At 38.7% G+C, this 144,179-nt stretch overlaps 2 protein-coding genes across 7 annotated transcripts; both read right to left on the bottom strand.

Annotated features, from left to right (window-relative positions):
• Positions 1-2,751: 2,751 nt before the first annotated feature.
• Positions 2,752-13,493, bottom strand: EIF1AX (eukaryotic translation initiation factor 1A X-linked). 3 transcript variants are annotated; one of them, XR_010884282.1, is made up of 8 exons: positions 13,295-13,489; positions 12,251-12,334; positions 10,311-10,414; positions 7,733-7,783; positions 6,739-6,820; positions 6,543-6,634; positions 3,983-4,103; positions 2,752-3,838 (listed from the first exon to the last, which is right to left on the bottom strand). XR_010884282.1 is itself a non-coding variant. In XM_067297147.1 (7 exons), exons 1-7 carry the CDS (start codon positions 13,308-13,310, stop codon positions 3,818-3,820), a joined length of 450 nt encoding a protein of 149 aa, XP_067153248.1. In that variant the 5' UTR covers positions 13,311-13,493; the 3' UTR covers positions 2,752-3,817. The 3 variants fall into 3 exon arrangements, 2 of the variants coding, with proteins under 2 accessions (XP_067153248.1, XP_067153253.1); XM_067297147.1 differs by lacking the exon at positions 3,983-4,103 and having other exon boundaries at positions 13,295-13,493; XM_067297152.1 differs by having other exon boundaries at positions 2,752-4,103.
• Positions 13,494-15,204: 1,711 nt separating this feature from the next.
• Positions 15,205-96,874, bottom strand: RPS6KA3 (ribosomal protein S6 kinase A3). 4 transcript variants are annotated; one of them, XM_067297162.1, is made up of 23 exons: positions 96,688-96,868; positions 83,533-83,589; positions 68,560-68,625; positions 58,798-58,914; positions 56,399-56,480; positions 51,465-51,545; positions 50,327-50,406; positions 47,911-48,017; positions 45,334-45,371; positions 44,758-44,900; positions 41,440-41,510; positions 37,470-37,558; positions 37,114-37,178; positions 36,907-37,009; positions 36,126-36,250; positions 33,932-34,054; positions 32,194-32,283; positions 28,247-28,405; positions 24,342-24,503; positions 24,074-24,150; positions 22,822-22,939; positions 20,367-20,507; positions 15,205-19,218 (listed from the first exon to the last, which is right to left on the bottom strand). In XM_067297162.1, exons 1-23 carry the CDS (start codon positions 96,757-96,759, stop codon positions 19,096-19,098), a joined length of 2,289 nt encoding a protein of 762 aa, XP_067153263.1. In that variant the 5' UTR covers positions 96,760-96,868; the 3' UTR covers positions 15,205-19,095. The 4 variants fall into 4 exon arrangements, with proteins under 4 accessions (XP_067153263.1, XP_067153273.1, XP_067153267.1 ...); XM_067297172.1 differs by having other exon boundaries at positions 33,932-34,057; positions 96,688-96,853; XM_067297166.1 differs by lacking the exon at positions 68,560-68,625 and having other exon boundaries at positions 33,932-34,057; positions 96,688-96,843.
• Between the last annotated feature and the right edge of the window lie 47,305 nt (positions 96,875-144,179).

The raw sequence follows: 144,179 nt of genomic DNA on the forward strand, positions 1-144,179 counted from the left end.
GTGAATAGACCATGTGCAAACAAGCACTTGAAAGAAGAAACAGAGATTCAGATGCTCCAGAGAGTGGTACCCTACTTCCAGTCCCTATTTTCTGGATGGAATTAGAACATGAAGGTACTTTTTCATTATTTTCAGCTGGCCTCTATACTTGGTTGAGATTGTGAATATAAAATAAAAAAAAGATCTTCAGCATTAAATTTGATGGTCAAGATACAACACAAACAACCTGAATTAATCAACAGGAACTCTGAGTGATGGATACATACTTGCTATTGATAAAAAAAATAAAGGAAAGGTATCCTCTCTGCTCACCTCTCCTCCTTCCTTTCCCAACGGGCATGCATATCCACAGAAATAAATTCTACAGACTCATTTTGTATTGTATCAGAATGAGAAAGTGTTGTCAATAACCGTCTTCACAAAAGCCAACAACAAGCACTATATTTAAAAGGGATAAAGCAAACTGTACTGAGACTACTCCAAGATTATTTCAGGTAATAATAATCCCCTCTTCCCCCAACTTTCAAAAGTCTGGGCTTATTCCAACTTTCGAGTCCTCACTCCAATGAACTACCTAGATAACATAGTGTCTGCAGACGGAAAGCTAGACTTGAGCCCTCTACTGCAGCCAGATGAGACAGGTGTTCAGGTCCCATGATATTCAAGTTAAATAACAGCAAATGATTATGATTTAGACAGACTGCTCCTGCTGTTGAGTAAGCTTCAGCACCCATCCTCAACTGAAAACAAGACTTACCTCACAACCTGAGCAGCCACAGGGAGCTGGCAGTTCCAGCATTAGTCCACAGTCAGATATCATGCCACAAGTCCTATGAGTTCATCATGGAGAAGCCGATTAGGAATAGAGCTGGGTATAGAGCAAGTTGCTGCTCTCAGTCAATCAGCTCATTTTCATTCATGGCCATCATTCAGATTCAGATTTTTATATAAAAATAAAAATCGGAATATATATATATTATATATAAAAATGTATATATTATCTATATAAATTTTTATACATCCAAATATATATTATATAATATATAAATATATATAATCTCTATATAGATAATAGATTATCTATATAAAAATTATATATAAACACATATTTATATTTGGTATATACTCACACATACAATATAACCTGTCAGCAGTAACATGTAAATAGCACAGGGCTCAACATTCATGGATTACCAGCTCCTCTTCCTCTTCAACAAAGAAAGCAGAGTTGTCTTTTTTTTTTTTTTTTTTAATTGGCTGTGTCTGGATAATATCTGCTAAGGATTAGGGTGGAAAAGGAAATACCTGTTGTCCAACCAAATGTACAGCTGCGATTTTTATAATGTGTAGAAATAAGGACGAAGATCAGGTTTGGAACAATGAAGAGAAATCATGTTTCAAAGTTTTAATCACAGAAAACTTCAAAGTGGGAAACATCTCAGAGAACACAAACTTTAAACCTGAGCTGCAGGAAACTCATCTTCGAATCCCTGCTTTCAATTTTACACTACAAGTAAAAAGCCTGCAGCAGTTCCCGAAGTTGAACAAGAGTCTTATTAAAAATTTATCAGGAAAATGCTCTTACAGATGGAGCACCTTTCATGGCTTTAGTCAGCAATCTTGCAATCCTCCACCTGGCAGCTGCTGTTCTGCCACTGCTTGTTGCATGGAGACACTGGAAAGAGAGCTACTTGTGTAAGTTGTTTTCCTCCCTCCAAGGAAAGGAGAAACAAGAGCAGATTATACAAAGCTGCCTGAACTGGGCTGAGAAAGGAGTTTTAATAATGGACAGATAAAGAGAAGATGAGAAAATGTGTTCAAGAAAGGCAATGCAGTCTAGCACTCAAGTAGAAATTACACGGTCTCGAGCCAAAGCACTAATCAAAAAATTAATAGCTAAATAGTAGATTTCCTCAAAAGCTCTGCAAAGAGGTCTGGCTATTCCAGACGTGAGCATGTGAACAACAGACTGGAAGGAACCTCAGGGGCAAAGCCAGGAACAAAATTTCATCCCTGTCTGTCCCTGAGCTGAAATATCCATAACAACATGCCAGGGAACTCTGGTACAGTGAATGAAATTCCTTGCAACAGCATGGTATTCATTTGTATTTCTCCTTATCACTGTTCACGTGCTCTACATTTTTCACAAGCGTAGAATATTAGTTTTGGCAAGTATAAATTCCGTAATATCTGTCTCTTCAGTAAACATTCATCATGATTTAATCATTAACCGTTCTGCTAATACAAGTAAAGAGAGCATACACCTTCTGCTCTTGAATCGCAAGGTAAATTTTAAGAGCTTTTAACCATTTTCAGAGCTGTTCGTAGTCTGTTTAGTATGCTGAGGAAAACAATAAGCTAGGGAAGGGTTTATAAACATTTTCCTGAAACATTACAGCTTTTATGCTCATTCACAATTGAACTGTACAGACATACAGAGACAGTAACTTAATACACTTTCAGATCAGTGTAGTAAGAATGTTATATTAATAGCATCTTTTCCCAATATTTAGCAAGTCTTTACAATGAGTACTTAAAACCCATGAAACATTTGGCAAAATTACTTAATACTAAGAAAAGGTTAATATCCCTGGAATAAGATGTCCAATCCATATAATAATAATAATAATAATAGAAACTGCAGTAAAGAAAAAGGTACGAGAGAAGACATTTTCTTAAATGCCCTGGAAGTTCAGATCTAGCACAGAACTCCTCCTTAAAAATCACATAAAGCAATGAGGCCACTCCATATTTAAAGCCATTTTGTTTTTATCTATTGGGGTAGTCACTTTACATCATACGAAAAGACTGTATAACGAATACAAGTGTCAAGAATCAGATTTTTATGGCACAAAATAAAGTTTTCTATTAACCTGCTTTCAGAGTTGTTAAATACATAAAGACACAGAAACTAAGGCTGCCACAAAATAATGTTTGCATGATGATGTTAGTCTTTATTCAACTTGTTAACTGACTCCTCCAGTCAGAAGTTGGAGAAGAATCTTTCCATTAGTTTGTTTCAGTGATTAATTCTGGATGAAAAGATCCTTTTCCTAAATTTGACACAAATTTAATTTCCCATTTATATTGTTATTCAGAGTTCACATAAGCTTTAATGTTGTACCTTACAATGTATGGAATTAAAGATTAAAATAAAACTCTACTTTTAACATAACCTTTTCTATAATGTAAAAATATTCTACATGTTTAACATATCAAGAATGTTAAGCATTCACTTTGGGGAAAACACTATTTTATGTATGTTTCAGTACAAAACCAACTGTTAACGTTTTGCATTAATGTTTCTCTTAAGTTGGGTGCCACCCAGCGTTCATCTTCTGCAACTACAGCTTAGCTACTGTACTTAAATACAGAAGAGCTCTGCATACAAGACAGTTTTTAACAACTGAAAATTTGAGATGCTGCTTTCTTATCTTCACTTTTCCCCTACCTCTCCTCTGTGGCAAATTTATATCTCTGAAATAATGAGTGTTTAATTATCAAAATCAGTATAAAAATAGCAGCATGCTACTAGACATGAAAAGCAGATTCTTACATTATGAATTTAAACGCAGATTTCTGCCTCCCTTTTATATTATCAAAATCTTTTTAAAGTTAACATCAAGGCAAGGGGTGTGAGGACAGACACTGCATAGTATGATTTAATACTAATCTGAACTGGGTATTTAATCAAAATTCATGATAATTACAGGGTAAACAATTTTTATTTCAAAATACAAGTTTAACTGGAATTGTAGTGATGAAAGCAGAAGAGGGAAGAATGCAGTCTTTTACAGCCCATGTCACTGTATCTTGCTTACATCCAGAGGTAAAAGCTCTAATTGGTGAAGAGACAAAATATTTGTGGCATTTCATTTAACCTTTGTGATAATCCAGCATTATCCATTTCTAAAGAAATATAAATACTTTAAAACAAACATTGAAAATAAATCCTTTTGATGTAACAAACTACACTCTTTACCGAGAATTTTCAGTCTTCTTAAAAGAAAGGGACTTCACCCAAAAAATAATTGAAATATCAATGTAGAACAATCCTTGGAGGAAAAAAGTTGGAATGTAAACCCCTTTGTTCCAATTTAGATCTGAAAAGTAAAAAACAGAAGACCCATGTGTATTCATTTCACATACATTTTTCAGCCAGCAACTCCGTCTTTAAACTATTTTAAGTTAAAATAGGAGACTTCAAAAAGATAGCAATGTTTCTGCCTCAGCTCATCTCCCACTTTTCTCAACATGCGAACAATTACTCTTCTCCTACATCCTAACCATCAACCTTACCATCCCGCAGCTAATGTAAATGAGCAATTATGCCAATATGTTTACATATAAACAGTACAGATATAAATAAGCCTACAATTCTCAAAAACTACAGACAAAACTGACTTTAAGGGTAGCTTCCCCAAGTACTTGCCTAGTAAAATGAATTCAGTGGCAAAATGACCAATTTTCAAACCCTTCTTCCAACATAAACCACTAAGGAGAAGTTCCACCAGCTCTCATTTTAACTGTGACTTTGGAGCTCTCAATTCATTCAAAGTAGATTGAGATGATCTTCACAGAGCTTACTCATATTTTATCTCTTTAGGTGTCTTCCTTTCTCATGGCATGATATTAATATTATATTGCACAGCTGACAGAAGCTTAAAAAACAGTGTTAGCGGCACAATTCAATACATTCTCCCACACAGAGATCCATTAGTTTGCAAATTTTATTCTTTCAATATTCCTAGAGCAACCTATCACTTTAACATCTTATGACAGCTTCATTATTAAAAGCATGCAGTACTAATTTTTTTTTTTAACTTCAGTAAGCTAAACATCAACCATTGACAGACCTGAAATGCTATTTTAAATGTCTGAAGAAAAATCCATGAAGATTTTGTCATTTTGAAAATATCTGTTCAAATGCACCAGACACTGAGAACCTCAAAAAGGTCAAAATAATGTCAGAGAACTTAAAGTGAATTAGTCATATTACTCATTTGGAGAAAGGACTGAGAAGATGAAGAATTAAAACATAAGAATACACTTAGAATGGTCTATCCAATTAAGTTAACCCACTGGCTCAGTAGGTTACTACTTATCCTTTGAGCCAACCGACCCTGCACACATTCATCCTCCAGTCCTCGCAGCAGATTCTACTTCTGCATTTTAGTATATAAAATTGAATTATAAGTAATGCTTTTACTATTAGAATTTGAATTAAGAGTGTGCAGGGTCAGTTACTGCAGCTTAGTGATAAGCAGTATCACAACTGACTCTGACAATCTAATTTCAGGATTACAGATAACCTTAGTAGCTGCTATGACTCAGCTTTTTATGGCTTTTTTGTAATTCACAACATGCAACAAAAAAATTGCGATTTAAAGATTATTTTCCCCTCAAATCCCTCAGTTATTTCTGCAGTTATTATTAGATGGTGAGCCTGCTAAAACTACAGAGAAATCAGAAAGGTGAAATCCACATATTTTCATGCAATCCATCAAAACATCAGTTATTTCCATTTTTATCATTTGCTACACCTATATAACCTGTGACCTGTTCCAGTGATTGGTGTCCAAAGTAGTTTGCATCAACATGGTTTATGGCTCACCCTGCTTGGGATAAACTGGACACATCTACTCTGCATGGGAAGGAGACAGACCCACAAGTCCTTTTGCCTTCTCCCTCAAAGATCTTTCAAACCTACCATGCAGGGGAGACAAACAAATCCCACAGGTCTGGCTCTATCTTGCTATATCATCTGCTCTGCTTTCCATCATGAGCTCGTTTTAAGGAGTTTAAACTTCAAAGAGCAGTGCGGAGGGCTACATTCAATTCCTTCAGTATGAATATGGCCAGTTACATCTGCGTATGTAGTCAGAAACTTTTGTAATTGCAACTCTTCACATTGTATATATACACACACACACATATATATATGTGCATATAGATACAGAATCATTCGAGGGGCACTACTATATAAGTCTGGGTCTTTGGGGCCAAATTATTTCAATGATTTTCTTTTAAGCATCTGAAGAAACATTGTAAGCATCTGAAGAAACATTGTAAAAAAGTTTTTTTTTAAGCAGTGAGAAGACTGCTTTGTAGCTCACCATATCTGTGTTTCAATAACATGACACCAAGCATACATGCTTTGCACAGAGGAGAATGGTCAACTAGAACAGCATTGTAGGAGAGAAGAGAGAATGGAGAGGTGGTATGCATATATCCATACCACTGACTGAAACAGGCCCTGGCTTAACCAAACTTCTGCCAGGCTTGTCTGAGGGAAAATGCTCAGCTGTTCTGCTCCAGAAAGGATTCTAGGAGCTGATAAAGTAGAAGAACGGGACCCTGGAGCAGTACAAACTAAGAATGCAAATACACTGTCATAAAAGACTAAGAATAAAACTCTTAACCAGGTGAGCTATTCTAAATATTAATATGTTATTTCACTTGCACTAAAACAATGAAAAACAGCCAACTACCAAAGATGACCACTTCAAGCGTATGATATTAAATATATGTTTATTACTTACGTCATCAATATCTTCATCATCATCTCCAATATCATCAAACTGGATTTCATCATCATCCCCAGGACCAAATGTGTCTGTTTCATTGATTTTAGCTGAAAAATAATTTAGAGAAGTTAAGGAGTACACTTATACCAAGTCAGGATGGACTGGATATTCTTGTCCAGGACCTCCCAGTTTGGGCTGAAAAGATTCTTACCATGTTCTGGAAGCTCCCCATATGCTTTCAGACTTCTGGCTTCATCTGCATTGTACTTTAGAATAACATCAGCCTTGTTATCCTAAATAAGAATTTATTAGAAGTTATTAGTCATCTATGAAAGCAGACTAGCAAACCCCATATTATTTATATAAAAAAAAGTAATGCCTTGTTCCTTCTTTCCCCTCCAGTTCCTCTAATTCTGAAGCAAAAAATGCTTATTTGTAGAAGAATATCTTCATTTCTTCTGGGCAAGATTTAATTTTCTCCTATTACAACTAGCCTGAGAAGTGCAGTTTTATGTCTTTGAGATTAATCTTTCTTCAGAGAAGATGCATAGTGAGGTGTTTGGTGGTCCCTACAAAAAGGTGTCACAGCTTCCTAGTTTTAAGCAGTTTAATATATACAGTAATCAAACATTTCACTATTCTGTAATGTATGTTTCAGAAGCAGAATCTATCTTCCAACAACTGATGACACTAAACTAACATTCACGTAAAGGCATTTACCCAAAGAAAATTTGGTATATGTACCTTTAAATTAGGTGAAATTATATTATTCTATTTTTGGAATTTTAAGTAGAAACTAATCACTGATTAATTGGCCTCTCAAGGTAAAAGCCCGAACACCAAGGCTCCAAGATTCTGATTACCACAATAAAATGTCTAGTGCTTAACTCCGTCTTCCTTATATTACAAGTCCCAAGTACCAGTCAGCTACGCCTGGAAAAAAAGGTCTGGCGGGATGCCAGTAAGTAGCTTCACCCAAAGTCTCAGGGTACAGTTAAGTTTAGAAGAACAAGTAGAACCAGGATTTGTCATCTATTTATGACAAACTTTTTGGAATACAAGGAATTAAAAATCATTGTTTAGCATAATAAACACAAATTGGAAGAAAGTCAGATAGGAATTCCGTCTGCAAGCTGCTGCAATTTAACATTAAGTACAGCCATTTGTTATAAATCCATCAATGGTAAATTGTGTAGAATTTTTACCTGGTAGTCTCTTAAGCCCACCAATATAATATCAGACGTATTTATCCAAACCTGAAAGAGTAAACATTTGTTATATTCCAGGAATTCAACTTTCTGTCCTATAATACAAAATTCAAGCACTGCACATTTAATTTTACTGAAAGACATTATACCTTTCACTATAGCCACTATTTCCACTTTCTAATCAATAAGCTGAAAATATCCAATTTTGTATTTTAACAGCAAAATCAAGCTCACAAATACTGGCAGATATATTACTTAACTAAGCATGCTACAAAGCTAAGGTAAATCAAATTCCTCTAAGAGCTTCTAAGCCAACAGGGTGGCTAGTTAGCTACAACTTTGGTGAAAACAGCAGAAACTGTGTCAGATGATCACTCTGTGAACTGAAACCCACAAGGGCAAAAAATGAAAGAAAAAAGCTGATGAAGGGGGTGATGGACAAGTAGAATGAAGAACCCAAGAAACCCAAATGGAGTTGTTTCTAGTGACTATGTTAATCAGTCAAACCAAAGCCAGAAACCTGCAAAGCAAGAAATATTAATTTAAATGCACAAGCCAGTTCTGTCCCATATTAGCTTGATTTTTTGGAGATGGAATATATTTCAGTCAACACCTCCTTTTAGGCACAAGGAATAGCTAAGGGATGCTTTCTGCAGTGAGAAATGAATTCTGCACCACCTAGCATTTATTTATGTACATTCTTCATTACCTTCAACAGTTTAAGTGAGTGAGTGTATTGACTACTGAAAAGTATTGTTTGCAGGCAGCTAGCAGGACCCACACTGGTACCAAGATACATGTGTTCACTGGTCTGTGAAGACAAACAAGTGGAGCAATCCAGTACTGCTGAGGTGAGCACAGTGAACATATCTTTTTATTGAGAACAGAATCTCAGACCTGCTCCTCTGTACTATATACCATGCCCCCAAAGAGCAAAGGATAGAAAGCTGTAACATCTGACCACAGTAAGAGGGGACACTATCCAAGGATAGCAAAGTTAAGACTGCAAACACTAACATCTGACTTTCCTGAAGGTAAGAAGTTTTCCAGATCAGTTTTGCATTAAAATATTTTTGGAAACTGATGAGGGGACATCAAAGGGACAGCATATGAGGTGCCTGAAGGAAGCTATAAACTTTCCCCAAATCCCTTACACAGCTATTGTTGGACAAGTCACCCAGTGGAAAGATGATAACTATTCAGTTCCTCCCGAGCTCAAATGGTACACTATGTGGCGTACAAAACCCGATTCTTAACTGTTACAGGAAATGGCATACAGAAAAGTGTCTCTGCGCAACGCTTTTACTCTTCTATTTTCCTATGCTGAAAGTCACTCTTCACGCTAACAGAAGTTCTCCTGCAAAGGTAAGCACTTATTACTCAGTTATAACACACCTGTTTCTATGTAGTCATGAAACTCCCCAACCCCATACACAATTGAGGAATGTATTTTTTTGTATATATGATAAAAAAACCCCAAAACATAGCACATTAATTCCCAAGTGCAGGAAAACCACCCTACCATTGCTTGGTGCAGCAGCACCTACAAACCTTGAGGTCATACAATATTGGGATAGGACAGTAATGCCAACTGAGTTTTAACTGGAAAACAGTTCAGGGAAAGAATCTTTTCAGAAGTATTATTTTTAAAGAATTATATTAGCTCTTACACAACCTAATATTCCTATAGTAATTTAGGAAGAAAAATATCTAGCCAATATCTCAATTTTGCCATAGTTGCCACTTATAAAAGGCTTTTCTTTTCACACATCTGACATTTCTTTGGTCTGTTTCACACAATGACAACATTAGATAGTGTAATTGATGTTTCTTTCCCATAAAATATTTAAAATATTGTTTCAATAAGTTGTTTACAGTCAACTATGCGTCACAACTATGCATCACTTGGTTATAAACAAAGCTGTTATGGGTGTTCTTCATGATGTTAAGCAAGCCTTGAGTGACTTAATGAACATGAGGCATACCAAACTGGAACTGAAATCAATCCAGTTCATAATAGTTTAAAGCAGGTCAGAGGAAAAATAAGCCACAAATATACTCAAAAAATATAGAAAGCCTTCATTACAGGAAGCCATTGACCTAATGACCTTAAAACCGGACAATTGACCCCTTCTGCAAAGTCATTTAAATAAGCATGGCTGTTGAACTGCACTATCATTATATTTTGCATTTAAAACACGACAGGTCACACTTCAATAATTTGGATCCAATATAAATGCAATTTTATGAAGCCCACATAGTAAGATGTTTCTTCAATATGAAAAGAGTTAATATTTCATAAACAACCCAAAAAATCTCTCCTGAAACATACACATCAGAAGAGCAGCCCTTCAGCTATGAGCTAGACTTGGAATCTAAAGGTTGCCAATTTTTGTGCTCAGACAATACAAATAAAAGAAAAAAGTAATTTAATAATAAAGAAGTTGGAGAGATTAATACTTTTACTAATAGATTTAAAAAAATTTAACAACTATTTTGAAAAAAGCCACATGTGTGTAAATTTTTACAATCAAATATAATACCACTATTTTCTACCTAAATGCTTTAGAATCACCTTTTTTCTTAGTTTCCCTCTGATATGACATAACCTCTTCACACCATCAAAACATAATGCCTCCAGTCTTCCGTTGCCTAACATCTTGATCACCTGGGCATATTCTGAAAGAGACAGTAACATATGGTAAAACTTCTAAACAAAGACAGCTTTATGAAACAAACAGTAACTTTTGTCATTGTAACCAAAATCTGCTGTAACATTTTATAAAACATGAACAGCTGAGAGGAACTTTGATCAGCCATAACACAGGCTGCTGAAGTTTGCATATCGTTGTTGATGCTAACGTTTTCCAACACTGCTCACCCTTGGTTGTATCCTTGCTTTTGTTTCCTCCAGAATGTTTACTAAAGATAATTTTACAGCTAACAAGTAGAGTACTCAGTCTTACACACTCAGAGTCAGTAAGTTTATTACAGCATCACATCTGCTCTCCCCACTGACAAAATCTTGCATATCATTGAGGCAAAAGGAGAAAGTGGCACTTGAACAGTCATTCTGTATTGCCCACCGATATTGTGAATCCCTTCTGCAGAGGTTCTATGGAGAAAACTGCTGTTCTTAAGAGGATGATACTCTCAGAAACTGTCTGAAAGGCATTCCTGTACCTATCAGGCTTCAACTGAGAATATGAAACTTCTCTCCAAACTCCGTTCCCCCTGCCGCAACTCTCACCTTGTATTCAATTTCTTTCCCCGAGTTCCAGAAATCGCTATTCAAGCACTTCACAGACACTACTAAAGTTTGCAGCATAATGTACTACAGTTATGAAACAGAAAAAAGCCTGCAAGAATCATAACACTATCTGACCACCCATACTCTCCAGGATAAGAAATTTTCTCAGTTAGGCAGAGCTGTATTTTAATATTCTAAAATCTTTCCTTAGCACAAGCTAGACAGTCCAGCAAACTGCCTCATCAGAATCTTATTAACTGAGAACAATATTTAACTAAACAGATCTTGTCTGGGAGTTGGAAAGGATTTTAAGTTTTAGAGATGCATCAAAAGTCAACTCCTTTTTGCTTCTGACTGCCACAAGATTATCAGCAAGAGCATCAGAAATGTGTTCAATTGTCATATATGCCTTTAAAATGAGGAGAAAGGCTCCAGTGATATGTCAGTAATTTTCCTGTACTTCTTTTGATTAATACACCGACTAATTAGCTGGCTGCTAGGCAAGTACTCACATATATGCAAGCCAGTACTAGAGCATCACACACAAGACAGGGTGAGCCAAAAAACAGGTGAGGTCACTGCCACCAACAGCAAAGGAGTAGGGAACCCTGGTCACCACCCTCCCAGCCATATACTCATCTTGCTTACTTTACTTGACAAGATCCAAATAAGGACCTTACCTATTGCTTCTGTTTTAATAGTTGCTAGATATCCCACTTACAAGCCAGTAAGCTAATTCAACTAAATCAACAGAGGATGGTGGAAGAAGAGTGAGGCATACTTTTTTTGCTGGGTTAGTGATTTCAGAGAGCTCACAAAAAGATCCAAGAAATGCTACAGTTTGTATAAAATAGGAAGCAGGACTGAGCTAGACATCCAGCAACTACTGGCAACACTGACTTAGATCACTTAAGCTAGCTGGTTACAGACCCTCACGGAGAGCAACCCAGAAGATTTCCACAGAACGTTTACATGTGGACAGCATGACACACAGCATCGCATTAAGGTTAGGAAAAAGCAAGCTTCATTCTTCAACAGTGAGTCTCTAAAGTTTCCCATTTCCTAACATCTTCCTCCTGCACTCAATGTATCATTTAGAATTCACGTATAACCCCAATAAGAATGCATCTTTCTATTCTGTAATAACTTTGTATTTCTCAGACATGCATACATGTTTGTTTTATAGACCAACATCCAACGTATGTCACTTCCTATATTGGACTGAAAGCACCGGCATTAACGGCTTACTGCAGTTAAAAACTCACCTTGCCCGTCCTCCTTGAACACCAGTTCTCTTTTTTCTGATTCATTCTCATTCTTACCTCGTCGTCTATTTTTACCTCCTTTGCCTAAATTAAAAGGGAGGAAAAAAAAGCATGCGTTACTACCTAGTTGGTTACTATCCATAAATACAGTCAATGAAATAATCTGCTGGACCTAGGGGAATTTCTGTACTTGCTCTCAGTATGGCAGTTTTGAGAGTTTTATCCAGATCTAGAATCTTTTCTTATTTTTAAGATTTTTTAGCTCTAAAATTTTAACTGAGTACTAGCACAAGATTTGAACCTCCACAATTAAAGACCTCCTGGTCACTCAGGAGTGGCAGTGGCTTTCAAAAGGGATTTTTTCAAGATCTCCATTTTCGGTTCTTGCGACTGCTACTACCCAACAGCTCACAAATAATGGTGGGGCAACCAGATGCACGTAACCAGCAAAGAATTAAAAAAAAGATGAACTTGAGGGCTTATTGTAGCGCTGAACCCCTGAAACGCTCAGGGGAAAGCTTACTTGCCCCGTGAAGACGTCCTTTTAAAAGGCACACACGTGGCAAAAGACCTAGCTGCTCTTGCTGAAGGTGCAGGAGAGGAGCTCGTACGTTTTTCCCCCCACCCTGCTAAAAAGCAGCTGTGTCCTCCCTCCCGCTCCTTCCTCCTTCCCCTCGGGTGGTGGGAAGGGGCAGAAGCGGCAGTTCCCGGCGAGGGCGCGGGGGGCCCGGCCCGCGGGCAGGGCCACGCTGACAGTCCGGCCCCGCTGACGGCGGGGACGCGCGGCTGGGCCGGGCCGGTCCCCGCGGCCTCCGCCTCGCCGCCGCCTCGCCGGGAGGGCGCCGCCGCCACACCCGCCCCGCCGCGTCCGCCGGCACCAGGCCGCGGCGGCAGCTTCCACGTGAGAGGCGGCGGCGGCGGCGCACAGGCGGCGCCGCCCGGGCCTCCCCAACGGCCGCCCGGGCCTCGCCCTCGCCCTCCCCGCCGCCTCCGCCTCGGGAAGGGCCGCGGCCGGCCGGGCCGGGGGAGGAGGGGGCGCCTCACCTTTATTCTTGGGCATGGCGCCGGCCGCTCCGCAGCGCGCGGGCCGCGGGCAGGGAGGGCGGTTGGGGCTTCAGGCGGCTCCCGCGAGGAGGGCGGCGGAGGCGGCGGGTCCGGCCGGGCCGGGCTGGCTGGGCTGCAGCGCGCGGCGGGGCGAGAGCCGGGGCCGGGGCCGGGGCCGGGGCTGAGGCTGCGGCTGCGGCGGGCTCGTGCGCTACGGGCGCTGGCGCCGATCCCCCCCCGACAGCGCCCCCCGGCGGGCGGGCGGGCGGGCGGGCGGGCTCCGCTCAGCACCGCCCCGGCCGCTTCCGCGCCTGCGCGCCTCGGCGGCGCATGCTCGGCGCGGAGCCCCGCGGCGGAAAGGCATCAATAGGCATGGCGGGATTCGGGGCTGGGGCGGCGGAACCTCATTGGCCAGGCCTCTGCGCTAGGCGGATGGCGGCTGCCAGTGAGATGCTCCGCGCGGAAACGCTTGGCGGGAACCCAGTGAGGGCGGGGCCTGGGCGCGGGGCTCCGCCCTCGGCCCGCCCCTGCTGCCCGCTGAGGCTGCCGGGAGCGGCCTCGGCCGCCAGCCGTTGGGGAAGACCCAGGTGTGAGCTAACGGGCCCTGGAAAGCTCCCGGGACAACGGCCACCCCAGGAGCTCAGCTCCCCCCTTCTCGCAGCCCGGCCCGGCTCTTCCCCCTCTCGGCCGGCCCCCGACCCAGCCAGGCCTGCAGTCCCTCGGGAACCGCAGGGCCTGGGGCTCACAGCCTGCCGGCAGGGGGCTGGAGAGAGTCTTCAGGAAATGCAGGATACAGATCAAAAAAACACCAAATCGGGTCCACATCTCTGACTTGTACAGACTGCAGTTCACTCAAGCCCAAGAGAAAATTCCTATCTCAGTTGCAGGGAAAAAATAAAATTGCCAGGAGCAAGGATATGAACATCAGCAAGGCTGAAGCATGATGAGAGCGCTGTGGGGTCCAGTGTTAACGCCAACCTCGTTCCCTCCTTTTCAGAGCTGTGCAAGGCTTGCAGGCTGTTCGTTCAGTTAGTTCCGAGCTTTTAAGTGTAAAATGCCCCCCCATACACGACCCGCACCTTTGGATCCAAATTTCACATAGGAGATGATTCCCCCCTCCCCTGCCCTTCAATAGTTTCTGGTCTGGTTAGGTCTGGCAGCTGCCCAACTTTGTGGCCATTTACATTCTCCTTTTGGAAAGTTTAACAAGACCTTTCGAAAATTCTTAATATATCCTCCGTCATAATTACTATTGCAGTCATTTTATGTAAAATATGACAACTTTTAAAAATCTTTCACCTTTTCCAGGCTGCAAGGCTAAAAAGGGGTTACCCTTCCAAGACTGCAGTCCTGCGAGCTGCTGTAGTATGAGGGTATGAGCCTGGACTCATTTTTTGTTTATGGAGTTCATATGCATATAGTCTCATTTTCTAAGTGTTTAAAAGTTCATTAAGCATCAGTAAGAGCTGATAGCCACCCATGAAATTTGCCATCTTCAACGACTAGAGCAATGCGGACTATGAATTTTTGGGGTATTTTAAGTACTATTTTAGTAGCATTAAGTGTAAGTTGTACTTCACAGCAGACTGGAGTCTTTATGTGATATTAAAGTGCAACATTCTTGCATTTACTTGATCTTGCTGATTCAAATATATTGGGTTTATAGTGTCTATTGAGTACAAGTGTTTTTCCTTCAGCTCCCTACTGATCTTAGTAATAAAGATCAACCTGATCAAATATGCAGTAATGTAGTAATGTATTTTAACTGACAAACACATGCTTATTAAAAATTGTTTCTGGTTGGAAATGCACACTTGGTGGTATGCTGCAAATATAACTCAGTATTAGTTATGAACAAACAACTTTTATAACTGGGCAGAACAAGTGATTATCAAACAAAACACACTTAATATGTTTGAAAGTTTATTCATTGTAGAAATTTCAATTTCTTTTGAAGACTACAAAACCTGCCATTAGACAGGGGTACAAGCAATGATACCTTTCCAGAACTGTTCATAGTTACATCTGGAACAGTTCTAATTACACATTAATAACATGATTGGAACATTCCCTAGATCAGACTCTGAATAAAACAATCATTTAAAGTATTCAGTACAATTTTTTACTAGCATTTCAATTCTATGACAGCAGTGCCAAGCATCTAACAGATGCCATCGTAATGGTCTAGAATAAGGTACAACACTGATTTCCTGGAACAGTACCTTAAGACTCACTTACATGCCATGCTGAGAAAACTAGTATAAAGTATGATTGTATAGAATTGTAGAAAAATATTTTATCTGTGATTTTGTCATTTTTTAAAAATGTTTTTAAGTAGACTTCCCCCCCAACTAGGTCGCAAAATAATTACATCCCTCATAAGTACAACTTCCCTTTGATTAGGTCAAGAGTATCAAGATAAAGCTAATCATTTACATCATTTTCATATGTGAAAATTCATCTGTTAACCATTGCTGCTTACCAAGGACCAGCATACCTTGAATCCTTTCTTTACAATAATAGAAAAGCAGAGCTTTAGTTGGTACACTACATTATAAAAGCAAAACACACAGAGAAAACACCCAGACTCATACATCTCTTTTCTTATGCCCTTGGCTGTCTAAAAAAAAAAAAAAAAAAAAAAAAAATTTAAATACTTCTCTTGAAAAATTCCTTCCAAGTTTTGTTCAGTATTACAGTGATATGAATAAAGAACTTTGTCCTTACAGGATACAGATGTCATTTAATGAGTATTGTTACTACTCTCTCCCACTGCTCTCTCATGCTGTTAAACACAGTAACTGGTAATTTTAGACTGAAAAATAAACCATGGTCTATACAGAAAATTCACCTGTATCTGCAGTTCTTTTTTTTTCTCCTCCATGACTCTGTATCCTAGAGTCATTTGCTATGCTTTGCAGACCAAGATGTAGTCCAGCAACGAAAATTTACACAGTGGGTCATATATTCTCAGTCTAATACAAAGGTGCTGGGATTCACCAAAGCAGCATTATGTGGATTTCTTTATAGCTTCTTAACAACAACTGCAGCTACAAATACATGACAAAAATAGATGTGAAAGTTGTGAACATAGATCCAAGAGGGGAGGTAAGGTATATAAACCTACTAAGTCTAGCCTGTAAAACATACTACCTGCATAGATCCACCCTTTATGCCTTGGTTTAGAAAATAACTTAAAAATACTTCCTCCTTTTAGTCTGTTCTGTGCCAAGTACCTATAAATATGGCCTTAGAATGTGGGAGAAATTCCTTCCTGATCCAAAATGCCATTATGAATGTACTTGCGAGTACTGCCATCCCTTTATTTCAACAGTACCAGTCTTAAATCTTATTTGCTGATTTGATATGACAACCTTCAGATAAACACATTTAAAAGCAGCTCCAAAAGGTATGGTTTCTTGATTTTGATCAATCTGACTTGCAATCACTTACAGAGCTGAAGATACTTTTTTCCAAAAGGCAAGAAAGTTTTACTAAATCCCACTGGAACTGCAGTCATTATCAAAGGGGGAAAAAAAAAAGAAAAGAAAATACATGTTTTTTTTCTGCCTCCAATTAAAGATGTTTCTTGAAGAAAGGATAGATGCATCAGTACAGCTAAAGGGATCTTCTTTAATGCTAGAGCACCAAGTAAGGGGGGAAAAAAACCACTAATCGCTCTGAACAGTTGTGTGTTCACATTTCTGAGATTATGCTAATTTAAGAATCCTTGTCATAAAAGTGATTCCTTTACAATAACAAGTAAGGTATAAAGACTGTATATGTAAAAGCAAGTCTCCATCATCAGGATCTGATGAAGTACTGGAACTTGATTTGGCAAGTCTAGCAGCTAGCTTTGCCAAATTAAGGAGATCAGCATCAGAGCAAATTATGAAGGATTAAATCAAGAAGGGCAATAAAATTGGTTCCCTTGCAAGCTTAACAAAGGAAGTTTCCCCAAGGAACTCAGAAGATCTTGCAACAGAAGGAAGGTTCTCATTCATGTAGAGGAAGTCGGTGGTGTCATAAAAATGATTCTCCCTTTCAACAAACCTCTTATGATTTCAGGGAAACTAGAAAATTAATCACTATAAGAGAAACTTAATATCACTAATCAAGAAAATACCTTCTACAAAATGCTGACTTGGGCCTATCTTTTGCTTTTTAAATGTTATTGTTCACAAAGAGCTATTCAGCCAGATCCATATGTATTAAAGCTGGAATTCCTATAATGGCCATTTTCTTATCTGGACTGAGTTGATGTAGCATATTATTTTGGTGAAATGGGATACTCACTAAATTCAAACACACTCCAATACATCTTCTCATTTGGGCAATTGATCCTTCAAGGCTAGACACATGGCTTTAACTACTTAAGACACCAAGAGGCCAGCATTATTAAAGGCCAGGATTGTTAAAGGCTTGTACCAGTATTTAAACTATGAGTCTTTCACTCTCATTACAAGCTTGCTTCTATCTAGGGAAAAGCAAGAACACTGACTCTGAACAGTTTCGTTTTAACCTGACCTTGACAATACTATTTTCATATTCAGTTATAATGATAGTTGTCCACCCCAGATGGACCTGGATGATTCTTCCCTCATTTTGCTTTGGTTATTAATTACAAGTCTCAGACAATAACTGACTGAACATTAGCTTAATCACTTTTGCAACTACAATGAGTGTAGTTTAAACCTACTTTTTTCAAGCTTCTGCTTATTAGTGGACATTACATTTTGCTTTATCTTCAACACTGCCTTTCTTCTATAATGCCAACATTCACTGAACAAATCCTTTGCAGCTTATAATAAAAGTCAGAAGAGAGATAAAATATTAACAATGGATTATAAGAATAAACAATACAGAAATGTCCTCTATCAGAAAGTATTTAGCAATGATTCCTGAGTCCAGAGATTAGATGGGAGAGAATAAAAGGGAAGAGAGGGGGGACAAAAGACAGTGAGATATGGAGTGAATTATTTTTCCTCTGGGTTATATTATCTATTGTATATATAGTACGGTGAGAGACCCACTGCTTAAATTTTGAATACTTCAAACAGTATTCTGATTTTCTTAACATGACATGCAAATTCAAAAACATGGAAATGTAGAAAAGACACAGGCAAGGAGAAATACATATTCATAGTATTACATTCAATAGCTGTTTAACAGTCAGGCTTCTTTTAGAGCTGTCCAACAATACTGATTAATCCAGGTGAACTGTTTAATCAGACTTAGTTGTCAAAATGATTAATAAAATCTAAGTAAAACAAGGCATGTATACATTAAAGAAAACAGCACAGAAATGTACTGCTTATGAACTGTTTACAAAAACATACAAAATGTTGGATGGCACAAAGTATATAGTGCTAATATAAACAGATCGTTTAAGCTAAGTGCTTAACATAAACTGTCCATCTCTACCTGTAACAAAGAATATCTTAGGGGACAAAAAATATTCCTTATAAAAATAATGCTATGTGGTGCAGAGTGCTTTATTCAGTGTATTTTTGACAGAGGTGGTGCTCGTAATTCTTCTGGTTTATTCGATCGTGAACATGATAGTTTTCATTGTGTTTCCACTCATCACTCCATCTGAAGCTCCAGTAAGATCAGTAACTTGCCATCAACAGTTTAAAGCGAGAATAGATGAAAGCAGTAGCAGCAGCAGGAGCAGCAGCATTATAGGTACCAACTGGGACAGAGTGTGCTTGCAGGTATCTGTCAGATATGCGCTACCTGTCGCCATGATTTGTGCTATCATCTTATACCATGGTACCAAATATCTGGTTGAGGTCACTTCACAGGGCTGTTGAGGTAATTTTTTTTATACCTCTCCTCTGAGCAAGAGTAGAACGGCCAACTGGCTCCAGAACCGGTGACTGATTACGATTCAAAGCAGAGTAGGTTGCTGCCATTGCACCCTGATGTAAGAATGCCAGAGGAGAAAACAAGAATACACTGTAATGGACATACATACTAGAGATCACACAACATTAAATGACAGAGATACTGAACAAGTTTTAACTTCCAGTCTATTTGCATCTACAGAACACAAACATACCACTGCATTACTCAAATAACTGCAGTGTTATATGTGAATGTTTTAAAGTATAATCAATAGTTTTCAGATCTAAAGCAGTTTTACCATGATTAAAAAAACAAAAACAAAAGGTGTAAGATATATTGCAAAATTATTTCCCCATGCTTTGTGAAATAATTGTGGAATGAAATCCCATTAGTGGACTGTCTCTTTTTATAATTTATATACCCATTTCAGTTTTCAACAAAATATTCAAGAATTGCCCACATTATTCATCTACATAAACATTTCTTAAGCGTAAAAAAAAAAAAGAAAAACTTAGAAAGTTGTAAGCTGTAGAATCAGAACTTGTTCCTCTTCCTTCTTGTGCTTTTGGATGCTAGAAATTTGTAATAGCTGACTCAGAGAGCTTAATTACACTCTTGAGAAGCCTTTTTAGGCAAGAAAGGAGAAGAATCCAACTATTTTTGATTTCTGTGCTGGCTCAAAGTGAAAGAATGTGTTGGGGTCAAAACCAGACTGTGTTTCAGACCACAGAGTGCAGAACAGTACAATACCACATTAATTAATATTGCCTCTTCTATTTCTTTTTAGCTTATACTGTGATCATGAAGTATTCTATTTTTATTTAGTCACTGACATCTAATTAACCTGTCACTAAAATTGTAAAAATAGCTAAGCTACAGTTCCTCCTCCCCTATAGTCATCTGACAACACTTCCACTGTCAGAAGAATGTTTTATTTTATCCTGGTTTCTTAGGAAATCAAGCTTCCCAGTGTAGGTATGTCCAGTAACTTTCAAACCTAAGAAAATTAAAGTCTTTTTCAAATGTAGTAGATGTATTCCCCACAAATGGGTTCACATGAAATGCTATTACATATTACAAGTTCACTTCATGGCTTAATGCAACTCCCAGTCATAACTTAAATAGTACTTAGAGGAAACGCATCCTACAGAAACCGTTTTTCTGTACATTTGTTTACACTAATTTTAGCTAAACAGCAAGCTGAAGAAATAAATCTACTTACCTTCACCAAATGGGGAGCATCCTGCCTGTTCAGCTGGTATTGAGGCAACTGGTCACAGTGAACTATCCAGGTGTGGCTAAGTACTTGGGCTGCAGTCAATCTTTGATGTGGGTCAACATGAAGCATTTTTGAAACAAGGTCCTGTCATAAAGAGACAGCTCAAATAATAAAAAACCCTTAAGCTTTGTTAAGATCAGCTTTAAAACTGATTAAAACTGAAGATTTTAATAGTATAATATAGATAATATATATGCGTGTGCATACATATAAAATGTAACATTATGTATATATAATTTAATACATAATACACATAAACGTGCATGTATATAAAAACACATGTGCATATATTACATTATATATATGTAACATATAATACACATTAACATGCATATGTGCATGTGTAATATATACGTGCACACACACACACATATATATATGCATAAAATGTCAGTTTGAAACAGATGAAAAGCTGCACAGCAATGCCAATACTATATCTATTATGTGACCTACTGGAAATTAGGTCACAAAACAGGAAAAGTATCTAGTTAAGGGATGCAAAATACACAAGCAAGCATAAGAATAAGCATACTGGGCTGGACTAGAGACCCTGCTATATTGGGGACGGGGGAAGGCAATGGTAAATAGCAGATATTTAGGAAAGGAGCATCGAAAAAAGAACAACTGAGAAAATAGAGATGATCCTTTCCCTAGCATGTCTTCCGAGTTTCTAACAATCTTTCAAGGATTGCACAAGTTAGACGCTGAATTTTAGTACTCCTTTTAGCCATGAATGAACCCTCATTTTGCTGTGATACTTTTTCCCCCTTCCCAAACACCTTTTGCACTTATTTCACAATTAAATAGTGTATTGCATGAAAAGCTATTTTATTTTGTTTGGTTTATATCTTCTGCAGAAGATATTAACTGAAGGATCCTTGATTCCCTTAATACAGTCATCATATGAGAAAGAAGGAATTACTGTTTTGTTCTTGTCTTCTCAGTATCATTAGTGAAATGATCTCTCTCATCTGTCACTCAAGTCTTTTCAGCTGAAACATCCTATTCTGTTTACTCTCTTCCTATGGAGGGGACTATAAACTTCTGATCATGATTTCATTTCCTTTTGATACACCACACCCTTTTTAAATTCTATCTTTTTTGAAATACAGTGGTGAGAACTGTATACAACACAAGATATCAAAAAGATGAATTTACATGGCAGCATAGTATTTTTTAGGTGGTTTTAGATGTCAGTCTATCAGAAAGGGCAAAGCATAAATAGCATTTCTACATTAGATAGCCACTGTGGATTGCAATTAGATTTAAGATAATTTAATTTACATTAGCAGTGTCAGTTACATTTTCATACAAGATGTTCTTTGTTTTGTAATTCAAATCAAGAATCTAAACAAAGATATTATTAAAAAGGAAGGTAACAAGATTTTTTCACAACTGATGGAGTTTTAATTCATTCCAAACTCCCCAGTACAACTGAACAGAATGATTTTGAGGGAAGAAATAGCTGATGCTACAGGGTTAGTGTAAACATGTTTGTATAACAGGTTGATTTGTCATTCAAATGAATGACATGAATTGTGGAAAAATGGCTGATCTAACAGAACAGTAGAAAGCACAGCACAAATTCATCATCAAGACAGGGCAAAACGTGTAAATAAGTTCTCTGCAAACATTAGCACCTTACTGTAGCTGCACAGAAGGGCCATAAAGGCTATCATTACATACTTAAGTTCAGGGTTCATTTGCTGTATAAAATGTACTTAAAAAAAGTTGGCTAAATTTTTACTTTGTGCAAGGGTAGTAAGAGGAAAATATAATCACTTCAGTGCTTTTTATTTTTTAAGTAGATATGACACCCTTAAAGACCAAGAGTTCTTAAAGTACTTAAAAGAATAAACTGCTCAAATCCTAATGAAAGTCCATGAAACAAACTGTCTTGGGTAGTTCTGAAGAACTGACCCCAATTAAAGTCTGAATATATTTTTTTATTTTTCCTAGCTTGAATCAGTGAGGAATAGGGTATTTTGCATAATATTATCATTCTATTGATTTAGATTTTCTGGATGATTTCAAACATCATGCTTTCAAATGAAGTTTTATTACAGCATTTCTCAGGATGATTTTGTGCGTGTGTGTGTGGGGGAATACTGAAAAAATACACTAAATGTCTACAGAACTACAAATATACTTGTTAACAACTATGGTATAAAGGAACACGTTTTTCTTCCTACTGACTTCCTAGTGACTGACTGTTGAAACATGAAGGGATCATAATTAGGAAATGATCTTTTACGTATAAAAAGGATCAGCTCAGTACTTTAAAATAACAACGGGCAAAATTTACCAAATCATGTAAGATATCATATATGCAACAGAAGCAACGTGTTACATTGAAATCCATTTCTCATCCCCCAAAGAACAAAATAAATACACTTGCCTTAGCTGTCTCTGAAACTGTATTCCAATAACCACCGCTGAGAGAGAACTTTCCACTACCTATTCGGGCCAAAATCTCCTCTGGGGTATCATCAGGACCATTCGCAAAAGGAGTGTAGCTAATTAACCAAACAATTTCAATGTTAACTTCCATAATCTGGACCTCAATTGTTATTATAAACTTGATCACAATATTCAGCATGTTCAGCATAATTATAGGTAACACACAGACAGATATTTACATGCCACTAGCTGTAGTCAAATTAGCTGTTAAAAGAAATTATTCCTAGGAGGTGAAAATGCATGACAGATAATGACTGAAGATCTGTTCTTACTGTATTCCCCATATATTGGTTCTAAAAAAACAGATTTTTTTTTTTCTATATCCAGTTTACTGGTGGTTCTGAATTACAAAAAGAAATCCTTAAGCATTTTATCTTAGTGAAATAATAAAACAAGCTGTTATAAAATGAAATGTGAAGACTTTATAACCGATCTGAAGAACAATATGTGCTGATTTGATCCTAGAGGAAGCAAGGTGCAGCAATTTTACTTGCTTCACTATAAGCACTCTTGCTGCTAATGAAACAGCCTCAATCAAAAATGAGAATTATATATATATTTTTAAAACAAATGTGTTTGCTGACTTTGACTAAGAGTTAACATCATCAGGGACATTTTAGCATTTTAAATAAGTTACAATGAGAATAATCCAGCCTAAAGATAATCTATTGGCCAGGTGCAATAATAACTATTTTTGAACTTGAGGAACTATTGTTCAACTTTTTAATCATCATCTTTTGTAAAAATCATTCTGTTGCATATAATAAATGTATTTCTATTGCATGTATTATATCCTAACTGCATTATTCCAAGCTATCCAATGGCTGACTTGCATACTATCATGCTTTGAAACATGCTACATATATATTTCCCTCAACATACATGTTGCTGCTTAATCAGCTACTTTTCACATGAAACAATTCTTACTCCTAAATCATTATGAAGCAGAAACTAGACTCCTAAAATGAGACACGAGCAGCTAAAAATTCTTTGCATCAGTCTCTGCAAACTTGGATTCTACTAAAGCCAAAGCACATGCAACTCTCACTCCCACTGAAGCCAGTCAAATACAAGATTAATTAATGCCTCGATGGAAACATCTTCAACAGCGGACCTACAATTATTATTCTTTTTGTTTACACAGGTTTGCTATTCTAAAGCAAATAAAAATATGTGAAAAATATTCTTACCCAGTAAGCATGGTATAAAGTAGAACACCAAGGCTCCATATGTCACATGCAGCATCATAACCTTGCCTCTTTAAAACCTGAAGGAGACAAATACTTTTCTGCAAAAAATGCTTAGGGATGCTTTGATTATGCCATAAAAATAGTGATATCTCAAACATTTATTGTTTCTAAAGTGATTGCACTCTTTGTACAAGAACGAGACAAACATCTAACAAGTAAAAAAAAAAATCAAAATAAATCAAGGCATGTAAGTTAGCCTGGTATTTACCTCTGGTGCGACAAAATTTGCTGTATAACATGGAGTCATCAGAAGACCATTTTCTGCTCGCAGTTGTTTCGCAAAGCCAAAATCACAAATTCGAATTGATTCTGGATTACCAGATTCATCAACATAAAGAATATTGCTAGGTTTCAGATCTCTGTGAACAACCTAAAAAACAAAACAAAACAAACCACTAAATATGATAAGCTAAACATAGGAAAGGGCTTTCTATTATAAGTATCTATTCTGCTACTTAGTGTCAAATTCCCATCAGCAATCAATTTCCAGTTTCTAATCTCAACTGCAGTACTCTAATACTCAGTGCTACCCAGAGTACCATAATTCTAATGTGGAAACTCGAATTATAAAAAAGAGTATTTATTTGTACAAAAAATTTTTCAAGATGCCTTGTTCCTATTGGGGTGTGTGTGTATACATATATATATGAATTTTTTATTTTTAACATGCCTAACTAGAAGGCTCTTTAGATCAGAATCTTTGGCTAGCAATGTCTTCTGGAGTTATGGATGTCCGTAGGTGCTGATATGCCCCTGTGCCATGTAACCACACTCCAGTTACTGCAGGAGTAGCTTTCTGTATTCCCTTCCATTCATTCAGATAATCTAAACTGATCTCAATGCAAACATTTCAAGCCTGGCTAAGGAGGAATTTTAATACAGCTCTGCCAAAAAATAATAAAATATCAATGATATATTCGTCTAATGGAATAGCATTTCATAAAAGTTGGTACTAGTTCCCAAATGGCTGTTTTGTAGGGGTTTGAGTTGCAAAATGCTTGAGAAAAAACACAGAAGTTGCTAGAGTTCTGGGAGAATGAACTTAGTCTTATTTGAAGATATGTAATAATGAACCTTAATAAAACCTGGTGTGTGTAATGACACTTTTTGAAATCAGATGACCTACTACACTTTCCGAACAAGACAAATTATCCCAAAAGTCTCAGGAGAAGACTTTGTTCTCTGTAAAGAAAAAGCTATATATCTCTGCACACAGTATAATGGATTTAAACTACCTCTATCGGAGATTTAAACAGACCTACTATGAAGACCTTTATCTTCCTGACTGTCCTATATAATTTGATTACTACTAAATGCAGATTTTCATGATTAAATTTAAATGGAAGATTCATTTACTCTTGGAAAAGACTGTGGTGAAGTGTTTCAAGAATGTAATCACATTAGAACAAGAAGATACCCCAAATCTCCCCAGAGTAAGTTATGAACAGAATTAGAAGATACATGCACTCTTCCCAAAAACTTTGTGTTCTAGAAAACAAGAAGCATGATGAGACCTAGAAATAAAAGACTGCAGCTGGGTCTGCAGTTTGCAAATCCACTTAATAGAGTAAGTCTACTTAGTAGAGGCTTTTTCCACTATGCAAATACTTTGCAAGTACAAGATTTAACAAAATAGATACTTAAAAGTCTTGGAAATGAGCACCTTGTGAGCTGAAAGCTACAAAACTATCTTAACAGGGCTAGAGTTGGAACAGTAGATGTTAAGGGGAACATCCTGGTTTGAAGTGTCAGATAACACATGGAAGAACTGGCTCCTGGCAGCCCTTGTTCTTTGGTGTTTAGATAGATTAGAATCCTTTCTTTCTAAGTAATAACAAACATGAAGCAGAAGAAAAATCACTTTCATTGCAGTTGTTTTTTCGAGACAGCTCCTCAAAAGGGTAGAGAGATGGGCAACAGAAACAGCACAGGACTGGATGGAAGATTTGGCAGACTACTTCTGGAACCAGTCTGTCCTTGAGTTTCACAATTTTTGGAAGGGGAAGCAATTCTCAAGTCAAAGGAAGAGCGAGTAAGCATAACATTCTCGTTCAAGTCCAAACCCTAACTCCTAAGCACTCCATCAAAAAGTTTATGCGAAAAAGTAAATAAAATACCTTCCTGTATTAAGCTACTTTCCCAATGATGATTTTTAAAAAGATGTCAGCTTGTTTAGATTATATTGACACTTTGCACAGGAATAATATTTTATTTTGCAGCAACAAAATAGAGCAGAAGAAAATGCAGGATGTTTCAGTTCTTTATTTTTTAGTAACATATTTTTGATTAGCAGCCCCAATCTACCAGTATGCATAAGTATTCTGCTCCAAGATGACATGATACTTCTTGTTTATCCTTATTATGATATCTATTGTGCTGGTTTGGCAGGATTCCATTAAATCCGATTAATGAAGAAGGCCAAGAACCTTAGGCATACTAGTTTACAAAAAAAACAAAAAACAAAAAAAATAGAACCAAACAATTTGTGTGAAGACTGAAAACTTGTTTCAGCACTATCTGTGGAAAAAGCCCTTAATTCTTATATACAAGCCTTAATACATTTTAGAATGGCTTGGGTGAGAGTTGAAGTATGGCTTAATCTAAGAAGGAGGATTTTGTTGCTTCCTTAGCTAAATTTTCAGCTCAGAAGTCTCCTATGAGTGTCCACGAAGGACTGCAGGGTCATAATGAAGGGAATGATCTTCTGGGAAGTGCTGTAGAGTCTGCACATAGATTTGTAGACTGTCAAACCAGACATTGCCTACTAACATATTCAAACGAGCTCCTCTGGCTTCCAAAGGAGTTACAAAAAGAAAATCTGCTGAAGATGGGGAAGACTTCCCCAGACAAAAGTCAGACTCCTAGTGGTAACTATTTACATGTATTGCAATCCTTTGTGCTGAATGATACTTAAAATAAGGAAATGTGAGAACTTCTGAAAGTTAAACCCATAAAAAGTTTCAAAAAGTACATGATCTAATGCAAATTAAAATTCCAGCATTTACAGAGATCTATAGATAAAGATCTAAAATCCTAAACAAACAGAAATACCCTCCCAAGCCCTTTCCCACACACCCAAAATCTCCTACTTGACATTGTAGGCACTGGGCCTTTTGTAGTCAAGTAAGAATGAACTGAGTTACGATTGGTGCTATTCTATTTTTTATGCTTCTGCGCAGAAGGTTTCAAGGTTTATTCATAATTCCCACAAAGGCTGCTGGCCAAAGATTCCAGCCCTGTGCACACAGGTTCAAATAAAAAACTATACACATAAATAAGTGCTTGAATAAAGTGATGCATCACACAGGAAGGTACACCAGATAATTTTGACTGTAAATTTTCTGAAATAGTAGCTCCCAGAAAAATAAGGACAAAGTATGCTGAATTACTGTTACATTTCTTACAGCAATTTGAGTACTATTCATTCTGAAGCTTCTTTTCTCTCAGATAATAACATTAAGTGTTAGCAACTTGTCTTTTTCCCTGCACCCTTATTTTCTACCTCTTCCCTATCCTATTTTCTCATTTAAAAATGCAACAGGATTTGTCATTCTTGCCATGTAATTGCCACGCTTGCCCTCTCTATCTCTGAATTACTTTATCTGTCTCTAAGTTAACTTTTTGAAGCACTAATATATTTTGTTTGCTAACAGTCCACTACAGCTTCCTGACCCTATGGTGCAGGAGTTACAAGATGAAAATCACATTCTTCAGAACCAAGAAGAGGAAGGAAGTAATAGGTAGAAAATAACAGATTTTCAGGGTCCATCATAGGATGGGGTTGGGAGTACATTAGGCCCCATGACTACACAGCAGTGCTGGTCCCAGTGATTCCTCCTGGCTTACTTCCTCCCATATCCTCTCTATCATAGTCATTAGCTGCACATTCCCCACAACTGCTTAGAGGTGCATGTAGGACAAGAGAAACAGTGATGTCATCTCTGCTTCTTTGAAACCTACAGAATCCATGAGGTTTCAGCAAAAATTTCTGTTGCAATGTAATTATTCACCAGAAATTATTTAGCTACTGCACAGAAGAGCACAAAGATGCAGGTTTACATATCTGAAAGAATACTAGCCATTTTATGCTTTTTGTCCGAGATGAACACTTACCCCTTGTGCATGGAGGTATTCAACTGTTTTTGTTATTGTGAACAAGACAGCACTAGCTTCCCGTTCTGAGAAAAATTTTTGCCTAAGAATTTTATCCAGCAGTTCTCCTCCTTTCATAAGTTCTGTTACTACATATACATATTTTCCATCATCGTACACCTGCAAAAAATAAAGATGTAAACTTTAAAAATATTTATTCTCTTCTATCTTCCTGTGAAATGCATAGGTAGTGCAGGTGGGTCCACAAGCTGTTTTGATTAGATGAGTCACTTTAATTACTTTTCCCTTATTTCCTCTCCCCACATACTATTCAAACATTATTCATCTTCAAACACAAAACTTTCTACAAAAAGTATTAGGTACTGTAACGTAATAACACAAAAATACTGGCAGTAAATGCTTAATGCCAAAAAAGGATGAATAATATGTAGGATTCTCCAAGCGGCTTTACTGAAACAAATTCAACTACACATGGGAGAAACGAAAAAGAGGTAACAAATGGAGACTATTCTAGTTAAAGTGTAATTACAGTTAATTCTAGAAGCAATTGTTGCACCAAATTACAAACATGAACAGGGATCATTCCAAGTGAACAGTCATACACTATAAAAAAAATAAAGTTCACCTCAGATAATATCTCTGTGAACACTGAAGTTCATTCACAAAAAGTTACTATGATGAAAGCCTATGACTTGCACATTACTCTGCACATAAAGCCTATTCCAAACTCTGAAATCAATGTATACCCTTATGCCCATATTTTTAATTATGGAAAATTGCTTAAGTGACTGTCAATTTTCATGTGGCTTTTATCTTCTTAGGTAATAGTTGAGAAATGGGCAGAGAGGAACCTCATGAAGCTCAAAGGCAAGTGCCAAGTCTTGCACCTGGGGAGGAAAAACTCCAGGCATCAGCACAGGTTGGGGGCCAACTGTCTGGAGAGCAGCTTTGCAGAGAAGGACCTGGTGGCCCTGGTGACACCAAGTTGACCACGGGCACCTTCATAACAAAGAAGGCCAACAGTATCCTGGGCTGCATTAGGCAGAGCATTTCCAGCAGGTCGAGGGAGGTGATCCTTCCCCTCTACTCAGCCCTGGTGAGGCCCCATCTGGAGTGCTGGGTCCAGGTCTGGGCTTCCTACTACAAGAGAGATATTGAGCTACTGGAGAGAGTCCAGCGGAGGGCTACTAAGATGATTGATGGACTGGAGCATCTCTCATGCGAAGACAGGTGGAGAGAGCTGGGACTGTTCAGCCTGGAAAAGAGAAGGCTCAGGGGGATATTTTCAACTTGTATAAATATCTGATGAGAAGGTGTCAAGAGGACAGAGCCAGACTCTTCTCAGTGGTGCCCAGCGACAGGATAAGAGGCAATGGGCACAAACTGAAACACAGGAAATTGTCTGATCATAAGAAAATGCTTCTTCTCTGTGGGAGGGACTAAGCACTCACACAGGTTGCCCAGAGAGATTGTGGAGTCTCCGTCCTCAGAAATATTCAAAATCTGACTGGACATGGTTCTGGGAAACCTGCTGTAGGTGACTCTAGGTGGACTGGAGGATCTCCAGAGGTCCCCCTCCAGCCCCATCTTCCATAATTCTGTGAAATTATTTGTGCTATCACCAGGGGGCACTACAGACTCTAAACTATACAGAAACACATTTTAATTGAATACTTAAGCATTTCATTTCAGTTGCAATTCCTTGGGGTTTTAAATTAAATTTAACTCAGAAATTGGTTTCTGCTTTAGAGAAACCTTTTACAGACTGCTCCCTATTATTTCAATACATACTTTTTCATGATGAAGTTCTCTTGTTTAACACATGTGAAATAACTAGTTTGTGTTTAAGCAAAAACAGTTGTCCAAGGTGCAGTGAAATAAATTTAGGAATAGATAACTCCATTAAGAAAAAAGTTATTCCAATTTCCTCCTCTTAAACGGTCTGGCAAATACAGGCTACTAAACACTTGGAATAACCAAAATTTACTTCAGTTTGAAAATTGAAAATTTCTAAGGTTAGAAGTTTCTGTGCTTTTAAGTATACTAAAAAAATCATTTCCTCACAAAGAAAAAAGAGGAAAGGTGTTTAATAATTCTGCAGACTTTATAAGCTTATGTTCTTAAGGAGAGGGAGACATGACAGGTTTCTATGATCTCATTTAACAATTTTTCTCCTGAAATACAAATGACTGAAGATCATCTGAATGCATTTGTATTACAACTTTAAATATTATACAACATTAAAAAGCAGAATTACATAATTCTAGATACTAAAATGGCATTTTAGAATCAAAGCATTTTTTTTTTTTAATAGGCATAAATCCTGGTAAAACAGAAAGAAAGATGCTTGATTCATTCTGACACTATGAAGCACACACATTCAAGCATTACAAAGGGACAAAACAAAATGTGGATTGGATACTATTCTATCTGCTACCCCCTTGCTGGTCCTGTCTGGCTGAAAAAAACAACCAACCAAAAAAGCCCCTCTACCCCACCCCCTTAAAATCTCTCTAATGGTACTATCAACATAATTGTCTAATCTCAGGAAGCTGTTTGTACTGAATAAATGCTATTGAAATTTCTTTGACAGTTAAGCGCACAGTATTATGCTGAAATGGTAAACGTGATGCCAGTTTTTAAACTCCTGGGAGATCCCAAGGACTGCTAAAGATCAGTCAGTACATCATCTCTACCAGGCAAACTGGAAAAAGCTATAGTGAAAAATCAGATGATGTAGACAACATGAATAAAATATAATCTAATGGACAGAGCCATGGCTTTTTAAAGTAAAATTATATTTCACATAAATGTATTAGGAGTTTTTTGAAGTTATAAGAACTTGGACAGGGAAACTGGGTTGATGTAATGTATTCAGGTTTCCAAAAAGCTTCTGAAAAGGTTCTTCATCCAATGCTTTAAGTCATTTAATTCAAAAGAGGACAAAAGTTCTGTTATAGAAGAGTAACTAATGACACATTAAAAAAAAAAAGTAAAATACACATAACGGTCTGCCACAGGAAGTTCCTAGGTAATGGATTGTTGGAAGCTGTGTGCTTCCTTAATCCTTACACTGTTTCCTAGGCATCCATTACTGACCACTGTCAGAGGCAGGATATTGGATAAGGACATCTGATTTAGCACAATATAGCTCCTTCTTTTGTTTTAATGCCATGTAACTGAAAGAGACCACTGATAACAATCATAAGAAAAAAACCCAGAGGATCCTGTATTACAGAAAGAATTTGGTGTTCTGAATATCCACTGTTTCAATACAAACACCTTCAGAGTTAAATTACATAAATAAGGCTAAGTCAGAACAAAAATTTCCATCCTAAGTCAAATATTACTGCATTTATTCTGGAGTTGCAAGGAAAGTAAGAAAGTAATTATTTCTTGCAGAAGAAACATTTCCCAAGACAAGCACTTAGAAATGCTGAAACAGTATATTTTGGCACTTCAAAATAGAAACATTTAATTTTTGGTTGTGGAACTGAATGAAAAGCAAGTCAAATCAACACTAAGTTAAATCTTTGTAATAATATCTCGTGTTCTCAATGAGTTTGAGGTCCTAATGCCCCCCCCCCCACACACATTTTTTCTTCTGCAAGTTGTAATAGAGCACCAATATATTGTGGAAAACGCAAGGAATTTGACGAATGGATCTATATGAAAACTGAAAACTTACTTAAAACAATGTTTTGTTCCTGCTGTAGTGGATATCATATGAGTTCCTAATACAAATGAATCCCAGATCTCTTTCCTTACACTGGGCATATTTCCATAAACTTTCCCTAAAAAATTGCTCTTGAGTAGAAACAAGCAAAAATTATACTACTGTCTTCACTTCCTTTATGGAACATCTGTGACATGTAATTTGTAATCTCTAAGGTTAAGAAGTGATATGCAACTATAATACACTAACGGATGTCTATCATTCTACTTACATCTTTTAGGGTAATAATATTTGGATGTTGTCCATAGCGCAGTAGGATTTCAATTTCCTCTGTTGGATCTCTTTTACTCTTGTCAATGATCTGTAACATCAAATAGATATGTAGGCATCATTTTTTGGAACATTAAACAGCACAATACTTCAGTGTGCTTATTAGTATAAACATAAAAACTGTATTTACCATTGTTGGCAAACAGTATGGATTATAACCAAGACCAAGTTTCCTAATTGAACAGCAAAACAAAGCAAAGAATGATGGAAAAACATGCAGAATCTCTCAGTTCAAAACAGTTTTGGTGGATAGATGGATTCCTCAGGTTGGGATAAATATGCAAGTTTGGTGGTAAGACTTCAGTCACCCACCATTTAATAAAATAGAAAGTTCTCGACTTGACATGAGATAGTGGTTTGACAATGCTAATGTACTGATGTTTACAAAGCCAATCCCAAACAAACATTTAGTGCAGCAAAAAACAAAGGATGACAGTGCTAGAGTCAAAAATTAGAAAAAGGAAAAATCATCTATAGTTAATTCAGATAAACATCCTATTATGAAAAGTTCATTTGAATCTCTGGAGACTTGCTATCAGGCTCTGAAGTTCTCCCTGTGCAAACAAAACACAACACATCAGCATCATCCTAGCACACTAGACACTCATTGCCTTAGTCTTTCCTTATGATTTCTTGAGAAGAGAAGCCACAAGAGAGGCAGCACAAAATAGCCCTAAGAGAGAAGGAAGCGCAGCAGTCTTAATTGTTAAGGCCCAGAGAAAGAGCAGTCAAGCAAATTCTTTCCTTTCGGTTTCAAGAAATTACTCCAAATTGCAAGCAAAGAAGTCAAATCTGTTCCTGGCCAGAACCAGAATAATGAAAAGTATGCAAACACCACATTGAAATTGGAGGGTTTCCACTTGGCAATCTGTGTACAAGAATACAGCAAAACATACTTATCTTTGTATTTTACATATTTGAGTAGTAAGTTATTCAACAATTCAAAAAAATCCCTGCTTCAATAACAGTGTTTTAAAGGAAAAAAATAGGGTTTTAAGTCTGCTAACCTATATGCCTGCTTTCAAGGTAAGTATTCAGCTCCCAGTGTTATATAGAATGACAATAAAAAACAAACCTATCATTCCATTTTTGTGAACTCTACTGATTTCAGTAAGAAAGATTTTAATGCTTTCAAAGAAGAGTTAAAAATCCTGACAGAATAACACTGAAATAACATTAGAAACCCTGTTAAAAACTAGCAGAAAGACAGAGTTGAAGTTTATTCTGGAAGACAAACTAGACAAGAGTACTGTTAGGAACATGTATCTGACAATCTGTGAATCTACTTTGGAAGCAAAAAAAAAGTTTAAACAAACATAATCAATTACAGTTTTTAGAAATGATGAAAAGCAACACAGGCCTTTCAGAGTACATTTCCTTCTAGAAGCAGTCATGTAACTCCCATTCTTACTGGAATTACATAGGTGTTTCAAAGACTGAAGATTGCTTTTCACCACCCAAATCAATATATAGATAACAAAACTATTGCAATGCTACATAAACATTTGCCAGTAAATAGTTTGCTTAAATATTAAAATTCCCATTGGTATCTAAAACATTTTCATTTTAATAAAATTATTTTAAGTTTGCTATGTTCTTTATGGCATATTAACAATGACTGAAGGCTATAATGCTAAATCCTGAAAAACATGCAGTGTGTTTTAAAACAAAGTAGTTACCTTTACAGCATATTCCATGTTTGAAGCTTTATGAATACATCTCTTGCAGATAGAGTAAGACCCAACTCCAATATCTTCCTTTACTTCATATCCATCAGTAAACTGAATGCTGTTCCTGTGCAACTGCTACCAAAATAACATTATCAATTGATGAATATTCTAAAACATGTTACTGACATTTATATTAAGAATAAGTTACCCAGTTTCTACTGATTTGCTTCTGATTTTGAACTGATGGCTGTACTAGGTCAAAGTGTTTTCAATAGCCCACTACCTTCTATTTGAGATTAGCACAAGGTAAATTATACATTAGACACATTGTAAATAATGAATGCTTTATTTTAGGAACTGACAATGTAACATTTCTGGTTACTCATCTATTAAAGATAGAACGTCCAAGAGAAAGACCACCAGAAGACTATAGTTAATGCTAGAAAAGCACCACGGTTCCTATTATCCACATAGATGAATGGTAAAGTCTATTTCTTTGCATGTGAAATGCTATCTGGGAAATATAGATGTACTGAATATAAACAGAATAACTGGAAACAGCAAGTATTCATAGGAGCAGGAGTTGAAAAACATTCAGAGAAATAAAAAGCAGAAAGAAGGGGAAGTGTTCACTCTTGTATGGGAAGGAAATGGTGTTTTGGTGTAAAGGAACAGTTGGAGTTTGTGCAAAGGATGCAAAGCATTTACAGGAAACCATCTGGGTATCCTGCAGCAGAGAAAAGAGGAAATTGTAGTGAGGAAGCGGTTGAGGGGCACAGAGGAAAGGCAGTAGAGAAATAGAGACTTTTAAAGAGAAGGAAACCACATACAAAGTGAAAGAAATTCATCCACAGAACTATGCAAGAAAGAAGGAGCACAGTAAAGCTTGTAGAAACTGTTAGCAGAAGTCATTCTAATGTGTATACCAAATCAGACAGCTTCTGATAAAATAAATGAGCATCTAAATGAGCATAAAAGAGCATCTAAAACCCTTAAAATTTAACAGTTTATTAAAAGTGAAATAGGTAATGTACAAATAAGCATATTATGCCTATTCTAGACATAGTAAAAGGATTAGGCAAGAAATACAAGAGCTATTCATGTTCTGAACAAACAGCTTTTCAAGCATTAACCTTCTTAGACATTTGCAAAATATGCTTACAATGAAAACAAACAAACCCAGTCTTACAGGATATCATTTTAGTTCCTACCTACACACCAATAAGAAGAAATTTTCACCACATAATGAATTTTCCTCTGTAATTAGAATTACTGAAAGCAGAAACAGGTGGTAGAAATACAATTTTTACTGAGGTCTTTCATCTTCCTTTCGTGTAGACAGGTATGCTTTTTTCCTTTAGGTAACACTCTCCAATGACAAAGCATGTTTTCAAAATGACCTCAGTCTTTTAAGGAGGCAAGGCATGCCTCTCCCTCATTCTAGCTTGAGGTCATCCTTTCTTGTCTCATAGACACCTGCATGCAACTAAAGCTTTGTTGTCCAAAAATAAGCAGCACTGACAGTAATAGAATATATAAGAACAGCAGCCACTTTAGGCTATTAAAAGCAACAACCTCACAATTATTAATACAGGAGACTGTATTGGAGCCACTCTAATACTGCTAAGAAGCCAAAGCTTGTGCCTGTACTACAACACTGACTTCTATGATACACTGAAACAGTCAAAAAATATCACAGATTAACACATTCACTTAATGTGGCTTGTGAAGGACTGATTACATTCATACTTCATAGATTCTAAAATACAAAGCAGTCCAAAACACCCAGATATGCTAACTTACAATTGTATTCTAGTGTTTCTTACCTGCATTATAGGAAACAACTGATATATTCTTGCATAAGAGAAAATGATCAAAATATCTGCTGTTTCACCCCTACCTTAGTAGCCACGGCCTGATAGTCTAGAGGCTTAAAAAATTATTACAGTTCAGATGATAGAATGTTTTCATTTAAGGGTTGATGCCCATGCCTGTTCACACCTTTGGCTGCTCAGTAATGAAACAGGTCCTGCATCTTCAGAGATCTTGTTTACTTAAAATAATCTGAGCTTCAGTTTTCTTGCATAAGGCTGATAATGACTTTGTCATGATACTTCATCTTATATGAAGGAAACCCCCCCTCCCCCCACCGTGAGAGACGGAAACACTGCTTTATTGCCCATTTCTCAGCAAAAGTACTCACCTGGACAATTGAATGAACTCCAACTGTCTGCATTGCTTGGCTTTCATCATCTGATGCAATAGCTACAAAACTAAATCCCCGAAAAAGTTGATGTGCATTAGCACTAGGTGGAATACCAGGTGAATCTGAAAAAACACACATCATCTACTTACAAATGCAACAAGCAGAGTTTTTAAATCAAAGAGACGAAATTACGTCAATATTTTATTACATAAACCAGTACTTTGACAAAATATTTACATATAGCAGCATATTTACACTTAGGGAGGACAAATACTCAAATTTGGTAACACCCTGATTAGTAAAGACAAAATTTCCTATCTGATATTGAATAGATCAGAGTAAAACTATGCAGAGATATTGATAGCACTGAAACGGCAGCTTTACCACCCAAAGTCTGAAATGACCAGGTTTCTACATATGCATAGCGTGTAGAATCACCACCATAAATTAAATGAAGCCATAGGATACAGTCTTTGAAGACAGACAGACAAGCATAATGTTATTGATTGAAAGAATGAGATTACTCAGATATGTTCAGTTTTACTTATGTGTATGTTTTATGGCTGAGGACTATTTTCTATTTATTTTTACATTAGACAACTCAGTAGTCCCTCTGATATATTTATGCCAAAGACCACAAAAACTTTATGAATAATTGAAATTAGTCTTTGAGCATGTATTTAGTCCAGCAGCAACTAGAAGAACATGACACTTCACAAAGTTTATCAGTGTTTCTAAATTTTGAATATGTAAATTGTTCAGTTTTGTTTATTTTTACCTTTTGGAGTTTTTGCTGTAAACTCAGGATCAAAATAAAATGTATCTTCAGGTCTGCCAGTTGCAGGTTTAAAAGGGGGATGAATTTCTCTCCTGTACAATTTCTGAGAAGAAGTTATAGGCCAGAGTGGATTAAAAAGTTAAACTACACCACCAAATGCTATTTTACTATGAAATTTATTAAATTATTTTTGAATTGAATACTCACATTCCAGTCTATTTTTGAAAAAAATGGATGTCTCTTAATTTCTTCAACCCCATCTGGACCTGCTCCTTTTATAAGGAAGAAAAATGGCTATGATTATTTTCTTCTTGGTCAGAAGAATGCCTAGCTAACAATTTTATTTCTTATTTTTACTGCATTAGTTTTTGAAGCATGAATAGCAAAAATGACATAATATTTTGCTGATCATTAGAAAAAACAGTAAATAGACCAAATATGTTCTTGCTTCAGAGTCCATTTTACACTTGACTAAACTTAGTCATTCTAATGATCATTTATTTGATCAACTTTACAGTCAATTCAAAGCCAGCTAATTTAAAATATTCCATTAAACACTTCACCTAATCTGTTTGCTGGGTTTCTTTTGAAGAGCATTCTGAGAAGACTCTGTGCTTCAGGACTCAAAAACTGGGGCATTCCAAGTTTGGCCCTATACAACAAAAATAATTAATAACATACAAGCATATTAAGGTAAGGATTAACTTTGCATTCCCCCCACCCTACATCATTCGACACATTCATATCAAGCAAAATAATGTCACCGAGATATTGGCTTCAGACATCAGAGATGGAGCAAAAGTGCTGTCAGTCATGTAGATATATAATTTCAAATTGTCCATTTTCAGTACTGACTCAGGAACATAAGTGAAGAATAATGTTGTAAAAAAAAGGCAAAGAAGAATAGTTACTGGATAAAAGTTTACAATTTTGTAAATCTTTAGTCTATTTTGATCCATTTTTAAGTGTACTTATTACCAAGCAACATCAAGCAAGCAAACTCATTTTAAAATAAAAGACATTTTAGAAGGGGTAAGAAAACTACTGCAGTATGACCAATACCTAGGAGACCCAGGCAATAGAACAGGAAACCTAAACCAGAAGATACAAATAGAATTCAGGTAGGACAGATTTTGAAGATTATCAGCCAAAAAAGGGAAGAAGATCGCTCCCCTCTTTGTCACCATCCCATTCCCCATTTCATTTCAAATCTTACCTTGGAAGGTAAGATTTTGAAATCTTTTGAAATCTTAGATTTTGTACTTCAGTCATTTCACTTTGTTTTGAAATCCTTGCCCCATTTTTCTCCTTCCCATTTAATGTTTTGTCTCTAATCTAACTAACCCTCTCACTGTTACTAGGTCTCACTTTTTCTTATGATAGTGATAATGGACACCATAAAATAGTTCAGGATGAATATAATTCCCTCCTTCCCATCTATTATTCAACCTGTATCCTAGTCCCACTCTAAAGTCCTTGTATTTGTCTGTACAATCTACGACACAAGTTCTCTCTGTTTTGGGCAGAAGACATGATTTGCCTTGCATTTCAGCTTTTACAGATGTCTTCCTCCCTGTCACTTCAGCAAGTGCACACACGCTGCTATCAACCTATTATTCATTACTTTGAAAACACAGAATTTACTAAATCTTCCATTCCCTTTTCAGGAAAGAAGCTGGAAAAAACCCTTTGCTTTCTCTGGGCTCTTCAGTAACATACTACAGGCAGACCAAAAATCAGTAGGCTGGCAGAATGAGTAATGGGCCAACCAGCCCATCCCTGACTGGCATGCACCTGTAGCAGGTGAACTCTCACACAGGCATTTTATACTCAGTGATTTCATTGCAGTTGCACTTGATGTCACTCCTGCTCACATCAAAGTAGCCAAGAGCTATAAAGTAAGAAGGGAGCAAGGAGCACAATGTTATCACTTACAGTAGAACAATGCTACTAAAGGACAGAGAACAGACAACTAAATATGATGGGACTGTACTGGAGTGGGTGGAAATCTTTGCCCAATTATTATAATTGAAAACAGCTCCAAAAGCAGGATGCAGCTCTGGAGTTTCAGCATGAGAGGTCAACTGCTTAGAAAAATTAAAAACCAGTCCAAAAACATAATTGCAATTAACCTCATGGAGAAGAGACTCAACAAACAGAAGTAGAATACGTAAAAGAAATTCTAGAGGACAGGTGTGTCCACACTGGAGTGAGACAAAGGCCCTTCTGTAAACCACAGAGACTAGGACTGTCATTGCTTACTTCTCCTGTGAAGGAGCATCTTTCTGAAAACGCTGTACTGGCCACTTTACACAGAAGAAAAAGCAATCACTTGTCCTGAGAGTCCCTAGGTTATATGTCTACATGAGTGACAGCAATTTTATTCTGACATTCCTGATGGACGAAGACAAAAACGTTTTATAAAAGCATACCTCTTCAGTATAGGAGAAAAGATACTTCAAAAAATTAACTTTTTTGTCGCAAATTATGATTTCTTCAAATGGCAGAGTTTCTCAATTATAGGTAAAACACAAAAAACAAACAAAACTTTTTTGGTGATGTTGTGAGAAATAGAGTGTCCAGGAAAACACGTTGTAGGAAGAGTGCACTTTCTGTGGATTTTCAGGAACAGAAAGTAAGAAAAGCAGTACATCTTAAATGGTACACTATGAAAAATAAGAATTCAGTATGCACGCATCTCCAAATAGTTTCTGCAAATAGTCTGAAGAATAATTTAAGGAGAATTATAGTAAATTTGTTAGTATAAGGAAAATAAAAAGAAAACATACTGCCATTCAGTAATTCTTATGGAGCCAGAAAAAAAAGATGAACTTATCAGAAAGAGTTAAAAATATTTTTAGTTTCCAAGCTGTTCATATTACTAACAGCAAAATAGATTTATATCTATATAATAATTAGAAATGTACAGAACATTAAAACAGAAGTAAAATTTCTTCCAGTTTTTTTAATTTGTACCACATTTTTGTACAAGTCTCCAAAATAAAGAATATGATTACAGAGACTAGAAGGTGAGAAAAGAAAGTATTCATAAGGGAACCAGAGATACATGCTCAGATGAAATCTGAAAGCAGTTATGAATGTCAATTAACTGGAGAGATACCAGGAGGATATTCTATATGGCAGCTGAACACAGAAAATTCTTATACCAACAGTGGAAAGACTGTTGAGGAAGAGAGTGGAGTCATATGTGGATAGCAGAGACAAGAAGAGAAAGATGCAACTTGTGAGACATGGCTAGAAAAAACATATGGCTCCTGAAATAAGTGAGAGTACAGCAGAACCATCTCAAACCCGCTTCTTGTAAATAGGAGGTGGGCAGAAGTATTTTACACTTGCTGTGAATAGACAGAACCTTTTAGTTACTAAGGCAGTCAATAACCAGAACGTAACCAAAGATTTGAACTGGTGTGGTCTTGAGGCAGTAGTGGAAATTAGCACCACTAAAAACATTTGCAAATATAAGATGAAAAAGAAGAATGAAGGCCAAGGATAACATAACATGAATGCATTATGAAAACAAATGCGAGGGAAAGAAATGGGTTTATATTTTCTAACAGTTTTCACATCAAATTACTTGAAAAAAAATCAGAAAGAATTTCATATGTTTACTTTTCAAAACAGGCTGTTGGTGCAAAAGCAGTTTTAGCCTTCATATACAGGTAGACAAATGGTAGATAAGACTAAGGACAGAGATAAATTGTGAAGTGGACAACAAATGAGAAATCAAAAATAGTCTTATGAGTGTCCATGGAATAAAATGGTATTAGTAAATAATGGTTTGGATACACAAGTGAAATGATGACACAAGGAAACAGAAATGTTTGCACAGTTAGGCTACAGTCCTGAAAGCGGGACTATTATGTCTCTGTCCGTATTGGTTCAAATAAAATATAGCGAACAACAAGGAGAAAAAAAGCAGGCCTTTATTAGCGAGAACATTAACTGCATGAAGGAAAGCAATTTCCACAATATAGCTAATGCAAAAACTATACTGGAAATAATAAAGGGGAAAATTGGAGCTACAGCAAGTCACAGGAGAGTACTTAAAAGAGGATGCCCTTTAGCAAATAGGGGAAATATCAAGGAAGCAAGTTGTTGGCAGCAGCAGTAATATAAAGAAGTAGGGTGTTGAGTTGGTAAGAAAGAGAAGGAAAGAAAATACTTAAAAAAAACCATTGAAACAAGAAAAACATGGAAAAATGTACAGGGTACCAAAAAGGATAAGAAAGTTAAAAATATTATGGAAATAAGATGGAAAAGATCACATGGCTATAGAAGATTACTACAGATTAAACAGTTGCTATGAAATTCTTTGTACCTGGTATGGGAAAGGAGTAGAAAGGCAAATTAGATAAGTGATAAAGGGAAATAAAGGGCATTAGTAGTATGGAATAGGGAGTGAGGATTTACCAGTACCTTTGGAAATGAGGGAAGAGTAGAAATTAGATATTGCAGCCCGGAGGGCATCCCTGTAGAATACCTGATGAGATATATAAATAAGAGTGTACTCACTTGAGAATCATAGTCATGGTTTCTTTTCTGTCTTTCCCTTGGAAAGGTAGAGTACCAGTGAGCATTTCAAACTGTATAGAGTAAAACTTTCATCAATTACATTACCTGAACAAAATCTAATTTTTGACAAAACTACTTAGCATCTTAACCTTCCAAAATTCATGCATGTTAACGACCAAGTGTAGGCAAAACAACTTCTCATTGTACAGACTTAAATTACTATAAACATCTAGCAGCCTCTGCCATCTTTAAAGCTGCAAAATGTTTTCCTATATTAAAACCTTGCTTTGCATGCTTTCATCTGAACAGTTTAGACTATATTTTTCTGTGCTTCTTTTCTGCCTAACCAGAAACCAGTTGGAAAACTTGAACTATACAACTGTATTTCAGTTTTCAAATTGGTGGCAATAGAGAAAAAGATTACCCTTTCAAAAGTTAGTGACAATTTCTCTTCATGCAGAGATATATAAAAAGGTCAATTTTTTAAAAAAATTGGCATGTACATAGCCTTTAATGGAAAAAGAAAAAGGGTTAGTTGATGGACAGACATGCACGATGAAAAGTGATTACCGTATGCATACGGTGGAAATAAAGTCTGACAGAACACACAAGATGCACAGTACACGCATGCACATTCTACAGTGCCTGGTAGCCGGCAACGGATGCTTAAAATACTGATCTGTTCTGAAAGTGACCGAGTAAAAATAGATAAATATAAAGACACTTCTGCTGGGCTGCAGTATAGAGTGGAGATGCCAGAGCTAACTCAGGTACTGGAAGCAGTTTGGCAGCGGTCATGGCAGCCAAAACTCTGTTGAGGCAGGAATTCTTATTTTTGGTTTAAGAATTGCAAAACAATTTAATTTAAAAACATTTTCATGAAATAGTGTGGCATACATTTAAAGCCATCAAAATTAAAATAATTATAAAGGTACAGTCTGATGAACTGTGGTCACCCTGCAGCTGAGGTATCTTGTATTCCTGATTTTTCCCATATGACCCAAGCACTCAGTCTAAGCACTAGAAATGTGCACGGATAACTTGAGCAAATAATAAGCAACTCTAGTATTTTTAGATCTAAAATAAAAGCATGAAGTTGCACTAATGGCATTCTTTAAAAAGTCTTTCTATGGAAGTTAATTATTAAATTTCTTACTATTCTATATTCGGAGAATACGACCTGCCAACTCTGCACTACTACTAGATACTTTGGTTTTGTACTCTAATTATTATTTTTAAAAAATTTAATATAATACCATTATGAAAAAATGCTACTTTTACCTTTAATAGTTCTTACCACAGTTGTCAAAAAGATGTGCTGAATCGAGGTCTAAACCAAAACTATTAAGAAGTAATTCAGTACTTTTGTTTGTAGTTTAGAATGAAGTGCTTCATAAGGTACACTTACCAAAAAAATATTTTTCTTAAAAAGGTAAATTTGTGGTGCTGCTTGTTTCTCTTATGTTTGCTTACTCAAAATTCTGTAGATTAGCAACAAAGTTTCTTTAGCAAGCTCGAATTTGTCACAAGCATACCCACTAAAATCCAGACAAAACTAAGTGTTTCTTGTACAAACAACTCAGCATATATGTTTTGTCCTCCTCCCCAAAACACCATAGTCCAATACATAAGGCCAATAGTACTTTAAGGATAACTCTCAACATTGGTTTTACCTAATTACCATTTTTAATTTCAGCAGAAAAGCACTTCAATAAATACCTAATGCTTCTGAAAACTTTAAAATGATGTTTCTAAATGTCTGGCATCCCTTAAAACATTCACTGTTTTAAAGGGCAAACAGGAATATACCTCTCAAGGATGGTTTAAATATACTTAATATGTAACACTAGTAGAAAAGAGGCCAAATGATTTATCAAGGTATCTTTCCAGTCTCCATTTCTATGCTATAACTTCTGTTCAATCTCAGATAATGTGTACAACCACTTGAATTCTTCTCAATCAGAGACTGCATTTATGAATGACTTAAGAGTGGATATGTACAGATTGTCTACAAAAACTAGCATGTGAACTAGAGATGCATGTTTACATGTATTTCATATACTAATTTAGAGAATTTTTTTCAAGGCCATATTTTCAAATTCAAAACAGAAGCAAAAGTATTTTAAATGCAGAGCACAGACCGTGGAAGTTACACCAGTCACATCCAATATCTTGCAGCAGTTTTTCATTTTAACATATGTACTTTATAAGCAGAAAATTATGTTTTCCAATTCTATAAACTAAAGCTGAAAGTTTTAAAATGTGTTATCAACAACAACTAGCCTGCAACTACACTGTAATTATTTAATTGATGCCCAAGCTTCATTTTGACATATGGGCGGCTCAAAGCTAACAGCAATGCTAAAATGTGTTCTCACTGATAAAATGTGTAGTTGTGAGGGTGTGTGTGTGCGCGTTTGTCTGGAGAAAATTTAGTTATCAGGTGCTACTTTTACATAGTCAATTTTCAGATCACAACAGCATTCTAAATGATTAAAAGGTGACAGGATGGCTTATTTTCAGATACAAGAGTCCTCATACTACAAAGCCCACACACTGGCTGTACTGTTACAGTTATATAGATACTATATAAGCAGTAAGGAACAAAAACATTTCCTTTCAAAAAATACAATTATTAAATCTTACTGTCAAAAACACAAAGATAAATATTAGAAGGCATTCAGCATTCCTAAAATACCAGACATGATCTATTCTTCTTTTTCAAATCTGTATTTGCTATGCAAATTACTTCCCCTGACCCTGCAACTTAACAAGTTAGCTCTTTGCAGAAACATCATAAGGATGGTCCTGCTGACAACTGTACCTCGTACCAGCTCTGTGTCATTTAGATTATTTTGAGATGTGCAGGCAACAGCTGCCATTATTCCCCTAACTTGTAATTACACTGGAGAATGTAATCAGAAAACTATAGTTTAGTTTTTTTTCACTTGAAAGTAAATTGAATTTTAAAATTTGGATCTAGATTTCTCCCCCACCTTGAAAAAAAACCAACACACAGTATTTTTCCCCTGTATACTTATGTATTCTTGTTAGTCTCTGTAATGTTCAGCTACAACAGATATGTAATATTTTGCTCAAACAAAAACAAAAGGGTAGTATATTATTGATGCTGAAATGGGACCTAGCTCATGTTCTTGATCCAAACTCTGCAGTGCTGTTAATTAGTTTCACATGATTTGGATTTTTTTTGGTAGTTAGAATTCATTTAAAGCTCACCTTACAATTTAATATTTGATTTGTTTCAGCAAATCTCGCTCAGCACAGTTTTGGTATCATTTACATTTACCAGAAACCTACCATTAAAACACCAAAAGACCACCAATCTGCACTCTGTGTATGGCCTCGTCGATTAACAACTTCTGGTGCCATATATTCCACTGTCCCACAAAAAGAGTAGGCTTTTTTTTCATGATCAATTGACTCTTTGCTTAAGCCAAAATCTGGAAGGGGGAAAAAAAAAAAGGTTTGAAATACTGTCTATCTATTTATATGTGTGTGTTTATGTATGTATGTATATATATATATGTGTGTGTATATATATACACACACACACATATATCATTCATGCTCAATACTCTTACCACAATGTGAAATGCAATGCTTTTACCATTCATGTATACAGCCAAGTGTACACACGTAAATTAGATTTCCCCAAAATGATTAGACCCATAGCATCAGCTTTATGTTTAAAACAGATGTCATACTCAAATGTTAACATATTTCATTTATTCAACATTAAATAACACTATCTACTCCACAAAATTACTTACTACTTAAAATTACTGATTTTACCATATTTCTCTGAAAAAGAAAATTCAGAGATTTTTATTATGAACAGAAAAGATCCAGTTGTTGCAATTTCCCTTTATTCACCTGTCAATTTGATATGTCCTTCTTCATCAAGCAGTATGCTAAAAAACAAAGGAATAAAATAAGCTAATTTGAATATCTAAACCATTGTTTTGGAAAAGGCACTGATAAACTTTAAGAATAAAAAAGAACAGAATACACAAAGACATGTAAAAGTGAACATGCATGGAAATGAAACATTAGGAGGATATAATTTGAATGTACATGTTTTGTTTTCCTTTGATTCCTTCATATTAAACAATATAAAACAGAATCAGCATATCAGATTTTTGTTAAATTATTTGCTTATATTCAGTGTGGCAGGCAGTAGCTTTTATCTTGAACTTTCATTTTTAGCCACCTGCAGCATATGTCATTATCAGAATACTGCATTGTTAAAAATATAAATATATTTTTACTTATCTTATACTGAGCAAGAAAACTGTAACAGTTAATACAACATATGTTTGCATACATATAAATTGTATATTCATTTGTATTCAGGGTTTCAAAAGGGTGTTGACCTCCAAATAAATATCATCACGTAATGGATACTATCATGTTGTTTGTATCAAAGCATAGGACACGAGGTCCTATACTTAAAGCAGGCCTTATGCTTCCATCTATATGTGCAACCACAAAAAAAGTCACACTTCTCTCAGACACCAGCTATCCTTAATGATCACTGAACGTAATGACAATTCAAAGCATTCAAAATGCAGGACTATGACAGCACCTACACTGCAGTCTTAGCAGGTACTTTGGCTTCTCCTGTGCGAGCTGCATTTCTTCTGTGATAAGACCCAGACACTTGTCCATTACCCGTGCCCTTTCCTTTTCCTCCTTCCAGTTTCCATAGCGGGAAACTTAGCCCCACAGTACAGATACGGCCTCTGAGAGTTACTATCATCTCATCTATAACTTGCAGAAAATTTCAGCCTTTGAAAAGATGTTGAATCAGATGCATGCAAGGCCTAAAATCAAGGTTTTGATAGGTATGGACATATACAAATTTAAAAAAAATGTGTCTGAGGCATGAGCTATTTAGTCTTTTGACAATTACTATTTCATCTTTCTCCTTATTAAAGTAGATGTTAGCAAAATTACTGAAGTCCTCTTGCTTTGCTTAAATTTTTTTTTTAATTTGGTAAGCTTGTTATCCTCACTTCATAATTACCTAATAGAACACTTTCAAGGTTTAAAGGTAGCTCATTTCCCTGTTTGTCTGTAAGTAGTCAAGGAAGATAGCATATATCTGACAATACTGTCATAGACAACACAGAATATTAAGTATTATATACCTCAAGAGATGCTCCAATTATGTTTGGGACATGAGACAAGAAAAGAAATGAGAAAAAAGATTTTCCCCCCTCAGATTTGGTGCAACTCCCACCCAACCCCTAAATATCTCCAAACTGCCCGCTTGAGTATGAATCTTGCCCCTTCCTGTCAGAGAGCACTAAACATTTTTAAGTTTGTGTCTGTCTTTTACTGGAGATGCGCAAAAGCTATACTAATGGAAGCTCCATGTAAGTCAGCTTCTCTGATTTTTCTTACTCATGCTTGCCCTTTCCAGCAATACTTTACATGAGACAGTTATCCCACACAGACTTTTAAGGTTCTCCATACAGGCATAATAGAGAATTGGGATCACCAAAGACATTGAGATTGCAGAATAACTACAGATTTCCTGACAGTAAGGCAGGGTACATTAACTATCTGATTAAGCACAACTGAGGAGATGCACACATTGTATTTTCACTTAAGACACCTCTCCAGGTAAACAGTAATGCTACAGCCTACATAGAAACTTCAGCATTTCATATCTGAGAGGTCCAAATGTTCCAGATAGTACCACTGAGAAAAAACATTTTCTTTACATCTTGTAAAACCTGAGAAAACTGATGAAGGAAGGAAAGAGGAGACAGAATTCAGTCATTTGAAAGGGGCAGGGATGACTAAACTATTGAGAGGTAACACTACACTGGAATTGTAGCTTCAAGCTTGTTCTAAGTTTTCTGTGTAATTACTTCATTGTCAATATTTTAAATAAAGCAGGTGACTTACTGTTTTCCTATTTTACTTTGAACTACAAACTCCTTTCTGCTCTTACTGCAGTGTATTTTAAAATCCAGCTTTGGAAAAAATGTTTATAGTTAAGCTTTCAAATGCAGAAATACAAAACTCAGCTGTAACCTTGCACCATGCATTTGTTCTTACTTTATCTTTAGTCCAAAAATTCTACAATAATGCCCAAACCAAAAACCTAAAAAGAACCCTCCCCAAAACAAACAAAACACCCCATATCCTTCTCTACTCTGCACTCTGGAACACTTGGAAAGAGAAAGGTATACATTTTTCAGTATACTCTTAAAGCCACAGTAACGGGAATGTAGTATTTGGCACATCACTCTCAAACTAGATGCTCATTTTCTAGCGCAAATGAAATCCAGTCCTTTAAATTAAAGAACAAGCTTTTTCCTCCCCTGTTCACCTTACAAAGTAACTTCTCTAAGTTTAACAGCTGGAAAGAGAAGCACATAAGCAGAACTGCTATGAAAAACAAATTAATACATTGCATTTGCTGCAGCTGATTCTTACTTTTCTGGTTTCAGGTCCCTGTATATTATTCCAAGACTATGTAGATGGTCTAAAGCAAGTGCTAATTCCGCCAAGTAAAATTTAACATCATCTTCTGTGAACATCACCTGAAAAAGCAAAATGATATATTTAAAATGTAAAACTTGTAAAGTTCACATCACTAACTGAATGAGTGGTTTTGCAGAATGTGTCTTCATAATAACCACAGTCATACTGATAAAAAAATTAAAAATTCAAATTGCTTGCTTAGACAAATTAGTATTTTATTATCAAAACGATTTTACAGCACGTGCTTGAAAAACAATTTCTGAAACCAGTATCATCTCATACTATTCTTTCTGCACACCTGAGGTTATTTGTTTCTGGTTGTTCAAGAGAAAAACAGGAACGCTGTAGCAGCACTAAAAAATTTTGGGAATCATTTAAACAATGCGACTACCTCTTTACTGGACGTGAACATTTGATCTCCATCCGGTAAGAGGGCCAAAGAACTCCAAATGCCTGAATTTCTTCTATTAAATCAGAGAGGCAAGGACAGCATACACACCTTAATTTTGAGGAGACTGCCTCTAAGTACTAGCAGAAAGAAATTAAACTGACAGCAAAAATCCCAAGATGTAGCCCAAGATGTAACTGCAGAAGAGGTGGATCACAGAGTGAACTGACGCAATGGCGCTATGTAAAAGCACAGGTAAGATCTCAGGTAGCAGTCCTACACCTTCTGCTGGGAAGATAAACTCATCACTGCCTACATTCTGTGCAATGAGTCCACTATCCCAATATATCAACAAATGTTGCGATCCACTGAAAGAGAAAACATTCAACTGTTCCAAGAATTAAGGGAAAAACATTGCCACGTGATCTGCCACATGATACGGTACGTGATGCCAAGGATTAAGAACAGAAAATATCACACATCTTCACCTTAGTAGTTTAGAAAGTGATATCAAAGCTTGTACAAAAGGTACTTGCTGATGCTGCTTCCACAAGAGCACCAATATTTAGTACAGGCATGTACAAGAAGGGAAACAGATTTAAGATTAAAAAGCTCAAATAACATAAGATCCCATGAGGATGGTAATAAACATTATGTGGAATTCATCTCACCTAAGCTTAAACATCTGCAGCGTAGACATCTACCTTTGAATTAATCACTTCCCCTTTTACAGTCAATGGCAAAAAAGCAAGAACTTTTAGGCTACAATTCGTCTGATCTATTTTAAGATCATATGAATTGACCTATATTAGGATGACACGAACTGTATCCAACATGCCCATTTCACTCCCATCAGTTATAAATAATTAGCTTAGATGCAGGTACCTATGATGAATATTTCTTATTTAAGTTTTATAAGACTTTATTAAGTTGAGTGGCTCAAGATGAAAGAGTCATCAGCAGGGAAGTGACATACTTTTTTTCTTAAAATCCATGACTCTTTCCTGCTTCCCAAGAATCATGGATTTTAAGAAAAAAATCTCAAATTTTCAGTACAAATAACATTCTACTCATCTGCGGCAAAACCCGCTAATTCTGCTAGATTTTGTAATAGCTTAAAAAGGACAGCTTCCCTGAACTAAATGTGATAATTTGTGTGGTCATCAAAGCAATGGGATGATATATCTATACATTAAGTGCATTGCGTTCTTCTCTCTCCTTAATTACTACATACTTCCATATTGGTGACCCAATTGTCCTGCATGTTCTGTAGTGGGGAAGATGGAAGGGAGCTACAATTACAAGTTTGGGCTACCAAGTATACATTGGATACATTTATACCTTGATCCTAGAGTCATATTTGTTCAAAATTTCTGCATATGAGTGACAGCAGAATAAAATAAAATTCTGTTTTATGGAGTTAGCATTTGTCTAAGGAGTTAAGATTAGTTGCAGACAATCCAACTTTTCACAGCCATTATTTCACATATCTACACAGACCTATCACCAGCATGACAGACAAAATCATTGGGTTTGGAAAGTTACCAAAATAAATGGAATACAACTCATATTCATTTATATTTCTAAATAACAATTTTGTGCTTACGTACTAATCATACAAATCTACCTGACATTAAATTATGGATATGAAAAGCATATACAAACTACTTAATTTAAATCCAACAGATTTATATAAATATATATTCTGAGATGTATTTAAATACGGTAGCAGTAGCAGAAGAAAAACTATGCCAGATGTAAAACAATATGGAAAGAGTGCTTGCCTAAGCTTTTTCAGAAACCATGTAAATTACAACAGCGTTCTAACAAAGTGAATACTTTGTGTAAAAAAAATATATATATAAAAAGATTTTCAAAAACTTTATTCAATGAAAACCAAATTAAAAAAGTAAACTCTCCTAATATAGGCAGCTTATAGTCAAATTTTTATCAAAATTGTTTAAATAGAAGAAAGTTTACCTCTTTGGATAACCGTGTAAACAAGTCTCCTCCCCTGAGAAAATCCAAAATAAGATATAGCTTCCCTTCTGTTTGAAAAGCTGAAAAGATCAACAAAAAAAATTAAACACCATCTAATTTTACCTACCTATTTTTACAGAAGAATAATATGTCAAAACAATTTACCCTTGTTTTCATTATCAAAATTAATTATTATTCTTTTTCTTTCCTGGAATTAAAAAATTAAGTAACTTTTTTTTTTTTATCATGAAGCAAATAAGTTTTGTACTATGTGAAAGTAAAGTAAAGCACCAATGGAATTCATAAAAAAAAAAAAAGAACAATTAGTCAGCATTTCATTCCAAATTTTGGTCGTAAAAAGCGTAGACTTAAAAGGGCAAAAACTAACTAATCTATTTTAATACTTCTGGAAACTCAACTTGATAAGGAGATCTAGATAGTGTGCAATAGAGAGAAAATTAAACAGTGAAGGCTACATTATATGAGCCACCTCAGACAGGGACAGATCTGAAGTCTAAACTGTAGAAAAACTGGATCTCAAAGGAAAAGCATGAATTCAAAAAGTGAATTTCTGCTTGAACATGCTGTGATGCTATTCTTACAAACAAGAACTTTATGTTGATACAAGAAAAAACGTTCTCTCTCTTTTTTGGTTTACTTTCTGCATGACACATTAAGAATAATTTCATTTTTTTCCCCCAATGATGAAATTTTTATGGTTGCCAATACCACTGAAATTAAAAGTCATGTTCCCAACTTCGATGCAATTGGAAGTAATGCAATTGTATATGTTGTCGTCTAAGAGTAATTTAAGGATAAGAAATCATTTTAAAAATAAGTGAAAGATATATACAGAAAACACCACATTTTAGAACAAAATGGCTAGACATAAATAGATAAGCGTCCTTTTAACAGAGCAAAAAGCTACAGACTCAATCCTACAAAGACTTACCTCTAAGCGTTAAGATAGCCGTGCGCATGTATTGCAAGGGAATTACTACCTAGCAAGCCTTTGCAGGATCAGTATTTAGACAGCGCACTAATTGCTATGATTCTCTGAACCACTAAGCAAGTGTCAGGCACTATCTTGACAAGGACACTTTATGAAGATATAAAATTGCATCTTCTTGCAACTCACCATAATGTAACTTGACAATAAAAGGATGATTAACTTCTACTAGGATATCACGTTCCATTTTTGTTCGAACTCGATCTCGAACTACAACAGAATAGAGTAAAAAACAAAACAAAAAATAAATCACACTACAAATCAGTATTTCTCCTACGTTTTCCGATATACTTCACACTGCATACTGTGGTATTACAACTGTCTGTAGGTCACTATACTTTACACAGAAGGGATATGAGACTTCAGAGAATTTATTTCACAGTACAGTTTTCCAATAAATCCCTTTATGCATTTCAGTTTGCTCTGGTTTCTGTGACTGGGAAAATCTGACACTGGTAAATAAATTTAACAAAAGCATAAGAAGCATAACAAACTAAGTATAAAGCAGGCAGAGGTAATTGCTTAAACAGTATAAAAAGACGGCCACACCAAAAAAAGTAGGGAAGATTAAAGTTATAAACAAATTTATTACAGAGGTATAATTATACTATCACAAAGGTGCTTGTATTGGTGCTCATTCAAATAACTTACACTATTAAGACATAAGTGCCTTCACAATCTGAATGAAAAAGTTTTACTTTCTTTACTATGATCTTACAATATACCTAATGTACTCTGTTCTTCAGACAACCTTTTTATTTTAAAAGAAAGTTTACTGATGGAGTGAAGATGTACATGGAGGAATATATCAGAGTAGGACATCAGAAGCAGTTAATGCTCAAGCTGTCTGTGCTGTCCCACTGCGATGGCTCAGAACCGGATGCGTGTCTCCTCCCAAGCCATTCTACATTGAACTAACTGAGGATCACAAGCAGATGCACCTGCTACAGGGCTTGGCCATCCACAAAGACCGGTGGGCAGCCAGGCACAGTACCTGCACCAGCTACCTGGGTATCTTCCCTGCCATTCTCCCCAGTCTGTGCTTGGCTCCCCTCTGAAGCTCCACATAGCCCAGGACACAGGCAAAATTCACAGCTCTGACAGATGACAGCTGGCAAAGTTTGCTACAGTGGTTTAAGATGTTGCATTTCTCTTCCTTTCCCTTGCTCACCAGCTTGTCACCACCCCCTTCCCAAGCGTTACAACTTTCTGAAGTAAATAAACACTTGCAGTGGGGCTGCAGGGGTGCTTTGTGTGGGAGAGGGCCGTGAGCTGCCACGTGCCTGTCATGGCAGCTCTGAAACGGATGGAAACAACCCACGGCATGCCAAAGCTTCAACCAGCCACTGGAGCACATGGCGTCACTGCTCAAACATATTTGAGAAAAGGTGGTTGACACTCGGGGCAGTAGATCCAGAGATGTGTGTGAGAGGAGACACAGGAGGGGACACAAAAGAGGGACACGTAAGGAGAATTGCAAACAGATGCATTTAGAGAAACAAAACTGAGGAGGCACATGGAGGGGGGCATTGCTGGGGATGCAGCAGGACGCACTCTGTGCTGGAGCAGGGACACCCCCCCAAAGGCATATGGCCCTCCAGGGCCCACGCCAGGGCAGGGACACCCCTGAGGAACTGCAGCCTATGGAGGACCCACACCGGGGTAGGGACAGCCACGCAGGGACTGCAGCCGCAGGGGACCCACGCTGGGACAGGGGCACTGCCGAAGGGACATGGCCCACAGGGGACCCATGCCAGGGCAGAAGAAATTAGTAAGAAGGACAGGGCAGCAGCAAGAGGCCACCAGGCACCGACCCCAACATCCTGCGCCACCCATTGCCTCACCAAAGGGACTCGGGGGGGGGGGGGGGCAGAGCACAACCTGTGGGGAAAACAAGGGAAACAGAGACAGGGAGTGGGGAGGAGAGGTGCTGGGCTGAAGCTGAGCCTGGGGAAGGGAGGAGGAAAAGCGTTTTTCTAAGTTTTCGTTTAATTGCCCATCTTCTTTGTTTCTTAATACCTGAATCTGTAATTAAAAATTTTTGTTAACTGGCAGTAAATTCCTTGAGTCAAAACTGTTTGGTCTACAACAGCACCCAAGTGCAATGCATGAAGTCCAGTTCAAAGTTTAAGTTGCCACCATACTTTGTGCAGTAAACAAGCTGCAGTTCAGATTTTTCATATAACAAAGCAGAAAAGAGAGTCAAGAAATAAAAGGGTCTTTTGGAAGTTTAGCTTTTCTTTCCAGAAACAGCTACTTGCAACAGAGGTATTTAGTAATATAGATAAATTTTCACGATTGAATGAACCTATCAACTTTCCAAGTCTGTGCTGAACATAAGATCTTTAAAAAAGAAGGCACGTAAAATACAATGCCTCATCAAATACAAAGCAAATATCACATTTGAATTTTGACGTTAACATCTGAAGTCATAAAAATGTCACAAGGCACTTATGCAATCTCACTGTTCCAAAGGTTCAGTTGAATCACAATATTTAAATTTGGAGCATTCCTTCTTCAAGCAGATTCATTTCAGAAAAAAATTAAAAAGTTTTTAAAGTGCGTATAGCTATGAAACAGTCACACAGATAACAAAACTTCCTGTTGAAAAGCTGGAATAACTCCAAATTCACAGAACCTTAACCAAAGAAGTATAAGGAAATCAGCACATTTCAGACATTAGTATTAGTCATTGCTGACTTAAAACCTAACTTTTGTCGACTGCTACTTCCACAAGTGTACTGCTGGAAGTAACAAATTGGTTTAGCAGTGAAAGCTATTTTTCATATATTTTGACCAATTACAAGTCGCTTGGGTTGCAGTGTATGCCAGGAGATTGGTAATGTTTCATAGTGACGCCTTAATGGAAAAAAAATTATTGCTTTGTCAAATTAACTGAGCCTGCTCATTTTTAATTTCTTTCTTAATATGTTTGATGCCAGACTCTCCAGCAATGATTTAGCCCTGTTCCTTTCCGTCTCTCCTACAGGGGCTTTGAAAGATGATATCTCCTTTCACAGTATATTAATAAACTGGTCTCTGCACTAAACAAAATTGTTGTGTGCACTCTTGAATGTGCTCTAAACATTAAAAGGTTGGACTGTTTAGTTACGTCAATGTGTTCTGGCTAATACAGTTGCATTCCAATGAGAATTTTCTCCCTAAATTTGCTTTGAGAATCATGCACATTGCCTTCAATTAACAAGCAGTCCTGAAGGGTATTTTTAACTCTAATGTTACATCACAAAAATAATCTTTTAGTAGGAGTAGATTTAAAGGAGCTAAAGATCCTTAGACAAATCAAGTAATGCAGTGTATTATTTAAAATTACAGTATCAGATCTTAAAAAATATATCTACCCGGTTTTTCCTGTTGGGAAAAAATAATTAATTTTAATTAATTTTATTTGAAGACTTCAACAGTAACCTTCATTTGTCTGCAACTTCTTTTCTTAAAGCATGAACTGAAACTGAATCACGTTCAAAAGCACGTGAAAATTCAGACACAAAGTGTTGAGAAATGTGGCATCCTCCTGTTAGTGACAGCTTTCTGCTCATGCCTTTTGCAACCTTGAATTCTTCATGTCCTGAAGCATCTACTTTTCTAACCAAAAGTCATGCTTTCAGTTTCAGGGAGTATTTATCAGTCTCCGCATCCACAAACTGATTCACAGCTTGCACCGCAGTTTCTATGCATAAGGTTAGAAGACCATCAAGAGGTGACAGAGAGAAGCCCTCAAACATCTTCCGAAGCAATTGCTGAATGACCTTTGACTCCAGCTATTAACAGGCTTGGGAATGAAAATCTAGTGAGGATAGCAAAGCACTTTAAATAAATGGAAATCAGTTTCAAAAAAATAGGAAGTAAATAATGAGAGTAACCCCCGCCACCAAACACCAAGATATAAGAAACTCTTCAAAATCACTCAAAGCTTTCTCATTTAATAGTTTTAAATAAAAGTGAAGTATAATGAGATCTGCAAGATAGATATTTGACACTAGTTCTTAATGAGGAAAACTTCAGGTTCAACATTTTAACAGAGTTCGCAGTTCAGTGCAAGTATGCAGTTTTCATTCACCAGTCACTATGAATATTTTCAGATGACAACTCATGTTAAAATTGCAAACCAGTATGATAGAGCAATAACATAGGTAACATACCACACAAGTTATTGAAAGTGTCCCAAAACTATCATTGCAGTTTCAACTGCAGCCATGAGTTACTTTAAAAGAATTACAAATAGTCTCAAATACAAAAGTATAGAACAAGGGCATAAAAAATATATATATACACACATTGCAGTTAGGAGATTATAGTGTGAAAGATCCCTTTCATTTCAATCTATAATTGAAAATACATTTTTTCATTTTTCTTATGGTAGAACTACAGGACAAGAACTGAGATTGTTCAGATGTGAACTTTTTATTTTGTTACTGATACCAATCAAACACCCAAAAAACTAAACATTTTAAGGACTCATTTTAAAATTCATTTTTGCTCAAGCAAATAAGAAGATTGACTTAAATTTTCATGAAATATATCTTACAACCAGAGCAAGTGCCAAAGTTTTGGGAAAATGTACAGTATACTGCTGATATAAAAGAGGTTAAACTCTTGTGTTAAGAGCTTTTATAATAAAACAGCTGATATGATGTCCTTGTAAATATCATGACCTAAATTTAAACTGAGCAAAAGGCAGGAACTGTATCCCTAGTGATATACAGCAAATGAAAAAAAGGAAGGATATTAAGTTTCAACTCAGGGGCAAGTCAGCTGGCAGATGTAACACAGCTACCCTAGTAAAATCATTCTGCTACCAACAATGAAGGGACTTAAAGGACTTAAAATAGGAGAGAATCTATTTTCCCATACAACCCTATGAACATAATATTTTCTGAGTACTAAATCCTTCTGGATTTACAAAACAAAGCAGTAAGTTCTGCTATTTGCTGTTTGGTAACAGTAAGTTCTATAATACAATCTTTTGAAAAGCCTGTGTGTAAAAATTAAGTTTTGGTATAATGTCTATCATTTTCCATTTTCTTGCTCTGAACAGCGCTTACCTTTCAAGGTGGCCTTTTTTAATACCTTCATTGCATAAAGCTGTCTAGCATCTGATCCTGAGATTTTTTTGACAAGAAATACCTGCATTGAAAAAGAATTTGCAAAAGAAAATAAAGGTAAGTCAGATTACTATATTTTGCTATTTACTTTTTCCATCATCAGTTTTTTTAGATTCTGCAAAACCCAAATACATGGTTTCCTTGCATTTTTACATACTATAACTTCATTTCATAAACTAAGAAGTTCATTCGAGGCAAACAATCTGTCAAATTCTGATTTAACTTAATTGATTTCAGCGAATAAAAGGATAAATTTGAATTCTCTCAGAAATTAAGACAAATTTAATTGAAACATGAAATTCAACTTTCTAATCTTCTTCTGTTAAAAAATCCTTTAAATATTAAAATATAGAATATTAATATAAATCTCTTAAATATAAATCTCCACATAGTTCCATCCTATTAAAATGAATAAGATGACATAGCAAAAGTGCTAATAAAAACAATTGTCAGATATGAAAATGTGCATGTGTAAAAGCTAATCCAGAAAACTATATAAATCAATGCAAGTCAAACAATTCAGTTCAAATAAGAAATTCAAGATGTAAATCATAGCAAAATCCTGATGAAAAAACTATAAAATTATGAGAACCAACCTCTTATACCACAAAAATATACTTTTTTTGATATGCTATGGTTGAGTTTTATATGTACCAATAAAGTAAAACCAGACTCCAGTAAAATGAGCTTCATTTCCTTTTCTAGTGTAAAAGCTGGATTTAATTTCTTGAGTGGGATTGACTTTAATATCTTTAATTCAAAATGAATTCCAATAGAGCCAAATTTTAGATTTAGTAATGAGGAAAGTAAAATACACCTGCCATAGGTTTTCTGATTATTTAGGAAAAAATGAAGGAGACACTGTGGTAAATGAGAATGCTGAACAAGTGTTCTATTATACGAGTTTTATCTGTATTTTTTTAATACAATTCACACTTATGTTAACGTTCCTTTGTGTTACCAGAACAGCACCAAGAGGCCTTGAAAAGCATGCAAGATAGTCTCTTTAAACTTAAAGAGAAGCAGTGAGATCTTCCCAAATTTTTAGAAAAAATGGATTCCTGTTTTTTGTAAAATTATTCCTTTTTACATAAAGGCTAAAGCAACTGAGGATAGGTAGTACATTTTTTTGATACTATGAGTCAGTCGGATAGTTATTTTTGCTTTTTCAAAACTTGCCTAAAAAGGAATATCATAGCACTGAATTTAGTCATATCAAGAAAATTAGAAGAATTGCTGAAGTGATCACAAGTTTATTGGCTTACAGTTCTTTACCCATGAACGATTTCCTTCTGATTTGCAAAATTTCAAATAGAAACTTTGGTATAATTCTGGATGTAATCAAACAACATGGGAAACAAAGAATCTTTGGGATCAGGCTTCTCAGTGAATGCTTACTAGTTTGAGAGCAAAATTTAACAGTTTTTAAATATCCAGCTTTCCAATCTTAATTGGAACTGCTATTCCACTAATACAACTACTGGTAACTTCCTATCACTAAGACAGGATTGGATATTACTCTCATCTTCCCCACATCAAAGATTGGTTTGGTTTTATATACTGGAGTGCAACATTTTGCACTTAGAACTTTAATGTAAGGCTGAAAAGGGACTTCAAGGCTCTATTTGCTTACATGGCATATTCCATTGTTTCTTAACAATCTCTGCCACATGAAATTAATGCTTTAATTTGGATTTGGACAGCTAAAGGTATGGATCATGCACAACTAGAGAGAGCTCAATGTGGACAATACCCACTAAAATCAAGATAATTTGCATCTTACCCAAATTATGACAGATAATGCCTAGCATAACAACACTGGGGTATATCATGTTTAATGCAATGACTAAATTGTCTAAAATCTGTTCGTTACAGTTACAATCCATTATAAAAATAAATTCTTCCTACAGTTTCTGTATGGGCAATTACCCACCATTTGCAAATTAGCAACTGGGATTATGTTTTTAAATATCTCTCAATTACTATTACTATGTTTAATACATTTTAACATGCCTCAACCCTCATCCCCTCAAACACAGAACATTAACAAGTACAGAAAAACAACACATCCTTTTTAAGGGTGAATAACTTTTACTTCATATCAAGTCAATTTTTTTTATGGATCTTTGAAATCTACATATAGGACAAACTGGAACAGTTGTACTGCTTTAAGAAGATCTGCCACAATTACAGAGGCTAGTTAGAGCTAATTTAGAAAGTGGTTTTGACCAGCAACATTGCTGGAATGCAAGATTGTGGCTGTTCTAAATAATTCACTCTTAATATTATTCTATACTAGATTCCAGAATGCTTTCTCTGCAAGGAGTTCAGTCACCAACCTTTCCAAAGGATCCTTGTCCCAGCACTTTCAGAAGTTCAAACTGTGAAGGGTCTGCTTTCTCATGTCCTTCCTTTACATGATGAGTTATTGCAATTTCTTTGATAGTTCCTTCTTCCTGACAGAGTTAAAAATGAAGAGTAGGTCAGTGATGTACCTCCCTAAAATGCTTATAAATTCACAATAGTTTGAAAAATACAAATGCCACTGAATCCAACAACATATTCCCAAGAGTAGCTAAAAATACTGAGCAATATTGTCCCCAGAATTAAGACACTTATGCAAAATAAACTACATCTGTTACAAAAGGCAGTATTAGTGCAGTTACTATGTGGGCCTGAACTTTCAGGTCTGCATTAGAATCCAGACAATAATGCAGAGTTGTGTTCAAGTCAGCAGCTCGCAAGCTTTTCTGCTCAGGCCCATGTTGTTTGGTTCACCACCTTAGTTCCAGATTCACAACCCACTGCTGGAAATCTTTGTCTAAATCTCTTGAAGGATTCAGTCCTCTTAAAGCACACCTTGTATGTATCAAAAGGATGAGACCTCTTAGGAAAGCCCTCTTTTTTAGTACTTGAATGAGGAGGATGATGAGGCAGTGATGCTGGTGCTCACATTTATAAAATGATCTAGGGCCTAGGGCTCAGGACATTTATCCATGAAGCAAAAAAACCCAACAAATTATCCACCTGCCACCGAGAAAGTTCTGGTGAGGGAAACGTCTCATTGCCACCCAACTCATGGAAAGTCTATCCCGTAAAAGCTGCCAGTCTTTAGCATTCCTCTTTTTTCAGAAAATAAAGTCACCAGAAAGCTCTAATGGGCAGTGGATCTTCTAGTGTTTTGTGCTCTTCACTTAATTCTACATTTACATTATTATTATTATTATTAGTTTTAAACAAAATTTAAAAGTCTCCTGGAAAATCAATGCTCCTTGCTGCACAAGGAAATTACAGAACTTATCAGCAACTGTAAAAAAGGAAACCAAACACTGAGTTCTTTACAAACCACCTGAAGAATAATTGAGGCATTACTTGTGATTCAACGTAAGCAGCACTGACTGCAAGTTAACATATTAAAACGTAACACAAATAAGCTAAATGCAATTTCAACTTTTTGTGTACTCTTGTCCTGTTGTTCTTACAGGCTACAGTGAAGAAAAGTTTAAATTTAAATTTTCTTCTTTAGTTAATGAAGAATTCTCAGATCTATATTCAGTAAAATAGAGTAATTAGTGGTGGGGGAGAAGGAGCCGCATTCTAAATCTGTGCTTCTGCAGTGCTAATTTATATATTTTTCCAGTGTTCAGCAAGTATTTTTGTGCAAGAATTTTTGCTGAAAACAGCCTTTTGCACATGATCATTTCAGTACCATGTTTAAGTGCACAGCAACACCACACACACACACTTACTTCAAATGTACACTTTGGAAGAAAGCACAGAACATCCAGGCAACTTTTAAAATCCAAATGTGAAAAAAAAGAAGATATTTTAATATAAGCTTTCTTTCTTGGGTATCTTAAAACTAGTGAGACAATTAAGAACACATGCCAATTTCTGTTGCAAAACAACCAAAACTTTGCATGCATGTGTATGTATGCCTGCTGTGTATTACTTCTATTATCAGAAATAATATAAAGAAGTTATTAACAGAAACAATAAAAAGGTTTCCACCCAAAGCCTTTTTTTTTTTTTTAATCCAGAGGGAAAAAAAAGGCATGAATGCTATTACTATTGATTCAAACCCAAATCTTTATAAAGCTTGAAAGAAACACTGGTGCCTTCTACATGTCTAAGGAATTAGTTGCTGGTGGACTTTCACATTTGCATCTTTTAAATTAGTATGCAATCAATTGGATCACACACTACTAAATCCACTAATTATAATCTTAGAGAATCCCAGGAGAGGAATAGCACAGCAGAACAGGTTGCTGAGTACATATGAATTTGGGTACATTGATCCATTCCTGGTCAACTGTTTTATCTATTTGCTCCTGGCAATCTTGGGAAAGAAAAAAAAAGAAAAAAAGAAGAAAAAAAGAAGGAAAAAAGTGAAACAGGACTTCCTCAAATTTTTGTTATCTATTCAGATTCATGGGCACAAAGTGATCACGTAGGGACATTACTTTGGAAGCTTCACAAAAGGTAAAAAGAACAAGAAACAAACACAGGGGAAAAATATATTAACATGTTCTCTACACACAAATTATTTTCAAATGCAATGCAAAAATTATGTAATGAACTTTCCTGTGGTTATTTTGGGTGCCCTCTTAAAAATTGCCACTTCACATTCCTCATAGCAAGTGCATATTCTCAGTCTTCAGTTTCTCAGGGTTCAGACGCTGTCCAGGCCTTTTAAGGCAGACATAACCCAACGCTGCTTCAAACACAAATGGGACTCAAATCATCTCCTACGTTAGCAGTTTCTCCACAAGTGCCCAAGGTCAACAATAACCAGTGAGTCTTTCAGAACCCTATTTAGAAGATGTCCATGCATATCCCATTCATATGTGTGGATATGTTGATCTACCAGCTAAAATATGCTAATCTTGATAATGCAAATAGCAGGGAAAAAACCCTACACCTCAACGTATTCAAATCTCGTGTTAAAAGATCATTAAGTTACAGAATAGGACATTCATAAGGAATAAGACTTTTAAGGCCAGCCATGCATCATTCTGGGCACTAAACTAAGCACAGGAAACCTGTGAATAAAACGTGTCAGCTTAGTGGTTATTCTATAAGACACATATGTTTGGGAGTAAGATTTATGATGAACAGATAACTATAAATTTATAGTTTCCTTTTCTTTTCGACATAATTGCTGAACATTTGTTATTTCAAGCTAAAAGTATTTTGCAAGTGCAGTTAAAAAAAAATAAATCTTTTTATAGAAATGCAAATTATACGCAGAAGTAATTAACCTCCACTGTACTTACTATCTACCTGAATTAAAACACAAACCTTTCGCGCTGCAAAAAGATTGCTATTTCTCAAATAGCACTAAGTATATTAGTTGATAGGTGTTGTCTTACAGTAAGCTGGGAGAAAAATAAGCCTTTTGGTCTGGTACTTAATTTGTCTTAAGCTCCATCTCTGACCATTCCCTGATATTTGAAAGAACATTTGCCCCATGTGATATACCCAAATTGAATGGGATGAGGTACAGGGTGCTCCTCTCCCCTTTTCCTCCATTCCCTGACAACTTTCACCCCACCACAGACACTCTGGCAGGTACCAGTGCTCTGGATGTTGCAACGGTGGGACAGACCCTTTCTCCCAGCTGGAACAACAGCATATTGCCTGCTCTTTCTCCAACCTTACAAATAAGAGAAGTAAAAAGGAGCTTTTCAAGTTTATACTACAGCAAAGTCTAAATGAAAGTCGCAAGACATGGAATTTCTTTTTTCAAGTCACACAGCTATCTCTTGAGGCTTTCTTCACACTAAAAAGTAAAGCTGTCACAGAAAGTCTTATTTTTGGAAATTATATTGTGTTAGTCAACTTAAAGTGTTTGCTGCTGGCCTCCCCTATTGTGAAACTAAATATAGAAGGCAAAGAAACAAACAGAAGGTAACATTACACCGAGTTTCCTTAACATTTCCTTAACAGTAGAATAGTGCTAAATCAACACTGGCCTACAAAGGAAGTGAAAAAGGCAGTGAAAAACAAGTTTGGGCCTGAATTTAAAACATAACTATTTTAGAATAACTTCCTGTATTGACATAATATGCAACTCCGAACTATTCTGGTCAATATTTAGGTGCAAGTAAGCTCTTAGGAGTGCACCTCACAACCTATGTCTATGCACAGGACTACACACACGGAAGAGAACACTGAACAGCCTGGGGAATATTCTTCAGGCAAATTAAATCCAAAAGAGAAAAAAAAAGCTAAAAAATTAATCAACAGCAAAGATAACTCATTTTTCTCTTTAGGATTCAGCTGCAAATTGGAGTAGGAAACATACTTGTCAAGAAAAAGGATATACATACACCTTTTAAGCAAGCAGCGAAAAACTATCCAACAGTTTAAGTTATAAAAATAATAGCCAAATCATATTGCTGGAAAAAATTCATATTTTAGGTACTTATCCAACACTGTAAGCACTTACTTCTGTTCTAGCGTTTGAATTCAAATCAATCTCCTTTACATTCACTTGCTATTCTAGGCTACATTAATTCCACTGTAACATTTTGTTTGTGTGGTCTTATTACAGGAGTAACTACTAGCTTATGTATTAATACGAAACTGGACTTCAAACCCTAAAGGCAGTAAAAAGAGAAGAGTTAACTGATTTAAATGTTTCTCAGTGGTAATGAAAAAGTCCAGAAAAGCAAGGAAAACATATGAGTTTGTCTATATAGAAACTTTTTATTTCTCAGATTTGTGAATTTTCAGCAGGAGATCTGACAACAGTTGCTCTTTAAGAAGTGCCCCATACAAAGCTGGACAGCATAACTCTCTGCTTGTCTTACAGGGCTTAGTTCACCTGCAGACCTTTTTTCTGAAAGGTATGTTCTTAGGGAAAACCAAAAGAAATTAAGCAGGTCTGCGGCTGGTGAACCGGGCTCTGCAGAAAGTGCTCTGAGAGCTGCCAGTATGGTGGATGATACTATTCCTACTGTTCTTACAGGCTTAGACTTCTCACTTTCATTATCGCTCCTAGTAACTCTGACATTTTTACAGATTGAGTTTTTTAGTAATTAATATAAACAACAGAAAGAGTATATAGCCCATGTCTCTTGATTCCAGATTCTTCACTCCAGGTGCCTTACACAAGACACGAAGCTTAAGATGATTTGACAGTGGTGAGAGAAAAACAAGTGAAATGGGTCCACAACAGAGTTCTGGAGTCTGGGATTAAGCCATCTGTAAATGCTTTAAGAAAAGTAGCAGGACATGCACTTACACCACAACAGCATTGAGAATGCCCAGTAAGATATAATCCCATGGCACAAATGAAACCTAATAAATTTAGAAAATGCAGTAAAAAATGATTAGAATTTAAATAGTACTTCAAAAAAATAGAAATGTTCTTAAGCCAGAAATTTTATACAAAAAGGACAGAGAAAACCACCAACTAAAAATTAAAATAATTAAAAATATATTTAAGTGTATGCTGTGAAACCAGCGAAGTCATCCACAAGGAACAAGCTCTGAATTATCTGAATGGATGGCACAGTATCAGATTTATGCCCTTCTTCCTATGAGGGAGAGGAAAGCTATCAGGAGTAAGGAACATGAACATATGCAAATACCGCAGATTCTGCTGGGCCTAAAATGTTTGGTTTCAGTTCTTCAATGAATGCATAAGCACAGTGGGAACATACACAATGACAAGCACTTGACCAAGAAATTCCAAAAACACTGGGACAGAAACCAAAGATGTAGCAAGAAAGTTTCCTTACACTCAGAGATACAAGAATCAGAAGTCATTTAATTTTTAAAAAGCAAAGCAGCAGCGCTATTTCAGTTATGGAACATTTACTTAGGAAAGGTATCCCTGGAAGACAGATTCCACCTTTTCTGGATACTCAAAGTTGTGTGAATATCAGTAAGTTTTAACACTTAACTCTTCTATGTTAGTATATTTTAGATAGAACAGAGTTATTAAAAGAGCAATTAGTTCATCAACTTCACAATGAGTAACACAGATCTGAGTATACATTCCTCAATATACTGAAAGCGTAAGTTAAAATTCTGATATATACATTATACTAAAGAGAAAGAGAAGCAGCTATCTTAAAAATACAAAGTTTTACAGTAATAGTAATAATGGAATGGTATGTTTAAATTGTCATGTGTGTAAATGTAGGGACATTTAACAGGTGCCAAGTAATTAAGTGACATAAGTCTGGAGTGGATATGAAAATATACAAGGAAGCACTTAGACTTAAGACACTCAAAGCATCCAGGTCAAATAGAATGTGACATCTTAAAACAAACGTCCACCCTGAACAGAAAGACAGTCTCTGCTGTCAGCTTCACCGAAATTAAAACTGCAATCAGTTGAAGTACATACAGAAAGCCAACCAAAAAACACCACCCAAACACAAAATTTCTAACAAGGACATGCATGCACAAAGAGATCAGACAAAAGGAAGTAGAGAGATGTTTCACTTGATTAGAGCAGTGTGTGTTTTTAAAAATCTATTTGTGGTCAAGTGTGCACAGAAGAATAACATGCAGTTTATTTTTATAATATCAAGAGCACAGATAAGTATGTGTAGCATATGCTATGAGTGTCTATAGGTATTTTTGAAAGAATACTCCATATGAAATGTGTTGAGAAATACAACAGCAAGCCTGTAACATATGAATAAAAGGTTTCATGGTGAGTGAAAGTAAAAGGCCACATACCAACTCCTGTGTTTAACAGCAATGGATATTTGAAGTTATTAAATAACTGACAAAAAGGAACAAGGGTAAAATACCCTCAAACTAATTTTGAATAAATCAAAACCTCTGAGTTTCAAGACACATCAGGTCTGGACAAAAAAAATATCAACTGACAACCAATTTCCCTCATCCGGACAAAAAAACATCAACTGACAGCCAATTTCCCTCTCAGTAAGACCATTAAATTATTTTTTTCTAATGAGTTAGAGAGGTTCAGACGACTAGGACAGACATAGTTATACACAGTCAGGTTCATCAAAATCCAGTGAGGGGAAATTCAGCATACACCAAAAAATCCTTAGGTAGGGCCTGTATACAAAAAGTTCTACCTGGACAGCAAGCATTGCTGACCAAAATCAGTCAAAATGATTTATTTAATTATTATGGACTATTTATTAATTTAAACAATAACATTGACAAACAGATTAGCAAATTTTAATCTCAAGAAACCATTAAAACAAGCCTATTTGCCATTCTGCATAATAACCACATTTTCACACCACTCCTCCAATAGCCCTCTAGAATTCTCTTTTAAAAGTACAGCTGTTTATCAGAAAGACATCTATTCTTTATTAAAAAAAAAAAAATTAAGTGAAAGAAAATTGAGAATATCCAAGTCAGGTTAGGTAACTACTGGAAAAATTAAATTAAAAACCAACATTTCTGGTTCTGACATACCCAAGTTTCACCTTTAACTCTTAATTCTGTCCAGGACTTTTAACTTAGAGCTAAGAGAGTGCAATCAGGAGCATCTTTTATGTATACTTACTTATATACTTAGTTACTATTTAACTTTCCCCTTAAAATAGGTAAGAGTTTCTTCAGTTTTCACTGGAAAGCAACTTTCTAGCACCTGGTCTTGTAAGGTCACCTCTGAATCACTTTTTATTTTTAATATTATTTTGGAATATTATTTTCCTTGTGTCAGAACTAGATATAACAACGGAGGAGCAGTTTTATGCTACATACAGAGCAAGAACCCCATACTACTCCTAGCCTGCATCTTCTTACTTTGTCCTGCAAGAATTGCAGCTGCCAATGAACTGACGGTGAGGTTGTATTCAGCTGAACGTTACAAGTGGGTAAAGCCCTGAGTCACCGCTTTCCAAAACAAAGTCAACTCGTCCCCCCTCCCCCCCCCAAACTTGTGCAACATTCTTTGTTCCTAATACACAATTTAGCACTTCCCTGTAATAAAACATATTATTTTGGTTAGATCAGTTTACAATGGGATCCCAATCACTACAAACTGAACTGTCAACACTGGTGTTTTTAAGGCTCCTTCTTTTTTCCATTTGAAAGCTGAGCGGCAGTAAAATTACTGCTGTTCTCAGCTTTCATTTGAAGTATTAGCTTCATGAGCTACATAGATTTTTCTGGTTTTGTTATGAAGTAGCAGCTTTGCTTTCACCTTTCTCAATCTCTCTTTCTGGAAAGTTTTACTTCCTCTGAGATGAATGAGAGATGAATTTAAGTCATAGGTACATTCAATACAAGTGAAGATATGGTTGAAGACAAAAATGGATTCCCTGGCAAGTTACTTAGCACTGCACCAACCACTGCTGCAAGTTTCCTTTTATGATGTTGTCAGCCTTCATTGTACCTCCCGTGGGTCAGCTGGACATTATTATAGTTGGCAATATATTTTCCTGACTCTCACGTATGAAAGAATATTGATTCCTATAATCAAATACTTGGTATTTAAGGAATGATTTCAGTCATGCTAAACCTTGCAGCTGTAGGTACAGCAGTTATGTTCTGGTATATTAGTGTTCAGGACAGTGAGCTTACTGGATGATATCAAGTGATTTTAAATGGATGACTCAGTGTTGGCACAGCTCCTCTGCTCATATACATAAGGGAGGGGAGGAAAAGGAAATTAAGTCAGGAAGTCTCCTAGATGCATTTACTTTTCTAACTTGTTATGAACGTAGAATGAATTTTCAGTGTTACCTGAAAAAATAGGGTCTTTATGAATTATGCCTTCTGAAGTAAAAAAGGGCCTACAAACTGAAAATCCTTTATTTTTACCTTTTCTGCTAAGCCATAAGGAAATCTTTATCGAGGTAAAAAAGGGAGTTAAAGAATGTGGGGGCGTGCAGCACCTAGATATTTTTGAAAATCTCACTCACATTCTATGCAGTGCTACCTCCAAATCCATTATACTCCTACCTTTCTTTTTTGAAAGGCAGATTTGATAATGTCCTACAAATATTTCAATCTCCCATGACTTCTGAGAGCAATGTTACTTGGGTAAACTATGGAGTAAAAGCATTTCTAATAAATATTTGTGATTAGCATCCCATTTCAGTCACTTGACAGAACTAATGATTCCTTAAATGCTCGTACAATTGTTGTAAAAGCTAGTTAAAACTGCTGCTTTTGATGGAGTAATTATTGTAACACAACAAAAGACAAAATGACACAATGCTTAAAATTAAGTCAAACTGACTTAAGGATATTCTCTGTACGTATTCTGTTCTACACTAATACCCAAGAGAGGCAAGAACAAAGCAGAAGCAAATTCTAGTTAACATCGATATTTAAAGAGAGAAATACAGGTTTTCACAATTTTTGACTCTGTTTCTTCTTGAACAAGATTGGAAAAGTTACACTTTCAAAATATTAGAAAAATCTCATTTCAACTGACATCAAATTATTTGTTACAGACAGCACCTACTGTTTTACCTGACAGAAGATAAGATTTTCTAAAAGCAAATGCTCTATTTGCAAGTGTTTAATTTTATTTTATTGTTAAACCTTCAAAATAAAACGGTGCATAGAGATAACCAAAAGGAAGCACTGCATTTATGTATTCACTCTGCACTCTTTGCCTTCTGCTCTTTTCCACTCCTGGCTTTCTAGTGTAGCCCAAGAGCTTCGAGACCTAGGCAGACGTCTATGTCCACGTCTGTCCCAGGTAGCCAGCTCACTCGTATGATGATGACCACTGCAGCCCTGGTTGCTGCGGTGAACTCCTCCCGTCCTCTTGGAGGCATTACAGAGGAGGCAAGTTAGGGAGTTTGAAGAACTAGTCCTGTCCCAGGGCACTGAGTCAACGGATAGATGAGGCCAGGCTGGGAAAGCTCATTCTGAGGAGGAAAAGTATCTTCCGAATTAAATACGAAGGCCAGGACAGGAGTGGGGAATTTACTCCTTCCTTCCCTAAGCAACTGGGAGCGGTAGGCTGTTTAGCAGGTAAAGCTGTAAAGCTGAGGAATTCCTGTAATCATTTTAAAAGCCCGCTGTCTGTCACCAAGAATTAAAAACAGTTTTGTAATGCAATTCTTTTTTCACCAAACACCACGGAATTATCTCACGAACTAGACTGTGCATGTCAGCATTGGAAAAAAAATACTCACAGAACGGAATTTGCACTTCCCAGTAACTTTGATAGGAGTTTTGCTCTTACTTCGTAAACACTGGTCCTTAAGAGCATTGCAATTCAAAAACATTTTGAAGTTAAGAAAAAAAACAACTATTTTTTAAAAAGCAGGAATATATTCAGTACTAATCTATGAAAACTATGAATTTTGTTTTATGTCAATAATATTCTAAAACTTATGCTGTCTGAAAACTCCTAGTTTGGTCATAGCTATAAACCGTACTGTCTAGCATTTTAAACTCAACAGAACATTATAGACAATATAGGAAAGCTGCTATAAGCAGATAATGTCATTTTTTGCTCACTTTAAGAAATACCCACTCACCTTGCCTGTGGAAAATAACTATCTTCCAGGATTCTGAGTTTACAGGTGTTAATTTTACAGGATTTACCTGTATACACTTATCCTATGTTCTGTTGTTCTACATGCAGGTCCTGTTTTAGTGTTTCAGTTACAGCAAGCAGATTTAATTTCAGTTTTTAACAGCTATTGCAAAGTATGAACCAGTACGTTGGCTAGCAGATGTTAAGTTACAATTTTATTTACAGATCAGTAGACTTACATCACTTAAAATGTTAGGTCAGTATATAAGAGCACGCAAGAAATTGTTTGCACTGAGAAGTATTTGCAGACTTAAAGGAGGAGAAACATGAAAATTCATTTTAGTTTTAGAGATAAAATGCCCTATCACAATGCACATTTCCATATATTGTTAAATAGCTCAGTGCTCAGGATAAACTTAAAAAAATCTTTTATATATGAACATATGCTTAACAATGAGACAAACTGTACAGATTAAATATCTGTTATGACAAAATTATCACTTTAAAGTTGAAATTACCATAACTATCTATAACACAAATAAAATTCACTATTCTTAATACCATATTCAGAAGTAAATTTAAGAAATGAGCCTGAGTTCTCCACAGACAGCCATATTCTACCATTTAAAGTACTATATAAAAGAGTAACTATTAAAGCAACCACTAAGCATTAATTTTAAAAATGCAAACTTTTTTTTTAAATTTTAAATAAAGCCTGACTAGCAGCTAGAAGACTTAAAACACAGCTACACTCAAATATATTTCTGGAGAAAATATAATACTAGTAAGTTTTACAGCATTTTCAGAGAAGGTAAAAAAAATTTCAATAAGGTTGAATTATCAATTATTTTAGAAACTTCACCATAATATGAACACAACATATAAAGGCTTTTTAGTAAAACTAAAAGACTTTGCATTCAAACAGCAGAGTTCATAAAGCACTAAAGACTAAAGTCTCTTAGAGATTAGAAGTTTAAACCCTGCTTGTACTATAATGAAATTTTCCCTATCCTTTTAAAGAAGAAACTAAGCTCACCCGAACTGAACGAACGCGTAGAGCCAGAAACTTAAACATGACTAAGAACCCATGATGTTTAGATTTTCTGACTGAGCGATCCTAAGTCTAGCAGGGAAGACCAGCCCCAGCATTTTTGCTGTGACCAGTTGTTCCGGCAATTAGAAAATTTCCTGTCAGGCAAGTCAGACAATTGGGGGGGGGGGGGGAGGCAGAAGGGGAGGGAAAAAAAGAAAAAGAAAGAAAAGAAGTCCAAGAAATTGGGCTTTTTATTTTTTTCCTGTAGTAAAGAAAAACTGGGCAGTGGTGGTACTCGTGTCGCCGATGCTACAGAGATCAACACAGGAAACCAGCAGATTACCTGATAGCAACATGCTGTTGCAGATGTTATTTATTCCTGGTTCCCAGAAAAGAACAAAAAAGACCAACACCTACTTCAGAAATCGAGTTACTAAGCAACATATTAGTAGCTGCTCAAAACAGTAACTACTTTAAGTTCTACATGAGATATTTGTATTTCTATGAATTTTAGCTTAATTGTACTAAGTATTTTAAGACACTATAAATCCTTACTTTTCAGACTTCAATGCAGAGAATGTGGTATGCTTACATTTAATGACAACTTTTATTTACTAGAGTTGTTAAGAGGACCAAACTGACCTTGTGCATAGCCCTTTGAAATCCCTGTGCATAGAAAACGCTACACAGATGTTATGGAGGGTTAGGCCAAGAGAGACTGCAGAAATTATTTGAATTGGATCACCCAGCTCAAATGTCTGACTTAGGCACAAATATTATAATGCTCTTTAAAGAATGCATTTTTTTTTAATTAATAAAAAAATCCACTACATTTTCTTTGAATGTTTGGTGGAAAAAAAAAAACAAACAAACCACAAGCTTCAAATGTTTCTAGGAATTACAAGTCAATCCAACTATATCTAATCGCTAAAGACAAAGCATAAGTTTCTAATTCAATCTATTTAGTACCTGAAATATTGATCTGTTTAGTGACTTTTAAGTGCCTTTAACTTTTTTGATCTTTATTAAAAACACAGAATTAAAAACCACTGAAAATCAGGGCATGCTCTAGTAGAATATGCAGCAAGGCTGCTTTTCCTCAAGCAAAAAATAAAATGAAATACATGCAAGTAAAGACACAGTCAAGGACACAACCAAATATTCAGCTATAAACAGCTCCAGGTGATTCCATTTAGTGAATCTGTACCAAAGGAAATACAAAGTAAAATACTGTACTACTTCCTGCACAAGACATTAAAACAAACAGCCCCCCCCAAAGTACCATTCCTCCCTTGACTGGGTTCTAACTAATGCCTGGATGTATGTTTATTTTCAAATCTGGATTACTGCAATTTCTTCAGGCTCTAATTCCTCTACAGAAGACAGACCTGGTAATCTCTTCTTTTTAAAGTGAAACAGAACATGTCGCTTCCATTTCTATACTGCTTTTCTCTACCACCTCCTTGCTTGTCTACAGTATCAGTTTCTAACTTTGCCTTTAAAATCTGGATTATACATCTCCCCAGCGTAAGGGAAGTCCCTCTTGCCTAAATACAGAGCTGAAATAAAGACTCCTCATTCCCAGCCTTATCAGGGCTCCACAAGCAAGAACATGCTCCCCTCCCCCCCTTTTTTGCCTTTTCTTGTACTTTTCTATGTCTTTATTTATGTCACATTCACAGGGAATGATCTTCCAAATTCTATGTACTGAATACACACAATTAGTAAAATTATACAGACATTCTGTAACTACGACTATACCATGAATCCTCAGTTGCAATGTGCTATGTATATTACAGCCTGTTTGAAAGAAAGGGCTTCTACTACAACAGCAGTAAAGCAGCATAAAGCACAATGATTCAAATTTTGTTTTGGGATAAACAAAACTTCTTAAACACAAGGAGGTTACTGCAACAGAAGCATTTCTTCAAGTATTTCATAAATGGTTTGAAAACTACTTGAAACTTTCCTCGCTTCAGTCTCTTTAACCACCCAGCTACTTCCCCTTCGAAAACTGTAATTGAGAAACTACAGTTAATACAAAATTTACATGCCCAAGGCAAAAACAACAACAACAACAAAAAGTAGGACCATTCAAGGTCCTTGCCTTGCCCTCTCGAGAACATGTATGAAGGCACTAAGAACACCAATCTCCTTCAAATCAGTATAATTTTTAAGTCTGTGGTAGCAAGGATCACTAAAATTGGAAATGAATAGTAAAGTGGTGAGACCCACACCAGCTGCAAAGCCTTTTAAAACTGACGAGTTACTGTGGGTAAATAACATTTTTCTTTTCTTTTTCTAGTAAAGGTATGAGTGTATTCCTCTGCAGATAAACCGTATCCGCTAAGGGTGACAGGAATAAGGCATTTCAACTGCAACATGTGAACAATTACTGACTACTGTTCTCCCAACCCTTTTCTCTGACCTTGCAAAGAAGTGCAAAGCCTGGTGCTCGGGGTCAGGGGGTTCCTTCCTAATAATAGTTCTCCTAGAACTGGCATGGGTCTGCAGCAGGTGACAGAAATTGCTTGTGTTCTGGGAGAATAAAGCCTGCCTGGTTCCCAAAGAGCACTACCAGCCAACCAGAAACATAAGATATATGCTACATAATCCAGTTTGAGACGCTCTGAGGCGACAGCTTGCCCTTTCAAATATTCCTTCATAAGAGAAGGAGACAGGTTAGAGGGCAGCAATCCCCAACAGGGAAGTTCATGATAACAAGGACAAATTGCTCCAGCAAATTGCACGCCTTACCTTGAAATCTTTGATAAAGATTTGCATAATACACATTTATTAGGAAACACAACTGCCCCCCCAAAAAAGGAATTTCCTGTGTGTGTCAGTGAGAGGTGAGTCAATTGCAGATTGGATTAAAAAAACAAAACAAAACAAAAAAACCAACACGCAAAACAGATTGCAGAAGTCTGCTTGCCCAATACGTTTCCTCCTTCTATATAGGAAAGTGGGTTTATCTCCCATCTCTCCCTTCAATAATTTCAATTTGGATGTTCTGAACTTACAAAAGTGAAGACAAGATTTCATCAGACTTGCCATGCAGCAGCTCAAGAGCATGGGGCTGACAGCTTCCACCAAGAGCAGGAGAGCTAAGAGAAGCTGGAGGAACTCTCAAAGCAATACTGAACACGTGCAAACCCACAAGTTTCATCAAATAAAACATGCATGCTACAGCTGGACACTCTCTCCTACATATAAACAAAAAAGTCACTTGAAGCATTTCATCTAAGTGGAGTCTATTAGGTGGATTGACATAATCTTCCAATACCCTCAGTCTGAGATGCATAATAATGCAAATTAAGTCTTTATGCTGCTAAACAAGCAAGGCTCTGTAATATGGATTACCTTCAATTATCTGGAAAAAAACAAAGATGGAGTATACATACAAGGAATGAAAACCCCTCATTCGATAAAGGTCAACAGTGGAAGAACAGAGATCTGCTTTTTGGAGTTTTCAAAAGCTGAATAATATATTTCATAATAAAAATGCTTGCATAGCCAAAACAGCAATATTCAATTAATCAGAGGGTGTGGCAGTTTCCATCTGCCAGTTTACAGCTTTTCAGGGCTACCATCTGTTTTCTCTTCGTGTAACAAGTAAACTGCTTGACTTTTAATGGTGCTTATGCTCTCAAATTACTCAGCTTTCTGATCAAGATCCAGGAAGTATGCTGCACCTAAGACACCAAGCACAAAAGAAGCCACTCACAGAAAATTCATTAGGAGATATCAATAAAAAAGTTTTGCTGTGACCTTTCCTCCTCGCTTGAAGACATCTTGAAAAAATATCCCAAGGTTTGCCTTTTCTACCTGGGTTTGACACATACAGTTACTTTTCAGATTAAGAGCTTTGCAACATTTACAAGGATGCTGCAAATTCTTATGGAAGGACCATTAAGTCCATCCTTACAAAGGTAAGATACATGCACTTCATTGTAAAAGTCTAGCAAAATTCATCCAAGCTGGAGTCCAGCCCAGTGCTTTGGAAAATATTGAGCTTGCAGTTTCATTACATTGGAGAAAAAAGGTGCTCTGCCTTTTACAGTTTCTGAAAGAGTTGAGCATGGAGAAGGGAATAACTGCATTCAGTTTTTACAGACTTCAATTTTCAGTTTGCAAAACTTACTTATTCAAGAATCAAGTTCTATTATAAAACAGAATTAAATATATTTATTTAATAAAATACATTAGGAGTGTAAGAATTATGAACCAACTTAAAGTCCTAGTTCAGTATTTGTACTCCAGATTGTTTCTTTCACTCTATTACATACTGGCCCTTCTTTCATTAAATAACCAAATTCTCTGCTGGCATTAACTAAAACTACGACTCACTACCTAACAACGAACATGGTGTTATATTAAATTATATAATATCATGGATTCAAACAACTGCATTAGTAAGGCTGTAAAGAAAGCTTCCTCAGTTTGATTTCCACATAAACAGGTAATAACTACACTTTCTTGAATGTGTAGGCAACATGAAAGAATAACTCATGTACATGCCTCATCTCTCAGTAAAACTACAAAAATAGTAAAAGTTTCAGTGTTTTATTAATGATAATTTTAGCTGAAACGGCCACTTGGCTAACTTAAACATCATCTGTGCCTGTGAAAAATGAGAAATACCAGCCACAATAGTCACTGATTATAGGTCTATAAATACTCATGAACTCAAATGTTTCTGTAGCATTTAAGAAACTCTAGCTTATCACTTACAAACTCTACTGCATAGCTGCATTAAAATAATAACAAACAAAAAAGTTTTGAAAATAGGAGTTCTCACTGGTACAAGGCTATAATGCTAAAAAAAAATCAAGGTGAAAAGAATCACAGCTAACAGAGGCAGTGAACAGATGCAGCAGTTTGCGCAGCAGTTCACACAGAAGGGCGCAAGAAGGCACCTTCGTTTCCGATCCCAGCGGTGTACGCTTCCTCAGGTATGGTCATGATACGCCACAGAGCACATTCCTCAGTAGCTGTTGGAGTTGCTGCATGAGCTGTGTCAGAGGCTTGGACACAGACAGACCCTCTGACAGCTGATGCAGCCCTACAGGTCTCAGGCTGCAGGGAGTGCTTGCGGCCTCTCCGAGAGGCCTGGGCTGACAGCCAGCTCTCCTGCAGGAGGTGTGCTGCTGTTGGTGAGTTGTGTCATCAGGTAAGGGAGTTACGGGAGGAGGTCAGTAGGCTGCGCAGCATCCGAGAGGATGAGCAAGAGATAGACAAGGTATTCTCAGAGACCATACAGCTCCAGGAGTCCTAACCCCCCACAGCAGTGGAGTTGCCTGAGGGCTCTGTGCCATGTGAAATGGTACATCATAACACTGTAGAAAACAACTGGAAACTGGTCACTGCTCGTGGGAAGAGAAAGGCTCTTACTCCTCCTGAAGACTTGCAATTGATGAACAGGTTTAGTGCCCTCCAGGCTGAAGAGCTGGGCATGGCTTCAAGGGAAGCAACTGGGCCAACAGACTCAGTGCCATACGGGAACACCCGGAAGAAGTGGCGAGTGATTGTTGTGGGGGACTCCCTGCTGCAGGGGTCGGAGGCAACTATCTACCTACCTGACCTCTTGTCTAGAGAGGTTTGTTGCCTTCCAGTGGCTTGAATATGAGATGTCATACAAAGACTGCCAAGGCTTGTCCACATGTCGGACTATTACCATCTGCTGCTCTTCCATGTGGGCACTAATGATGTCAAGGGCAAATTGGAAACCAGCAAACAGGATTTCAGAGCTCTGGGGATGGTGGTCAAGGGTCTGGGAGCCCAGGTAATTTTCTCCTCAATCCTGCCAGTGGGGAAGGATGGGAGGAGTAGATGGATTTTCCAAGTTAACAGCTAGCTGCACCTAGTACAGTGTGCAACAGGTGTTGGCAACAGGGTTTTGGTTTCTATGACCATGGGATCCTGTTTGAAGATCAACAACTGATGGGGAGAGATGGGATCCACCTCACTAAGCAGGGCACGCGGGTCTTTGCCAACAGGTTGGCCAACCTGGTAAGGAGGGCTTTAAACTAGGAAGGATGGGGGAAGGGGAGAGTTATAGTGACAGGGCAGTCAGCAAAAGGCAGCTCAAGTCAGGATGCCTCCAGTGGGTGCATGCAGTTGGGGAAGTGCGCACAGGACACGGCTATGGAGGATCCTGCAGCCCTCCTGGGAAACCTGCATACTCAATTACCTCTCTGAAATGCCTGTAGCATGGGGAATAAACAGGAAGAATTAGAGATCTGTGTGCAGTCGCAGGGCCATGTTCTCATTGCAATTACAGAGACATGGTGGGATAGCTCGCATGACTGGAGTGCTGTCATGGATGGCTACGTGCTTTTTAGGAAAGACAGGCCAGGAAAGCGAGGTGGTGGAGTTGCTCTTTATGTGAGAGAGCAACTGGAATGTATCGAGCTGTGCCTAGGGGTGGATGAAGAGCGAGTCGAGAGCTTATGGGTAAGGATTAAAGGGCAGGCTAGCAGGGGTGACACTGTTGTGGGTGTTTACTACAGGCCACCTGATCAGGAAGAGGAAGTCAATGAGGCCTTCTACAGACAGCTGGAAGTAGCCTCACGATCACGGGCCCTGGTTCTCATGGGGGACTTCAACCACCCTGATATCTGCTGGAAAGACAACACAGCTAGGCACAAACAGTCCTGGAGGTTCCTGCAGAGCACTGGTGACAATTTCTTGACACAGGTGGTGGAGGAACCAACAAGGAGAGGTGTGCTGCTGGACCTCGTACTAACAAACAGAGAAGGACTGGTTGAAGATGTGAAGGTCGGGGGCAGCCTTGGCTGCAGTGACCATGAGATGGTGGAGTTCAGGATCCTGCGAGGAGGAGGCAGGGCGCTAAGTAGGATCGCAACCGTGGACTTCAGGAGAGCAAACTTTGGCCTCTTCAGGGACCTACTTGGAGGAATCCCATGGGTTACGGCCCTAGAAGGAAGAGAGGTCCAAGAGAGCTGGTTAATATTCAAACATCACTTCCTCCAAGCTCAAGAGCAGTGCATCCCTATGAGCAAGAAGTCAAGCAAAGGAGGTAGGAGACCTGCATGGATGAGCAAGGAACTCCTGGCAAAACTCAACCAGAAGAAGGAAGTATACAGAAAGTGGAAAGGGGGACAGGTCACTTGGGAGGAATACAGGAATGTTGTCAGAGTATGCAGGGATGCGACGAGGAAGGCTAAGGCCCGTTTGGAATTAAATCTGGCCAGAGATGTCAAGGACAAGAAGGGCTTCTTCAAATACATCAGCAGCAAGAGGAAGACTAGGGAAAATGTGGGCCCTTTGCTGAATGGGGTGGGTGCCCTGGTGACGAAGGATGCAGAGAAGGCAGAGTTACTGAATGCCACCTTTGCTTCAGTCTTTACTGCTCAGGCCAGCCCTCAGGAACCCCAGATCCTGGAAGCAAGAAAAAATGTCTGCAGAAAGGAATACTTTCCCTTGGTGGAGGAGGATTGGGTTAGAGATCATTTAAGCAGACTTGACACCCACAGATCCATGGGCCCTGATGGGATGCACCCACAAGTGCTGAAGGAGCTGGCGGACATTATTGCTAAGCCACTCTCCATCATCTTTGAAAGGTCATGGAGAAGAGGAGAGGTGCCTGAAGACTGGAAGAAAGCCAATGTCACCCCAGTCTTCAAAAAGGGCAAGAAGGAGGACCCAGGGAAGTACAGGCCAGTCAGCCTCACCTGCATCCCTGGAAAGGTGATGGAGCAGCTCATCCTGGAGGCCATCTCCAAGCATGTGGAGGACAAGAAGGTGATCAGGAGTAGTCAGCATGGATTCCCCAAGGGGAAATCATGCCTAACCAATCTGATAGCCTTCTGTGATGGAATGACTGTCTGGGTAGATGAGGGGAGAGCAGTGGATGTTGTCTCCCCTGACTTCAGCAAGGCTTTTGACACTGTCTCCCATAACATCCTCACAGACAAGCTCAGGAAGTGTGGGCTAGATGAGTGGACAGTGAGGTGGATTGAGAACTGGCTGAGTGGCAGAGCTCAGAGGGTTGTGATCAGCGGTGCAGAGTCTAGTTGGAGGCCTGTAGCTAGCAGTGTCCCCCAGGGGTCAGTACTGGGTCCAGTCTTGTTCACCTTCTTCATCAATGACCTGGATGAAGGGATAGAGTGCACCCTCAGCAAGTTTGCAGATGATACAAAACTGGGAGGAGTGGCTGATACACCAGAGGGCTGTGCTGCCATTCAGAGAGACCTGGACAGGCTGGAGAGGTGGGCAGAGAAGAACCTCCTGAAGTTCAACAAAGGCAAGTGCAGGGACCTGCACCTAGGGAGGAATAACCCCATGCACCAGTACAGGCTGGGGGTTGACCTGCTGGAAAGCAGTTCTGTGGAGAAGGACCTGGGAGTGCTGGTGGACACCAAGTCAACCATGAGGCAGCAATGTGCCCTTGTGGCCAAGGCCAATGGTATCCTGGGCTGCATCAGGAAGAGTGTTGCCAGCAGGTGGAGGGAGGTGATTCTCCCCCTCTCCTCAGCCCTGGTGAGGCCACATCTGGAGTACTGAGTCCAGTTCTGGGCTCCCCAGTACAAGAGAGACATGGAACTACTGGAGACAGTCCAGCGGAAGGCTATGAAGACGATACAGGGGAGAGGTTCCAGTCCCCTAGAAGAAAGGCTGAGAGAGCTGGGCCTGTTTAGCCTGGAGGAGACAGAGGGGATCTGATCAGTGTATACAAATATCTAAAGGGAGGGTGTCAAAAGGATGGAGCCAGACTATTTTCAGTGGTGCCCAGAGATAGGACGCAAGGCAACAGGCACAAACTGAGACACACGAAGTTCCATCTGAATACGAGGAAAAACTTCACTGTGAGGGTGACAGAGCATTAGAACAGGTTGCCCAGAGAGTTTGTGGAGTCTCCTTCTCTGGAGATATTCAAAACCCACCTGGACACAATCCTGTGCAACATATTCTAGGTGATCCTGCTTGAGCAGGGGGGGTTGGACTAGATGATCTCCAGAGGTCCCTTCCAACCTCAACCATTCTGTGATTCTGTGAATCAACTGAAGCCTCTCTTGAACATTTTCAAATCCAAACATTTTTCAGTTTAATAACACCTTTTTGCTTAAGTACTGCACTTGAATTTAACATGCTTAAATTTTGCTATTTTCACAGGTGGTGGTAAAACAGACAAGATGATCCCAGATTAGATGCTTTTAGTATTACTGCCTGCATAACGAGTTTTAGTTTTCCATATGTATCCGTTACACATCCAAAAATACGTAGCTTTGCAGGATGTATTATCATGGTCTCTTACTACCTCTGTCCTCTCATAGGTGTGTCTCTGTATATATATATTTGTCCATTAATTTTCCATATCTTCTGTAAGACTTATGTTAGTGATTCCAGTCTCAATCTTTCTTCACAGTCCAAGATGTCAAATATTATATAACTATTTACAAAATTACTTTTGTGATTTTTAAGGTTGAACAACATTTTATAGGTCCTTGGTAATCCTGTGGAGTGTGTGCATATATATATATGCATGCATATAGATATATGTTGATTATATCAACATATATAATATCAATATTATTACTACATATAGTTTACTGTCAAAGTTCAGTATTTCCTTAGACAAAAGGACTATATGCCTTAAATTATTTTACTAACCTATCTTAGAGCATTTTCTAAGATACTTTCCTCATAACCTTTTCTATTAGAACACTGATAGGCAAGACAAAGCATATCATTTTCTTCTACTTACTGCAAATAGTTACTTTTTAAAATTCTGTTAAAGAAAAAAAAAGAAAAAGCCACTTGTAACTATTGTCTTTTCTTTGTAAGCATTTCTTACACTACCTTTTGACTACCAACTGACTACAGGCTTAGTTATCTTAGTTATATATTTTTAAAATAGTCTCAGTGACTGTCATCCTCCTGCTAGCTTTTCCATCAAACCCACAGATTTTAATATAATGCTTTATGATTTAGTTGTATTTAATTCTGTCTATGCTTTAATTCTGCATATTTAAAAGCTGAATTCTGTTCAAAGTTTTATCATAGCAGACAAGAAAAAGTGTTATAATACTAATCAACCTCCCCCATGGGAGGGAGGCTTTACTTTTTCATCCCAGTTACTTGTGCCTAAGTTTTTTTTAGTATACAAGCAGGAAAGGGACAAAAGTAATCAGCAGTCCTTGCGGGTTACTGAATAGAAATGTATGTGAGCTGATCTGTAACTTAAAAAGCATTACTGATAACAACTTTTCACAAATTCTTGGAACTTAATGTTTTTGTACCTTCAATAATCATGCTTAAGCAGGTACAGCATGATGGTAATGCATCAGCTGGAGTAAGTGTTCTAACAACAAAAATGAATCCAGGTAACAGAACAAAAGAAAGAACATGGCATGCACGATATGCTCTTTACCTGTCTAAAAATGGGAAGCTACTTGCTGGACCAGCTGTAGCTTCTGGCTAGCTTTAACTACTAGTAAAAGTACTAACTCTTGCATCACAGTTGCAAGAGCCTAAAACAATTTATATTTGGTCAATCTCTATGGATACAGAAGTAAACAAAACATTGGTAGTCAGCACAAGAATGAAAAAGGTAGCAACATAAAAGGCTTTAGATAGCTTCCCCTTTAAGTAATTTTCACTTAGATTTTCACGTTAGATCAAGTTTCAGCCAGATGTTGCTTTGTTCTTACATTTTATTTCTGCTGAACCCAGATCATCTAAGACATATCAAATATAAAATGTTGAGAGCAAGCTGTAAAGCCAGATATAACCAGTATATTAATGGTAATAAAACTAATATATTGAAAGATTTCTCTTTTAAGAAGAGTAAGACTTTGAACTACGCAGCATCTTGGACTCCTCAAAAACAGAAATGTACTAGTATAGTTCTTGCTTTCCACAAAAGAAGCCACTGGATTTGAATCAAAGCTATGCCACTCACTCTCCAGCCAATCAACTTTACTTTTGATCAAAGAGGATATAATTTTAGCAGATACACACACACACACTACAAAAAAAGCTAATAGCTAGAAGGTGAAGCTAGACTCAAAATAAGGCAAATATCGAGTGATGACACTAGTCAAAATAAATTAACAAGTGTTTCAGTTGATTCACTACCGTTACCAACATTTCAATCAAAATTGAATGCTTTCTTGAAAAAGAGATATTCTAGTTCAAACAAAAGTTAATTCATGTAAGCACTATAGTCTACATTACACAGAAGATCAAAACAAGTATCTCCTTCCAGTGTTACCTTACAAAACTCGCTCCTTCCTTACTCATTAACACCACGCACTACCTTGGAGTCATCTATCAGCACCTGACTTGTTTCTTCACCCTGTGTCAAAGGCAGCACAGCCTTGCATTCTATAAGGAAGAAGCTAAAATGTTTATATAATGCAGGCTTCCAATCTCCAAATTTTCATGCCAGTCTCTTATGCTTAAGAACAACATCTATTACTGATACATTTATTAAAATAAACATAGAAAAGGCAACTCCACTCAGCATCTAAACTGGCTTTGTCTACAGCTTTAGCTAAGAGAAACTGCTGTGTAGCTACATCAAAGCAGCCTTGATCATCCCATGTGCAGACTTCAGTTTGCAAATGTATGATACAAACATATGAACCCTGATATATTGTACTTCAAGTTTGGAGTTCTAAGAGTTGTGTTTTATTGGTAACGTCCACTTACTGGCAAGTCAGCTAGTACACTCTGACAAAAGACTGTAGGTAACCATGAAGATTGCCTTCACAGCTGAAGAAAGGCCACCGGCATCTTTGCTTTACAAAATTTTGTAAAACTGCAGATTTGACATGAAGATAAGGAACCTATACAGACTGATAATGAGCTTTCTTGATTATGAGCTTCTCTTTAGCAGCCACCCCTATTTTCAAGCCAACCTATATGGATTGACAGCTAGTTTTCTTGACCATGAGCTTCTCTTTAGCAGCCACCCCTATTTTCAAGGAGCCTGGGTTGAGATTGCTTCTGAAACTGCAGTTGCACACTCCTTCCTCACCCTCAGTCTTCCCCCTGAAAAACTATTGAATTTGGCAAGAGTTTCCCTCTTAAAACTGAAAGAGGAAAGGAATTCACGGCATGGGCTTTTAGAATTAACAGATAATCAGAATTAAAAAATATATGTATGGGGAAGGAAAAAAAGAGTGTTAGATACCCCACTCTTTTGTGTTTCTTTGCCAGTTCAGGTTCAGAGAGATTGCGCTGCTTCTATATGTATTTCATAAAGCTCAGTGTACTAGTTTAGCAGCTCTCTGTACTGTCCAGATCTGAATCACAGCACAAGTTCAACATCTAAATTAACAGTATAGCATTGGTCTTTAGCTATTCCACCACTCTGGAAGTTTTCATGTGTGTCAGCATTTAGCATATTATTTGAGCTGGGGAAGCATCTGAAATCAGCAGCTAAACTGATACCTACAGCTGTCACCCTCAAGTAAGTCCACACAAACAGTTCCGGAGCTTTGTGAGCTCAGACAGAAGTTCTCAGAACTAGCTCAGAATAGAAGTTCTCTTCACCTCCAATTTAGTCAAATTAACATCACAAGAGCAAAATGGGAATCCACATCAAAAGAGAGAAAGATTTAAGAAACTACTGGGCTTCAGTCAACCTGCTTTGTAGCCCATTCAAGAACAGTAGCGAGACACATCTAACACTTCAGTCAGAAGTCCAGGAAGAGGACCTAAAACTTTATATCTTGGTTGTGCATAAACCCCACAATCTATGGAAAAAGGGAACAGAAACAATCTTTCAGGCTAATGAAGAATTATGCATATATTCTATTTTTAAACAGGTCAAGAAGGAAAAGAAAAAATGACTAATGCTAACAACAAAATAGCACAGACACATACTGCCAAGAAATCCGTCTGGTAACTATGGCAGTACAGAAAAAGAGAGGTGATAGCTTTTCCGCTTCTAGTTTGATATGTAAGGTGTAACAGCAGCTGTCACTCAAAGAAACATATTTCATGCAGTAAGCGCACATGCGCTTATGGTGAAGTCTGTGTGGAATTTAACCACAGCTAGTTGTTGTGACATGACCACAACTGAAATCTTAACTGTTAATAAGGCACACTCTGGGACTCACAGATGTAAAATATTCTCATCTATTCACTGATGAGACTAACAGAAGCCAACAGATGTGCTTTGCTCACTGGCACTAGGAGAAATGGATGGTAAAAGAGGACTACCTGTTTTTAAGGTTTGCTAGGATAAGAAAAGAGGAACTCAACCCTCTCCCTCTTCAGAAATGTGAACTAGTCACATCTTGCTATGAAATCTTCTCACCCACCCATCCCAATTGTATTTTCTACCATATTCAGCTTTGTGTCTTCAACAGAAAAGCCTGCATCATACTGAAAACACTATGGAAAGCATGCAAGTTCATCAGAACAAACCACAGGATACCAAAGCAGGCAAGAGTCAGTGACAAAGAACTCCTTAGAACTATCAGGATCCTAGATTACACCTTGTGTCCAGTAAACTGGAACAACAAAAGATTAGTGACAACCTGCCTGCAAGTTAAGTGACATTAATGTATCACAGTATAGTACTATTCATCTTTATTATGTCTGTCATATACTCACAGTTTGTGGATTGATATCGTCTTCTCCCATCGGTTCATCCACAATTTGCTGTCCATTCTGTAGAAAACATCAGACATGCAATAAGTTACTAAAACCACTGAATCCAACTAAAGAAATAAATGTTTTGCAGATATGCTTTTACAGCATGCTTCTCTACAGGATCAAGAGCTCTTTTTTCTATATTCTAAAAATTAAAAAAAGAGAACATAGAAAACAGGTACATATTAAAAAAAGTGAACACAAAATGGGTACCTTGCTGACGCTACAATGCCACTCATTCTCACTCTGATTCTCATGCATTATCAAACTGGACCAAATCACAGCAAGAAATATACAACAGACTCAGGGGCTTTTGAAGCCCCACTACTACACAGCTAGACAGTGTTTTCCACTACTACAATCTCTACAAAAGAGGTGACCCTGACAAAGTTTAACAGTAAAAAGCCACAACAAAGAACAGATAAACAGGCTCTTTAAGACCAAGATCTTACATAGCAATACTCAGTCCTTTCCCTGCAATGACTCCTTCAAGAACATACATAGCTATAGTCTATCCTTATAATAACTATGCCTACAACACTTAGAGTTGCTGCCTGTCCTTTGAAAAATAATTCATTGCCTTCAGTACTTTTGTTAGAACCAAAGTGCATAAAGAAATAGACTTCCAAATGTGAAGTTCAGCCATACTGGTTAAAACAAAAATACACAAAAAACACAAAAAACAACAACAACAAAAAACCCAAACCCACACAAGCCTCAGTCCCTTCTTGGTCAACAAATGCTCTCTCTTTTGCTTGTCAGTTGTACTTGGAGAATCTCTAGAAGGCATTTTTCCCAGAAAGACTCAGAATGACATCACTTACACAGTGAAAGAGTTCTAGTAAGTTGCAAAGAAAAGCATTGGTGGTACAGTTCATTTCTTGAAGTATGGTAAGGGATATCAAGTGGAGTTTTAATTCTTAGTTTACTTCTCCATTCAATTGTCATTAGAAACAAATGAAAAAACTATTAAAAATGATTACCACATGTTCCTGTACCACTGGAAACAGTGTTAGTTCATTTGTATATTGTTTCTGCAGAGAACACAAGGGCTAATCAGTCTATTTTTGCAGAACTTAATTCATTTAAAATATAAAGTTACATACATATACAGACACATATCTTCTGGATGTTGTTGAAAAAAAAAAAAAAAGCTGCTAAGCAGGGTTCAGAGATTGATAAATGGAGCAGATTTTAGCATTATTCCACAACTGCCTTCCCATGGTTCAGTTTTTCAGCAGACTTCTCAGGAGGAACCTTCATAGCATAATTTTTCTGCAACGATTTCCAGTTAATATAGTCTTTCAGTTTGTAAGTGGCTGGAGGATAAACTTTCATATGAAATGGTAAATCAAATCCTAACTACTTATAAATCCCAATATTCAAATATGCCAAACACACTGAATGCTCAATCTCAGAAGATTACCAGCTCTCTACTCCAAGTTTTCCATTCTGTATCTTTGGCTAAAAGATGCAGCTAGATAAAGCTAGGTTACAAGAATTATGGATTGCCCAAAAGTGATGCAGGCAAAAAAAAATATATATATATATTAAAAAATCATTTGCTGATTCTGCCCCCAGTGCAGTGTTTTGGCATATGATAAAATTGACATTTCTCTCATCTTAACTGGCTAGAGGAAGATACTAGAGACTTCTGGTTAGACATCACATTTCTGTGAGGAAAGACTGGTAAGAAACCAGCTCCACATATTACAGGTTACTACAGAGGCCAACATTATTTTTATATGCTACGTCAGTTAAGTGCACTCAGCATTATACCTCCTCCTAATTGTACAACTAAGGGTTATTTGATAAGACAATATTCCAAAAAGCCTAAAACTTCCCTCACTTTAGCATCTTTAACTTATAAAGCACAGGCAGTGACCACTGTACTATTCTTCTTTAAGATACATAGAAAGTTAAAATAATCAGACAGAAGATCATAAAAATACCAGTTTAGCTAAGTTACAGAAATGAGTGTTTTTAATAAGCTTGTTTACGGAAAAGCATGAAGTAACATACATTCCCTTTTCTCAAATCTATGACATATGTTTAATTTAAATTAACATTTATATTTTAGCTACATATCTCTATACTCTCTCCATGCCACAAGACAGCTTCCAAAGTAATTTGTCAGTAGGAAAAAATGAGAAGAAAACATCAGAACAAAGAAGACAATTGACTTTAGCCTTAAAGGAGGAGTCTATAATGTCCTAACAACTAAGGATGGCTAAACTGTGAGGCCTAGAACAGGGCAACTTGTGTACCAAAGCCACACATGCAAATTGTCAGAAACAGTGGTTCTTGCTATGACTATCATTCCACTGGATAATAAGGTACATTAACTGCAGAAGAAGCAAGAATTTACTAAAGAGCAAGTCTGAAGTTCTCACATTTACACTATTTTAAGGCAACTGAAACATAATTGAAAGTGGAAGACTGTCAGAAGCTTGAGGAAAAACCTTTCTTCAAAGACAAGATATTGAGATGAACCTCTATTTTTAAAAAGGCTCTAATCTTTAACCTTACTGACACTCTCAGCATTTTATTAGCCTACGAGAAAAAAAATATAGCAAACTTTTGCATCACAGATGAAGTGTTTTGTACAGTCTGGTTTTCCTGTTTAATCTTGAATCACTTTGTTACTGTTTCCCGCTGAATTCAAGAAGTGAATTCCAAACACATGTATTGGAACTAGGAACAAATTCAAGAAATCAGCATGTATGCCACATGGTCACATCTGAGCCAGATCACTGGATTAGCAAGATCTGTTTAAATAGGTCTACCCAAGCAATGATTATGCTAAAGAAATCACTGGATGGTAGAACCAGTTTTGCTCAGAACTGTCTGAGCCATGTAAGGTAAAGAATACATATGCATGATTTATGGTTTGCTGGTATATGATAGTATTAAATGGAAAGCAGCTGTGTGCTCAGAAATTCTGCGAAGTATAACACACATCAGTTAAAATGTAAGGCCAAAAGGCTCACACTGGAAGAGGCCACTTTAAACCACTGTGGAGGAAGGAGGTCAGTAACATCCTTAAGAGGAAAGCAAATGAAAAATAAGTTCCCTTTTGTTGGGTATAGCCTTGCTCTAGCAAATAACTAGAACCACAGGCTTGTCTCAGTGACACAATAGATTGGGACTAAATGTGATGAATGCAGAATAAGACAAGGCTGGATATATCTTTTGCATGTACAGACTGGCCTCATTCAAAAGACAGAGACTCTAGAATTCTAATATTCCTCAACTGCATTCCCCTTCTGTAGTGGGATGCTAACTAAATAGACTGAATCAAAGATTGGGTTATTTCCAGTATTCTGTCTCCAAAAGCAGCAAGCACCAAAAATTTGAGATGACAGCAAAACAGCTATAAGAAAAACGATACAAAAATTGGTCCACAGCAAAAAACTTTCTGCTTACTCCCTAAACACATCAGCAATCAGTTTATGCCATGAAATAAGGGTGAACAACCCTTTTTAAAAGTAACCTACAAAACCTTCCTCCAACCCACCCGAATACTGTCTCCTATCCTGATTTCCAGTGAAAGCAGTCATGTTATGCTGTCCAGAAATTGCACCCTCAAAGGCTTTTGGACCCTGCCACCACATTTCACTAAACTGGTAGAAATGAATACTCAAACACAGTTAAGTTCCAGCAGTTTTCCTGAAGGCACACGGAAAGGAAAATGAAAGAGATCCTACAGGTTCCCTGTTTGAGCATAAAGCAAACAAACACCAGAGAATCGACACCAGACAGCTGGTTTACGCGTGTCCCCCCCATATGAGCTTATATAACCTCTGACACAACAGTCAATCCACTATAAAACAGAAAATCAGGCTTCAATATTTCTAGCACTCAAAAACTACAGGTTCAGTCCCACTGAACTCTTAAGACATAATTCATTAGGATATAATTATATGATTTCCCTAGTGAAGTGAAAATGCAGTTTAAGAACGCTGTTGTGTGTGTCTTTTCTTTTAAATTCAGATCATTTTACTTCTTGACTAATAATGCAATCCTGTAAATAACTGCATCGGAGGGGACCAAAAGTAGCAAGTGATGGGATAGGTTTGGGGACTGATTTTACAGTTTTTTTTCCTGAAGAATATATATCACATTAAACCCTTTGTAACAGAGTACATCAAGAGATGTAGCCCACATGCCACCCACAATCAGTTAACCACTTTTTGTGAAGAGAAGAGAAATATTCTGCATTCTACACACTACAACTTATATCTATGGTCCCTAAAGTCACACTTTTTTTTTTTTTGTAATTACAGTTCCAACGTTTGTTGCAACAGATCCAATTCATCGTGCAAGTCTGGTGAAACTGTACTATTTTGGACACTTGCAGAATAAACCTAGCACTATCCTCACCTATTCATCTGATTGACACTGGGACTATTTATGTGTAGTCTTGTACACAAAATATCTGATATAGCATCTGTCACAGCAATTTGAAGTTATCAATTTGCTGCAGAATATCTTATTCTAATAATAATTAAGTAATCATCTCTGTCACATTCTTCTACAGGTATTTACATTGTAAATACCTTGTATTCATTGAAATATTAAATGAAGAACACATTTGGGTTTTCTGCAATACTCTTTTTCCCCATTTTTCCCTTTAGTTTTACAAGTACTGTTACAGACAGCATACACTTGAAGCTTTTAAATTTAGTTTAGTATCCGCATTCTCTTTACAAATCAAAGTTCTGCTAATTTTGACTCACCTTGCTAAACTTTATGTTCATTTCTCCAGTTTTTATAGCCAGAATTTCTTTTGCTGAAGGACATCAGTTTGGGGCCCAAACTTCATGAATGTTAGACGCCAACACATATCTTTTCCCTTCCTCCCCCGAAACATCTCTGCTTTGTGTTTAGACTATTGCTAGACTATTTTGGGATGTTTAAGTAGCCTCTGTGCCAAATATTTTAACTTCTTCACCCAGCTATGTTTATCAGTTATTTTAAAACCCCTTATGAAAATGATAGCAGTTATAGCTTTTGCTATAATTCTTCCACTAAGAAACCTTAACACTTTCTGGTGATTAAAATTGGTCTTGAGCCTATAAGTTAGTAGCAAGCTTTTATGCTGTTAGCAGACTTCTTCATATTACATGACTATTGAGTTTTCCATGCAATTGATGCCATTTAAAAGAACCGAAAATTAAGATATAAAATCTAAGAACATAACATTTTCTTTTTATTATAACTGGACAAATCAAGAATTATGAACTGTATATGAATGCAGGGTGATATTTTTTAGTATGCAAATAAGCAGACAAGATAAAAGGTCTGAATCATCCTATTTAAACACCAATATCTAAAAATTATAACATACCGATGGGTAAGTCTAACAAAGTCAGTGATTTAACTATGCTTTGGGATTGTAATTTAAATAAATTACCTGGATAAGTCTAAAGTTTTTCCTAGCTCATTCATCATTTGCAACTGCCAAAACTTCCAGACTAACCCAGTAACTTTTAACATACAGTTATAATATTTAATGCAAAACTCTCTAAAAAAAAAAATCTGAAAAACAAGCTTAGGATTCCAAAAATAATTATTTCGAAACATACAAGAACTTTCAATATTATTTATTTAGTCAACAAAACACTGATCATATGAAGATCTGAGCACTTTCTCTGATGTTTTCAAGGGACTCTCAACTAGCAGGTAAAGCTCAAAAGCCACGCAATGCTTGAATTGAGTAAAGCTGTAACAATGCTTCTGGCTTGTTTCAAAGCAGCACTAAACACAGAATTCCCACCGAAATGTTCATAGCAAATTTGCTGTTAGTAACACAAGGCACTGTGTGGAACTATATTCAGTAAAAGCCATTCCTACTATACCCAGTCAAACTTGCTATTCTAAGCAGCAATGAACTACTCGGGGGAAAAAAAAAACAAAAACACGTATCCGTAGAAAAACGGTTGAAAATAGACTGAAGGGACCCTGAGAGGTCACTCAGTCTATCTCAGTGTACCAAAGCATGATCAGCTATTCCTACAATGTCACTGACAAGACATCATGTCCAGTCCCTTCTTAAATCTCCAATAATGGAGTTTTCACAAACTATTCCAGTGCTAAACTAAAATATAAGGCTGTAATAGGATCTGAATTAATGACTTGTGCCCTAACTCCTGAGGTATGAAGCCACACACATCCAAAGCACTTACCTAAATCCTTACCTGATTATAAGCTTATCATATATGTAAGTAGCAGAAGTGAACTAACATCACCTTAGATTTCTTTACCTGTTACCTCTCAGCATTGTATATCAATAGATTTTGCATATACTATGTTAAATATAGTATAAAGGAGTATAAAATAATGTTAATTTTTAGTAAAACACAAAAACTTTGAGTCTTTATTTTTATGAAACAGAAAATGACTGTAAGTATTTCTTTATATAAAACATTCAAACATCAAATTCTATTATTCCCGTGTAATTAATTCTAAATTTTAACTAAGGTGATCAACTTCTTTCTTGATGTGTGGTGTGTTAAAAAACAACAGGACATTGAAACTTCTGCTTTCTGTAAACAATCAACCTCAGATATAAGCCATTGACATGAAGATTATTTAGGTACAAAGCCAAGGTCCCTTAAGTTCGGAAATATTTGGACAACTTTAACTATGGCATTTCCTAAGACCTATCTACTTTACACTGCCACCACCTTCTTATGTAAAATGACTAAGAGTATAGTTTAACAATACAGCCTAGCTGCTGCTCAAGAACAGTCCCCTCCACCACTGTGCTTGCCTTGGCACTGGCATTTGTCCAACTCTATGGCAAGTCAGGCCAGGGGAAAAAAAAAAGTTTGCCTCCTTCAGCCAGTTTAATTCTCTGAAATAACTAAGCTTGAAGTCAGACATGTACCACGGCAATATCCAAGATGCTGGATATACAGTATCATAAAAATCTTTGTCCAGGCCAATAACTTTCTGTAGCTAAACCAAGCTCCAAAAAACATATGTTCACTTGCTCATGAAAGAAAAAGGGAAGGAAAATTTTCATTTAGTTCCCTACCTACACTGTTGGCAAATTACACTCAGCACAATTGCCCAGTAGCCTTAGTAAAAAGCGCACCTCCTATTCTCTGTCCCCCTGCTCCAAGAAGGAAGAATAAACATACATGCAGAAACCGCTTTAATATATCCAGACGCTTGAAGCACATATGAAAATAAAGGAAATTCCCTCTCTGCTTGCATACATTACCCTAAGAGTGACTCTAGCACCTCATAACAAACAAACCCTGTTAGCAAGACAGCGTTTTCACTGGAAGGCAGGTGTGCTCGATGCCTCCTGCAATCCCAGGGCGCACAGTGACTACCTGCCCGGCTCCCTGCACAGGGCCTGGGGCACCCATGGGAGCGCACCAGGCCCTCGCGCTGCGAATCGGGGTGCAAGCCAATGGGTGCAGCAAGGCTGCACGCTGCAACCGCTTACAAAGTGGACAAGTGTTTTCAGACATGAGCTGGTCTTTTACAATCTCTTTTTATTATAAATAGGCTGTAGTTTAACACTGAAGTCAACTAAAGCATCACCCATTTACATGCATTTGGTCGTTTAGCTATTTTAATGAATTCTGCTAAGAAGAGAGACTAAGTTGTGGAGCAACTTTACCATTTCCTAAACTTCAGTATTTCCAAAGCTGACTATACAACAGTTGTTGATTGCTGAAAGACAGGAGGTGGAAGACTCCTCATGAAGTGGGAAAAAAAAAACCCTTAATATGCAGGTCTAAGTTCTAATAGTAACTTACTTTGGCAACCATGTTATGTAACAAATAATCCAAATAATATTCATCATGTTCTAATTACATCAAGAAACCACTAACTTTTGAGCCTCCAGGACAAAGTAGTTTGGCTTTAAGAATTAACTTAAAACTCTAAGAAGATTTTACTTTCCAAAGCTATGTTTTGCTGGACATTTAAAATCATGACAAAATACAGTTTCTCTGCATCTTCTGTGTATGCTTAAATATCAACCATTCTAATAAATTAATGTGTGAAGTTAAATGTTAATAGAATTGGAATCTTAGAAATTATGTTAAAAAACAGACCTAGCCAATAACAATGTTTTTTAGAAGACACATGCCACATTTTACAGTTTGCTTCACTCAAATTCTGAAAGAGAGGCACATTTCCTCCAGAAAAAGTGGAGCTGTAAACATACCACAGGGGGTTCCTTGCATCAAAAGGAACATACGGTAACTGTTACTGATAAGAATGAACTAGCAGTAACTTTACGGTTCAGCCACTGGAGTAGGTCCCTGGAAATCAGAGTTGATCTCCTAGCTCTAGAACAGATCCCATGAATTATGCTAGACAGAGTCACTATGCTGCTGAGTCTCATTTTCCCCCATCTGTTAAACAGGAATTCCCCCCCTCTCCATTTCCAATGGGTGAAGCATTAAAATTCTATCTCAGACAATAAGGAGGCAAGAGAGAACATAATATTATGTAAGCAAGTGCAATAGTAGAATACTTGCAATAATCCAGAGGTTTAGTTCCTCTGACCTTAAAAATTCCCTGAAGTGATTCTAGCTTCTCCAGCTTTGCCAATTAAATTATCCAACCTCTCAGCAGTCATTAAGACAGAAAAAAAACAACTGCAAAGTTTAAACGGTTCTTCAGGTAAGAACAAAAAGTTTTACAGCTGGAATATTGCTATGAATTATATTTGAAAGACAAAAACAATGACTTGAACAAGTTCCTAAAGTAGACAGCTTTGCCTATTGCCAAGGTCAGTTAAGCAATAAAGCTAATATTTTTGGTGTGCAGAAATAATTAAATACCCACCTTAGACTCACAGTGATAAACTGTTCATTTTCAATGAAAAAGAGCTATAGTTAGTATAATGCATCACAATCAATATGGAGAAGACAAATATTCCTTTAAACATTTCAATCTGTTTATATCTATTTTCTATTAAACATCCAGTTGTGAGAAATATTACATAAGCTATAATGAACAAAACAATTACATGCTTAGAACTGTCAATATTCTAATAAAACTAATGGAACAATTCAGGATGACAAATTCAACATCTTACATGAGGAAACCAAGAATTGTGGAACACAAAACCATACAAAGGCACTTTACCCAGCAGTGTGACATCCCCCATCAATAGCAAGAAACTAATACTAGGTCATATTTATTAGGAATGTGTTAACTGAAAAATATCACAACTAAATTTGTACCTTTAAGGATCTGAAAAGCTGGTACTGAAGGGGGAGGGAGGAAAAAAAAAAAAAGCTAAACATCTTTCATGCAGATGGTATGTTTCTGAAAACTGTATTCACATAAATGTAACATCTGTTTTACTGATGGAATCATCAAAATCCGTAAGTCTCTCTATCACACTAGTTTTTTGAACACAGAGTATACTTGGTATAGATAAGAACTAAATTGCTAAACTCCACTTTTAACAGTTTAGCAAAATTTCACTTGACATATCTGCAAAACTAAAACCTCAGGATACACCGTACAACAACAGATATGTATCAGAAGAGATAGGCGAGTGCTGCAAGGACAGGGACAAAAATTCTTAGTAAAATGGAGAGGTAATGAATGGTCTTCCTAATCCACATAAAACACTCCATTTAGCTTATTCTGCTTTGGTTTTCTGATCATTTCCCTGTTCTGACTATACAAGAAATTACTGTAAATATAACCTTTGTTCCTGTGGACACACAGGAACACTGATTACATTGTCTAGTATAGAATGCAAAGAGGTAATCGTAACTAGAATTTTATAGCTTAAGGTGGCAAGAAGTCTAATGAATTTCAGATTCCATAGCAGAAGCATACATTGACTTAAAGCATGTCATACTGACATCAGAATTGAATTAGAAAGCAAAAATTACATTATAGCAGATTCGCTTAAGCATCAGCATGACTGTTTCTTATTTGTTCTGTCTGTTAAATGTTAGCACCACCCATTGTCTTGTGCAAGGTTCAAATAATTCTGGATACAGGATAAAAAATAAGGAATTCCGAGAAAGGAAATTCACACCATGTATTTAGGCACCTAAGCAGGCAATCACAAATCCACTATCAAGACCAGCAGAAAAAAAAATGAACTTTCTCCACAGCCGATTTAAAGCACCTAAATTAAAGCTCCTAAAGAGAAATGACACAAATGCTTCTCAAAACACCTAGCAAATGAGATCTCTTTACAAAAGCCAACTCTTTCAACACATTGGTGTCTACAGTTTGGTTATCATAACTATTCATTCTCCTCCAGTCAACATTAATATGCATTGCTGGGAATACAAATCAAAGGATTAGGCTAGTTATTCAGGCATTCAAATCATCAATGTTTAATTTGCTTGAAAGCAGTTGTCTTAGAATAATGGGCACACTCTCACCATGCAAAATAGACCCATGCTTTGTTGTAGGTCTTGAGTCAGACACATCCTGCATCAATAAAATTGATTCCACAATTTCACAGGCTTCAAAGGTGCCATGATTCAAAACAGGAGATTAAAAAACAAAACAAAACCATAAATACCCACACACTTTAATATGCTACCTTTAAAATAATTTGTCCAATAAGTTTACACACTGAAAAAGCTGTCAGAGATGCAATGTGGATCGCTGACATATTTCTGTTGTACTTGTAGAATCAGAAGTTCTGCAACTTTCCTCTGAAAACTATAAATCCACGTTACATCTAAAAAATTGCTTGCATTATTTCTTAAGAAAGATCATGTTCTACAGATCTGTTCTGTACGCTCTAAGTTACAGCAGTTGTTGACTGTTAATAATGTTGTCTTCCAGAGTAATGCTAGTTAAAGGTATTTTACTCATCCCATAGAATTTGCCCATATATCACAATAAATCACTCCCTCAGTGATACCAATACAAAACTGAGTACAGGACTGCACAGTCCTAAAAAAATTAAGCCAGTTAATCAAAAAAATCAAATATGAAAATTAATCCAACAGCAAAACTCACAGAACTGTTAAGATTACAAAAATGGATTTGAGGTAAGTTTTAAAGCTAATTCCATGCGGATAACACAGCATTACAAAAAATTGCATCAGCAAATCTGACATGTTAGTGGAAACTCTTTACCCTGTTATTACTGCTAAAGACATTATTACTATCAAACCATGCTTGAAAGCACAATGAGGTTCCAGGTGGATGTAAAAAATTTCTTTGACCAAGGATGTGCTTGCAGGGTAGGGTCTGTAATTAGGATACTGCTACGCTACAGATAAACAACTCATGCAAATTGAAAATGTAGTTATATATTTAGGTCATTTGTTTATTTGACTTAAATATACCCACTTTCACTAAAACATATTTTCTTCTTAAAAACTCATTTCAGGTAAGCAACCTTTATAAGTCTATCTTTTTCTTTTGAGATGCATCGGAAAAGCTTTTACAGGTGCAGTATGGTCTTCTCAAGTACTGCTTGTTTATTTTAGACTAGGGCTTTACATTGTAAACCTGTCAGTTCAGTTGCTGTTTCATGTTTTGTTAGTGTTCTCGGTGAATATTTTTAGGCGCCTTATAATACACTGCTGTAGACTTAAGTCAATGTAAATGCTTAACTTCCCCCTCTCTCCCCCACTTTAGGAAGAGGTAGAATACACTAGTTTCAAGAAATTTATGACAGTAGTTTAAAAACAAATCATGGCACATGGTACACTAAAACAAGGAAGTAACAGGAACAGTATAATTAACCACATACATAGGTACTTTTCAAAGAATTTATTTTTACCATCTTTCTAGTATATATACACCCTAGTGTTATTCAAGATGCATGAAATACATACAGTGAGCAAGGAGGATTGGAGTAACAGTTAAGATATATTCTCTAAATCATTAGTCTAAATGGCCTTGCAGAAAAATCCTTCCTTGCCACCTCCCTTCCCTGAGCATCACACTACTATTCCAGGTACTCTTCACTAAAAAAAAAAAAAACTCATCTAAGATCACCACTTCAGAAGTCAGTGAGGGAAATTACAGTAAATGGCAAGAACTGAAGATGGTTAGATGTGTCTGTTAGATCAGAACTGCAGGTTCTTCTGACCTCCAGAGACGCAGTCACTTTAAGCAGAGGGAAGACAAACATCAAAAGGACAAGTACTTTGATACTGCAGAAACTTTCCAGTTTGGTCTGTCTATCTTTGCTCCACTCGTCAGGAATAAGCCCTAACCTTGAGACTAATTGTTGTGGGCTGGCCTGAATCCACACTGTACAAGATCATGGTCTGGAGCAGACTGGCTGCCTATCAGCCGAAGGAGATTCAGGTACAAGCTGCACCATCAGAGGAAGCTCGTCCTTTCGTTTCGGATGGGAGTCTGCTCACAAACTAGCACGTACGCTGCGGACAACTAGGGAACCACGGGGCAAGCACAGCTGTCCGTGTAGGTGTGCTGTTTACGTAGATCCAAAGCAACGGAGCAGTCAGCGCTCGGTGCAGAAGAGCTAGAAATAACCGAAGGCGCCCGCAGCCCCAGACCTCAGGGCGCAAGCGAGAGGCGAGGCCGGTCTCCAGCTCCGGGCATTATCGCAGCCTGGAGGAGCTCACATGCGTCCTGCCCAGCAGCGACGCGAGCGCGGCGCCAGCTCCCCGCCGCCAGAAGCAGGAAACCGCACCGCGCTGCACCTCAGGGATGTTCCCACAAAACGCGGCCGCGCACCGCGCTTCGCCAATGCGAAGCGCCCGTGCGGTTTCCCAAAGGCTTGCGAAACTGCAGAGGCGCAACCCCATCCTGCTCAGATAAGGGGGGCAGCGGCGCCCGGGCGGCGACAGCCTTCCTCCGCCGCAGCGGGGCAGCGGCGAGGCGAGGGCGCCGGCAAGGTGAGGCCGGGCCGGGCCGGGCTGCGCCGACCCTCGCCGGGGCCGGCGCCAGCCGCTCGGGAAGTGCGTGCGGAGGCGGCAGGGCCGCCCCGGGAGCGGGGGGAAACCGGCGGCGCCTCGCTGCCCCCGGCACCCGCCGCGGGAAACTTTCTCCGTGCCGCGGCGGGCGGCGGCAGCCGAGCTCCCGTGTCCCCCCACCCCGCCCCGACCTCCCTCACGCACCACCGGCGCCGCCGGGGCCCCACCGGGCCCGGCTCCCCCCCCCGCCCCCGGGCCGCACCTCCGTGCTGCTCTCGGCCGCGCTCTCCACAGCCATCTTCTGCCACGGGTCCGCCAGCTGCGCCAGGGGCATCTTCCCCGCGCGGCGCCCGCGGCCCCCGCGCCCCGCTTCACCACACCCGCGGCGGCGGCGAGGCAGGCAGCAAGCCCTGCGGCGGGCGCGGGACGCCCCGGCTGCCGGGACACCCCCGGCCGGCTCTCACAACCGCGGCGGCGGCGGCGACTGCGGGGACGGCCGCGGGCTGCCGCCGTCCGCCCCTCCCCGCCGCCGAGGCGGGGCCGCGCTTCCGCCCTCCCACCGGGGCCGCCGCTCGCTCCCGGCTTCCGCTCGCAACATGGCGCCCGCGCCATACCTGCCCGCCCAACCGAGGCTGCGCGCGTCACCCGAGGGGGCGGGGCGGCGCTGGGCCAATCCGCGCCGCCCGCAGGTAGCGGGGGGGCGGGGCGGTGCCGTGGCCCGGCCCGGAGGGGGCGAGCGTGGAGCCGCCGCTGCCGGGCCGGGCCCCGCCCCGCCCCGCGGTGCTGGAGCGCGTCGGAAAGGCGAGCCGGCGGCCGGCAGGACTCGGGCAGAGAAACGTGGTGGCGGGGGTCCCCGCGAAGTGCCTGTGTAGCAGGTGGAGGCGGAGGGGCTGGCGGCTCGCCGCGACGGAGGTGTGGGCAGCGTCAGCGGGCAAAGAAATCCGGATGCGGGAACTTGCGTTTGAAGCAGTGGCATTTACGCAGCGGCTGGGCTGCGTGAGTAAGAGTTGCCTCAGAGCGGCAAAGCCGTGCCTCCGCAGGCCCCGGAGGACAAAGCTGGCAGAAGACCTCTAAAACCCTCCTTATTTCACTTTCTGTTTCCCCAGCTGTTAGCTGGTGCGCAGACAGCTGGCTTAAACGTATGTGAAGACCCACAAATGCGTATGGCCTTGCACGGCTCCCTCAGAGAGGTTAAGGGCTGCAATGCCGCGGGCGCTCCCGTTGAACACCTTGCTGTCTGCCTGGTTTTCCCAGCCCTGCCTGAGAGGACCACTTATTTTTCAACAGCCCCCTCTTGTCCTCAGGCATTTCCAGGCTCTGACGGATGTGAGCCACATGCTTTATTTCATCCTTGGTAAAAGTTAACATTATTGTTTTGTATGGGGGATAAGGGGACGACAGGGCAGGAGTGCCAGTAATTAAAAACGTGTGTGTGTGTGCACATGCACAAATGCATACATGCACACACACTAATGTGGCAAACAGGCCACTTCTGTTTCTGCTTGGTTGCGTTTTTTTTTTTTTTTCCATCCCACTTTATTCCTGTAAGCATGACTATCTGCCTACTAAGATGTGCAAAGCAATGGATAGGCCGTTCCCAATAAGAATCAGGCCTCAGCCGGTGCTGCAGCGAGCTCCATATCTGGTGTAAAAGGTCATGGCTGAACGATCCCTCTGAGCCACGGCTACCGCCAGGAGCAGCAGCTGTGCTCTCCCCTTGCTTGTTCATCCTGGCCCTTGCCGCAGACTCTCTTTTGAACTGGTGAGATCGCTTGTGCTGCCACGTGGTGAGTCAGACTGCAGCACAGAGCTAAGCAAAAACTAGCCCTACCCTTTTTGCCCTCTCTGCTCCTTCCTTCCCCATGCCTCCCCAAAAACAAACCCAACCCCAGCCAAGTTTGAGTTAAAAGTTGAAGGGAATAGTTACTAGTATGAAGTTTAGAATAAGGTAATAGAAAACAGAGATAATTCAGTAGTACTTGACAGCTTTTACGCTTAGGTTAATAGCAAGGAATGACTTTTTGTAGTCTGATCAGAACCAGGTCACTTTAGTCTCGAGCTGGCGGCTGGAATGATGAATAGAAAGCTTATGTTCACAGCAGTTGTGCATTGTGTGTTTGACACACAAATCAGGACTTTTGTTTATCTTTTGAATTCATGTAGGAGTCCATAAAGAAAAAAAGTTTCCTTCCATCCCTTCAGAAGTGTCAACTTCTGTTCCTCACAGAGATAATTCAGTTTACATTATTGAAGCTCATTCCTTTGTACCGGCATTAACTACACAGTCAAGTACCCACATCTGAGATTTGTCGTTAGGGAAGAGAACCTGATCAGCTGTAAGGTGACAACCATAATAGAGAAAAAATTATTTTAATTTGCGTTTAACATAATTTAATCAATCCCTCTTTATATGGTAAGACTTCCTGCCTCTAAATATAATCTATGGTCTGCTCTCTTCTCTTCATACTTGTCTAGTTATTTCCTGCCATAGATACCTGTTCCAAATTATTTATTTGAATTTGAAGCTCTTCTCAGATGGAGAGATGGTGTCACATTTCAGCCAGGGCCTTTGAAAATGTTGACCATTTGTTGTCTTTCCCTGTATGCATCCTACGAATCCAGAAAAATAAAGGCAAAGATTTTATATACTAATATATAAAAAGGCTGCAAGCAACAGAAATCTGACCTTTTCTCAGGCACTGACATGAGGAGGGGAGGCTGAAGTATGCCATTTCATTGTTTGGCGGTTTATTTGAGCATTATCACACTGCACATTTAAATCTTACAATGGAAAAGCTTCATCTGGATTTTAATAAGAGCTACTACACAGGGATGGACTTCGGGGCAAAAAAAAAAAATCTGGAGATTGTCCCCATGGGGAAGAGAAACACATTAGTTGATCTCTGGGAGGTGCGGGGGTTTCTGACTTTCGGATCCTGCTAAGTTCTGGGCTGGATCGTCCTCCCAGTGAGAGGTAAGACACTGAAGGTATTTTTCCTCAAGACAGCAACTCCTATTTTCATTCCTTCTGTCTCAGGCCAAAGCAAGACTCATGCTTTCACCTGTGGCAGCAGACCTTTCCTTTTACCCTCTTCCCCTTTAAGCACAGCTATCACATGTTGAATGTAGTCACCATTAATAACTGTCTGTCACCAGACTCTGTGGGGGTTGAATTCGCCTTGGCATAAGTGGTTGCTATCATATTGCATCTACACAGTTGTTTTACATGCATTTCAACTTGATCGCATTTTTTAGGAGAAGGACAGTGTGTGGCACTGAAGTGATAGTGCTCTGTAAAATCTTGTTAACCTGTCATTATATGAATTAGGTGGGCTTCACAAACTGCACCATTTTTGATACCACCTATAGCAAATCTAAGATGTCGTCCTATTGAAAGAGGAGACATGAGCTTAATAGGACTCACCTGTCTTTCCCCCATGCAAGTTGGGTTGATGAGTGAGCAGTAGGAATAAGGGAAGCTTGCTCATGGTCAGTGGTGTCTAAGGCTTTGCACAGCTTTAAAGTAGTACCTACTAACTCTTTGCACTTAAGGCAGAATTCATGGCAAGGTTAGTAAATCACTGTAGTCACACCCAAAAATCAAATTAATAAGCATAAAATAGGAATAGTTTGCTAGCATCACTACAAGACCAAAAGGATGTAAGAAACTGGAGCAAAGTTTTATTTCCACTAAAGTGGAAGGCAGAATTCCAGTTATTTAACTGGTTTGAAATCCAGTTTCCCTTGGTCACTAACCATGCTTGTAGAAAGTATTCTGACAGGACTAATAAATCAAATGCATTTGGGAATCACAGTATAATATTCAGGAGCTTGAGCTTGTATTTTCTAAATACAAATAAAAGGGAAAAATGAGCAAACCAAACAGTATTTATGAGAACAAAACCCACAAACCCCACACTCATATAGATGGTGTAGCAGTGTATTAGGTATGAATTACAATGCAGTTTCTTGTGGGTTAAAATGCATGGAGTACGAAAAAGTAAATGCATTCTGAAAGTGCAAATTGAAATTCAGTTTCAAATGTTACAACCATAGTGCTGTCTAAGGTATATAATTTGAATTTACTGTACAAGAAAATATACAGATGTTATTCAAAATTATATAGGAGAAAACTCTTAGGAGTTAAAGTAAAAAAAAAAATCAATACAATTTTTTTGTATAGCTAGTTAGGAGCAGAAGAGCCTCTTACTCTTGGGACACCTGGATTCAGTTCTTAGAGGGTCACAAAGGACAATTGTGCAATTTGGCGAGTCACTTAGTATAGATGAGATTCAACTAAGGAGACTTAGTCTTTCTTAATGATGTTTTCAAAAGTGTGAAGAGACCTTAACTGGGAAGTGTAAATATATCCTGCCAAAATAGAATAAGGAAGCCTTAGTGGAAGTTAGGATTGGTTGCTCTATGCTTTAGTTCCTGTGCTTTAGTTAGTGCTTTAGTTGCCTCATTGAGATATTGCAAGCATGTTTTCATTGATGTTTGGAAAACTGATGAAGGCTGGGGAGAGAGACTATATGCTAAAAGAAGCTTCCAGCTGGTGCCAGTTGTCATGAGTGAGAGGCACTCAAAGTTGGGTAGTCTGCCCCTGTATATATGGAATCAGCTATGCAGAACAGGGTTAAAGAGAGTTATAACCTACAATTAAAAACCAAAACCTGAAATGAATGACAATCGTGTATAAATACTTAACCTGACCTTACAAACAACATCTGCCAAAGGGTGCTTTCACCATTGCAGGCCCCTGGATGATGGAATTGTGCTGGAATGCAAACATTTCCTACAATTTCCTCTGGCACACTCCGCTTTGAAGTTCTGATCCTGCAACTGTAGCAGGAGATGCAATAATGACAATAAGCATGCTCCTAAATCCTACATATATTAGAGATATGGTGTCTGACTCACCACTGAAAATACTCTAGCTTTTGTTTATGTGTGTATTTTAGTTTATATAGAACTGTGCTAGCACTGAAATAGAGTAAAGCATAATGGGTCAGACCGTATGGTATTTACTGATTTGAGTTTTGTCTGTGGTTACTGTACTAGCAGGAAATATTCTGCCTGTGGTTTCTATATCCTGAGTGGAAATGTGGTATTCAATAAAATATGGTCCTATTACAGCATACCTGTCTCCAACATATGTTCTCATTTTAGTCTTTCTGTCTGTATAGATAGTTCAGATTTATATTCTGAGTAATGGAGCTTATCCTGTACACCACAGAGTTTGAGAAAACTTTTGCTGAGCTTTGGTATTTTACATGGAAATCTACTATCAAATACTGAATACAGGTTATCACCCAAATATGGTGCAACATTGAGAAGCATACCAGAATTTCAGATTGTGGCATTTTGAGACAAAAAGGGAACACTACAGTATGAACAAGGATCAGTCTCTGAGAACAAGAATTCTACTGGATTACATATTACACAGGCTATCTGTTCACAAGTTAAAAAGATACAAAGTTGACAAAAGTAGAATATGAGATTGTGTTAATGCAATTCCATACTAGCCAGCTTCACAAGTTACTCCTATAAAACATACCAGGCCCAGAGCAATCACAGTACCCTATGTTTCACCTCCCTTCCCCTTTCTTTCACCTTCCTAAGCCTAGGAGGGTAAGGATCACATACCCTTCTGTTATTTTAGTTAGTAAATTTGATCTGATTTAAAGAGCCTCCTGACAAGACAGACACAGTTTATCTAGTTCTTCTGGGATCTAACCTTACGACCTTGGTTTCCTAATTTTAGGTTCTGGCCCTCTCCCAATTAGATAGTCATCCTCCTCCAGCTCTAGATCTCTCCAAAAGCCACCCACCAAGTCATCTACTCTAATGAGCCTTAACTTCATTTTGCACAATAACCAGAGTTTCTTAGCCAAGAATCCATTTTAAATCTAGAAAGCTTTATATCTCCTCCCTACCCCTTAATTATACTCAAAAGGATTCTCCTGACCGTGTTAACAGCTACCCTTTATCATGCTTACCAACACCTGATATTCATTCCCTGTGGTCTACTTATCTTTTCTGGAGCTACCTGCTGTTGAAGTAATCACACACAATCACAGAATGGTTGAGGTTGGAAGGCACCTTTGGAGATCATCCAGTCCAACCCCCCTGTTCAAGCAGGGTCACCTACAGCAGGTTGCTCACGATCATGTCCAGCCAGGTTTTGAATATCTCCAAGGACGGAGACTCCACAAACTCTCTGGGCAACCTGTGCCAGTGTTCAACCACCTTCACAGTAAAAATATGTTTTCTTATGTTCAGACAATTTGCCATGCTTCAGTTTGTGCCCACTGCCTCTCATCTTGTCACTGGGCACCACTGAGAAATCTGGCCCTGTCCTCTTTACGCCCCCCTGCAATCAGGTGTTTATACACATTGGTCAGATCAACCCTGAGCCTTCTTTTCTCCAGGCCAAACAGTCCCAGCTCTCTCAGCTTCTCCTCCTATGAGAGATGCTCCAATCCCTTAATCAACTTTATGGCCTAAACGTAATACCTAAAAATACAGTTTGCTCCTTCTCCTGCTTTGAAAAGGCAAAAGGTCCATGTGTTCTCTCAAGATGGTTCACTTGCTCTTTCACCAGGATCTAGCATATGCACCCTGTCTTTGCTCTGTACTTTAACCAAGCAGTGCCTTTCAGAGTGAGGCTCAGGTTTGTGGCCAGTTTACAGTGTCTGTATGTTTTCTCCAGTGATCGATAAGACCTGTGGCATCATCAGCTGTAAATCAGAAGGGATTGTAGTTGTACATGCTGTACAATGGGCAGCGTGCATTATTTTCCTCATCTCCCTGTATGCTCTCTGCTGTTCCACTGCACTTGGGGAATTCCTACGGTGAGCCCTGCTCCCCTTGTCATTAAGGTGTGTTGCTGATTCACACACATACGTATTGCTGATACATGATCTACCTGAATACAGAGCATCACTGATGGTTGCCTTATCCCTAAGTGGTTTTCTACCACTTATGATGAGCTGGGGGTTGGCAAGCTTCAAAGCTTGCTGACACACTTCTTTTCAACAGGATTTTGTGTCCCGTGAGTGAAGGGCAGGTACGCACTCTGAATATGGAAATTTTAGACCCCTAGCAGCCATTCCAGGACCATACGATGATACAGTTGCATGATGAGAGCTCATTTCCATCACCCAAAAATGGTGTTTACTGAAGGGGAGATGTGAACCTCATAGAAGCCAGTTCAGTATCCCAATGGAGTTAATAGAAATGTGTTAGTTGAAGCAGCCCTGCCCCCCTCGCGTGTACCACCCTCTGCCCCTGCCGTGTTGACCCGCTTTGCCCTATTTGATGGAGCAAGGACATCCTCAAGGCATTGCTCAGGAGCCACGACCTTGCCAAAACGGGTAGCAAGATGAAGAGGCAGCAACATTTTTTTAGTGTTGCAAAGCAGCACCTGAAGGCTGTGTCAAGGCATGATGCCTTACAGAGAGCTGTGGTGTTGCAACAAGGTATAGGTGAGACAGATGAGTCAGGAACTATAAAGTCTGTCTTGTTTGAGCTGCAAAATGTTCAGGGTTAGTTGTTAGGATGGCTATGGTGTGCTTCAGCTAATACGCGGTAGGGACTTGACCTAGATCAGACAAGATACTTTAGGTGAAGGATGGGAGATTATGGAAAATTCTTGCATTACTGGTCCTTCTCCATTATGTGACAAGGAAGGCAGAGTAAGAGGAAACAGAAAGGGGAGGCTGAGAATAGGTGAGGGCTATTTAAAAGGAAAAGAGGAGAAAAAGCAAAACAATTTTAGGGAGCATTTAAGGAGCAGCTGTGCCTTGCAAATGAATAGCCTGTTAATTCTGTATAAGATTCTTTGTGACAGCATTTAGCAAGTCACAGAAAATGGGAAAGGCTGATGTTTTAACACTGATAAACCATAGCTGCTCTAAGCGGTTGTAGAGATTTGCCAATATTTTCTCTTTTAGAATCACTTGGTACAAAATTAATGAAACAAACAACCATTCTGTGTCTCATTAAATCAATTACAACCAGATAAAATTTCCAATGGCTTCAGCTAAATGTTGCAGTAGGAAGCAAATTTTCAGCTCATGAGTGGGCCTGCAAGTTAATAGATCACAGTCTTTGGTATTAAATCACCACAGACAGTAGAAAGGATTAGAAGTGAGTTGTCAGGATCATTTTCCTCCCCTTCTGATTCGCTTTTAGCAAAACTGAAACTTTGTCTGACTTCAAAGACGCTATTTTAACACAGTTTTCAGGAAGGAATGACGCTATTTTGCCTGTTCCACCAGAATGAATGCTACCTCCTATGCTGTGCACAAACGAGCTGCTTGCCCTACTTGAACAAAAGCTACGACAAGGACCTTTGATCAGCATTGACAGTGTTCCTGCAGTATTTCAGTGTCTCATTCCTCTGTGCTTTCTAGAACCACTACTAATGACGTTGGTTAAGAGATAGTGTAAATTGCAGTAAGATGGCCATCTCCAGAGAGCGCTGAATCGGTCTGTTGCAAGGATTCTTTAATTATTAATTCTCTTGCTAGAGATTTTTTGGTCTTAATTGTTTCTCAGGACAAATAGATCCTTTATGAGTTCCCTCAAACCACCACTCATCCACACTACAAAATTTGTCCACTTTAGTCCACAGACACTCCTTTTACAGTTGTGTCACACCGCCACGCTTGTTTAAAGAGTTACATTCCACACTGGGTTTATTTTTCTTTGGAGACAAGCAGGAAATCTGTCACTAATTTCCTTCCAGCCAGCTCTAACTGCCTTTTCTCAGTCCTCTTAATCCTCTGTGTATTTCTCCCTCCCCATTTTATCTCCTGAAAACTGACTGGGTTCTCCTAACTTCATGCTTGTGTTTCTTTCAAGGTATTTTTTGTTCTTCTTACACAGCCCCATGTTTGGTACTTGGCAGAAGAAAAGGGTCCCGTGCTCTCCCTGCAAGATATTAAGCAGATCTGAGGTGTTCACCTACCTTGTGCAGATCTACTTCCTCACTTACCCCATCTCCTCTTTCCTGCCCAGCCATCTTTATTTTTACCCCTCTCCCAGTGTTGCATGCAGTACGTCCAAAACTTTGCTTCCCCTTTTTACACCTAACCCCTTTCTGTTAATAACTTCCCACTTGCTGTACAAGCAACCACTCTACTCCATATTGTCAGTTCATCGGCCCCTCATTAAATCAGGTACCTTCGAGAGCTGCATGTCTAAAATACAGCATTTCCTGTGTATTGCCACCACCAGTAGTTGCAGGCCTGTTTGTTGCAATGTTTTCCTCCCATCTGCTCCCGTCACTCACTGACAAGGTGGGACTGCTTGGATCTCTCGTGTCATTCCTGCACCTTTGCTCCATTCTGCTTCTTACTCCAGCTCAGCCTCACGGTTCAGCAGAAGTCTGTCCTGGCTTATTTCATTTTTCTCATTTCACCCTTTACCTTTTTCATGGTTCCGCATCCTCCTGCTTCTTCTTTCCCACTTTATCTCTTATGTTTCTCAGCCTCATGCATTTTTTATGTCACTCTGTGCTTCAGGCCTCTCAGTTAGAAAGGCCTGCTTTTTCCCAAATCCCCTGGAGTCTTCTTGCAATCCACCTTAAGAGTGTCTTTCAGCTGCTCTCCCAGAAAGTACATTTTCCCTAAGTTAGACAGTAAGCTCTTCAAAGTGTGGCTTTTGTACTGTCAAAAAGTGGAAGCATTTCCACCTCCACTTTAAAAACAAGCAGAGCACTTTATAGAGAGATTTTTGCAGATGTAGGACCCCTCTCTATACCGTTCCCTAGGGCTCACAAATTGGGCACCCAAAGACTGACAGGTTCTAAGTCAGACTATATTTTTGAACATGTTGGCAAATGGGTTAAACTCTTCCCTGTTTTATTTAGGTGCAATTCCAAAGTCTTTGGAGGATTTAGACAAGGCCAAAATTGCTGTAAACATTAGGAATCTGTTGCCCCTTAAAGTTTTTTTTAAAAAAAGCTTTATTCGGTTACCCAGCCTCTAAAAAAATGCATATATAATTTTAGGCATATAATGACAATTGCAAAAAATACCTAATCTGAAGGAGTGGGTGCACAAGCAAATATATTGGGGGTAGGCATAAGAAAAAGTTAAGCTTCCCTTCCTTTTATGCTTCTCCTTTACCAGTGCTGTAGCGACTGCTAATAACTCTGCTTTCAGTGATGTCATCAACATTAGAGGCACACTGTCAGCGTAATTTGTTTTCTGACTTCAGCAGAGGGAACAAAATCTGACAGCTGACTCACTTGCTAGATTTGAAGTTTATTTCATCTATTTGGCCATGAGATTGCTGTTTTAGATATCCATCCCCTTTGCAGCAGGTAGAGCTGCTCGTATTCATGATGGAAAAGGGAAATAAACAGTCTTTGCAATAACCCTGCACCTTGTTATCATCAAGAGGACGTGGTCTGAGGCAGGAACATGCAGGATTTTTGCAAAGTTGCCCTGTTCAGTCGTTCTCTTCTTTCATCCTAGGCCACAATGTGCTGGTAGCCGAGCTGCGCTCTTAACCTCAGCAGCTGATGCAGCACCAGCGGTGTCAGCGAGGGATGGTTAGGCTGCAGATCCCTTGATCATATGCTTTTATTTTTCTCTCTCTTGGCCTGCCCCCTAATGTCTCTTCAAGAAGTCTTGTGGAAAATCTGTGTGTGCGTAAGAGCAGACGGGCCCTCTTTCGTCCATGAGTGCCCTTGTATTTTGTTATCCTTTGTTTCCCTTGTAGCTGTGAGGTTGGGGCAGGATTTGCCTTGCCTATGAAAAGCATTTTTGATGTCTACACGACAGATTTTGCACTGATTTTGAAAAAAAAAAAAAAGTTTGCCATTTATTTTGGACTTGCAAAGCAGCAGCAAGTGAAGACTCCTGTTCTGACAGCATACTTCTTTTGGCTATCCTCTAAGTATCAGGGGGCCAGATCCTCTGCTCCTAGAAACTGAGAGGAGCTCTGGCTTTTTTAGCCACGTTGCATCCTCTGGGGCTTTAATCCTATGACTGCCACTGACTCCCATGAGCAAAGTGAAGTTGTGTCTCTCATCAAAAGATAAAGCATATTTGAAGGAGATGAATGGCTCTAAATATTCAGAGCAAGGAAGAAGCACACACAAGAAACAATAATCGTAAAAAAGATACAAATAGTTTCAGCCGTGTGGCTTTCCTGAGGATGTTTAAGTAGCATCGCTATAGTTTCATTTTATTTTATTTTTCTGTAATCCTTAGAAGCTATTTAATATCAGATCTAATCTTATTTTCTGTCCTCACCTGGTTTATTTTTAGTTCCTCCTTCCAGAGTTTAGGACAGGAATTATCCCTTGCTGTTTTTTCACCCTTTTGTGAGGATGCAGGACAATGCAGGAGAAAAATATACTGACATATTTCTAAATTCTCATTGGATTCAATGACTTTTATTTTTCAAATTGTCACACTTTTAATCATGTATTTCTGTAGGAAAAAACCAAGGAATTCTGGAAACTGATGTCCCAACAACATTAACAATACTCTTTTATTACTCTTTCCTCCTGGGATCAATTTCCATTATAAAATATATCATCTTCTTAAAAATAAAGACAACGTTTCATTTAAATGTAAGATACATGGGAAGGTAATGTACCAGTACCTTAAATCAATGAATACAATCCTTTACCCATTGAGGCCATACACATAATTCAAATAAATAACAACAGGAGCAGAACACAATCTAACCTTTTAGTTTTGCATTTTAAACTTTGTCCAGATGTGGAGGATCACTGCATAGCACCCTTCAACTTGTGAGCTTTGCAGTAAGTATCAAAACAGCTGCCTGCTATAACAGCATTCATTCAGAGGACATAGTCTCTGTCCTCAGCATCAGATGCTGCTCTGCAGGCACTTATAGGATGGTCTGGAGAATACTTTCATCCTCATGCCGTAGGCCAGGGTAGTCTAACTTAATCCTGCTTTAAGAATCTCCCTAGATTCAGGATGGGATGAATGCATGATGGAGAAAGCTTACATACATGTCTCCACTCCAGCCATCTACATTTGGTCAGTTTAATTTTATTCTAAATACTGTAATGGGTCATTCACAAAGGTGAGAAAAGTCATTAGGTTGATGGAGCAGTGTTTGCTGCTTGAATAGATTACTCTGATACACCCAGTTTCTGTGAAAACTTCTAAGCACTTCTTTTTCAGGTTGTGATGACTAAGTATTAATGAATACTTTCTTTGGATCATGGACTTTACCTTAGAGAATCAAAATATCCATGCTTCAAGGACTCTGTGTCATAAATAAGGCTAGGAGAGACTTCCTCTCCTATCCCACAGTGGCATCTGCAAGACTCATTCTTAGCTTTGCATCTTAGCTCTGCATACACCTTGGTGTTCTGGTCACACAAACTGCTCTGCCTCCTACCATAGGGCTTATACTTAGGGGCTTTCTAAAGGCAAAGGCTACTGAAAGCTCATGGGAGTTTTGTCTGGTGAGAAACAAAATAAAACCTAAGTCATAACCGCAGGATTTGGCTCCAAAGAAACTCGAGTAAATCATTCGTCACTGTTACTACTGGCAGTTACTGAATTTGGTAAACAAGCTAAAGGAGACCTCAGCTAAAGAAACAATATCCAAAAGAAACAAGAATGACATGGAAAGAAGAAGTAAACAGCATTGCAAGAAATAGAAACTCAGCTTTCTTGACAGAAAGATGGCTTTTAAGATGACTTTTAAGTCAGTCAAAAACAGATGCTTTTATACTTTGTCTACCATAGTATTATTCTGTTTAGACAATTGTAGTAACTGGATTGACTCTCATACCTTCAAAAAGATACGTTGTTTGAATTTGTTGAATTTCTGACATCTACAGACTGGAGGAGCATAAGGGACAGCCAAGCTATTCTCATTTTTGATACTGTGTGCATTAGCTAAATATGCATACAAAATATTTTATAACACATGTGAAGAATCAATGGAAGGGAGATTCTTCTTGCTTTATGCACAGTGTAATTTTGCATTTCAAAACAGAGTAAGGCCCAAGTTCTCAAATGTGAATGCCTCAGATCAGGCCCTGAAATAAGCTACGGATTTGTCTTATCCGTTGAGTCCTGGCACATCTATTGATTCGTCCTGCTTCTACTCGCTCATGGGCTAACCATTTCTATGAGCACTATTCAAAAGAATACCTGGGCAGCAGCTGACCCACGTGCTTTCTACTTGTAAGCAGAGCAAAAGAAATACAAAAACCAACAACAGTGCAGCAAAAGGTAGTTCAGCTTGACTTTTTAGTGGGAGGAAGAAGCTAATACTGGTGTTAATTACAAGCATTTAAAAATGCAAATCTTCATTACAGCTATTGTTCCAAACTCAAAATCAGTTAGATTTCCTGTCTATCACAGTTCATAGTTGCAATTCTTAAGCACCACGGACTGCCTCCATACAAAAGGCTGCAATCAAGGACTTGCCAAAATTAAATAGATGCTAGCGTCAAAATGCTCATCATAGCACTTATGATGTAATTGTGCCAGGTGGATGCATGGGCCATGATAGAATAAAAATTATAGAGCTGTCCTAGTTTTGTGAGCTTGTATTGTTTTGTAAAAGATATCTAATGCCCTCTTTTCAGAGGCATTGAGACAACTTACTTTTAAAAAACTTTCTGTATTTAAAATGGAAAGTCAGGGTCAATTAAGGTTGAAAAGTATTGGTTTTCTAGCACATCTTTAGCATATTTTGATGGTAATGTAGCTAAACATTGCCATCTGACTGAAAATTGCAAAGTAGAATGTGGCAATTATAATTGACAATTTTTCTATCTTGAGGTGTGTGCTCTTAACTTTTAATGGTCTTTAAAACTTGCAAACAGTAGAAAGATGGATGTACAAGGATGCTTATGTGTGGTTGTATATTGGGTCCCTGCCTAAGGGGGAATTTGCAAGTGCGAGAAAAAAATACTTATCATTTGAAATCAAACTTGACATTCACTGTATCTGGGAGAGGGTTCCTCTGCTCAGACAGCACTGTCCCAAATAGTGGGACAAACAAATTATTGTGTTTCTTTTGGGCAAGCCTCCATCAAACTCCTCCACCCTCTGGCCACTGGCCAGGCCTGTCTCAGTCTGCTGCTCACACACACACTGACATTTCCCACCACCTTACACTCCTGAGGGCAATGCAAATGTAGGGGAGAGAGAAGACAACTTGGCAGAAGTCCCTTCTCTTGCTTGAGGTCAGGATTGTAAAAGAACAGTCACCCAGTCACTTGAAGGACCTGGTGAAAATCCTTCTGAGCAGTGCCGCACAGCTCTGCCTGCGATTTCTAGCATTTGGCCAGGACGCAAGAGCCCCCTCCCTCTCCACTCTCAGGCCTGCATGGGGTGGCCTGGTGAGAGGTACCCACCTGCCCCACATGCCTCAGAGGATGGCTTCACACCCTGGGGCTGAAACTTCAAACCAGCAGAGCCCCAAGCATGACAGCAACTCCTGGTACTTCAAAGTGCCAAAATACCCACACATGTAAGAGAAGGAGGACTGTGGTCTGAGGAAAGGCTAGGAGTGGAATTGAGAGCAAAACTCAGAGAAGGACCAGCTGGGCAAACTACACTGAGGGAGAAGTTGCTCAGATAAACAGGTTTGGAGAAAGTCAGAGCACCTGCCTTCCTGGTCCTGGAATGGATGGACAGATCTAGATCTAAAATTGGTCACCACCTTGTCAAATCAGACATGTGGGCTGGGCTCCTGAGCCTGTGATTTTTATGCAGAAAAGCAGAAAAGCAGTAAATTAAGAGGTGACAAACTTTTCCTGATCTTCCAACATGGATAGCAACAATAGGTTTTCCATAGACAGTGCGGGCTTTTCCCACCCTCTGTCCTGGCTTTGCCCATTTTAAACACTGAGAAAGAGCACAGGCGTGTAGAGCAAAGCCATTTCCCCATCATTGCTCTAGTCCTGCTTGGCCTTCCCAAACCTACACTCAGGAACCATCTATGAGAAGTGATCCTTGGAGAAAAGGCCTGTGCTCAGAGCATAAAGAAAGGCCTATAATCCTTTTTCTCCTTAACGTATCTGAGTGAGAAAAGACACGCCAGTGAGCATTTATTTCTTTCATACTGAGGAGAATGTGTTTTCCTCAGCAGCTCCCCTACCCTTCCTGCAGCCATTGCCTCAACTGTCCCATAGACTGTGCTCTCAGGGATTACCCAAAGCAGTTCACCAACTTCAAAGCAGACCTTAGGTCTGTCCATCCATCCATCCCTTCCAGGACCAGGAAGGCAGTGACTTTACTAGTCTAGTCCCTGTCTTCTTCCCAATATCTCTCCCAAGTCATGTTGCTCCCTTCCAGCATACCCTTCCCTAATCTAGCCTAAAATCTGGAGTAATTTAATCTAAATGGTTTCTGTAAAAAAGGCATCTCACATATCTCTCCAGTGTCAGGTCACATAAAGCCAAGGGGTCAATGTTTATATAGACTGGGTAAGCCTCCTTGACCATACAGGAACTTTAGCTTTCACCCTGAGTTTGCATCGGCCAGGGAATTTCCCTCTATAAGCTCAGAGGAAACTGAGGAGAGAGCAGACAGAAATGGGTCTCAGAGGACTAGCAAGATCTAGAAAAATGGCCTCAGGGTCATAGGCAAGGGCTGGATGTTTAGGTTGGAATATGGCCTGCACATGTTACGGAATCTGCATGATTTTTTGGGTTTAGACATCAGGTTAGTACTAGAGATTCACTGGAGATAGATGGGATGAATTGCAGAGCAGGATATAATTGCCTAAATTGCCTTGGACAGCTACTTTAAATTTGATGAGCTTAGGCACTAACATTTAGATGGCTCAAGTTGTATGAATGAAATAATTCCCTGCAGAAATACCCTGGTGCATGTATTCTGGGAGTGCTAAGTGGGAATGACAGAGGTGAAAAAGTACTTTGGGGTGTATTGACTGATCAGAGTATGACTATGAGCCACTAATGAGAAGCTTCCATGAAGAATGGGCATATCAGTTGAGGTAATTTTAGTAAAAATGAGACATATTCACGCAGGTGTGTGCGACTGCCAAAATCTTATCTGGAGTATTGTACGCACTTCTGAGCATCAATCACTGAGGAAGAGGGAATTCAGACTGGAACAGGTGCTGAGAAGTGATGACGGTAATGAAAAACGTTTTTGAGAAGAGAGCTTGCTCAGCTTAGAAAAGCAAAAGCTGAAAGAGGTTATGGTTATTCTCTATGAATGCATAGCAAGTTAAATACCTGGGAAGGAGGGAGCCACTTATGCTAAAGAACAATACTGGCACAAAAACAAATGAGAATAAATTGGCCATGAATAAATGTAGTTTGAAGGCTAGGAGGCTTATAACCATCAGTAAAGCTTTTGGTTGTTCTAAAGCAGCAATGGAAATAATGGAGGACAGGATCTAAACAGTTTAAAAAGAAAACTTGGCCAGTTCACAAAAAAGATGATACAAGCTGCTTGCCTATAATAACAGATGAGTAGAACTTGGTCTCAAAGGTAACCACTTTTTCATCATGTTCCATAGTTTTGTATCAGAATTTCAGCACTAAAGATTCCAGATGCTATAAAAAAAACTATTATAGCACAACATAGTATTAAAGCACAGCCATGTCTCACTGATGCAGACTGTCTGGTTTAGCCACCCAGCATGACAAACTGCTGCAAGTGCCAAGCCAATATATCTTTTTTTTCCCCATAATTATACCATTTTTATCCCTGAGTGAGATTTCTCAGACGTGCTATTGTTGTCAGGGACATAAGACTCCACTACCGCTATGCTGGAAAGCTCATCCCTGCCCCCACAGTGCATTCAAATTAATCTTAGCTTTTAATAAGCAGTGGTTTTGTAATCAGAGCCTGAACAAAGTGTAGTTTTTCTTAATAGAAGTGCCATAGTACAGACATGGTCATTTTCTTACTTAAATCTAGAAAAAAACAATCTCTGTACAAGCTATTTTAATTATTATTTTGAACCACCCACATTCCTTCCCAAGACCCAGTTACTATATCAGAGTTAAAAAGAGAAGTCTGTGCCTGGAATAGGGTAAAATATGTGGGTGTCATGCCATAAGAGAATTAAAAATGAAAACAAACTGGAAAGCTGTATAGTGCATAAAATATCTTCCAACTTCACCAGCAACTGATAATCAGTAATTTGGATTAGCGTTCCTGTTATTTTCACACAACAGTTCAAAGGCCTAGTTTTTTAAAGAAGTATTATTTTTATTTTATTAAGTCTCTCTGAAGTTGATAGAAAGACTCCCACCGATAACCTAAAAAGAGATATCTAGTTAGTTAGCCTAGGTAGCCTCCTTAATGGCAAACTATATAGTCTTATGAAGTTTAATAGAGGCTGTCGCTGACTGGGGCTAAGGATTGACTTGACCTGTGGCTCACAAGCAGGGAGCAAATGGTGAGGGCTCTGGTGACACCACGTGGCCCAGACTGGGTGGAATTCACCTGAGGGGGCTGGAGGAGCTGGCCCATGTGACTGTAAAGTCATTATATTGGGAAAACATTTTTAAATAACTTTTTTTTTTCTAAATAGCAAAACTGCTGTGAAGAGAAAATGGAGCCTGCATGCAAATAATTTTAGCTGTAGTTGAGCTACTTTAGCTACGTTGGCTATTATAATGGATAGAAATTCTCACAGCTGAGTGGGCCATGGGATTTGATTTTCATATTTCTTGTCCTACTTTTAAATGTTTCTGGGACATTACATGTAGCAGCCTTCATTTTTAAGACCTGGGATTTAGGGTATTATGTTTCTGAAAAAAAAAGGAACATTTTGCTTAATCTAGCACTGAGGGAAGAGGAAAATGCAGTATCAGGTGAAGTGCTACTTTTAGAAGCTAGACTTGATATGAGCTTTCACAACTGCCGTGGGTAAGATAAGCTGGTATTTGGTGAAATAGTCTTTTGACATCTGGGGAGAAATGCTGTGAGGAAGTCAGCTTTTACCACCAGTGGGCTGAATCCCAAAGTTTCTGCTAAGTTTTAGCTCAGTGAAATGCTCTTTTGAATCAGTAGGATTTATCTTCAGAACTTAGATTTGCATGAGGACTGTGAGTCACAATCACGCTGAAAAAACCCAACAAATTACAGACCAGTGAGTTTATGGGTTGTAACTTGTGAATCTTAGTTTCCACAGATCTGCATCCGACCTACCTAAGACTCCTATCACACTCATCCTGCCTCATCTTTCTCCATGTTCTTCAATTCCCAGCTGCCGATCTTGCTATCCTCATTTCCCTCCTGTGTCTCCCAAGTACCACCAAAGGTACCAGTCTCACATGGTTACCTTTGCCTTAGAGAAGCAACTGATATGGCTTTCTTTCCTTTTCTCTGCTGATTTTCCCCAAATTTGTAGGAATATAATCTCTCTGAGATCAGTAGCTCTCTCTCAAATTAAATTAGAATTAGTTAGCAAGTTCAAAAGTTGCTGTGGGAGTGAAGGTGAGCAGGCAGACCCTGTGGTCAGTTAAGCTTCTTTTCATTCAGAAACCAGGCTAAATGTATACTTAATGTAAGAGGGAAGAGAAAAAAGGGACATAATGCTGGGAGTGAGAGTTACAACTAAGTCTCATTTTTCCCCTCATTTGCATCTTTGGCAATTCTGCTAATTGGTTTGAATAGGAACAGAACTGGACCCTAATTCACTTAGGTATATTTCAAAGAAACACATTCAAGTTTTGGGATGAATAGTGACGTTATAATTTAAAAGGAGGAAAAGAGAGACATTATGAAATAGAGCAATGGCGTTTATTCCATTTATTTATTTCTGTTTGAAACTAACAATATGCTGTAATTTATTGACAACAACGTACTAATAACTGCATTGAGGAGCAATTCAAGGAAAAAGTACTGGTTTGGGGGCTAGATGAGGATATAAAATAAATGTCTTGATACACTGGAAGAAACAGAAGATAGAGAAATGTTATATGATCATTCAGCTGAGAAATAGTGAAAGCAGCTCAGTTAAGACTGAAGGTATAACTGCAGTACTGTTGTTTTCTGTCTTGCTGTATTTAGGCAATTTACATGCTCTTTAAACAGTTTTTAGTGGACATTTAGGTGATACAATGCCAACATACGTGTTGAGATCAATTCATTTTCACCTGGGTTACCAGATGTACCTGGTGAATGCCTATAATGAAATGGAGTTACTACAGAGGTTTAATCTATTTTTTTTTGAATCCTAAGACTATAGTAACATCCTTTCTAGCAAGATGATCCATGTGAACAAGCTCTCAATCTGCTTCCTTAAGATTCAGTACAGGGTGAGCACTTGCTTTGTTAGTCTGACTGCACAGTTTCACCATCACTGAGCACTGATGTTACTAGTCCTTATGGATTTCATTTGGCAGGTACTACACAGCAGTTAAAACTTTTGTTCAGGAAAGAACTTAAACATATGTTTAAAGCTATGTGAATTCTGCTAGATATACATGTCTCTCCTCCGAGTCGTGGCCTAGGGTTGTTGTGATTCACCGCTCATATTCAGGAAGGAGAGAGAAAAGGCAAAGAGATGAGGGGGAGAAGCTTTTCTGAGGAAACCTCATCTTCCCAGGAGCCTGCAAGTGGCTCCGGGCACCTGCATTGTGCAACCTCTTGAGGTTTAGAGATGAACCAGGCAGGAACCAAACTCTAAAACTAAATTCCCGGAGGAACCAGGGAACATCCAGACTTTTCAAATAGTATTCAATGAAAGCTTTCTACTTCTGGGCTATTGTGTTTAAATTTGTAGGCTACCCTCCCCCCCCCCCCCAAAAAAAAGTGTCCTCTAACTGAATGGCTTCTATTTCCTGACAACTTTCTCTGCTCCTGTTTTTCTCTTTCTTCCTCTCATCTTCATTCCAAAATGGGTCTTCTCTATTACTCTCTCCAAGTTTCTTTGTCAGGGGCTCAGCATCTTTCCGTAACATATTTTATTGCTTAGTTATCCCTTGCCTTGGGTATCCAGAGTTGAAAACTGGTTTGCCCTTGGGCCAATAGCCAAGAATGTCCAAGAGTGACACATTAAAGGACCAGCCCGGCTTTAATGTTCCCATTAACCTGGTGCTACACACAAGAATTTGCCTTGTTTCCTCCTATGGGGTCCATATCAATTAGGAGGCAAAAGACAGCAGTGAAGGCAAGAGATGCCCACGCTCAAAATGATGTTTTCTGCCTGATCTTTATATGCAGGTGCCTGAGGAGAATTAAAGGCTGAAAAGAGACACATTTTACAGATCTTTGCAGTATTCAGGACTGTTCATTGGGCTGCCACACACTGCATGACTTTCAGTCCCAGGCAGTAAATTGTCTAACTGGCTAAGGCATAGTAAGGTTTAGAGTGAAAATTAGCTATATAGGGTGAATAATTATATATAGTGGAAATCTATGAGCTTATAAAAGCCACTCTAGGCTATGTAGAAAGGGAATGGCTAGGATCTGAGACAGAACTGCTAAAATGTTGCTTTCTCATCTTGTAAATACCAGTTTGGGGCTGTACTTAGAGCTGTAATCAGTCTTTTGAAAGGAGCTAATCTGAGTATGAGGAGTGACTAATGCTGTTATTCTCCTTTTAGATGGCTTGCACAGAGTTTCTCTTTCTGATTACTCTGAAGTCATTTTCTTCCCTAAAGGCCTATCTACTTGCGGCTTCTGGATTTGTGGGAAAGGTTTGCTTTCATTTAAAACATTACTTGGGTAATTTTCAAAACGTGAGCAACAGTTTCATCCGCCATCTCCCATTTCTTCTCTTGTCCATTCTCCCCCCGGCTTACCCTTCACAGTGTGCTCCCCAAAAAGCAGAGAGGTCACTAGGAACCTGCCTTTTTTCCTGAAGATTTAGTCTGAAGAGGCTGAGTTTCAAAACTACCTCTATTGTCAGATTCCCAGACCATTTCTCTTCTCTTATGGAAACCCTTTATTAAAGAGGCTGTCACCTCTATAATTTAGGATTCAGCAAATCAAAATCAAGTAAGAAAATCTGAGCTCTTCCGCCACTCAGAGGTTGTGCATTGGCTGAGTTAGCAGCCAAATTGCGTGCAGATGGAGAGCACATCTACACATCCAAGCTTAGCTTGAGACACTTACTCAGGTACACACGTCACAAAGGGGAAAAGCCTCCCTTGCCTTGCTTCTTTCCAAGACATAACTTGTCTGCTTTTAATAAGTTCCCTCTTTGTTACAAGGTACTGCAGTTATAAGTGACGAAAGCTTCAGTAGTTTGCTGCTGCTCTTTTTCTACTTCTTGGTTTCGGAAGGGATCACTGCAGTGGGTTTGAACTTCCCTTCCAGCAGATGGTTATCTCAGTTTCCCAGTAAGCTACAACAGCATCCCAGGTCTGATAACACTTTCTCTTCCTAAAGGAACTAGTGCAGAAAAGCTTTTGGCCTTTGCGGTTTCCTTTTGGGGCCTTCACAGCTTGTCAGGGAGAGGCAGTCTGGTAGCACAAGGGAGCAAAGCTCATCTTTAGAAATGTGTCTCTACCCGAATACAACAACCCTCAATCCTGACGAACCAAAGTAAAAAAAAAAAAAAAAAAAAAAAAAAAAATTGTGGTTCAAATTCTTAGAATGAAATATTCCCATCTCTGTATTTAGCAGTTGCTGTGAGCTTAATCTTCATTTGTTCTTTATCGATTTTACATTTCAAATTTGTTGTGAATTACAGGGGTTTGGTGTAGAACATGCTCAGAACTACAGGAGTCTTTTTATAGATTTCAAAGAGCTCTTTATTATTTGACAATTCTCATTCAGTAGGAGGTAGACACTTCTGTCTCACAAATTGGTAACATTATTTTGTTTCGCTTTTATAAGTAACACTTAACTAATGTTTCTAATAATATTGCAGCTAAACAGATTCTAAATATGACAAAGTGTTGAAAACACTGATGTGCAGGGGAAGTTGTATAATCGAGTAAAAACTTCACTGCTTGTGCCTAACACTTTAATCTAATCCATCCAAAGCCTAGAGGTTTCTTGGTCTTTCAGCTGTACTTATCTGATAAATGAACTTTTAAAAATAGAGATGAGACTAAATTCAATAGGTGTATTCGAACCTCTGGGAGCACTGGGAGAGCACAGATAAACTGGAACTTAGATTAAAAGCAGCTGCTGTGCTAACACACTCTACAGAACCAGAAATAGGCCCGAAGTGGAGTCATTTGTTGAAATATTGTAGTATTTGGACATGGTGTAATCTGGTTCTCTGCATGTTATTCTACAAAACAAAACCTGATTCCAGTTCAAGATCAGTATCATTATCTTCTGGAAGGCATATGCTGTTACTTATATATACTAACATGAACTACACACACATGTGCTAGGAACTGGTTGTGGTTTTGTCAGCTGGTCCTAACTAATAGCCTCCAGCAAAGCCTGCAGATAGACATGGTCATGGAGTTTGATCAACTACTTTTTAGAATAAGGGACAAGTGGAAGAGAGCTATGTACTGTGGAGATCCGGGAGATTAACAGGAAAAGAATAACACTGGCACAATATTGCCATATCAAGGTAAAAATACTATTATATATTTTGTGCTTTTAAGGTACATTCCATAAAAGCAATTTAGAACAATCTGTGATTTTACCCTTGCTACATCCCACAAAGAACATCTTCTTTCCTGTAGTGTCATTTTATCTAGTAATAGTCCCAAGCCATTGTACTTCCTACACAACAATTCACAGCCAGAATTATAACTGTGAGGGGAAACATTGTTTCAATATTCCATTAAGACAAAGGGGAAAATTCAGTTTTCACTGTGGATTTGTTTCAGTTGCATGCAAATTTCTGGATGATGAGGCTGCTGTGACTTTTTCCATATCTATGAGGAATAGAAATACCACAAAAGAGAACTTTGAGATTAGGAAACCCAGAGAAGCTAGCAAATTTAACTTCAATATCGTCTGAATTTGAAAGAATTAATGTTCCTGCTTGCCAGGTATCCCTTGTTAGTTCTGCAGTGAGCTACCTCCTGTGAAAACTCAGAGTGTGTTCTCCCAAACAGATGTGCTAAAACTTGCCCAAGGACAGAGGTGATGATGAACAGAGTGAACCATCCCCACTCTGCCATAGCACCAAAAGGGTAATGCCAGACTTACAAAAGTGTGTGTGCAAAGTACATGAGTATGTTGGCTGTACAATTACTCTGTTTGTGCAGGGAGTTGCAGTAACTGGATAATTGGGTCCACTACTGCCTGACTACATCGGTAACTACTCATTACTGAATTATATGTGAGTGATGCATAAAAAGCCCCAGCGTCTAAAAGCCTTTGTTACAGAAACTTTTATTTCATGAAGGCTCATCCTACTTTAAAAAACATGTCTATTCACCGTAATCTTTTGTTTGTTCATTCCTCTCGAGTCAGGAGAGTGTAGACAGAAAAAGAAACACAACTGAACTGATAAGGAGGCTCTTATGAACACAGAATCTTGATTTTCTCTTTTGTTGCTCCCCCGAATGCTTGAAGGAACACTACGGGAAGTTAAATAAAAAGGTTTTTAATGGCCAGCCTTTGAAAGTGGGCATTCTGATGTATTTTTTTCAGTGCGATGTTGTTATGTTTTTGTCCTTGCCTTGTCTTTTCACAATTTTATTTTCAGTTGCTTTCATAGGAACAAAGAATGACTACTAGAATGTCCTGAACTTAGAACAGTTTTGGAGAACTGAATCCTGGTAATGGCAAATCCATGAAAAGACAGAGAGCCCTAAGTAGCCACCACATGGGGAGAAACAGAGGGTGATCAGCAGGACTGCATGGTTTTCACGTTAAGAGCTCTGAAGTGGCACAAATGTGCAGTAGCTGAGCTACTAATTGCGGTGTATAGCCACTTACACCCTTCATTTACAACCACTTGGATACCAGGGGAATGGAAGGTGGAAAAAGTGATGCCAATTTTTAAAAGGAGTTGCAAGGACTTTAGGACATTACATACCAGTGTTGGACATTAATAAAAGGGCAGAATTATTGGATATGTAGATAAATATGATGTGTTGGGAGAGATTCTTCATGTTTTTTTGTAAGGGAATTCATTCCTCATATCTATCAGAGTTCTTTGAAGGAATGAACAAGCATGTTGATACATGGGATACAGATTATATAATCTACTTCCCAAAAGGCATTTGACAAGATCGTTCACCAAAGGCTCTTAAAGAAGCTAAGCTTGGGATGAGAGGGATGGTGCTGACATGGATACATAACCGATTAAAAGAATAAGTATTTACTTATCTCACCAGAGGGAGCTTACTACTGTAGTCCCACAGGAATGTATCTTAGGAACCCTGTTCTTCAATCTATTCGCAGACAAATGGAAAAACAGTGAAAAATGAAATGACAAAGTTCTGTGATTGTTCTAAGCTCTTCATGGTAGCAAAAGCAAAACCTAAGCGTGAAGAGTTGCTATAACATCTTGTGATACTCAGTAACGGTGGGGGAGAAGAGGATGTATGAAAATATAAAAAAAAGAACTCACCAGAGAAATCGTAATTTTATATAGGCAGTTGTGGACTCTGAAATAGCTACAATAATCCTGAAGCTATAATAGCAGGTTCTGTAAGAACATCCGCTCAGTGCTCAGTGGCAGTCAATATGAAACAAATTGCTAGGGAAAGAAAGGAGAATAACCCAGAAAACATTATTAGGCTACTATATCTTGAATGTTGTGGGCATTTTTGGTCCTCATATCATAAAATATATGTATAATAGAGTCAGAAAAGGTACATAGAAGAGTGACAAGGACATTCAAAGGTATGAAATGGCTTCAGTGCAAGAACAATCAAACATACTAGGACTATAGCTTGGGAAAAATTGGACTCAGAGGAAATATGAAAGACAGCTGTAAAATCATGGATGGAGATCAATAAAGGCTGATCATTTTTCTCTTCTAAAATAAGAACGAGGCAGGAGCCAATGAAATCGCTAAGCAGCAAGTTCAAAACAAAGTAGAGGAGGTATTCTCACAGCTTGCAGTTCTGCTGTAGAACCCAGGGTTGGGGATGTTATTATAAATACTAAAAATTTACATGGATTCAAAAAGTGATTACACAAATTCATGAAAATAGAAAAACATCAAGGCCTATTAAATGCAGAGATTAAACATGCGCCTCTGACTCAGGAAATGGTTGTGTAGCACATTGCCAGAGGCTGGAGGAATATACTGAGAGAGTACCATTAAGTGCTCGTCCTGTTTTTATAACCTTCCCTGCATATCTGCTGTTGGTCACCATCAGATACTGGACTAGATGGCTTGGATCTGTCTCTCTGTTGCTGTTCTTATGATCGGTACAGTGATGCCATGAGATATAGTTCAATTAGGAGACTTTTTCTGGCTATGATAACAAGCAATAATGCTGCTTCCGTTGTTCCTGTATGAGGACTCCAGCTTTTTAAGAAGAGAAATCTTCTTTCACATTGATAATACTTATCTTTTTTTGGCACATAATTGCTACAGAAATAAACAGTAGCTTAGCACATTCTTTCAATTTTCTTGGGTAAAATCTTTGAGAAATTCCAGATCAGTCAGTGACTGGGATGTTTCAGGAATGAATTTCATTTTGTAACCTGCGTGCACAATTCTTGAGCTGACAGGAGAGTAGTTTTATAGTAACTAATACATATCAAGACCACTCACTGTGTAAGGGAGAGTTTCAGCTTACCTTTTGCAGTAGCATGTTCAAAATCAAACAGGTGTCCAGCAGGAAAGTAGAAAATAAAAATAGGTTTGCAGCTTATTTTTTAAATAACTGTCAACTTTTGCAATGGATGATTCATAAAAGGGCCAGTGCCAGTAGGCAGCAAATCTCATTTTCAAATAGTTTTGATTATAGGGTTGATCTCAAATGTCTGCTTTTTTTTTTCTTAGTGCATGCAGGCAATCTTTTATCTTTTTCTAGCTTCTAGATTTTATATCTGTTTATTTTTCTTTTTTGCCATAACCCCCTCATTTTTTTGATCTGGGCATAACAATCATTTACTTCCCTGCATGTGCTTGAAGTACTTTAAAGAGCTTCCCTGATTTTTTATATCTGTAACACTAGCCTTGTCCTTTTGCCTTCCGAGAGCCCTCAAAAAGTCACATTCACACACTTATGCTGGATCTAGTGGCTCAGAGAAATGACAGTTTCCCTTCAGATTGCCATCTCAGTGACTCAGCCAGCCTCTGTGAGATGATCTAAATGAAGATGGCACAGTCCTGGGTCTCTCTGAAGTGCTGAAAATTTTAGACTGTAAAAGTTATTTAGCAAGCTTTAAAACTGGAAACGGTTTTATGTGATAAGTGCTGCATTGTTATTAGTGGATTAAGCTGTTGACAAAAAAAAAAAAATTACGTTTGTTCCTTTTTTGGGGGTTATCTTTTTTCTGTGGCTACGTTGCTGAAAGTACTGCAGTTCTAACTAACAGCTCTGTCTTGTGATTGTGTCACGCAAGTGCCCAGACCGCTCTGGCTGTCGCTGGGGCCCAGCAGGTGGACGACCACATCCTGCAATACCTGAAGAGCTGGGTTCTGTACGGCCAAGTTATTCTTCCTATTACACATAGGCCTCCTGAATACACATGCCAAGTCAACGCCTTCCCCCCTTATCAGAGCTCCTAAAAAATACATCACAGCTTTTTGAAAATACTAACATGCAGGGGTGGGCTAGAGTCACATCCTTGCATGGAAAAAGGAAATGAGAGTGACAAAAATAAACACCAAATAAATCACTGAGTGCACAAAATATTCGGGCACAGATAGATTTTGTATGCCATCTGTGCCTACTTGCAGGTGTGAGCTAGCCCCTGGAGCTGCTCTGGGCTTTCAGGCATTGACACTCATGGCCAAAAAACGCACACAAAGTGACTTGATGTGAGCTACTCATCCTGCTTGAGTGCAGCCAAAGGGACTAAGTGCTGACCTTTGGCTAAGTGTAGGGCTAATGAGGATGAGGATGCAGTGGTGCTCACTGCCCTCTTTGCTCCCCCAGGGTTTAGTGCGTGGGCCACCCTGCCTTCTCCCCATGCCTTGTGCCTGCCCAGGAGTCCCCAGCAGTTTCACTTTAGGAAGCCTAGGTTGCAGAGAGAAATTTTTGAAAGTAATTTGGCAATCAGTGTCTCACAGATTTAGACTCTTCTTTATCCTCTGAGTTTCTCCATATTTGAAATGTGAAATATAAAGATATTTTCAGTTCCAGCTGTGTGTGTCAGTTTTCTCAACTTGCTTAAAAAGGACATAGAAAATCACACAGTAAACAATATAAAAATGTCAGCAGATTCAGGATAATTAGGCAGTATTTGCTGGAGTAGCTTAGCTTGGAATTGGAGCCAAGAAGCATGACTGCTTTTTGCACTTTATAATCTTGGAGAAACAGTTTTGTACAATAATTAGGTTCGTGTACTCAGACCTCTATTTATGCTTAGCATTTGATTCTGCTGAAAATGTGTTACAGGCTGAGTTCTCTTGTAACTTTTAATCACAAAAGAGCAAGTAATTCCTTTCTGTTTTGAATTCATTGAGGCAACCTCAGTTTCAGCAACTGCAGGGCAGTTATCAAGCCTGAAGATCGGTGTTTGCAGATGTTAGACTTGTGGATGGTCACGGGTATCATCTGCTCTGCTCCGAAGCAGTCAGGGTGGCAGAGTAGGCTCCTGTGGCTTAGTGGGGTGCAGTGGAAGCTGCTTGGTCTAAAAGCCCTTTTACAAAGTCTGTCACCTGTAATATCTGTGTGGTGTATTCTCTGTGAGAAGCCAAAGCAATGGTAGAGATTGTCTAATGGCGTGTGGTTAGTAAGAGTGTGCACAAGCAATATGTAAATAGTGGAGTACAGGAACAGACTTATGAATGTTGTAACAACCAGGAAGTGCTTTGAATGGTTGAGATAACCCCTCAACCCAAGATAAGCCATGAATACTTCACCTGTATCTGGACAGTCTCTAGGCACTGATCATGATATGCATGACTAATTTCCCAGCTGAATTAGGGAGGTGGTAGAGGGAGCCAGTAGCTCAGGTAAGATCAGTATCAAAAGTAATCTTGAATATTAAGGGAAACCATTCCCAGGCAAACCCTGAATACCTTATTTGCACTGAGGAAGGAAGACTGAAGGAGCTGTACTGATGAAGCTAGGCAAGGCTGGCATGCAGCTCTTGGGGTGCTGCTGGAGCACTTGGTGCTGTACTTTTACTGGCCAAGGCCTGACTTAGGAGTTGTAGGTGGAGGGCATGAGAAGAGCCTAGAAGCAATCTGTGGTCAAGCACAGCCCAGAGCCGGGCTTCGTTGCTCTGCTTTCCCGTCCTGGAGCCTTGTCTCCAATTTGGCAACTAATATGCCAACCTTTGTCTCTTCTAGAATAACCCATGGTGTTTTCTCCTGAAAACTTGGACAGTGTAAGAAGCAAGTCCAGAATAAAGCCAATAGGTTTGGTTTGTACCCTCTTTCTGGAGGCATAGAGCCAAATCAACCAGCGTCCACCTGCAGCGGCGATGTATTCAGAGGAACTACATGTCAGAGCTCTTAGCACTATTCAGCTGGGAAGGAGTTTGTAGCAGCAAGGAGCAGGTATTAGAAAGACAATTTGCAGCTTCAGGCAGATCCTAACTCACCGCAGTGACGCTCTGTCTGCTCATAGAAATAATTAGTTTGCTCTAAGCATTCAACGTTTTCTTATAATAGTCTGGGAATGGTGGGGAAGTCTTGCTATAGATCTCACTGTTAACAGCACACGTGTGACACTGTCTGTCCCAGAGACCCCGCTGATTGTTTACCATATTGCAATTGCTGGACAAAGCTGCTGGGTCCTTAGGGAAACCCAGGCTCTGACCTGCTGTGGTGCCATGAAGGTATCTGTTAGGGTATGGGCCCCTCTATGTGCTGGGGCTTGCAGTCTCGCTGGGCTGGCCACAGAGCCCGGAGGGGTTTACTCTTTGAACTCCTGCAGTTCAGACATATCCTTTCCCAGAAGAGCGGTGGCAGTGAGAGCGTCTGACTTGCAGCTTAAACCCTCAGGAGCCACAAGATAGATACAGAGATGCTTTATAGAGAATTTATATTTATGCCAGTACTTTACTTAAGATAAAGCACAATGGTTTACAGAAAACACAAGCTTACTCACCCTTCCTTGGGCAGTTAGAGGAAGAGAGTTTTTCTCCACCCTATGTAGTGAGGCATGATTGTAGTTTCTGTTCTGCCAGTATAAATTTCCTAAGGAACAGATTGTATCGAATTGCTTGACCTTTCCCTTGCTGTTCAGATTTGGTTCCCTGAAATGGATTGGTAGGTTTAGAATTGTGTATGGCTCTGTGGCAAATTAATTTGCTTATTATTATCTTTAACCACTGGTGTTATATTGGTGAATAATAATATAATTTTTGAGGATCATTTTGATAATTTAGTTGCAAACTGTAAGGCAGTTTGGATTTTTACTGGCATCTGACTGTTTCTCTGAGAGCAGTAACAGCTACAATCAATACCTTAAAGACTAAAATGCATCCTGTCCTTTGGGTTACATTCTGTCAGTGTTGATACAGTTTCATACCTTTAAACCTAGCTGCATGCTTAATGGATTTGCTTAGCGAAAACAGCTCACTGCTATAGTTTTTAACCATAGATGAACTTCATTAGCTTTCCCTGAAATAAAGAAACAAAATAAATAAAGGCAATGGAAGCTCAGGACAACCCAGGCAGTCCAGCTGCAGTGGTTATCAAGGTCTTTGTATTGCCTCTAGACTTGCCATTCACAAATGCTTCAGCCTAGCTGAAGGCCTGTCCTCACTAGGAAATGATATTTCATGAGTATGAATGAATATATGGTAAAATCCTCAGGGAATCCTGGCCTGTTCATGCCAGTGGCAAAATTTTTAATGAGACGGGATTCAATCCCTTCTGTGGAGAAAGAGCTCGTAGCTGTAATAAATATTAGCTGCTCATGGTTTAACACGAGGGGGCTCTTTCTCAATGTTAGTATCATAGCACAAGTTAGCTGAATGTGTCAAAATGCTTAAGTTTTCCGTAATGTAGAAACCATCTTAGCCCAAAACCCTCAGTGTTAATTTCCTTTTATGCAAGTCAAGGCATGCTTGGCCCAGATGGCAGAAAAACTGTTGCAATTCAGTTATGCTAAAGCTAAGGGGCAACAAAACGCTTAGGGTTTCATAAGCGAGAAGACCACACACACTCTCTTCCTCCTAAGCAGAACAAACCCAGCAGAAAAGTGCCATTTTTGCTAACCCCCAGCAATGCCTCCCGGGGCCAAGGGGAGCGCAGGGGCAGCCCGTGGGGCCGCCTTCCCTGGGACCAGCGGTCTGCACTTCCCGTTCTCCCTTTGCCCCCTTCCATACACCTTTCTAGCCCCAACTGACGGCTCCCGCGCATGTCGACCTGTGGTCAGACTCGGGAAGTTTGGTATTAACAGCCTGTTGTTCACTGCAGGCCTTCCTTCCTCGTCCCCTGCCATTCGCGTCTGACTGTGAAGCTGATAAACTGCAGCTGGGGACAGTGCTGGTGGCCTTGCTCACTGTGAAATCCCGGCAGCAGCCTGAAAAGCCTCCCCTTTTCCCTTCTCCCGCCCCCCCAAATCAGCACTGCTTAATTAACGCATGGCCTTGAAAATGGCACGTAAGTTGTATAGCAGCACTTGGGTGCCAATTTCTGTTTCCAGGTGCTTCATGCAGTGACAGTAAATCACCCAGCGTAAGGAGCTATTTAGTACTCTATCAGACAGGTATTTTTCATAGTTTCATTGTGACTGCAAAGGCTAAAGGGGAAGAAAGTCACTGTTGCATACGTTTATCCTTCACGTACCAGTGCAGAAATGCCTGTGCAATCTTCTGCTCCCCTCCCATAGCCTGCAAAGAAGATTTTCAAGCAGTTTTCCCTTAATTCCCTCGGCAAGGAAGTTTCAGCAAAGAGACAAATGGACAACTGCAGATGCGTCTCTCAAGTCTCACCAAACCCATGAGAGGCCTGTCTGAAGGCTCCTCTTCCCTGGGCAAGGTTTCCCAGGCCTCTTCTGCAGGTGTCACCACTGACAGCAATGGTGGTGATGGCATTTGCCAGAAGTGTGCTTTCAATTCATGGGGGTCCCAGTCGTGATATATGACCATTCCTGGAGACTCCCTGCCTTAGGCAATTAAAGGGGAAATGACAGTGTACACATCTCAGGGCAGGGGCTCTTTTGCCCACTTCTTCCTTAGACCGTTACATTTAGCAAAGTCATTTTTTTCTTCTGATTTTGATTGCCTCTGGCATCCTAGTTATAAATGCCTGCAGCTGCATATATGCCAGGAGGAAGATTTTATTGCTGCTGCTGCCCTGCGATTAGCTCCAGCAGCAGTGTGGGGTTTACAGTGGCCCTGTTGGAGACCTCTCCATGCTAGAGAGCCGGGATGACTGGGGTGACGCAACGTGGGTGAAGTCGTTTCCCCTGGGAGCCTGGGGGGATGCGCTGGTGGAGGGGTGCAGGAGAGGGGACGCATCCCGCAGCATGGCCTGAGCAGATGCATGGCATGTCTCCAGAGAGGGACAGGCTACACCATGGTTTTCTTCCCTCTTGCCCCAGAGGAGACCCCGATCCAGCCCCTTTCCTCCTGACTTGTTGTAGCGAAGCTCTGCAGGGTCTTGCTGGGGACATTCAGCGAATTTGTGCTGCAGCTGACTGGCCTTCGCCAGAGATTATCATCTGGCAGCCCATAAAGATAGGAGAGACCCAGCCCTCAGCAGCAGTGTGGGGAGGGAGCAGTGCCAACGCTTTCTCACAGAGAAGGGGGAATTCAAAATTTTCTTTTTGTAGTGAAATAGAGAAAATCCTGTCCTCACCAAGGGCCTACACGTTCATGGTCGCAGCTTCGCTTCTGAGTGCCAGGAGAGCTGCTGCTAAGATGTGCGAATGCACCCAGCTGTGCCTGTTCCTTGGGTTGGTGGAAACCAGAGAAGTTGTCATGGCTGTCGCGTTTCTTCTCACTTCCTTGCAAAGCCTGGGAAGGACAAAACCTGGAGAGAGGTCAATTTTAAGGAATCATTTCCCATAGGCCCTTCCTCAGGGCAGACCATTTTGGGAACTGTCTTCTTCATGAGTACATTGATGCCCAAAACATGCTGCTTTTTAGGTCAAAATGACTTTTGATTAGTCCTCTAAATTAAACTGTACAGCTGTGACATAGAAGTAAATTACTCTGCAAACTCCACTCAAAACATATAACCCCACAGAAGACATTAAATGTGGGTAAAGCATTTTCTTCTGAGAGGTATCTGAAAGGGTTTTTTATATCCTTCTCTCTTTTCACCTTTCTTTGGCTTTAATATTTTAATTTTTGGTGAATTTTATTTTCTTTCAACAGTTTGCTGGTCAAGTAAGGGAAAAAACAGGCACCTTCGCTTGCTTCTGTGTGGCAGTTATGTTCATTCAGTGCTTGAAGGAAACTTGATGAGGATTTACATCAGCTTTGTGTTAGAAGAACCATAATGCAGTGAGAGTTACATTCCTCATCTTCAATCCTTTTAATTTTCAAGTGATAAAAGTAATCATGGGAGGCAGAATTCAGTTTACAATATTGAATTACTGTCATCTCATATGCGAACATACGCCTGGATTGACTCAAGCACCTTTGTAAGAATGATCTGTCATACAAAGTGTAGGAAATACGGTGCAAAACAACTGTCACCAAATCTTTTGTAGGTGTAACAATGTGTTTTAGCTGTTCTAGCATAGGAAAGCCTGCTATTATGAAAGCACTGGTGAAGACAATGCTTTTTGGTCATGTGGATTAAAGTACTTCCCAATGTGTAGCATTTGGCAAAGCTTCCTGTATTTTTTCTTAAATAATTATTCATGCATGTAATTCTTGGCATGTCATTCCTACTTTGAAAAATGCAAAGTTAGGTGTCCTCTGCTTATTCTGTTTTTGGGATTAACGCTCTCATGTGAAAAAAATGCAGATGACGGTCACTTTTACAAGTCTACAAGAAGATGTGAGGATTCAGCAGAAAAGCCCGTTTGCACTCATGGGATTGCACTGTCCTCCCTTCCTCCCCCAGCTCTGCAGAGGAATTTTACTGTTTCCTTTCCCTCCCTGTCCTTATCTGTGGAGAAGGGAGTTGAGCTTGCCTGGGAGTAGACCCTATACACTGCTGATGGCGAGCTCATGCTCACGTGGTCCACACACCCTGGTGGTCCCTACTGTCAGCAAGGACACCGCTCCTCCAGCATACCACTCAGGATACCTTCAGGGTGCCCCCGCCAAGGGATGTGTTGGGCTCCTCTGGCATTGCTGTGCTACGTTCATCCTTGCAGCTGCAGGTTTCTTTAGATGTGTTTGGCTTATAGCAGGCATGTCAGACGCGCGGTCAAGGACATGTTAGAAGCATGGCCAAGGTCATCATCTGAAGATCCCAGCTACGCCCGCTGCCTCCTCTTCCTGCAGCCTTTGACTCAGCACACAATGTGCTTACTAGTCTGCAAGGGGCTATGTCGTTTTCTTGTTCTTAGGTAAGTAACATTCCTCCTCCTGTCAAAGAAAGCAATTGCGTTCATGTCCAAAGCTCTTGGACATACCAGGCACAATTAACGCCTGCTGTATGTCCTCTTTTGTCAGGGCAGTCAGAGCAAGGATAAATCTGGCCAAGGGTAAAATCTCCGTTCAGTTTGTGTTCCTCATGCATGAATGTTATTGCAGTATTTAAAGAACAATAACTGCTGACATAATCACCAGCAATACCAGGACATATTTTATTAATGCATTCACACAGGATATTGGCCAGCTCTGTGTAACAGCTGCCAAGGCTGTTGTGAATGCCAAGGAAGGTCTCATATATCTGCCTGCCTGGGTACAGATGTTGGACCTGAATTACCTTTCAGCACAAGGTCCCTCATATTCTCCCAAAATATTTTCCTAGTCATTTAATTACCAAAAATTCCTTCAGAGCACCCTCTAAACATGGCCTTTTTTAACTAACACATCCTAACATGCTTTTCCCAGTGGGAGCAATGCTGCCTTTGAAAGAGGATTAGACAAATGCTGGCACAGGAACACCAGTGCAAGTATACCATACTTGTTATACAAGAAAAAGGAAAATTTGAGGGTGGGGAGAGTCACAGGAAGGCTTATCTGAGCCCATTTCTAATTTCCATTTATCACAGACCTGCTAGCCATCGTCTCCTAAAAATTCCATAGGCTGAGCCTGAGGCCCGCACCCAGGATGGGTTTGGGTCTGAGAGGCTCAGCTGCAGCCTCTGCCCAGGGAGTGAGGTCCTGCCCAAGGAGCCCAGCGCTCTTTCCAACACTCGCTCTGGGTTTCCCCTCTTTCGGGTGCTTTGGTTCAGCCCTTGTAATGGGGACACCTAACGGTGGAAACAATACCACCAAGCTTTGCAGAAACAGTTCCAAACCTCCGTATTTTGTACCGATGTTCGCTGAAGGGTTCTGGAAGAATGAGAGTGCCGAAATGCCCATTCCTTCCTCAGTTTCCTCACTAAAGCAAGGGACCCTGTGATCAGCACAAATGCCCGTTCAGTGAGTCATTTTGACTTCCAGTGGCAAAGTTATCCAACTTGGGTGAGGGAGGGAAATCATAACAGTAATAACAATTTGCACAACCACTGCAAAAAGTGCTTGTTAAATGACTTTCCTTCTAGGGCTTCTCTGAGAGACAGCAATCATGCAACTGATGGTTCATGGTTGTTTCTATCTACTGTTTTTTAAGCTGCTTGTTGCTTTTCACTGCAGAAACCACAGCACTTCTGAGACCCTCCCAGCTCCTCCCTTCCCCTGTCCATAGTCAACGATCATTTCCAGTTTGGGAAATAATATAGCGAGTTGTGCTGTACTGAAAGCAAGCTGGAGGCATAAAATACCCATCTGCATTTTTAAAGCAACCTGCCAGTTTTGAAAATATCAGCTGTTGCACTGAATGTGCTAAACAATTGACTGTTAGGAAAGCCACCTCCACCTTCTTAGACCCGTGGGACCTGCTCAGGTACCCCTTTAACAGGAAAGGATAGACAGTTAAAGGAAGCAGATGCTGGTATAGTTTTACACTTTTTTAATGGTTATTTGGGGACTTTTTCAGTCAATTTTCCTCTTGGCGCTTCAGCTGCTCTGATGCCTTGTGTATAGTAAGAATGTACACATAAGAGTCTAATTTTGAAAGTTATATTAATCACAGATTCTTATTTGAATTGAGAGACATAATGGACCAACAAAACAAAAGCTGCTCAGCTGAATGTTTGGGCTGTGTTTTTGGGTTTTTTTTGCAAGAAAGATGATAAAGGGACTACTCTTCCCAGCTACTTTTCTTGCTGGAGATTGAATCAGTAACCACTGTGGGATTGTAGTGAAGTCTGTCTGAAGGAGTGTTGCCAACTCAGCCCCTTTCTCTCCATATTTTAACAGCTGGCTAATTTTCCTTGCTTGTATCTTCTGTTAATTTTTATGAAATTCACTCGAATTGTAGAATATAGATGACACAAGGTACCTTTTGCTTACTGTTCTTCAGCAATTAGTGTGCAAACAAGCAATTAGTATGTGCAATTTAGTGTGAGTAAGGAACCCAGAAGTTGTCTACACAGCTTAGTTGGAATCAACACACAGTGATCATTCCCTAACTCTCTCTGCTGCCCCCCCCCCCCCAAATCCTTAATCAGTCAAACAAATTCACAGCAATAAAAAAAGAGAACAAATCAAATATGCACAGTGAAGTGTTGCTTCAAAAATGACTGAGTCAGATTAGAGGATCATTTCTTTATTTAAGCATTAAGAAATAAGTTTTATGGGAAGCACAACAATGGTCTAACCTGGCTAAATTTCATCTCAGACTCTGTAACTCGGTTCTGTCTCAGGAAGAAATTAAATAAAATTTGTAATAGTATGTAGCTCAGGATATATATATATATTTGTATGTAGACATACACCCCTTTATTATATATCTATAAATAAATAAATAAATAAATGCATAATGATTAAATAATAAATAAATAAATGCATAATGATTAAATAATTAAACAATAAATAAATAAATAAAGAAGAATAGATATACTTTAGTTATAAAGCTATTATGCCTATCAAAAAATTCCTGCTGTTGGTGATGCAAGCTATGTGCATAATATTCATATGAATATTGAAAAGTGTGAATTGCAGCTTTTGCTAGATGCAAACCCTGTTACCCCAAGTGGCAGGGAGTAGTTCTCTTGTTGGACCATCTATCCATAAATAACAATAAAATGGGCCTTGTCATTTTTATGGCTTTCATACTGGTATAAAAAGCTGAAAATGCACACAGATGTTATGGTGCTATGGATGGCTAATTGATCCATTCATTTTGTTTGCTGCAGTATCTCTCACATGATGTCAGACTTCCATAAAATGTAAGGGATGTTATATACTACAGTGTATTACAAAAAAATACTTTGGCACTTCAGGGAGACATAACAGAAGTGGATGAATTAGCAATGGCTCATCCTGTTGGGTCATCATCTTTAATCTTATGTCAATGAAAGTCTACTCCAAACATTTTCAGGATCACCAGAATATGTTTTGCTTAATAAGTTTTGAAAAATGTGCTGTTGATCACTCTTTTGGACAATGATTTGTAGGAATAACGGAACTCACTGTTAGAAACTAGACTTATTTAAAATCCAACTGTTCTTTTTCACAGAAAAGTACTATCATTTTAAGCATATTTCTATGTATTATTTAGCACACCTATCTTCCCTCTCTGTAGTGTATACCCTTTCCTTGTTGTCATTATATTTTATCTTAACACTCTACACTCTCCACAAGTACAGAGCTTTATTATTTTTCCTCTGTCTATCTGTTTGTCTGTCTGTCTGCATGTCCATCTCTGAGTCTCCATTCTTTCATCATATTAATTCTTCTACTCTGTGCAATAAGGTACCTAAAATTGAATGCCATTCTAAAGGGTAGTTTGACTTGACCCACATAGCTGCTATTGCCTGGAGAGTAACCCAGACAGTGTATATTGGCCTGTCTTATTACTTTCACGTTTTGCACACTCAGAGATTTTATGCCTTTTGCTTACATACATAAAGCACTTCCATTACTAACACTTTTTAGGACTGGGTGTTAGATTCGCATGTCTTATTCTGGTACCTGAGGACATGGCTGAGTGGGACATCCTGAGTCACTGAGTCCAGTCTCTGCCTATCATAAATGATCTCACTTTTTTTTTTTTGTTTTTGGTAACCTGACTGAGCTCTAGCTTAAAACTGGCTTTCATATTTGTCCTTTTGGCAGGGCTTTTCAGCCCAGCCCCAGCCCCAGCCCCAGCCCCACATGAACACAGCTGGACTGGAGCTCTGCCATGCTGGTCACACTGGAGTGGGGGCAGAGGGAGGGTGACTCTCTGTGTCTGTCCACATAAACTCACTCCAGCCACCTCTGTTCCTCTCATCCCTTACCTTTTTTTAAAATCTTAGAGGAAGGAAGCAACCTTGATTGCAGCCCTGTTGACCTGTATGAGCCTGACTTGTTGCCTTGCACTGTTGGTTCATCCCTTTCAGCTGGAGCAGCACCACAGTAGGTTGCATCCAGCCTGGTCACTTCTTCTAGTCTAGCTTGTTGCCTTGCAGGGGAGGAGTTAGGAGTTATAAAAAAGACAAAATAGAACATAATTGTAGTCCATACCATAGTATGCTCCTCTGTACCTACATAAAATACATAATAAAGCCTCCACAATGTGAGTAGTGGGGAACATGAGATTCACAGAAAGGAATGAGCTGAACTACCTGAACTCTAGTTCCCCACTACTCACATCATGGAGGTTTTATCATATATTTTGTGTAGGAGCAGATGTCTGCAATTGTCTTTGCAGGAATACTGAGAAAACACTGGAAGATGAATTTGATTCAAGTGACTTGGCCTCAGCAGCACAAATATCCACCTGACAAAAACTCAGATATATATCAACACCAAAAAAAATAATTTAAAGCTAATCTCATGACTTGCTTTCTGTTCCCTCACTTGGTGAAACCTATATTTTTCAGTTGTTAGCTAATCGATCAGCTGGGTGAGTTGGCAGTAGAAGCATCACTCCAGACAGGGGATTTGTAGCAAATTGATAGCGCTGAAATCTTTTTATAGTAATGACAGGAGATATATATATATCATGGGATTATCAAAGAGGAAATGCAATAAAATAAGATTATCTAATATATCTTAGTTGGCTTCTTCACTAATTTCTTTACTTTATAAAATCACTCAGCTTCTTAGAAAATACCTAGAACTTTCATTATGGCATCATTTAGAATTTTCCCCCAAACCAATTCAAAAATGAGTGAAAGAAGATTTATCTTCCTCCTAAAACTGTGGACAAAGATATTGATGTTACTGTGTGAATCTGACAAGTAATCAAACTGAGTTTATTAAAGGGTTCAGTTTTATGGGGAATTCTTGCCTCTGCTGGAAACAATAGCAAAGTATTCATTAGATTTAATGGAAACAGGATTTCCCTCTTACTTTTTATTATTTGTTTTTTGTGGACAAGCTGTTGGGAGCTGGTCATATGTTCTACTCAGTGGTCTATAAAAAATAAATGGATACATAGATGTGTGCAGAGAGTAAAAAGTAATCAGTGTTATAATGAAAATAATGTCTAGTTACATCAGAAGATGTAAACTCAGTAACAGTGTACTTGATATGCCGATAAATTCTTTCGAATATACAGTACTCAATCCTGCAAAACACATTTAGGGTACAAGATTTTAATGTAGCTTTGTGAACCTGCCTTGGCTTGGCTTTTTGCTTTGGGTACTGATTTTCTTCCTCTGTTCTAGATTCCAGTCTTTTTGTCTGGAAGGAGAAAACTGGTTTTCTTGCCTTCACCTAAAACCCTGTCATTGCATTAACATTTACAGGCCATAACACTAAATATACATTTACACAGCAATATTCCACAATACTTGCTTTAAGGCTAAAGATTAGCTTAAGGCTAAAGATAGTATAATTTCATCCAGACATAAGCTGTATATGGGTGGATTTGCCAAATCACTACAATATATATTATGGTTTCCAACATGACATTGCCAGTAGCAAGTAATACCAGCATTCAAGTGACTGACTGATTGAGGTATGGGTTGTGGTGTAATGGAAAGCTGATCTTGGTGACATATGAAAAACATTTCAGGACAAAATTTTGCAAAGAAAGGAAAATGGCACAAGATGGAAGCTGATGCATACATGTGAACCCATGGTGAAAATGTCCTTCCAATTGTCATATTCTAGATCCAAGACTCTTATTGAGTCTTGAGAAATTTTGAGCAGATTTATCCTCTGAAGATGCCAGCATCTCTGGCTAAGTGCTGAGCACCGTGGTTCTATCATCAGGCAAGTTCACAGCATACATAGCTCATCACCTTGGAGCACAGAAAGCCCCAGGCAACTTACACCAGCTCAGGGTATGATGCTTCAGTTCATGATGGCATCATGCTGTACAATAGGGTGAAAATAGTTCACACACTTGTCATGGTGCAGTCTAGTGTCTGTAGCTACAAAATATTCCCCATTTTCAGGGTCATACTTAAGTAGTTTCATAAACAGATCCATATCACCTATAGTTATATTAAGCTAAAATAATTTTTTTTTTCATAGCCTTTATCTTCAGCAAGGCCAAAGTATAAACCGCCACTCTTGTCATTCTGCTCTGTGTATATGAAGCAAGCACTTTCTTTGTGATCTGCCTGGTTCCTATTTAGGCCTTTTCTCTGCAGATTTTATCTCACAGTGGCATGTCCCGTCATGACCGGTGGGAACTTTTGCTCTTGAAAAGTACATCAATGGCAAATAATCAACAAAATTCATGTTTTGCTAGAGGCATAGCAGATTTGAAATCACTTCTCCTTTAACTTTTAAGGTGGATTATTTACTGCCATTTAGACAATCAATCTCTATGATAGAAGAGACAAGCATTTTTTTATTTTCTTTTTCTATAATGTCTATCTAAATGAGGTTGTTCATTATGAAGTTCACTGTGGCTCTGATGTAGCTCCTTAATATGATCACATTTCATTGAAATTACATCTTGAGTCTTTGCCTTAGAAAAAACTTCCATCTCCACTGGTTGTTTAGACTGCATAAGTATACTTATTGATCTGAGTTACTCTTGTGTTCATGTAGCCAATCTTCTGTCTTTGGACTGTGTAGAAAAACAGTCAGCAAAATACAAGGAACAAACCGATTTTTTTTAAATTTTAATTTCTCCTAAAATGAAAGATGCAATGCCGACTATAGTCACAGTTTGAAATGCTGACGTACATTTCTCTGTCAAAGCTGTATTACAGTACCGATGAAAACATTGCATTCTTTTTGGTCTTTTGAGAAATATAACTGTTGTTGTAGCCTGCTGTGAAATTAATTTTATCAATTTGCTTCCTATTAAAAGGCAGGATACCTAAGACAGCAGGGGTTATAATTAAAAACCCTTTTAAAAAGTCATGGATATAGTAAAGTTAACCAAGCAATTGCAGAAATATGGCTTGCATAATTGTGAAATAATTGAGTGATGCTTGTAGACGTCCATGCTAGCTTCTGCTCTAAAATGCGATAGAATATTTGGAAAGTTTAGAAAGACACATGAATAGGAAGATCCTGAGAAGACAAAAACTATTCACTCCATCTGATGATTTAGTCGGAACACATTATGACTTAAAGGAGAGAGAAAAGGGAATGTTTCACTGAGAATGGAGGAGTATAAAACTCACCCACACCCCTTCTTTTAAAAACAATAGCTCAACAGCTATGACTATTTGGCAAGTTAACCCATGCGGGCAGTAGGAAGTATAGAGATCATGCAATTCTTCAGCTATGTCCCATTTTAATTAAAATAGATCCATAAGCACAGCTTGTGTATAAAGTCCACTACAGGCCATATGTTCAACCTTATCTGTCATTGCTTTGCCCTGCTATGCACAATACCTTATGTGCACTGTTCTCCCTCAGCTTTTTCTGGGGAAGAAAGGCATATTTAATGGACTTGGCATCTCTTAAGAGAAGAGATAGGAAGAGGTTTAATGCCTCCAGAGCATGGCTATGAAAGAAGGCTGAAAGCTGGGCTAAAGAGAGTCTGATGTGAAATGGAAACTTATGATGAAGAGCTGGCTCCTTCTTGGCACAACCAGAGCAACTGCAGCCAGATTGCAGTGTTTTTCAGCTGAGGGTGAATTGCTAGTGAATGGCAGAAAGTGCAGCTGGATCAGTATAGGCACTTACTTGGCTTTACATGGACCAGGACAGCACAGAATATGGGGCTTTCTTTTTGCTGAGCTTCGGTTTTCTTTGTGTCTGTCATTTTCTATTCTTTTCAAAGTCAACTTTAAATAGAAAAAGAAGCTACCTTAAAGCCATATTGCCCCCTGCATTTATATTCCAGTACTGCTTTGAGCACAGAGATGAAACAGAGAAGGATCCAGCTCATATTTTTGGTCTTTGTAACTCCCTTGCTCTTCTATATGTATCTTGGATTAGTGTGATCTGTTCAGCTGTGACCCCCTTTTATGGAGGCATTTACCTAGGAACATCTTTTAAGATCTGGTAATTTCTTAGTAATGGCACCTGGCTGTTTTCCAAGTCACTTTTGTAGCTTTTCTTTGCTATGGGTAAAGATTTCTTCCCTGAGATTTTTTTGCTGTACTTTTTAAAGTTCTTTTGAAAGTTTATCCATACGGCAGTTATTCCATTATCCTATTCCTTCTGATTTTTAAGAGGATTCTGTGTACAACAGTTACCTGCCTGAGACTATAACTAACTTCTCAGCTGTTCACTGGCCTTTATCTTTGGTATAGCATTAAAACTAATTTTAAAGAGGGTAGAGTCTTCAAAAGTTTAATTCATTGTGATTTTTCCTACTCTTTCTTGGAAATGAACAGCTGATAAATTCACTGCAACAGACCTGTATGATGCCATGTTTATGGAGCGCTTTCTCAGGGCAGAACAATATGTTATAGCTTTAGTCACAAAGTGCAATCTAAAAATAATTCTGCTTTGCTGTAAAGCTGCTTGTGGATTGATTATTTTTCTCCTTCAGAGGTGATTTAAGCAATTAAAGAGTAGGATGAATTCAAGAAAGGGAAATGTGATTAGATCTTTACTCTGGGCTACCAGGTTTCTTGTAAGACTCATTAGTTTTAGCTTTGGAATAAATCACTTATCACTTGCATATTTCAATAAGACTTTACTTTTGGCAAACAACTAATGCTGAAGTTTTAATGAGGAGTGGAAATGAAAAACAGACTGACTGTCAGGTAACTCTAGTTAATCTTATTCTCCAAAAAGAAGCTGCAAGTGTTTAATACAGTGTTCATTTTCTTTGGCACTGCAAATAAAGCACATTTCACTCAGTTGCTACAGTTTGCAGCCAAGGAACGCTAATCTTAGAAAATACCTTTAGCTGCTGAAGTTGCTATCCACATTGCGTACAAGGTGCAAATCCGCAAGGAAACAGAAGGAGACGGGCAGGCTGCTGGTGAAGCTGCCAGGCTTCGTGGCAGCTCGGCACGTTGCTGCTGACGCGGCCAGCCGGGGCGGCATTCAGGGTGGCAGAGGCGGGCACGGGGCTCCCATCTCTGCGTATCCCTCTCGCTTATTAGCTAGTTTCAGAGATGCTTCTATGGCGATTCCTGGCTTCGGGCTCCCTGCGGCATCCCTCCCCTGCAATACCTTCTTCCCGCAAAGGATGGGCATTTAACCCTGGTTAGCCCCTTCCCCGACAAGCTTTGGAAAGGCTTTTTTAGTTACTGCAATTTTTTTGCCCCTGCTCCCTCCCAGTATGCCAGTAGATGAGAATGGCAGCATCTCAGCTGGCTTGCAGCCAAGTACTGGCACCAAATGAGAATGTAATTACCTGTGAGCACCCTGCATTATGAGCACTAGAAATTCGGCAGCAGCACGAAGTGCATTTTTGAAAATGGGATTTTTAAAAAATAAATTGCAAAATGGAGCAATAATACAACCTGCACAGGGGAGCCCGTGTCATGGTTTTAATACTAAATACATACAGTAATTTAAAAATACATCGCAGCCCACGATTTAAGCTTTTTTTAATGCTGTCCCACAGTTTAGACTTTCAGTGTTTCTTAAGTTCTCCCAAAGGCAGCCTTAACTCAACTGCTGGAGTTGCCACAGGGGCGTTGTAGTTTCTGGCAGCTGGCGAGAAAGTATCTGAGATGTTTGACATAGTAGGTTGTTTGAAAATGAGCAAAAAACACATCAGCTGGAAGTTTCTGTTAAAGTGAACAACTAGGAGGTAACAAAAAGTGCTTTCATGTAAATTGTCACCATCTCAAAGATGAACTGGGCTGCCCACAGCTGTCAGTAGTACTCTTTCAGGCTACCTGTGGACTCAGGCAGATGGTACCGTATCACTTAAAAAGATTCTGTGTTTTTGCAGATTTCTTCACAGCCACTGCAAGTGTAAGCATGATGATATTATATCTATGGATTGTGAAATAATTCTGAAACAATTCTTGGTGATGGATAAGAGGGTGGCAGTAAGCCAGGGAATATGCACAAACTCGTGCTTTTATCACCAGCAATGACTGATGTTTGTGATAGACACAAAGGCTATGTTTAAACAGGGGACCAGGAATCACTTCCACACTTACGGGTCAGGAAGCATACCGCAGCCATCTCCTGAGGAGAGACAAATTACTTACAATACTCTCATCCTTCTCCCACTTCTGCAGAAAATGGAGCAGATGAAGCACATTTAGCTCCCCAGTTTGGACAATCCAGGAGTTAGATGCATAAAATGAATAAAATCGAGTCATTCTCATCTTTGTCTATAATTCTCACCATTGCATCTAACTGCTGAATTGTACTCAGGGATTTAATAATTCTATGTGTCTGATTTATTGTCCTGGCTGGAAGTCAACGGAGGATGATTAGCGGCAAAAATGCCCTTTAGTACTGGCGTGACATACAAAAATGCTTTCAACACTTATGCTGCAAACCTAGTTTTCCCTTCTGAAGAATACCAGGGGTATTGGAGCAAGAGGTTCCCAAATTAGTTGTAGTATTATGTAAAGAACAGAAGAATTTTAGTGAAGAACAAAATCTGCAGCTGTTTCGGTTGTCTCTTGAATGGGAGGTTATCTTGAGGGAAACCGGCAATTAGAATTATTAACTCAGTTGCTGTGCTTAGGACTTGTTTTGTTGAAAGGTTATATAATAAGATTTTGACTATGTTTTTTTCTTTGCAGATGGATGAGATTATTTTATCAGGAAAGTACTGATAAGGCTGGAAATTATGATGAATGCTGAAACCAAAATCACTTTAGACATTGGATGTTTTCTGATTTCCTTTACTTCTTGTGTAGTAAAGAGGAAGAAACTAATTTTTAAAATATTACTTTTTGTGTGTGATGGGGATTTTGAACTTCTCTATGTTTAAGCAATGGCTTTAACAGATTAACTTACATTGTATAATTGGCAAAATAAATTGCTTGTGCAAACCCCACAAATAGACATGCTTTGGGGCAACTTCTTTGTTGCGTTAAATGCCAATTTCTGCATGTAGTACAATTTTTTTGAGGGGCCAATCAGCAAAATGAGGGTGTTCTGCGGTTTTCATATTCCAGGTATCACTTCTGCTAACATGTGGAATTTCCTATCTATGTGACATCAGTGCAGGGGAATACTACAAAGCAGCTTTTCCTCTTACAGTACTGATTTTTAATGTATTTTGTGATCTGATTTATTTTCTAAACTGTTCCCTGGCAGACCTGTGCATTTCTCCAGGAGCTGAACTCTTTCTCTCTCTCTCCCTGCTTGTGATGTCACATTTTCTATGAAATGAAGAATGACTTAATGAAAACCACTCACATTTCCAAGGACACCAGCCAACAGCTGCATAAAACTTGAGGATTTTTATCACTCTTTCTCTGTTTCATCCTGATGATAATATTATTTGTATTTTGTGAAGGCCGTTTTAGCAAAGTTGTGTGTGGCAGAGCGAGCACCCGGGTGCCTGCTGTCCTGTGAACCCGTAGCCCCAGCGAGTTGGGGCTGGTCAGGGAGAATTTGGCCCAGCGCTGTCCCCCGGCTTCCTCTGCTTTGCTGCTCACCATCAAGCTCAGAAGTTCAAAGCCCAGTGTTGACGGTGGGCTTGTTTTTCCTACCGAATGAACATAAGATGACCTAAAAAAGGGAATCTGTCAGCATAATGACATTATCAGGCAGGGTGGTTTACTACTGGGGAAGGAGCCCATTGCAGCTTCTGAGATCACGCTTCGAGGTTTTGCTTCTTTTCTCCTCCCCCTTCCAAAACCAATGATGTAATACTTTAAATTAAGCAGTAATAATGTGTGAAGCTGTGGTTATCATAAAATATTTACACCCCTGGAGTGTTATAAACACACAATGGAGCCCTAATTAATCATAGGTAATCTACAATTATCTAAAGGTAATTACCCTAATTGGAATTGGCTCATGTTGGGGAATAGAATAGAATTTGTTTTCTGTTTAGTACTGAAAAATAGAGTCGGCAATTAACTAAAAGCAGCAGCCGCTTCATCTGACTTAAAAAAATTAAATTACCCTTTTAGAGCCTGTCACTGTTCCCACAATCTGGACAGTTTTCCAAACAAAAACAATAATCAGATACAATTTCCAAAGCAGGTTTACTTTCCTAGCCTTGTCTTTGTGTCAGCATTAACAAAGAACTGGTTGATTAATAACTTCGATGTACAAAGGTCCATAAAGAAAACAGAAGAGCCACCCAGAGCCCTCGGAGATACATAAATCATTTACTTGGGGAAGCTATGAGGGGAGCTGTGGGAGCAGAAAGAGCGAGTACACGCTTTCTTTTGGTATGGGAATTATTTAATGCTGGAGATGGAGAGGTGTGGCGTCTTGTCAAAGCCATACAAGGAGCATTTCTGATTAGACCTCTCCTCCCCCAGGCTTCAGGAAATCTTGCAAGTGTAAAAAAAGCAGATGCTGGATTATTAGCAAGAGCGTGATGATACCACGACAGAGCTGTAGCGGGCTAGCAGGACCCATCCCATAGCCGAGGACACCGAGCAGTTGCCTGCATGCTCACTCCAGGCCTTACTAGCGAGATGCTGTAACACTCACGGGCAAGGGACTATGTTTGGGTCTGTGTTAAAGCACAGAGCGTGACCAGGGCACAGGAGGGTGAAAATCCTGGCTGCCTTCCCAAGCATTGCCAAATGCAGGAGACAGTCAGGCATGTTTACGTCAAGCTAATAAAACTCAAGTGTCTGTCCTACATCGGGGCTGGCCTGGGAGTACGCTGCAGGAATAGCTACATGCTCTCAGATACTATTCCAAGGCAAAGAATATATAGGATTTCTGGGCTAGACTGATCCCTGCTGGCCAACACTGTGGTCAGACATGCTGTTCTGCTGCTGCTGAGCTGAATAAAGGTGTGGTCGTCCCCAAATGCCCACAAGCCTGTCCCTGCTCAGCCACCCCTTCCCTACCACCCTTAGACCTACCAGCATGATTAACCCATCATTGCTGCAAATGGTCCAGTTGTAAAAGACCTGTTATCGAAGAATTTAAAGGAGATCATTTTGACTGAACTGGGTTAGGGAGTAATTATATGTACAGTTATGCCAGCAGACCTGAGAAGGTGGCAATTTTAATTTGGGGGCAGAGGTGAGCTGCTAAGGGAAGGTAGTGTGCTGAGAGTATGGGGGAAGCAGAAATTGCTTTACCTGGACTGCTACTGACAGAACAGGACCTGTAATTGCAGCCTGAGTATTGAGGACTGCATGTTGCTGCTGAGAGGAATCTCCTCTTTCTAATTTTATTTTTCTATCTGTTTAAAAATGACATGAAAAACCAATTTAAAAAAGAAGTGCAGGGTATTACAACATCCTGGCATAAAAATGTATCTTCTAAGTCACAAATTAATGATTTGTTTTCTCCATCTGCTTTGCTTGATACAAACAGGGACAGTTTGCTTTTGCTGTGAGTGGAAACACCTCCACCGAAATATCTTGGGGAAATGGGAAAATACAAGAAGAAAACACACGAGCAGCCTGTAGCAGTCTGAACACTGCTACAACAGAAGGAAAGTCTTCTGCACTGGCAGAAGAAACACATCTGGTATGTTATCATTGATTATACCCTATATTACCACATGTCCTCAGCTGGTAAGTACGTAGCTGTTTTCAACAGTTCATCAAAACTCATTCTAGTTTGACTTTCCTCCTAAAAGCATGACTTGCGTACCTTTCCATTATATCTGTGACTTTGAATGTTGTTGGCTTCTCTGACCATTTTTTCCAGTACCAACTGTTTTTACTTTTTCCAGTAATTCCACTAACTGGCACCTCCAAAGGTGAAACTGATATTGGCATTAATGAAAGAGGTTAACTGTGGAAAAAGAGAAAAGGAAGCAGCTGGAGATGCTGCCTGAGCAGTATTTCTACAACACTTTTGAAAGGAAATACATCTTTATTCTTTGGAGACAGTGAACAAGGTGGCTTTTAGACAGTGAATGTGGTAAGTCCTGTTCGTATAGCTATAAAGAATTTTTTTGCTTTCCTATAGAGATCAAATCTGTCTAAGCCACTTTTTTCCTGTTTTTGAAATATCTTGAAGTTGGATGTTAGCAGAACATCAGTTGTTAGGAGGTAGCTATTTGTCAGCAGTTATGCCTGGGTGGGATGGGGTAGGAAGGTATGAGTACTGCACAGGGAGCCTGGTGAGGCTTCCTACATCTGCCTGTGGCTTTCTGAGGACCTCAGGCCCAGCAGAAGGGGAAATATTTAGTCCTGAAATATGTTGGTCTAATCAGGAGAATTAGCCTTGAGTCTTACTATGA

This window comes from Apteryx mantelli, chromosome 1 (assembly GCF_036417845.1).
Source record: "Apteryx mantelli isolate bAptMan1 chromosome 1, bAptMan1.hap1, whole genome shotgun sequence".
Taxonomy (NCBI): domain Eukaryota; kingdom Metazoa; phylum Chordata; class Aves; order Apterygiformes; family Apterygidae; genus Apteryx; species Apteryx mantelli.

Excerpts from the sequence above, each read along its gene's own strand:
- EIF1AX (XM_067297147.1), bottom strand. Across the intron at positions 6,635-6,738 it reads TGGGGAGCTTCCAGAACATG|CTAAAATCAATGAAACAGAC; the intron begins GTAAGAATCTTT and ends ATTATTTTTCAG. Across the intron at positions 3,839-6,542 it reads ATGATGAAGATATTGATGAC|AGCTTTTACCTCTGGATGTA; the intron begins GTAAGTAATAAA and ends TTCACCAATTAG.
- RPS6KA3 (XM_067297172.1), bottom strand. The coding sequence starts at position 96,759 with ATGCCCCTGGCGCAGCTGGCGGACCCGTGGCAGAAGATGGCTGTGGAG. Across the intron at positions 83,590-96,687 it reads CGGCCGAGAGCAGCACGGAG|AATGGACAGCAAATTGTGGA; the intron begins GTGCGGCCCGGG and ends TGTTTTCTACAG. Across the intron at positions 28,406-32,193 it reads ATATTATTACCCTAAAAGAT|GTGTACGATGATGGAAAATA; the intron begins GTAAGTAGAATG and ends TATTTTTTGCAG.